This window comes from Mytilus trossulus, chromosome 3, assembly GCF_036588685.1.
Source record: "Mytilus trossulus isolate FHL-02 chromosome 3, PNRI_Mtr1.1.1.hap1, whole genome shotgun sequence".
Taxonomy (NCBI): domain Eukaryota; kingdom Metazoa; phylum Mollusca; class Bivalvia; order Mytilida; family Mytilidae; genus Mytilus; species Mytilus trossulus.
Window position 1 is genome coordinate 45,810,006 of NC_086375.1, and position 143,579 is coordinate 45,953,584.

The 143,579-nt window shown below is 31.4% G+C and overlaps 4 protein-coding genes and 1 non-coding gene across 13 annotated transcripts; 2 read left to right on the forward strand and 3 right to left on the reverse strand.

Moving 5' to 3' along the window:
- Nucleotides 1–23,821: 23,821 nt before the first annotated feature.
- Nucleotides 23,822–90,366, forward strand: LOC134711622 (diacylglycerol kinase delta-like). 8 transcript variants are annotated; one of them, XM_063572332.1, is made up of 35 exons: nt 23,822–24,004; nt 29,938–29,955; nt 32,837–32,881; nt 33,685–33,747; nt 34,885–34,965; nt 49,896–50,000; nt 58,220–58,352; nt 62,998–63,104; nt 64,101–64,226; nt 64,816–64,995; nt 65,260–65,342; nt 65,877–65,985; nt 66,688–66,827; nt 67,446–67,503; nt 67,743–67,837; nt 68,275–68,362; nt 69,401–69,472; nt 69,752–69,847; nt 70,744–70,831; nt 71,138–71,335; nt 71,770–71,928; nt 72,788–72,908; nt 73,691–73,801; nt 74,368–74,526; nt 75,014–75,059; nt 75,355–75,468; nt 76,201–76,335; nt 76,904–77,049; nt 77,356–77,467; nt 78,196–78,225; nt 78,855–78,950; nt 79,736–79,864; nt 81,221–81,338; nt 82,308–82,447; nt 82,990–90,366. In XM_063572332.1, the coding sequence occupies exons 1-35, from the start codon at nt 23,855–23,857 to the stop codon at nt 83,083–83,085; spliced, it is 3,747 nt and encodes a 1,248-aa protein (XP_063428402.1). In that variant the 5' UTR covers nt 23,822–23,854; the 3' UTR covers nt 83,086–90,366. The 8 variants fall into 8 exon arrangements, with proteins under 8 accessions (XP_063428402.1, XP_063428403.1, XP_063428405.1 ...); XM_063572333.1 differs by having other exon boundaries at nt 23,845–24,004; nt 74,371–74,526; XM_063572336.1 differs by having other exon boundaries at nt 23,916–24,004; nt 29,938–29,951.
- Nucleotides 70,399–70,547, forward strand: LOC134712917 (U12 minor spliceosomal RNA). Its single transcript, XR_010106347.1, has one exon. It is a non-coding gene; the product is annotated as a U12 minor spliceosomal RNA (small nuclear RNA).
- A 3,082-nt stretch (nt 90,367–93,448) lies between the features above and the next one.
- Nucleotides 93,449–104,529, reverse strand: LOC134711623 (eukaryotic initiation factor 4A-I-like). 2 transcript variants are annotated; one of them, XM_063572340.1, is made up of 10 exons: nt 104,216–104,529; nt 102,958–103,039; nt 102,368–102,500; nt 101,533–101,672; nt 100,918–101,083; nt 100,177–100,286; nt 96,924–97,067; nt 96,241–96,378; nt 95,009–95,178; nt 93,449–94,218 (listed from the first exon to the last, which is right to left on the reverse strand). In XM_063572340.1, the coding sequence occupies exons 1-10, from the start codon at nt 104,476–104,478 to the stop codon at nt 94,074–94,076; spliced, it is 1,491 nt and encodes a 496-aa protein (XP_063428410.1). In that variant the 5' UTR covers nt 104,479–104,529; the 3' UTR covers nt 93,449–94,073. The 2 variants fall into 2 exon arrangements, with proteins under 2 accessions (XP_063428410.1, XP_063428411.1); XM_063572341.1 differs by lacking the exon at nt 104,216–104,529 and adding an exon at nt 103,585–103,843.
- Nucleotides 104,530–114,801: 10,272 nt separating this feature from the next.
- Nucleotides 114,802–119,487, reverse strand: LOC134711624 (sodium/potassium-transporting ATPase subunit beta-2-like). The gene is made up of 6 exons (XM_063572342.1): nt 119,244–119,487; nt 117,879–118,019; nt 117,086–117,196; nt 116,392–116,585; nt 115,696–115,800; nt 114,802–115,359 (listed from the first exon to the last, which is right to left on the reverse strand). Exons 1-6 carry the CDS (start codon nt 119,389–119,391, stop codon nt 115,120–115,122), a joined length of 939 nt encoding a protein of 312 aa, XP_063428412.1. The 5' UTR covers nt 119,392–119,487; the 3' UTR covers nt 114,802–115,119.
- Nucleotides 119,488–120,196: 709 nt separating this feature from the next.
- LOC134711625 (sodium/potassium-transporting ATPase subunit beta-1-like) lies at nt 120,197–133,887 on the reverse strand. The gene is made up of 6 exons (XM_063572343.1): nt 133,235–133,887; nt 125,963–126,103; nt 125,421–125,531; nt 124,124–124,317; nt 122,909–123,013; nt 120,197–121,275 (listed from the first exon to the last, which is right to left on the reverse strand). The coding sequence occupies exons 1-6, from the start codon at nt 133,380–133,382 to the stop codon at nt 121,036–121,038; spliced, it is 939 nt and encodes a 312-aa protein (XP_063428413.1). The 5' UTR covers nt 133,383–133,887; the 3' UTR covers nt 120,197–121,035.
- Nucleotides 133,888–143,579: the final 9,692 nt, after the last annotated feature.

Genomic DNA, 143,579 nt, shown 5'->3' on the forward strand with positions numbered 1-143,579 from the left:
AATTGGTTCTGTCAGAAACAAGTGGCTTGAAGTGCCTGTGCTTTAGTCTTCTGTTCATGCATGTTCAATCATCATTAGTCCAAATAGTTATATTTTATGACGTCTTGAAAGGACGTCATAATTATTTGGACTAGTTCATCATCAGTTCATGGCTCGTATAAACACCTGACTGTATCTGTTGTAATTGTACATAATTTGTAAACTGTACTGTCAGGCATGACAAACAGTCATTTGCAGGTACCGTTCGCTTCAAATTGGTTTAATTTTTAACGTGATTCGTCAAACTATCCTTATTGTTATTCGTCAGAGGTCTCAAATATTATCATTACCGTCATTTTTGGAGAAAATGTAGTGAGATTTGTCAAAATCAATCAATTTTCTCATCGTCTATAAGAAAGTGTACATTTTATCGTCATGCACATACATGTGAACCTCCCGATGGGAGTACAATAATCCCGTTTTCAGGGGTCTCCTCCCGTTTAGGAGAAAAAACTCCCGTGTATGAAATATTTCATGAATGAAAATTTTTGGACGCCATTTTTTATAATTTCCTTCTATCGTACGGGTGTATTAATTGACACCTGTGTTAAATTTCACCTGTAAATCATAGAAGATAAATAAGTATATGGCTTCACTTGACAGCTTGAGTGTCAATCATACTGGTAATCAACGATGTTTACCTCTGGCTAACTGACGTTATCACGGTTATGTAATAATAACTTTGTGTATTAAAAATAAAAATGTTACTTCCCTTTGAATTATCCTGTTTTAAGTTATTTTGCTCTTAAAAGTGTAAATTGTAAAAAGACTATAAATGAATGATATTTTAATCAAACTATCATAAAAGGATGGTAATTAAATGAATTCAAATGTTTTGGGACAAATAAAAAAAAAAAAAATTATAAATTATTTTAGCAATCTAGACTTCTTTTCAAGGATTAGATTAAAGTTTATATTATAAGTATCTCTACAATTTTGTGAGTGTAATTTACAACAAGTACATTTCAGTTTAGACTGAATAAAAAAAAAAAAGTTTAGACTGAATAAAAGTTACCAATGATAAGGAGATGAAGACATGAATACATATCTATACAGATATAAAGATAAATAAATAAAATTATTTATTTGCAAGCAGTGAATACTCAAATATCAAAAACAAAACCAAACAAAAAACAGATTCTTCTTTATAATATTTTATTTTCATTCAAATAGAAAGGCAATAAGGGTACTATAAACATATTACAATTTGATGGAAATTTGAAGAAAAACACCATTTCTACATCATATCGTTACATTTATGACAAAATTTATGTCGATAAAAAACCTCCTGATCTGAGCCCTAATCTCCTGACCAAAATTTCCAAATCTCCTGATCTGAGTTTCACAGTCCATCACATGTATGCATGCATCAAAAATTACCGGTCATGAATTACATCCCTCATGTACAAAAATGTAGGAGCCAAATCTTTGTCCTGAGCCTCAATTTGTCGGTGTCCTTTCCTCAGTTGTGTGATGTCATGATAAAAATTTGTGACTCTTTGTCCAGCTTCAAATATGACTTATTTTAAAACATGTACATGTATGTGTCTCTTCCATCATACATTGTACTTTAATATTTTAGCATTTTTAACTCTTTTTTTTTACATTAGAGCTTAAGTTCACGATCACTGGTGTGAAAAAAGTATCAAAGGGACCAGGATTAAATTTAGTATGCCAGACTCGTGTTTTATCTACATAAGACTCATCAGTGACACTCGTATCAAAATAATTATAAAGCCAAACAAAAACAAAGTTGAAGAGCATTGTGGTTCCAAAATTTCAAAAAGTGGTGCCAAACAGGGCTACAATGTAGTGTAATCTATGCCTGGAATAAGAAAATCTCAATTTTTTTTTTAAATTTAAAGTTTTGTAAACAGGATATATATATCAATGACCACGGCTCATAATTGATATTCATGTCAACACCAAAGTGCTGACTACATGGCTGGTGATACCCTATGAAACTGATAGTGATAACTGTAATTGCCACAATCTAAACAATACTAGGTCGAAATAATTAGTACAATGTAGTTATTTGTTTACTGTACAATATAATATCAAGGTATATACATGAAGTTAAATTTAAATCAGAGACAAGTGCCAGTGTGTATTACCCATGATTATTTTAAACCAAAACTACAATATTTTATGTTTCTTGTTACCCTTAACTAGAAGTCTGCATACTTTTGTCATGTACATGTACATTGTATATTGTCATTTGTGTATGTTACTCATGTTGACTTCAATATATATAACGGAATACAAATGTGCCGAGGTTTGTGATTGGATAACAACACAGAGATGTCAGTATATATTCAGGAAACTGCCGGGGTATATACGACGTTTTTAATCCCCAATTGGAACCTCAAAAACGTCATCATAACACCGGTTACTATGTGACGTAGTCAAAAGCTATCAGACTGTCAGAGGCTCACAGAGGGAAAATAATGACGTGCTTCAGTCAATAATACATTTATGATACAAAATCACGCAATTGACACTTTTAATTCTTAAATTTAATGTTAAAAGTGTAATTATGAATTATTACATACACGATAAAATTATGTTCACAGCAAATTAGAAAATCCTTCACGTATGCTGAACATATCAGGTTGGGTTTTTCAATACATGTGTTGTCAACAAATACCTGCACTAGAAAATAACATTAAGTCAGGGGTAATCCGTAATATATGTGTAATTCAGGTCTCAGAAAGGGTATATACTGTGACATTCCCGGCTTAGGGATTATATCCCCTTCGCCTTCCGTATATACCCTGTCTGAGACCTGAATAACATATAATGTGTATTGTCAATGCAAGTGCACTTTTTTCCTCTTTATCTTTACATCCTTGGACATTTTTTATTTTCAGTGGGAGAACCGAAACTGGTTAACAAACAAACATGACCATGCAGCTTATCTAAGAGATCTATACATCACAGGCAGTGAATTTATACCTAGAGTAAGTACTATAATATCATGAAGTTACATAAAAAAAAAATTTCTTTTGGCCTTTATTGAAAATAATTGTTTTTGCTGTTTCCAACAAAATGCTATATATAAAAACAATATATATATGTACCATTTCCATACAGCTATTAAAACTTGTAAAAAGCATGACCACTGGATTCAATATGAATTATTATATAACTAATTGATAAAAAAGAAGGAATATGAGGTACAGTATTATGCCTATAGAACAACTATCTATAGGCTAGAGACAAAATGATGTAGACTTTAGCAACTAAATGAAAATGCAGCCTTTAAGGATGAGAAAACCCAAAATGTATTTAAAAGGCTCTAACAAAACTTCAGTAATTCTAATTCCTTGAAATCATTGTTTGCATTATTTGAAGGCAAATTTAGTACATGTAGTTACAAATGCATCTATCTTGACAAAATAAGCAGGACACCAGTGCTCTCCCCGAATATATTTTAAAGCATCCTTATAGACAGAAAAAATTAAATACCACTTGCCTCCAAAAATTAAAGCATAAAATCTATAACACAATCTAGAAAAAAAACAATTCAGACAGCATCACATTACCATGATGTTAAAAGGGCCTAGGGAGAACACTGGATACAAGTAATTGATTGTTTGCCAATGAGAGTTGAACAGTCAGTTCATCCCATTGGAACAATATATCAAAGATTTTCTAGAAGCTGTGCCTACCAATTGCTTAAGGGTGCCCATATTCTTTATGAAGCATTCAGTTTGAATTCATTTCTTCAAATGAATTAAGCATGTGAAGAATTTGCAAGAGTTCTTTGTGATCAGAAATTCAAGGTATATAGAAATAAAAAAATCTTAGTTTCAAGTATTAGCTAGTGTCTTGCAATATGAAAAAAGTGAAACAATGCAAAACATTAAAAAAAAAGGTGACTTAAGACCCACACTAGGTAAAGAATTCAGAAGGTAAATGCTGACAACTGAAATGATTATTTTCGAAATCCTTCTTATTGTATGCACTAATTTATCTGTAAATAATTAAAATATATCAAAATTATTTACCAAGTAAAAATACAATTGTTTTTAATTTCATTTAAAATTATGCTCTAAGACAAGGAAGACATTTATATCAACATAATTTCTTTTGCAGGGATTAGAGGCCATTCCAGATGAAGGAAAATGAGCAGTGGAAAAAACTTTGTTGACAATAGACTTATAGATTGAACTGTACATTTGTTCCTATTTGTGTTTAAAGTATTTGGGCAGTAAATATGATAACATCACTAATTCTGTCCTTTGATTTATGTGGTGATAAATTATCATCTTTCCTTGGAAAATGTTTCAGTAAGCTATTGCAATCATTTGGTCTCTGTTGTTGAAAAACTTGAGAAAAATCTTCTTTGAATCTATGAGAATTACTTAGTTGACTTAAAAATGTACCTGGCTTCTACTTTTCGCTAAATGTATTCCAGATCAGATTCATTACTCAGTTATAGGTCAATATTTAATTTGTGGAATATTTATGATAATGGCCTTGGTCTGATTTTAACATTTCATTGGTTGAAATCAATAAAATAAAATAAGAGATATACATAAATCTGAGAGCAAGACAACAACAGATAAAAATAAAAGTCATCTAGAGGTACATATACAATTTTCAACAATAGATAAGTGTCAGCACAATATTTTTAAGCATTCTCTTAGTTTCCCTGGGTAAAGAATAGTTTTGCATAAAATGAATAAGGAATGTTCCAGAACTAATTGCATTTGAGGTCAAAAGGCACTTTGATTAAAGTTTGATTGGTGGTTAAGAAAGATCTGAACAATTATAGGAAATAGGATAATATTTTATGTATGGTACTATGAAATTACAGTAATTGCCCTTTAAAGTAAATTTTTAATATTTTTTTTTGAATTGTTGTAATCTTAAACTAAAACATCTAACCAAACTTGGTCACAATAATCATTAGGGTATATAGTTTAAACAAGAGTGCACAAGCTGAAATGTTATGTTTTGTTTACTACAACTATTACATAAACTTAACATGATTCAAGAAAATGAGGTCAAGGTCATATACATCAACTGAGAAATACATGTACACTTTAAATCATTCAATACACTAAATATACTTGACCTATTCTTATAGTTTCTAAGAAACAAATTTAATCAAGAAAACTAAACATTGACCAATGATGGCAATGAACCATGTTAATGAGGTCAAGGTCAGATGAACCATGCCAGACAGACATGTCTAGCTTACAATCCTTCCATATATCAAATAAAGTAGACCTATTGCTTATAGTTTAAGAAAAAAAGACTGAAAGACATAAACTTAACACTCACTAATGAACCTTCAAAATGAAGTCAAGGTCAAATAAAGCCTGTGAAACTGACATGTACATCATAAAATATTTCCAGACACCTAAAATAGTTGACTTTTTTCATAAAGTATTAGAAAAAAAAAGATTTTTTTTTTTTTTTAACTTTGACCACTGATCCATGAGAATGAGGTCACGGTCAGATGACACCTGCCAGATTGACATGTACACCTTATAATAATTTCATACACCAAATATAGTAGACCTGTTTCATACAGTATAAGCCTTAGGGAAACAGACCAAAACACAAAAACCCACTGAACCATTGACGAACAATGCATTTGAATTTTGACATATGGACTACTGTATTGTCTTTATGTTTATCCCAGGTTAAATTGTTGCTGATGGTTACTTCAAGATATTTGAACGCTTCCACTGTGTCTTACTCTAGAGTATGACCGTGTGGTTGGTATGATATGTGTATCACTGGTCGATTTTCAGGTGATAATCTAATGACAAGACATTTTTTGGCATTGAAACTTATCTGCCATTTGTGTTCCTAGTCTCTCAATGCTGATAAGTCTTTCTGGAGAAGTTCACTGTCTGCTTGTAGGGTGATGGTACGAAAAAGTAGGCTGTCATCCGCGAACAATTTGGTCTCTGAGTGATGTAGATGCTGTTTCTGGTATGACGTTAATGTAGACCAGGAACAGTAATGGACCAGGGACTGTGTCTTGGGATACACCAGAGAATACTGGTACTTGTATGTAGCCAGCTCCCTCTAGTATGACACTGCTTTCTGTTGTGTATAAAAGAGCGAATCCATTTGTTGGTTTTGGGGTTGACGCCATAGTATTCCAACTTGTGTAGGATGTGGTACCTTGTCAAATGATTTTGCAAATGCTAGCAGGATGATGTCTACTTTAAAGCTGCTTTTTATACGACCGCAAAATTTGAAAAAAAATTCGTCGTATATTGCTATCACGTTGGCGTCTACGTCGTCGTCGTCCGAATACTTTTAGTTTTCGCACTCTAACTTAAGTAAAAGTGAATAGAAATCTATGAAATTTTAACACAAGGTTTATTACCACAAAAGGAAGGTTGGGATTGATTTTGGGAGTTTTAGTCTCAACATTTTAGGAATTAGGGGCCAAAAAGGGCCCAAATAAGCATTTTCTTGGTTTTCGCACTATAACTTTAGTTTAAGTTAATAGAAATCTATGAAATTTTGACACAAGGTTTATGACCAAGGGTCCGGAAACGGTCATATTTGCCAGTCATGTCCTAAACTGAATCTATAATGTCCTAAACTTTTAATTGGGATTTAGGTCAAATTTTATTTTTCAACATTAATAATTTTGGTCATTCCGTTGAGATCGACTTTCAAAATCGCCATTTTGAACATATTTTTGTTTTGTTATCGACTTCCTGCCACTCCAATAAAGTGTTATAATCCTGAGGGCCCTCCTAATAACTATAATATGAGGCAGGCATAACCTGTGAATGGGGACGAAGTCTGTATGTATTATTTTCTTATTAATTCAATCATGTTGATAAAAGAAACCGAAATACCGTACGTAACGTTCCCGATTTTGGTTCTGTTGTTAGGGAATTAGCTGTGACGTTCTTTAAGTTATGACGTCATATTCGATGTAAACAAAAGAAACGCTTTCATCAGGTAACGTAACGGTTTTTTTGAATTTGTATTGAGATCCAATCTTATGTTTTACTAGACTGATAAATATAAAAAAAAATCAAAGTCTCATGCAAACAAAACAGATTTCTGCGCAAATGCGGGAAAACCGGAACAGGAACTAGATCTGTAAAAAAACGTTAACGATTTTGAGTTCATTAGTACAATGAAAAATTCGGGAAATTTTCCCAGATTTTTTTTTTTTTTTTTTCATTGATTTTTCTACCGTAATTGGGGACTTCGTCCCCATAATATGAGGCAGGCATAACCTGTAAATGGGGACGAAGTCTGTATGCATTATTTTTTGTAACTTAAATATTTGTTAAAAAAATAAAACGGAAATACCGTAACGTTTCCGATTTTGGTTCTGTTGTTAGGGGTTTTAGTTGTGACGTTATTTAAATTATGACGTCATATGCAATGTAAACAAAGAAACGCTTTCATCAGGTAACGTTTTTTCATATCAAAGAATTATTTTAAAAAATGAAATTGGTATTGCGTTCTCTCCTTTTTATACTAGACTGATAAATATATATTTTACTCAAAGATTCATAACGAGACCGGAAAAAGGAAGTGTATTGTAGATTTCTGCGCCGGTCCGGGATTTCAAAACATGACATAAAAAAAAGTTAACGATTTTGAGTTCATTAGTACAATGAAAAATTCGGGAAATTTTCCCGATTTTTTTTTTTTTTTAATTTTTCTACCGTAATTGGGGACTCCGTCCCCATAATATGAGGCAGGCATAACCTGTGAATGGGGACGAAGTCTGTATGTATTATTTTCTTAATTCAATCATGTTGATAAAAGAAACCGAAATACCGTACGTAACGTTCCCGATTTTGGTTCTGTTGTTAGGGAATTAGCTGTGACGTTCTTTAAGTTATGACGTCATATTCGATGTAAACAAATGAAACGCTTTCATCAGGTAACGTAACGGGTTTTTTTTCATATCAAACAATTATTAAAATTGAATTTGTATTGAGATCCAATCTTATGTTTTACTAGACTGATAAATATAAAAAAAAATCAAAGTCTCATGCAAACAAGACAGATTTCTGCGCAAATGCGGGAAAACCGGAACAGGAACTAGATCTGAAAAAAAACGTTAACGATTTTGAGTTCATTAGTACAATGAAAAATTCGGGAAATTTTCCCAGATTTTTTTTTTTTTTTTTTTTCATTGATTTTTCTACCGTAATTGGGGACTCCGTCCCCATATAAACAATGCCTCCGGGGAGCTATTGGCTAATGATTGCTAATCTCTTTACCTGTGTTTTTAATTCACACCTGACAATTTATCACAAGCTCCAAACTATTATTATAAAGAAATAAAAATTCCATACGAACTGGCTTCATTATTTAATTACTCAACAGGTCAGACAATTGTCAATTATGATTTAAAATCAAATTAAAACTTGTTTAATTTTGTAGAATTTTTTTTTTTTTCTTCTGACACACGTGCTTTGTTAACTATGTTATACGCATGCTTGAAATTCTCTTCCACAGATTTAGACAATTAATCGTAAATTTCAAATAATTTCATCCTAAATAAAGCTAGTGCAACTATTTTAATTAATATTCTTACACTATGAAAGGTAAAATATTAAAAAGCCGATGATTTCCTGTGATTTGGATAAACAAAACTAATCCCGGAAATGAGTCCGGAATTGTTCGTATTAGTATTGTCGGAGTACATCCGGTTTGAATTTTGACTTCAGAATCGAAAGAAAAGTAAGCGATAACTGAGAATATTATCGTTTTGAGTCATTAAAATCATTTTATTTTTAAACTGTTGCCTTCCCTTAATTGCCCTTGATCGATTTTTGGAAAATGGTAGGACAAATCATGCAGTAAATGCGATGCAACAGCGAAACAAGTTTGTTGATGCTACGAACATGACGATCGAGTATGAGCATACTAATAATGAGTCTCATGCAGTAATGTGATTTTGGCAATCATCTTTTGAAAAGAGGCATCAACTTTTAAGTTGTTTGAAAATGACCGAAATTAGGTGAAAAAATTTCCGGATCCTTGTTTATGACCACAAAAGAAAGGTTGGGATTGATTTTGGGAGTTTTGGTTTCAACAGTTTAGGAATTAGGGGCCAAAAAGGGACCCAAATAAGAATTTTTCTTGGTTTTCGCACCATAACTTTAGTATAAGTAAATAAAAATCTATGAAATTAAACACAAGGTTTATGACCATAAAAGGAAGGTTGGTATTGATTTTGGGAGTTTTGTTCCAAACAGTGTAGGAAAAAAAGGGCCCAAAGGGTCAAAAATTAAACTTTGTTTGATTTCATCAAAAATTGAACAATTGGGGTAATTTGATATGCCGAATCTAACTGTTTATGTAGATTCTTAATTTTTGGTCCCGTTTTCCAATTGGTCTACATGAAGGTCTAAAGGGTACAAAATTAAACTTAGTTTGATTTAAACAAAAATTGAATCCTTGGGGTTCTTTGATATGCTGAATCTAAAAATGTACTTAAATTTTTTATTATTGGCCCAGTTTTCAAGTTGGTCCAAATCGGGGTCCAAAATTATTTTTGTTTGATTTCATCAAAAATTGAATAATTGTGGTTCTTTGATATGCCAAATCTAACTGTGTATGTAGATTCTTAATTTTTGGTCCTGTTTTAAAATTGGTCTACATTAAAGTCCAAAGGGTCCAAAATTAAATTAAGTTTGATTTTAACAAAAAATGAATTCTTGGGCCTCTTTGATATGCTGAATCTAAACATGTACTTAGATTTTTGATTATGGGCCCAGTTTTCAAGTTGGTCCAAATCAGGATCCAAAATTATTATATTAAGTATTGTGCAATAGCAAGAAATTTTCAATTGCACAGTTAATTCAGCAAAAGCAAGAAATCTTCAATTGCACAGTATTGTGCAATAGCAAGAAATCTTCAATTGCACAGTATTGTGCAATAGCAAATATTTTCAATTGCAAAGTCAAGAAATATCTAATTGCACAATATTGTGCAATAGCAAGAAATTGCAATTGGATTTCAATTGGAGTTATCTTTCTTTGTCCAGAATAGTAGTTGAATCAACTTAAATCATTGTTTTATACAATATAGAATGTATATTCACTTTTACTACCAACTGATAGATTAAAACAATCTTTACCATTCAGTGATAACAAGCACTTTTTTTTACATTTTAATATTTTATGATGTATTTAAATGAGTAGTTATTGTTGCAAACTTCATTAGAAATTTGAAATGAGATCAGTTTTGAAATAAGGGAAAGGGGGATGTGAAAAAAGCAGCATAGTGAATTGCTCAAAGGCAAAAAACAAATTTAAGTTCATTAGACCACATTCATTCTGTGTCAGAAACCTATGCTGTGTCAAGTATTTAATCACAATCCAAATTTAGAGCTGAATCCAGCTTGAATGTTGTGTCCATACTTGCCCCCACCGTTTAGGGTTCAACCTCTGCGGTCGTATAAAGCTGCGCCCTGCGGAGCATCTGGTTTATTTTGGTGGTTATGATGAGATGAGATTCGCAAGATTGTCTTTTCCGGAATCATTGTTGAGCATCAGTTAGTATTTTATTTTTGTCAAAATGGTCCATGATGTTGCTATGTATCTTACATGCGATGACAGTTAGAGATACTGGTCTGTACTTAGAAGCTAAGTGCTTTTCGTTTTTTTTTTTAAAAGGGGATACATATGCATCTTTCTAATCTTGCGGGACATCACCAGTGTTCAATGATACTCGGTATAGGTTTGTGAGTAAAGGAGCAAGTTATTATGCTGCTGCTTTCAGTATAAATGATGATATTGATTCAGGACCAGTAGCTTTTTGCGGTTTCATTTTTTCAACAATTTGTGGACTCCGTTAATGCTAACTTTTTGGGAAGTTATTAAGGGATTTTCTGTGGTAAATACTGACAGGAGTTGGTCGTTTAGAATGTCAGCTTTGCTTTTATTATCACTTTGCAGAATCTCATTTTGTTTTTAACGATGCCACTCCTGTCCATTCTTGACCTTTGCTCTTGATACAAGACAAACATTATTTTGCGTTATCTTTATAGTCGTGGCTGACTTCGTCCATATGTTTCTTGTTAGCTTGACTTCCTCTGCACTTCTTGTTGTAGTCTTTTATACCTATCCTAGTCTTTTTTCTTTTTAGTTTTCCTAGCCTTCTTTTGTTTTTAGTTTATTTTGCGTCTAATGGTTGTATTCATCCATGGATGAGTGTGTCTTCCTTGAGTCATTTTTGATGGTACTCTTTTCTCTATTGTGGTTTGTACAGCTGTTTCGAATGCATGCCATAATGACACAAGGCTTCTGTCTGATGTTTTTGAAAGTTGTTATGAAGTTTTGTAGGTCTTCCTTTATTTTATGTATTTGAATTTTTCCATAGGAATATTTTTCTTCTGACTGGTTTTGGTTTCTGCACCATAACTTTAGTTTAAGGAAATGGATCTCTGTGAAATTTTACCAGAAGGTTCAATACCTCTGACTGAAGGTTGGGATTGATTTTGGGGGTTATGGAACTAGGGACCAACAAGTATTTTTGTAGTTTCCAGACAATAACTTGTCCAATTTTTTAACTTTCAAAAATTATTTGAAAGGTTTTTTTAGGAAAAATGTTCAAATGCACAGTACTGCGCAGTAAATTTTTAAGATCTTTGACCACATTAATTTTGTGTCAGAAACTTCACAATCCAAATTCAGACAGTATCAAGCTTGAATATTGTGCCCTAACTGGTCTGGTTCGACCTCAGGGATGCGTTTTATAAATTATTATCAGGGATATAATAATAAATAGAATTAATCTGTAAGCAGCAATAATGTTCATCAAAGAAGATCTTCAAATAAATCAACATGACCAAAATGATCAATTGACCCCCAAAAGGAGTTATTGCCCTTTTGAGTCAATTTTTAATTATTTTTCGTAATTTTTTGTGATCTTGTAAAAAAATTCTTCTTCTCTGAAACACCTATGACAAATTTAACCAAACTTAGTCTCAATCATCATAAGGGTATCTAGTTTTAAAAACAAAAGTTTTATGATGACCTAGCATTCCAACAATGCAACCTGACCGACAGTTCTAAAAAATAGAACATAGGGGTAAAATAGATTTTTGTTCAAAAATCTCATGAGACTAAAACAAAACATAATGGTTGCATTATCTCATGCATCATTGTAAAAAAATATCAGGTGAGCGACACAGGCTTTAGTTATGATGTTTACAAGGCTAGCATAATATGGAAACCTAATGACTACCAGGACTACCTGCGGTAAACGACTTTGAAGAGGTACAAAGTAAGCACTTCAACTGCAGATCTCAAGAATTATATCAGTCAACAATAGTTCGTTGCAAATTGTGACAGTTTTGATATTTGTTGGTATCTATATTCTAACAGAAAAGTAATCACTGACGGTTTACCCTTAGCATACATAGATGGCAATAATCAGTCGTGTTCTGTTTGCACGTAAATAGGTGGTAATTTTTCATCTTGATTCTTTAATTTCAAAATAAAATTGATATAATTCAATGTATACTGATTGATAAGTTATCCCAAACTTCATTTGTCACAATGAACTTTTATATTAAGCTGATGTTGATGTTGGGTTTTATGTTGGTTTAGCCTACTCCTAGAGTGTACATGCCTATATAGATAGAGATGATAATGCAATGAAAATGACGTATTGAATAATCGATCTGGAATGGTAGGGTGGCTGTGTCATTGTGTGTTTCAGTGCAAACATGCATGTTCAATCCACCATTTTCTACATAAGAAAAAGCTTGTTCCAAGTCAGGAATATGACAGTTGACCTTTTTTACATTCTTTGGATGCATGTGTTTGAACTTTAGATTTTGCAATTTGATAAAGAACTTTCCGCTTTGATTTTTAAATTGTATAAACAGGTTAAAAGTGAAACAAATAGTTTTAACTTGCAATTTTTCAGTATTCATGCACATTGCATCAACAATATTTGTTACTTGTCCTTAATATGTCGTTAAATGATAACGTGAACCATCTTTGTATCAACAAAGTACCGGTGCAGCTCAAAGAACGAGTGATAAATCAGAAGCTCAAATCCAAAGCAATCAGTGTTTCGTACGTCATCAGTTTATATGTGTCATATTTTAATGTCCTTGCAGGCACTCTAATAAGAATAATAAATATTTAATTTCATAATATCCGTCTAATTTATTGTAATGCCACCACTGAGACTGATTTTAATATATCATCCTGTACTAACTGGACTTATAATTGTCATGGTTTAGATTCCTTATTTTGCTTCAATAAGATCAAAATTTAAACCAAATCGGATTGTTTTTTAACTGCTGATGCCAGAACATGACATTATTTAACTTCCAATGCAGTAGTCATTCATATATAAATGCTGGGTTTAATTTTATAAAAATTAACGGACCAACAGTATAACACTTATACTGCCATGAAAATGAAGGACCAGAACTATAGCTGCCAGGCAGATGAAGCAACAACGCATCACACACACCCTATCCTTATATGGAGTTCATCAGTGATTGGAAAATTTTGTGATATGAAGGTTGGTAGTATGCTTCTTTGAATATTTAATTATGTCTTTTTCAGGTCCCATGAGAAAAACAACATGTTGGAAAATTTTGTGATATGAAGATCGGTAGTATGCTTCTTCGAATATTTAATAATGTCTTTTTCAGGTCCCATGAGAAAAAACAAATGTTGCATGTTTAGTATAATGCTTGACTTAGAATATTTTCCATGTACAAATATTTGCAGGAGTCGGCTTTCCCTTACGGAGCATCTTTGTATTTAAATTGCCAAAGGAGTTAATGAATATATGCAATTGGAATATGACAACATATGTCTGATCGCTCTAGTTCATATTTGACTCTGGAAATTCATGAGCACACGGAGAAACAATTTTGCATATAAGTAGAAACATGAGAAACTCATGTTCACTTTTTTGTTTAATTTTTAGATAGTATGCGTCAATTCGTCAGTTTGAGAAAACTAGAGGCTCCAAAGAGCCTGTGTCGCTCACCTTGGTTTATGTGAATATTAAACAAAGGACGCAGATGGATTCATGACAAAATTGTGTTTTGGTGATGGTGATGTGTTTGTACATCTTACTTTACTGAACATTCTTGCTGCTTACAATCATCTCTATCTATAATGAACTTGGCCCAGTAGTTTCAGTGGAAAATTTTATGAAAATTGTTGAAAATTATGTATAAAGGATAATAACTCCTTAGGGGGTCAAATTGACAATTTTGGTCATGTTGACTTATTATAAGGTCTTACTTTGCTGTTCATTATTACTCTTTACAGTTTATCTCTATCTATAATAGTATTCAAGATAATAACCAAAAATGGCAAAATTTCTTTAAAAATTACCAATTGTGGGGGGAAGGGGGTCAACCCAACAACCGGCTGTACAATTCATCTGAAAATTACAGGGCAGATAGATCTTTACCTGATAAACAATTTAACGCCTTGTCAGATTTGCTCTAAATGCATTGGTTATGAGTTATAGGCCAAAACCAGCATTTTACCCCTATGTTCTATTTTTAGCCGTGGTGGCCATCTTAGTTGGATGGCCGGGTTATCAGGCACATTTCTCAAACTAGATACCCCAAAGATGATTGTGACCAAGTTTGGATTATTTGGCCCAGTAGATTCAGAAGAGAAGCTGTTTGTAAAAGATTACTAAGATTTACGAAAAAATGGTTAAAAATTTACTATAAAGGGCCATTACTCCTAAAGGGGTCAACAGACCATTTCGGTCATGTTGACTTATGGTAAACCTTACTTTGCTGAACATTATTGCTTTTTACAGTTTATCTCTATCTATAATAATATTCAAGATAATATCTAAACACAGCAAAATTTCCTTAAAATTACCAATTAAAGGGCAGCATTCCACTAACGGGTTGCCTGATTCATCTGAAAATTTCAGGGCAGATAGATTTTGACCTGATAAACGATTTAATCCAGTCAGATTTGCTCTATATGCTTTGGTTTTTGAGTTATAAGCCAAAAACTGCATTTTACCCCTATGTTCTATTTTTAGCCGAAGCGGCCGTCTTGTTGGTTGGCCGGGTCACGCCACACACTTTTTTAAACCAGTTACCCCAAAAATGAGTGTGGCCAAGTTTGGATTAATTTGGCCCAGTATTTTCAGAGGAGAAGATTTTAGTAAAAGATAACTAAGATTTACGAAAAAAGATTAAAAATTGACTATAAAGGGCAATAACTCCTTAAGGGATCAACTGACAATTTCAGTCATGTTGACTTATTTGTAAATCTTACTTTGTTGAACATTATTGCTGTTCCGTGACAGTTTATCTCTATCTATAATAGTATTCAAGATAATAACCAAAAATGGCAAAATTTCTTTTACCAATTGTGGGGGGAAGGGGGTCAACCCAAGAACCGGCTGTACTATTCATCTGAAAATTACAGGGCAGATAGATCTTTACCTGATAAACAATTTAACGCCTTGTCAGATTTGCTCTAAATGCATTGGTTATGAGTTATAAGCCAAAACCTGCATTTTACCCCTATGTTCTATTTTTAGCCGTGGTGGCCATCTTAGTTGGATGGCCGGGTTATCAGGCACATTTCTCAAACTAGATACCCCAAAGATGATTGTGACCAAGTTTGGATTATTTGGCCCAGTAGATTCAGAGGAGAAGCTGTTTGTAAAAGATTACTAAGATTTACGAAAAAATGGTTAAAAATTTACTATAAAGGGCCATTACTCCTAAAGGGGTCAACAGACCATTTCGGTCATGTTGACTTATGGTAAACCTTACTTTGCTGAACATTATTGCTTTTTACAGTTTATCTCTATCTATAATAATATTCAAGATAATATCTAAACACAGCAAAATTTCCTTAAAATTACCAATTAAAGGGCAGCATTCCACTAACGGGTTGCCTGATTCATCTGAAAATTTCAGGGCAGATAGATTTTGACCTGATAAACGATTTAATCCAGTCAGATTTGCTCTATATGCTTTGGTTTTTGAGTTATAAGCCAAAAACTGCATTTTACCCCTATGTTCTATTTTTAGCCGAAGCGGCCGTCTTGTTGGTTGGCCGGGTCACGCCACACACTTTTTTAAACCAGTTACCCCAAAAATGAGTGTGGCCAAGTTTGGATTAATTTGGCCCAGTATTTTCAGAGGAGAAGATTTTAGTAAAAGATAACTAAGATTTACGAAAAAAGATTAAAAATTGACTATAAAGGGCAATAACTCCTTAAGGGATCAACTGACAATTTCAGTCATGTTGACTTATTTGTAAATCTTACTTTGTTGAACATTATTGCTGTTCCGTGACAGTTTATCTCTATCTATAATAGTATTCAAGATAATAACCAAAAATGGCAAAATTTCTTTTACCAATTGTGGGGGGAAGGGGGTCAACCCAACAACCGGCTGTACTATTCATCTGAAAATTACAGGGCAGATAGATCTTTACCTGATAAACAATTTAACGCCTTGTCAGATTTGCTCTAAATGCATTGGTTATGAGTTATAAGCCAAAACCTGCATTTTACCCCTATGTTCTATTTTTAGCCGTGGTGGCCATCTTAGTTGGATGGCCGGGTTATCAGGCACATTTCTCAAACTAGATACCCCAAAGATGATTGTGACCAAGTTTGGATTATTTGGCCCAGTAGATTCAGAAGAGAAGCTGTTTGTAAAAGATTACTAAGATTTACGAAAAAATGGTTAAAAATTTACTATAAAGGGCCATTACTCCTAAAGGGGTCAACAGACCATTTCGGTCATGTTGACTTATGGTAAACCTTACTTTGCTGAACATTATTGCTTTTTACAGTTTATCTCTATCTATAATAATATTCAAGATAATATCTAAACACAGCAAAATTTCCTTAAAATTACCAATTAAAGGGCAGCATTCCACTAACGGGTTGCCTGATTCATCTGAAAATTTCAGGGCAGATAGATTTTGACCTGATAAACGATTTAATCCAGTCAGATTTGCTCTATATGCTTTGGTTTTTGAGTTATAAGCCAAAAACTGCATTTTACCCCTATGTTCTATTTTTAGCCGAAGCGGCCGTCTTGTTGGTTGGCCGGGTCACGCCACACACTTTTTTAAACCAGTTACCCCAAAAATGAGTGTGGCCAAGTTTGGATTAATTTGGCCCAGTATTTTCAGAGGAGAAGATTTTAGTAAAAGATAACTAAGATTTACGAAAAAAAGATTAAAAATTGACTATAAAGGGCAATAACTCCTTAAGGGATCAACTGACAATTTCAGTCATGTTGACTTATTTGTAAATCTTACTTTGTTGAACATTATTGCTGTTCCGTGACAGTTTATCTCTATCTATAATAGTATTCAAGATAATAACCAAAAATGGCAAAATTTCTTTTACCAATTGTGGGGGGAAGGGGGTCAACCCAACAACCGGCTGTACAATTCATCTGAAAATTACAGGGCAGATAGATCTTTACCTGATAAACAATTTGACGCCTTGTCAGATTTGCTCTAAATGCATTGGTTATGAGTTATAAGCCAAAACCTGCATTTTACCCCTATGTTCTATTTTTAGCCGTGGTGGCCATCTTAGTTGGATGGACGGGTCATCAGGAACATTTCTCAAACTAGATACCCCAAAGATGATTGTGGCCAAGTTTGGATTATTTGGCCAAGTTTGGATTAATTTGGCCCAGTATTTTCAGAGGAGAAGATTTTAGTAAAAGATAACTAAGATTTACGAAAAAATGGTTAAAAATTGACTATAAAGGGCAATAACTCCTTAAGGGATCAACTGATAATTTCAGTCATGTTGACTTATTTGTAAATCTTACTTTGTTGAACATTATTGCTGTTTACAGTTTATCTCTATCTATAATAATATTCAAGATAATAACCAAAAACGGCAAAATTTCCTTAAAATTACCATTTCAGGGGCAGCAACCCAACAACGGGTTGTCCGATTCATCTGAAAATTTCAGGGCAGATAGATTTTGATCTGATAAACAATTAACTCATGTCAGATTTTACCCCTTTATTCTATTTTAGCTGTGGCGGCCATCTTGGTTGGTTGGCCGGGTCACCGGACACATATTTTAAACAAGATACCTTAATGATGATTGTGACCAAGTTTGGTTTAATTTTGCCCAGCAGTTTCAGAGGAGAAGATTTTTGTAAAAGTTAACGACGACGGACGACGACGGACGCCGGACGCCGGACGCAAAGTGATGGGAAGCTCACTTAGGGCCAAGTGAGTTTAAAATGAGTCATCAACAATTTCACAATAAGGCCTTGATTCTTTTTCATGCAATTTTCTGCAATACTACAGCGTTATATGTCCACCATATACTGAGAGATATGCGTTAGAGAGCACAGACACTTTGATATGAACAGCTAGTACCTATTCATGAGACAAAATTTTGAATATGCAACTAACGTTTGGGGAAATTGTTGAACAGGGTGTTCGAATAAACTTGAAAGTTTGCAGCTAGAAGCTGCTAGTATATTTACTCTTTGACTATATTTACAAAAACTGAAAGTTTATATGAAGCACTTAAGTTGGCAGCAGAAAACGCAGCTTACAAATGATTCATAACATTCAATATACTAGTAAACAAACTCTGGTATATATGAATGCAATCGTGTTACATCCTGTGTACATAGCACAACTGTATATTCTTTCCGATTTGCCAATGATATCAATGTTCCATTTTTTAGATTATCCCTGACTAATAAGTCTGTTTTATCATAAACTATAAGACTATGGAATCATACTGATTTGTCCCTTCGAAAGGCAGGATCAATCTCAAATTTAAAATCCAAAAAAATTCAATAGGCTAAATTCTATAAATTAAGATGTACCTGTGTACTATTTATATTGACAGAGGAACTAAATATGATACATTTGTAGCAACACAACGACGACAACGTTACTACATACTACTGACTTGGGAAGAGGGCAAGGACATACATAATGTGGTGGGGTTAATCATTTTTGTGACCGCCCGGTTCATCCATCTCACTAACCTGGGACAACGGTGTTACAGCACATAATAAGGACATTTTTTTTTAAACTATGGGAGCAATTGACTAAACTGAAAAGATCGGTATATGACGCACACCAAAAACATATATCAATAGACTAAATAGTACCAATATAAGAATAAGGCTATATCATATGAGTTCAAAGGCAATACTATGGAACGCCGTAGCTGCCTTATGTGTACTTGTTTTTAGATACGCTTATACTTTTCAATATATGCACATAGTTTTTCTATATATGCACATACTTTTTCTCTATATGCACATAGTTTACTTTATATGCACATAGTTTACTTTATATGCACATAGTTTTTCTATATATGCACATAGTTTTTCTATATATGCACATACTTTTACTATATATGCACATACTTTTTCTCTATACGCACATACTTGTTCTCTATATGCACATAGTTTACTTTATATGCACATAGTTTTTCTCTATATGCACATCTGTTACTTATTCGTTTTTAATGCGCGGAGTATACGGTTGCACTTTGAATTAAATCGTTTTTCAATTGTGTTCATGTCTCTGGTGGTAACAATGTGTTCTTACAGATGAAATGACCCTATAAGCGCGATTGCAACCGTTCCAGTGCTCGGTTAATACCCTGTTACTTATTCACTTATAATACGTTTGTTGTACGTTGCACCTTTAAAAAAAAATCAATTGTGTCCATGTCTCTTGGTGTAACAATGTGTTCTTAGAGATGTAATGACCCTATTAGCGCGCATGTACCCGTTCCAGCGCTCGGCTAATACCCTGTTACCTATTCGTTAATTATTCGCGTATAATACATTTTTTTATACGTTGCATCTGTAAGGAAAGGATTTTCAATTGTGTTCATGTCTCTGATGGTATAAACAATGTGTTCTTAAAGAGGAAATAACCCTATTAGCGCGTATGTACCCGTTTCCAGCGCTCGGCTAATACCCTGTTACCTATCTGATACTTATTCGCTTATAATACGTTTGTTGCACGTTGTACCTTTTAGAAAAGGATTTTCAATTGTGTTCATGTTTCTGGTGGTAACAATGTGTTCTTCGAGATGAAATAACCCTATTACTGCGTATCTGTTTTGATGTAGTTTATTGTTTGTGTTTAACAATATCTGTTGCGTCTGAAACACTGAACTGGAAGTCTGATAACACTTTATGTTTCCAAGATGTTTCATAATGTGTATGCAGATTTTATGTTCTATGGCTTCACAACGTATATCAATCATGCATTCGGGTGGTAGTCATTGAAACTGTTTGGTTTTTGGCATATCTTCAGTCTTTTGCTTTAAAATCAGCTTGTCGTCACTCTTTTTATACGGACTAATCCGCTTATGCTTGATTTTAATGAAGAACGGTGTAATTATGCTATGTGCTAAGCTTCTTTCAAGATTCTATAAATGCATATAATTCATATGAACATTGTGGGTGCCTTTTTTGTTTCTCAACACCATCCGTGCTATTATGCAGCTTCTTTGTGTTTAGATTTGTATTGGTTCCCATCGGTATCCTGAGTAGTGAAGTCCGACTTGATCATATTGAGTGTTCAAAATTTCTGCTTATACTCTGATGTCTATAACATACTCCCCTGAGCTGTTATGGAACGGTTATATATATATATCTATTGAGTCTCCATTTTTTTTTAATCTGATCTGATTTTGCACATTTATAAGCCGTTAGTTTTCTCGTTTGAATTAATCAGCCCTGTAGATTTCTCTCTTATTTATTTTGTACAATTGTCTTTTCGAAGCACATTGTTGGGATCCTAAAGCTGTTCATTTCTGTACTGTTTGGTCTATTGTTGAGAGTTGTCTCATTGGCAGTCATACAAAATCCGTTTATTATACGACCGCAGAAAAAAATTGTGGTGGTATAATGGTATCACGATGTCGTCGTCGTCGTTGTCAGCGTCGTCCGAAGTGACAGTTGGTTTCCAGACAATAACTCTAGTATCATTAAATAGAAATCAATGAAATTGGATTACAAGGTTTATAATAACAAAAGGAAGGTTGGGATGGTTATTGCGCAAACCAATTAGGAATTAGTGGCAAAAAAGGATGGAAAAGACAAGGGTTGCTTTGTTAATGGACAACTTAAAAGCAGTGTAAGAGATGTAATCCAAATATAACCCAAACATAATATTTTGGATTACTATCAAATTTATCTGATTTAAGGAATATTATTTTTCTGTTATAAGACTTTTATGCTGTATACACATGGGTAATTATGGTTGCGTTAATAATTCCTTAATTGAAATTTGAATTGAAATTATGACCATATCTGGAAAGAATAGGAATGGGACGGGTGAAGGAAATTTTTTTTGGGGTATACAATTTTTTTTCTTGGTTGGGGTCGATATGCAACAGCGCATTGTGTATTGCACAAAATACAAAAAGGAGGTATTTTTTTTTATTTTGGGGAAAGGGGAGGGGGACAATTTGCAACATGCATAGTGTATTGCACAAAAGCATAAAATTGAGTATAAATTCAAAACATATAACCAATTCTAAGTTCTTTAACTGCAGTTATACTGTGTCAGAAACCTATCATGTGTTAAGAATCTAAATTTAAACCTGTATCAAGCGTGGATATTGTGTTCAATTTTTGCCTCAACGGTTCAGGGTTGGACCTCTGTGATCGTATCCAGCTACGCTCGGCGAAACATTTTTTTTTTTATATTTTAGAACAATTGTCCCTAATATGACACATTCTTGCCAAGATTTTTGGCTTGGTGTTTTCTTTTACTGTAAAGGTGTTTTCTGTCATGATGTTCTTGATTTTGTTTGCAAATTTGGCTACGATATCTGCAATATTTTGTCAAAGATGCAAACAAACATGGTTTCTTCTTTAATTTTTAGACTTTCATAGTTACATCCTGCTTTAACTAATTGGTGGACACTCATCCCTAGGCGTATGACGGATTAATTATGGATAAGTTGTCACGAGCATTTGTACATGATATAAAAACTTAGACGTACTATAACAAAGTAGTCTCAGATAGAAATCATGAAGGAAATGTGGTGTGATTCCCAATGAGACAACTTTCCACTAAAGCTCAAATGAATTAAGTGGATGCTAGCAATTGTAGTCAACAGTACGGACTTCAAAAATAAGAAGACCCATACCGAATAGTCGGCTAAAAAGGCCCCGAAAATTCGAAATAATTCAATTGAGAAAAATGACGGCCTAATTTATATCAAAACAATCTACGGAGAACAAATATAACAGACATGAATTAGTTGATTCATTTACTAAATGGTTTATAGGTCGTTGTTATTTGTGATTTATATTAGCTTTTCATTTGATGCCATGTCTCATACTGTGGATTTAAGTTTATTGTGGTTGTTTGTCAGTTGATAAGTAGTAGATTAAAATCCCCTCGAAGTATGACATTTGGTAGGTTTGCTAAGGTTGTCAATGACTTGTTGTGCCCGGTATGTAGTAAATGGATTGTATAAGTGCTTCAATGATTATCGAGTTATAAAACCTTATTTAGTATATTGAAATCATAGTTTTTAATGAATAAAAAGTTAGCTTACTTTACCAAAAAACCGTTATCCTTGTTTGCCGACTGAGACTAGTCTTAGATGCCAAATAAAACTGGGACTAGTAAAGATCAGTATACAATTCACGAATTTATGGGAAATCACGTATAAAAAGTCACAGTAAATAAAGTCACTATAATAAAAAAGAAATTTTTATGCCGCATATGTGACCATCGGAGGTCTTCGGAGGTCGATCAACTCGAGGGTTAATTCGATGGCGTCCAGACTAAAATACACACGAAACGAAGCTACACCTTATTGAGTTTGGCCCTTTAAATTGCATATTTTAGACTTTATAATTAAGATTGTCATAAATCAAATATGAGAATTTGAGTCAATTAGGTGGACATCATCCGTGTAGTTGTAAGTGACAGCTAGTGCCCCTTTAAAACACACTGTTATGAAATAACCCGTTTCCATTTACTATTTACAATTTCTGACAATCGTCTCAGATTGACTCATTATAATATTTTTAATAATATGTCAACTATATATCTACTAAAATTATATACCTAATATAATCCACAGGCGCTTGGGTATATGATACAATTTAAAAAAAATAAAAAAATGATGAAGATATTCAATTTTTTATATTTAAAATGCATATCTATCACTTCTGTGCATGTCTCATCTAGTTTCGAGTGATTTAAACGACTAAGTGAAAATACCAAATTTTACTATCCATACTGGGAAACAATTTGGTATTTTCACTAAGTCGTTTAAATCACTCGAAACTAGGTGAGACATGCACAGAAGTGATAGATATGCATTTTAAATATAAAAAATTGAATATTTTAATAAAAAAAAAAAAAAAAATGTATCATATACCCAAACATAATCGTAAAAAAGAAGAGAGAACTTGACCTATGAAAGACCAATGATTGTATAATAATAACACGGTAAATCCTTGGAAATACTCTCAATCATCATGGTACAAAAATGGACATTATTTCATTTTAGATTCGTGACTTTTTTCCAAAAGCAACTTTTTTTTATCAAATTTATGACTTTTTTTTCCCTAATGAATTTTTGTGTTTTTTTACTTGGAAACTTTTTGAAAATTAAAAATTATTTGTTTTTTAATCTATCTCCTTGTAAAAACTTTTGTAATCTGTCTTTACTATCAAGTGTCTGTATATGAAAAAAGATATTATGACTAGGGGAATACACACTGTACTCAATAATTTCATTCATTTCCCCAGGTATTCCGATGCTAAATATTTCAGAAATTGATTTCCATATAGCCACGCCCCCTAGCGGATGTGAAGGAAAACCAAGATGGCGACTAGTTTGAAGGGAAAACGAACCTCGAAGGCAAAGACGAAGGAATTACCATCACAAGAAGATTCATCTGAGAGTGAGATAGAAACGGAGCCTGCCAAAGCGTTTCATCGTCGTATTTCAACAAACAAGGAAATTAAAACATCGGTAGGACATCGTAAAATGCTAAATTTCTATGACAGACTGAGCATTTTGTCAGAACTGTCACTCACTATAATTTCTCAACATCTCAATACCACTGAAATCAGATTCGTCAAATATATATTCAATTTCAACTAAAATTTAAAAAACATTAAATGCAAAAGCCAAAATTATTTTTGTATTCTTAAGCAGAATTAGTGTACTTCTATATAAGCCGGTAAGCGACAATCTATCAAAATGGGAAATTATAGTTCCTCTATTTTCAGTAAACCATCCCTCAAATGAGTGATATTTTATAGTATTAGAAATAAAAAAAATATGTTTTTATCTTTTATACTCTAAATGGCGCATTATCATGAAAAATGCAACAAACAACTAATCTTAAAAGGGAAATAGTACTAAAAACACTTATGAGTAAATAATAATCCTTATCGCTAATCCCAGCTGCCCCGACTGCTTGAACTTTTGACACATACAACAATCACTTTTCCATTGTGGGGTCAGATATTTTGTTTTATGACGGCAAAGTTGTACGGGAACCTGTGTGATACCAAGTAATGGTGGACAAATAGCGATAAGGTGTATTTGGAAGCAATCATATCAACATATTTAAGAGCATATTATAAAGATTTGCATGTTTTCTCTGAGATACTAAAAAGAAAATAATTTTGCAATCAACCCAAGCTTGTCTGAATGTGTAAAAGGATTAAAGGAAATGTATAAAGCCATTTGTCGATATGACAATGTGAATATAGATAATGATAATTTAACTTGTCAAAAACTTATTAAACATTGGAAATATGAAAGTGCATGCATTTTTAACATTGTTTCATCTGGAGTACAAAAGTAGACTAGTATGGCATGTGATCGGCTCACTCTGTTTCTGATGCTTTTTAAAATTTAATATGTTTCTGTTAAGGTGTCGCTTCAAATTGAACCTTACCACCAATATTATAGACTCTTTCCTGTTTAGGGCTAAAGTATACGTACAAATAATGGTCCTTACAGCAGAATGCTTCAAATGTGTAGGTAATATCTTTGGTAAGCTTGCTTGCCAGCTGAACGGTGAAGTCAAAATTAGGTTCGGTAAACTACCTTTGTTTAGGAGTAGAATAGTTTGTATATGCATGGATAGTCTTGGTTCACATACTTCTCTAAATATGTACATGTACAACAAATCTGAAAAATATGTTTGGAGGCCAGTTAGACAATTATTGTTATAGGTCTATTTCTGTTGAAATTATTGTTTTACACATGATGCAATTCCACATTTAATTATTTTTCCCCTTAAACAAAAAAAGGATTTTGGATTCCATTGCATATTGCTTTACTACTGTAAGGGTGGATTTCTCTCTATTTTGTATGATTTTTTTATACATTGCATTTTTCCTCAGTGTCTGCATGAAAAAAGTTTTTTTTATATAGATTCATAAATTAATATGATTACTGGACCTGTTAAATACAATGTATTGAAGCTAATGAACAAAGAAAAAATAGAAAGATCTTCACATACAATATATATAAATTTGATGGCAAAATGATGAGGTATGACTGAAATGATTTCTGATCTACAGCAAAAAGAGACAAATCAGTATTTATAGAACTGTCAAAATATTTAACTTTGATACAAGCTGTTCTGTTTCTCTAATTCCTTTGTATATTTTTTTTATGAATATTGCATGGCTGCCACAGTGCCAATATCTAAAGACTTTTGAAAACAGGAAATAGTCATTTTAGAAACCTGTCAGTATTTCATATTACCTTTTTCGATCATCTCATACAATGATCAACAATATTTTTATTATGTAGTTATGAATATATGTGAGGTAGACCTTGATAACTTTGAAATTCAGAAAGACAAAAGATTTTATTTAAAGTAGAAAATTTTGAATGGACCTAAACAAAGCTGTCAAACCCTGTTACCCATTTGAGGTTAGACAGCTTATCATGTGTCAGTTGCAATCTTAGTTGAAGTACAAATGCCAGTACACAATTTTTGAATTGGAAATAAAGATCAATACATTTATGTATCATATATATCCCATACCAAAGTTATTATTTGCTGATGGTACCCACAGGGTCTGTATATAGCTGTATAACAGCCATATGGTATTAAAAAAATATTGATTTCCCATGGGCACTTCTTGGATTTCTGGAATAGCCCTCATGAGATCATAATGTTCAGTTGTCAATGTTACTAAATTATTAGATACTTAGTATATAAAAGTATTAAATTGGAAAGGGCTGTAATCAAACAAACTAAAATGTGGGTAAAATTGTGCTCTTATTGGTGTTGTTACATGTATTTTTTGTCTATTTCCTATTGCCATCTTAATACAATGGATTTTTCAAGCTTGTAGTGTACAGCAGACTTGATTCTGTGTTACCTACTGCCTCTTGTGAACTGATAATAGGGTGTGAAAATTACCAGTCTGCACAATAAGCCACTATTCCGATTACTGTACCAACACTAGTCAAATTTAACTCTGACTAGAGAGATTAAAAAACCTATTTAGACACAGGTGACATGTTAGAATATTGGTGTTCAGAGTTGGTAGTTGGAAAGAATTTATTGCGGACTGAAAAAAACCCAGCATTTACACAACAGAAACTTAACAAAAACATGCTTTCATTGTGTTTGAATCAACTTTTTTTAGCTCACCTGGCCTGAAGGGCCAAGTAACCTTTTCTCACCACTTGACGTCCTTCGTCTGTCAACGTCGTCGTTAACTTTTTACATTTTGAACTTCTTCTAGAGAACCACTGAATGGAATGAAACCAAACATGGCATGAATGTTCCTGAATCCTTATGAGGTGCTGAACAAGTGTTGTTACTTTGTAGCTGATCCATCATCCAAGATGGCCACTATTGGGGGACTTAAATTAACATAGGACCCTATGGGAAATGCATACAAATGACTTCTTTTAGAGAACCACTGAATGGAATGAAACCAATCATGGCATGAATGGTCCTTATGAGGTGCTGACCAAGTTTTGTTACTTTGTAGCTGATCCATCATCCAAGATGGCCGCCAGCGGGGGACTTAGTTTAACATAGGACCCTATGGGAACTGCATACAAATGACTTCTTTTAGAGAACAACTGAATGGAATGAAACCAAACATGGCATGAATGTTCCTTATGAGGTACTGACCAAGTGTTGTTACTTTGTATCCAATCCATCATCCAAGATGGCCACCAGCGGGGACTTAGTTTAACATAGGACCCTATGGGAAATGCATACAAATGACTTCTTTTAGAGAACCACTGAATGGAATGGAACCAAACATGGCATGAATGTTCCTTATAAGGTGCTGACCAAGTGTTGTTACTTTGTAGCTGATCCATCATCCAAGATGGCCGCCAGCGGGGGACTTAGTTTAACATAGGACCCTAAGGGAAATGCATACAAATGACTTCTTTAAGAGAACCACTGAACGAAATGAAACCAAACATGGCATGAATGTTCCTTATGAGGTGCTGACTAAGTGTTGTTACTTTGTAACCGATCCATTATCCAAGATGGCCGCCAGCGGGGGACTTAGTTTAACATAGGACCTTATGTGAAATGCATTCAAATGACTTCTTTTAGAGAACCACTGAATGGAATGACACCAAACATGGCATGAATGTTCCTTATTAGGTGCTGACCAAGTGTTGTTACTTTGTAGCAGATCCGTCATCCATGATGGCCGCCAGGGTGGGACTTAGTTTAACATAGGACCATATGGGAAATATATACAAAAATCTTTTTTTAGAGAGCCACTGAATGGAATGAAACCAAACATGGCATGAATGTTACTTATGAGGTGCTGACCAAGTGTTGTTACTTTGTAGCCGATCCATCATCCAAGATGGCCGCCAGTGGGGGGACTTAGTTTAACATAGGACCCTATGGGAAATGTATACAAAAGTCTTCTTCTAGAGAACCACTGAATTAAATGAAATCAAACATAGCCTGAATGTACGTTTTCTTATGAGGTTGTGTTGTTACTTTTAGCCAAATTTTATATTTTTTTATATGATTTCAAAATTCCAAGTAGAATCAGGTGAGCGATACAGGCTCTGTAGAGCCTCTAGTTATTTTTATTTGAGTTTGAGTAACATTATATCTGATATATAATAGAGTCATGACACATGTAGTGTAGCCCTCCAATGTATTTAAGATTTACTTATTTTAAATGATATATATATATATGTCTTTAGAATAAGTTTTGATAGCCAAAATGGTAACATTTGTTGCTATAATGTAAATCATATCTATATATAAATCATGTAAACCTTGTGTAAATAAATCTATAAGTATATATACAAATTGCATTTACCAAACTGTACCATATTGGTGTATTATAATTTTTTTTAATAGAATAGTGATTTTAACCGAAATGGTTTTTGTTCAACAGTTCAACACTTGTGTAAAATTCTGAAGCAGATGTCAGTTTCATATCAAACATTGTCATTATCCCTAAAGGATAAAATCATTAATGGAAAACTTTCTATATTTACATTATAATCAATATTTTACAAAATATTAGTAAATTTTTCATGATTGGTAATTCCTTCAAGCAATAAATGTCATGATTTATAACTTTTTCATTCATATTTATTAAAGGATGATAGAAAGTATCTAAACTAAGTTGACAGGACTGATGGAAATTAAAATACGAAGATTAGCACTGTGAAGATTAAAAAACAACATTAAATTGGAACATGCTATTTTTAAACATATAACAATTATTAATCTTCTTTGGTCTCACAGAGTTCATTTTATTAATGTCCAAGTAATGAATTATTTGTTTAAAATCTTATTTCTTCAGTTCAAACAAGAGGAAAAAAAATGCACTATTTACAAAATTTCCAATATTTGCTGTACATTATTGCAGCTTGTTCCAAGTACAAGTTAGTAGCATTGATTCTAATGATATCATTGATTTGATTGTACAAATATACACATTTTTTTTTTTAAAATATCTAGTCAACTTTTATCATTTAAGGAAAAACATTACTGTAGTTGAAGAGTTGCCACCATCAATTGAGGATTTGACGGTCGCAAATGCAGTTTTACTGGCGACAGGTAGCGGAGACAGTAAAACGAAAATTTGCGACCGTCAAATCAAAATTGACTATGGCAACTCTTCAAGTACAGTACTGTTGTTCTGATTCTAATGCATTACAAGAAGAAATAATACGATTAAACTTGATAAAATGTCTAAATTTGACAAATAAAAAAAAAATCCATGAAACTTTATTAATGAATTTTGGCGCAAAGACGTCATGGGTAAACGTGATGTCATGCAAATGAAAACTTACAAACTGGAGGTTATAACTTTACCTATACAATTCAAATTCGGATAAAATTACATTAAAACGTCGAATATGAGGTAGGTGTTGTTTTATTTTCAATTATATAGCAGTATTCGAAACATTTGTTGATTCAATCAATTCAAAATGGTGGGTCCCTCCTTAGTTACGCCTGGTCAACTGGGGATTTGGCGACAACTTTTAGCCAATGAAAAAAATTGTTACATAAAAATGGCATTAGAGAATTCATTATGTTCAATCTACTCAAATTTAGAAAATAAAAATTATCAGAAGAAATTACTGTACATGCATGTACAATTAGTAAACTTAAAAAAAAATGAGTGAACAATTCTGAATGAAGCCTTTTTGATTTTGAATTAACAGTTAACTGTCAGTATCTTAGTGCCAACTTTTGGCTTCAGAGACTGTTGTTAAAAAACAATAACTCTATTTAACATTGTAGAGTTTAGTGAAAGGACTAATTCCCAAAACATTTTCATGACTTCCTTATACATTTTTATGCTGATTAGGCCATAGTTGGTGATTTATGTGTGAAACTTTGGGTGGATGACTGGCGTGGATTCAGATATGGTTGTCATGTAAATGTTTAAATGTTTAGTTTTCTTGTATGATTTCAGGGAGGAAAACAGAGGTTGGTACGTAAATTGTTCTGGTATCACCACTAATACTACTTCTCACACCAGCTTACCAATAGAGAATTTTTGTGGCTAGGCATTAAAGGCTGCCCCCTTTTACAGTAATAATAAAATATTTTTTGGGGATGATGGATATACATGTATACTGATTTGCACCCACCCGGTACATTGTATATAGAAGATCAACCTATTTGTTGTCATCTCTTAGTGTTCTTCATTTAGATTTTTCAATGTACTTGTGTAATGCATTGATTTAAGATATATGGTATTACCTAGGCCTTACTCATGTGATGTTAAAACTTTCATTATAAACACTTGCAATTTGTCTGTGAGTGTGACAAATTTTGCGAAAAAGACAGACTAATCAATTGACAATGTTAACTATTTGCAATATATTTTAAATTGACTTTATTTCATTGTACAATGATCAATTATAAGTTTTCATGATTAGATCAGTTTCTCTGATTAGCAATATGAAAGAAATAAAAGGAGAAAATTGAGGTCACATGACAAAATCACTATTCACAATTCCGTAAATGAAAAGCAAAGCTCTTATTGATGTTCTTCATCTTAGAAATTACAGGTAGTCTTCAAACAAACGATCAAATCATATTGTAAGTTAAAGACAACCACTTGCAACATAATAGACCTCATTAAAAAACTTAGCATTGCCCAGGTTTCAAACAGATATTTTAAATGTACTCATATCACTGGGTCTCCTCAGTAACATAAGTCACATTATCTCTATTTTGTGCATTTTTCTTTTGATCTTTTTGTGTGATAATTTTCATATCATGCTTCTCGCTTGAGATGGAAAAATTATCACCAGAAACTAAGGAGGCCACGTGGCGTTGCTAACGAAATTGACATGAAATTGACAACGTCGTCATAGGTAAAATAGCGATAAATAGATTATCATTGGTCATCTCAACTCGATTGCTTTTCTCACTTTCCCTGTACCAGCTCAAGCGAGAAAATCAATCTCGTTGAGATGATCAACGATTATCTATAAATATCACACAAGATACATTTACAGGTATGTTATATTTGGATTCTTTGTAAGGATATCCCCAGTCTAATGATGTTTCTAACTTGTTTAGATGCTCAGAAATAAAAACTGAGTATGACAAATGTTTCATAAATGGTATTTGGACTCATTTAGTAAGAAGATGCTTTGACATGAGTATCAAAAGCGGTAAGTCTTAGGTAAGATAACTCCAATATGCCAACATACAAATGTACCAGTGATAAAAACTTAGAAGAATAAGGAATATGAAATGCTCACTTGTTGATCATGAGGTATAGAGCTAGATGACAACAATATTTTCACAGCCTTTAGGTTTTGCACAGATTTATCATTCACAAAACCCAATATTTCTCATTGCACAGTTCATGTTGATGTAGGTATTTCTTTGCATAAAATTTAGTTAGTTCTAAAAGAATTCATTTGTGTAGATACCAATTCACCAAGTTTAGACAATGTTAAGATGTTTCATTTGGTTTCAAATCTTCAAATATATGTTATTTTTATCGCCCTGAATATGAATGATATATTTGTCATTGGGCATACAGGCAAATCTCGTTTAAGGGCTATCAATTTATGAAGTTTTGAATAATTAACTGTAACATCTCATTATCAAAAGTTCAGATAAAAATAAAAATTGATGCATACAATTTATATTTATTTTTTAATTCAAGTGTGCTAAATAAGTTTTCTGAAAAATCTGAACTATCTTTTGCTGTGCTTGACTAACCAGAGTTATCTTTCTTTGGCTAATATTTAGTGTGGTGATATCATGTAGAAATTAGAGAATCACTTCTTAGCTTCTGTATTACTTCTGTTACTGCTAAGTGCAGTAAAAATGTGTCTATATAATTATATGTTAGAATTATAATTGTTTTAAACATCTTAATCTTGTTATACCGTATATTGCTATTGATATTTAAAAGGAAGTTCCTTTGTTTTTAAGGGCTTCACATCTAGAGCAATAGGAGGGTGCTGAAGCATTCTGTTTTTATAAGCCAGTACAACTGTACTAATTTTCTTTTTTTCTTTTAATTAATAAAAATTTAATTTCATATGATCCCATGTATTTACTAAAGTATATTTCATTAGTCTATCTTTTTAGAGATACTTGTTTTAAGTTGCTATTAAAATGTCTTGCAAGGATGGATATAAATTCATAGATTTATATTGTTTAATATCTATTTGAAATTACTTACTTTTTGAAGATAGTTTTGAATTTTTATATCAACTTAGCTGAAAAAATATGTTGGAACAGTCTTACCTGGTAATGCTAGGTCTTATAATTAGCACCTTGTGTCTAGAGCTGCACAATGTTGAGTTAACTAATTATGCAATTTTCAAATCTGTGGCCAGTTACTTTCTGTTTGAACATAATTTTTTATTCTAAAACTGATGGTTAAAACATTACTGAGCTTGGAATTTTAATTAAGGATTCAATAGTTTGTTTGGAGATTTAAAGGGTACCCTGTAGACCTCCCATGTACAATGTATATACTTCCTGTTAAAACAATAGTTGAAATTAACCCACTTAGCATTGGTCAATGTATAATAAATTTGGTTTAAGGCATAAATTGTATGACATTATAGGCAACTTCTTATTTCATTGGTTAATCATGATAAGTCGTCACATCCATGTATGATAGATTTAAAACTTTAAGCATTCAAAATTTTGGATGGATATGATAGTGAATACCAACATTTAAGATTAATCAAGTTGACTCATTGTCGATAAGGTTTTGAAATGATACCATTAAAATCAACCTTGACAAATACACATATACAATGTATACATATTTCTTATATATGCATGTACTATTTATATTATAATAATGTTTTTCTTATTTGTAATTTCAGGCATGTACCAAAGAAGGATATCTCATGAAACAGACAAATTTTCAGGTAATAAAAGTACTTTAAGAAGCAATAGTCGTGATATCGAATAGTCCTGTATTGGCATCTATACTTTTGCCAGTTTTGTTAATGTAACTTTTATAGGTGCTTTTATGCTTTACAATCATTTTTGATTTAACATTTTTATCATAATGCATATATTTAAGGTGGTACTTAACCCTACAGGGTACTCTGTAATATCAGCTAAACGTTTTAATTACGTTGCCTTGTGAATTCAGGCAATATAAAGCTTCACAATGATCAAAATGAGTGTTTGTCAAACTGCTATATAACCAGTGTAATTTTTCAGATAAAACGCTTGATTCAAATTTTTGATTTTTTTTATATTTCTGTAAAAGGGTCAAAGTAAGGTATATAATTTGTCAAAATTTTATGAAAATTAAACGAGCCAAATTAATTTTAGTAAAAGTGTTGGATACCACCTTCAGACTGTTAAATATGAATGACCAAAAATATTAGACTATACAATAGACCACACCTACCATTATTAACAGCACTAAACAACAGCAAATGTTCTAGATAGTTAGTTTATGAACAGGCACCAGTGCATGTACTTATTGATGCAAGTCTTTCACAATGGATAATTCAATAGAATTTTTTTAGCAAATTTAGAATGTCAGGTGGGAGAAAAGCTATGTTCTGTTTACCACAATAATTTCCAGCCAGTGACATTTTGTCGCTGAAGTATGACTTAGCTACATAATGATCCTACATTACTCCATCAAAGTTTCTTTTTTCTTGAACTATTAGAACTAGTAATGTCTTCATAACCACTGTTTATTTTAATACAGAGATGGAAAAGAAGATACTTCAAACTGAAAGGAAGAAAACTTTACTATGCAAAAGATACTAAGGTATGTTTGATTAATAAGACTTTTTCGTTAAGCTATATTTCAATAAACAAAATGAAAAAGAATGTGCATGTTTTACATATTTTCAGATTTTATTCCATAGCCAAAATTTAAGGGACAGCAGCTACATTATAATCTTTGTTATATTCTGTGAGAATTATCTTAATCATTTATCTTATCTGTCAATAACTTAATTTGGGATGTAAGGTGTCTTTTGATTGGCTGACCTTATTTTGTTATCAGTCTATAGACATAATTTAGTCATGGGACCGTGACATCAACGTTTTTTCATGGTTTTCTACGGTTTAAAATGGAATTTAGAATTAAATTATAAGAAATGACTGTTATATTTTTTCTGTCTATTCGAAATAACATAAAAAATGTGGTGCACACTGTTAAATAAAGCGCTATGCACATTATTCAGTGTGCACCAAACTTTCTATGTTATTGCTTCATAGACAGAAAAAATATTACAGTCATTCCTTAATTAGATTCATATGCATAGGAAATTCTGGCTTGATTTTGAGGTTAATGTCAAAGATGAATATTACATACACTGGATCAGGTGGGTAGTATATTGTAATTCTTTTGTCTCTCTATCCTTTCATCCTTTCAGTTATCTATAACTTTCATTACACAGTACTCAGCTTCTGTATAATTCGAAATTCTGTCTGGAATTTAATGATGTTGTGCTTTACTGTGTTTATGATTTTTGTTCAGCTTTTGAATCAATATCTGCTCGATATTTTATGATTAACTTTTTACCTGCTGAGAAAGGAAATTTTGTGTCATATTATAAAATAAAGCAGAGGTATACTTTGCATGGCTACAAAACTTATTGAACAAATAGATCGCTTCATGACTTTAAGTCCAGGTATATTTGGGATGGGTTTTAATAAATTTTAGAAATATTTTTTTTCTTTATGGCACAATCTGTGCTTACCCTATGAATTTATCTAATTCAGCACTCATTACAATTTGTTTTGTTCTTTTATTATAGCATCTCCAAAACTGGGTGCATATTAGATCAATTCATATATTTTTCAGCTGCTAAACTCTTTTCATCATTTATTTATACAACACCGGGTACCTCCGATGTAAAGCTTGACATGTTAATTATTCCTCCATTACTTTTTTCAGTCTGGTATATTTGATGAGATAGAGTTAACGGATCTGAGTGTAGCAGAATGCAGTACAAAGAATATAAACCACAGTTTCCAGGTTTGTCTCTTTTCTTATGATATATTATTAGAAAAACTAAATCATGTGACAATTGTAGATTTTTTTATGACATATACCAATTTCTATCAACTCCAATGTACAGGTGATCAAGTAGGTTGAAGTCTTTAATAACAAAATTTGATAGGAAATGACAAAACCATGACATGAATATTTTATGATATGGTGTAAGGAATGGTCAGAGTTGTCTCCCATACACCATTGATTGTACATCAAAATGAATCAATGTGGAAACTATGCAAATGTGGATATTTTCATGAGATTTCATAATCAACTAGGTCAACCAATTAAAATGGTTAATAGAAAGAAAACTGAATTTCATTCTATGTTTGCAAGGCCATTGAAGGTGGCCTCTAGCCAAGTACTGATGAAACTTGTTTGAAAAAGTGAAATTCTTCAATTCATGCCAGTTGAATGCATTTTAAGGCAAACACGGCTACTTAGTGAGTAATGCTGGTTTACTTGAGCATCTAACTTAATATATTCAAATAAATTAAGCTTTCCCTAACCATTCACGTGCCTCTGTGGTCAAGTGGTTTAAAAAGTATCTACTGTATCATAGGCTCATAGCCGATCAACACTGAATTTGTGAATTAGAACCTGGCATGAAGCAGGTACAATTGACTCCAATCTTTATAGAATAGGATTTTCAGTTTTCCTGCAAAGGTTGATGGTTCTCATAAGGCACTCTGGACAGCATCCTCCACCAATAAAAACTCACTGCTACAAGATAGCCAATTGTGCTGAAATGTTGTCAACAACCAACAATCAATCAACCAAACCATTCATATGCATATGATACAACTGTTTATATAAAAAATATTTTTATTATATCACATTATGGTCAATACTTTCTATTAGTTTTGTCTACATGTACAGCACTTTTTTACTGGTAAGTCTTTTTGGTTTTCATCTGAATGGGATGCAAACAATGTGTCACTTTGTAATTTAGTCTAATTTTGAATAAGTTAGCTATTGTGTAAAAATTCGGACTTGATTATCTGTCTATCACAGTAAGTTGGTATCTATGGAAAAAAAGGGGGTGGGATATAGTTTTTGACCCCATCAACTGTCTTGTCTTGTCATTTTTCATTTCAGATGATTACTCTTATACTTTGTAAAGGATTGCAACTTAACGTTGATATACATGTATGCCATATGGACACATTTTTTAAAAGGCAGATCCATGTTTTTTTTTATATATATTTTTTTGGTTGCTCATCATTGCTTTTGGGGTTAATACAACAAAGGTCAAGGTAGAAGTTATTAGAAATAGACCAAAAAATAGGGGGGTTCCAACCCCCGGAACGCTCCCCCTGGATCCGCCACTGGAGAGTCCAAACTTGCTTGGATATATGGTCACATATAATGGAAGGAAGATCACTTTAGATGTTCTATGTTAATCAGTCAAAGTTACTTGCAATTGACAGAAGAAATTTTTGAAGAGAAGTGTTTTTTGATGCATTAAGTCAGATTTCAATCTTACAATGTACAGGTACTTGGATACTTAAGAAATAATTCCTTCGTGTCATGCTCTATGCTCATTTTAACATGGGTAGGCATTATATTTGTCGATATTTTACACTGAGCGTTAGCGAGGTGTAAAATGTGGTCAAATATAATGCCTACCCATGTTAAAATGAGCATAGAGCATGACACGAAGGAATTATTTCGATTCTAATAGGACAAATACAGTATTTTTATAGGTCGAAGCGTTCGAAAATACCGTGGACATGTTTGGCTTCTCCCCGTTTCCTCCCGAGGAGTCTGTGCATTACATTTTATATTTGATAAGTTTAAAAATTACGAACAGGGTAAATATATGTTGTTTTATTAAATATATAATAAAAATGTATGCTAGCTGCTTAAATGTATACATTTTAAAGGATAACGATGGAAATAACGTTAGTATTATCTATACACAGTAAGTTCGTGCGCATGTGTCAAACATATTTTTTATGCTCATTAGAACACGGCTTTGTTTACAAAGCGTAATAAGGTCGTCATATTAGAATGTGGAGTTAGTTTATTTTTGTGGGTACTAATTTTCGTGGGTTGAAGGAATCTTGCATTTTGTGGATTTGTGATTTTGTCCTTATGCCAAGGGTTGATACAACTTTATACAAAAAATTTGTGCGAAAGTACGAATATTGGTATCAAACGAATAATAGTGAATCCACAGTATGTGTTTTAATATTAATTTTAGGATTAAGAGTAATATTCCCATTAGGTTTCTAGTCCCTTGGTCTAAGGCCAATGTCAGACACAAGAAAAGATATGTGTAATACGATATTACTGTTTAAATCATAATTGATGTGGAAACAAGAGTTACATGTATGTGTCGTGTGATTGCAGCATGCTTATTAAAATTCATTTATATATATATTTCATTGATCTAATTTACTCCTGATATGCATTTAAATGATTAATGACACTTCACAAATTAATCACTTCTATGCAGTATCGGGCAGTGGTCACGGCATAATCTATTAGTATACAGCTTTATATATTTCAAGAGGTAGAAAACCTGGAGACTTCATACCTTTTATACAGATCTTATGTTCTAAAGTTTCTGTCTATCATATGTCCATTGTCATTTAAAAATTGTCATGGTTCATGAAAAGAAATTATAGTCTTTTCAACACATTATGAATTTCACTTTGGATTACTTAAATTTGTGTAATGGATCTTTTCAAGGTCTACATGTTTGTCAGCCAAAGTTTGAACTTGACACAATTTCATGGATCAATGAGCAATTGTCAGCCAGAGTTTGAACTCGACACAATTCCATCATCCATGGATCAATGAGCAATCTTTAGTTTTGTTTGTGAAGTCTTTATCTCAGATACTTAGAGTAGAAGATCACTTTAATTGGCACATGGACTATATTAAAAAGGTGTAAGATCTGACCTTGACCTTGAATTATTTTCATGGTTGATCTGTTTAAAAATAAGTTTTATCTTGTTGGGTCTTTATCACTATACTATAAGCAATGGGCTTACTTTATTTGACATATGGAACTGTTGTACATCTGACATGATTTGACCTTGACTTCATTTTCATTGATCATTGCTCAATATTTAGTTTTATTGCTCAAGTCCTCTTCTTCGGGTGCTATAAGCAATAGGTCAACTCTATTTGATATATGGATATTTTTGTAAATTTTACATTTCCATCTGGCAGGGATCATCTCAACATGACCTTTAATATATACAAGGTCACTGTAATGTGGTCAATGTTAACTCCTTTTTCAAATACAATATGCTAGAAGTTTACTATATATTGTAAATGGAATGATTGTAAGATGTTGGGTCTTTATCACTATACTATAAGCAATGGGCTTACTTTATTTGACATATGGAACTGTTGTATGGTGTACATCTGACATGATTTGACCTTGACTTCATTTTCATTGATCATTGCTCAATATTTAGTTTTATTTGGTATATGGATTTTTTTGTAAATTTTACATTTCCATCTGGCAGGGATCATCTCAACATGATGATTAATATATACATGGTCAGTGTAATGTGGTCAATGTTAACTCCTTTCTCAAATACTATATGCTAGAAGTTTACTATATATTGTAAATGGAATGATTGTAAGATGTACAATTCTGTCTGGCAGGGTTCAGTGGATTTTGGTCTCATTTAGTGATTTACATGGATCATTTAGGGTTTTATGTTGAGGTGACACTTCAACATGAAGTAATAAATGTAAAACCTTTATCTTAAAGAGTTTCAACATCAATTAAACAATGATCAGTAGCGTGAAAACGATTTAAAATGTCTGCACTATTGTTTTTATTTGGAGAATACTTATAAAATATATATTGCATAAAACTAAATGCTTAAACTTTTCTCCAGTAGGTGTAAGTTTTGGATGTCCAAATAACTTCCGTTTACTAAAAGAGCAGTTATATAGCAAAACTATCGCTCTGGCATCCATACATTTGAAAATTTTCTTTACTCCTGGTTTTTGTAGTTAGATTACATATTCAACACTGAATGGCAATGTTGTTGCAATATCTTTTATTTGGTTAACCAAGGATTGAAAATGAAGTTAAAATTGATTGAATTTCACCTTGCATAGTAATACAACCAGAAATGTTTGAAGTCTCAGATCGTAAGCTACTTAAGCAAGCTAAATAGGTCACACCACCTTTTCTGACATGAGAAATTGTGATACAAATGTTTGACAATCTGAGAAAAGTCAGATTGATAGATGAAATTACTTTCTATATTTGGGTGGTGGTTCCAAGTATGATTATTTATAACTAATGTGATTGGGGGATTACATTTCGAGGAATTCTTCCTCATTGTTTAATATAAATTGTAATCTATTTAAGTGGACAGTCATTGATCATAAGTATCAATTGTCAATGGTTTTAAAGTTTATATGAATTTAAATAAAATCATATTTTAAAAAAGTTAATTTTATAAACTATTTGTTCCATATAAAGAAAAATTGAAAAAAAATAACTTTAGGAAGAATCTTCATTGGTTTTCAAATAATCAGCAAATTCCTCTCAGAAACAAAACAAAAATAGTGATGTTTCCTACTTCCTAGTATTTTTCAATCTTCGGATGATTTCATTACAAAATATAAATACTGTGTTAATAAAATTGGGAATGGAAACGAGAAATGTGTCAAAGAGACAACAACCTTACTGAAAAGGCAAAAAACAGCCAAAGGCCACCAATGGGTCTTCAACACAGCAAAAAAATGCTGCAGTGGAGGGAGGTTTCAAAATTTGTGACCCTTGGAATGTGTTCAGTATATTTGGAAAATGACTGCACATGTATCACATTCTTGAGAGTCCATTTATTGGTACCATTTAGTTTGAACAAAGTTAAGTGCTGAAAAGTTCCACAATAACTTTTTTTAGATTAAAAGAATATTCACAATAAATTTCCAATACTACATTTATATTTGAATTACATATTCAGAATTATAACAAATTAGACAAGTTTTCCAGGATAATGGGTTGGGTGATTTGAACAGCCTTGAAAGACTGGGAATCTTCATAACATTAGAAAATGTTCTTTGTAATAGGTTTCCTATGAACAATAAAAAAAGTTGTTGCAAAGGTATTATAAATTATTGAAAAAGGACTTTTTGTTTTATCTGAAATTTTTAGAAGTGGCCTGGAAAGAGATTGATTGATTGTTGATTGCTTACTTAACATCTAGTGGCAAACATTTCATGTATGTACAGCCGATCTTGCAAACTTTAAGATTTATTTTGTTTGGCCTTTATGTATGTCTAAACCAGTGGTAACAATATGTTGTTGTCTGTGAATCTGCCTGATTATAAAGATTATAATAAGTACTTTAGGAAAGTAAATGAGCAGGTAAATCTGTTACTGTATGTAGGTGTAAGAGATAACCTGCCTCTGGTTAAGATATTAGAGGGGTGGGGTACGTAAATACAAAGTCATTTGATGCCTAATTAAAACACACAAGCTGTAATTTTCTGCCTACAGATTTAACAGGAAGTGCACACTAGGGAAAAGTAACATCAGAATAATATAACTATTTCATTTCATGGAGGAAATGAAATAACTATTACTGTGTGAAAAAACACACATTAGATTTTTATAATCTTGGAAGTTAGTGATGTATTGAAAGAAAATAATAATCAGGTATTGGCAAGTATTTTTCAAATTACATTTTATTTTACTATTTATAACAGTCAGCAAGTATATGACTTGGTATTAGTGGTTATAAAACTTATGGTCACAGTGCTCTGGTTCAGTTTAAAAAAAAATCTACACATAATGCTCATACATAGTATTTTGCTTTATTTAGGTCTCATGCTGTCTTTGAATATAGATTTTATTTTAAAATGCAATGAGCAAATTTTTTTTATCGATCCTTTAAGTTTTACATAAATCCAAATAAAAATTGCTTTTGGAAATCACTTAATATCTCTGCTGTATGAATGAGGCCAGGATATCTGATGGGGGTCAAGATACTAATTTTATTTTTTTATGGGGTTTGTTTTTGTCTTCTAACTCCCCTGGCGATGGTACGGTTGTGTCTATCACATGAATGATGGAACAGAATCGGATACAGATACTGTAATCAAATATTAGTAAGAAATAACAATGTTTTGAAAATGTTTCAATTCATTTGTTTTAATCGTAATAATTATTTGCTTTTGTCAGCACTTAATGAAAAAAAATCTAAGGTGATTGACTCGTTAAACAAAAAGCTTTTTTAATGATTCCGATTATTGACAAAACATGAAGAGCTGAAGCAATATTCAATATATTAGTAGCTTTATTGTATTTCATTATGACTTACACCTGTTCATCAAACTAGACAATATTACAGTTCACAAGATAATGTGCTATTCAATCTTACACAATAAATTAACATCCCACATCAAAGACTAGATATTCTCCTTTGGTTAATTACTTAATCCAGCCATTGTCAATTTCACCCCTCATTAGAATGGACTAATCCCCTATCTGACAGTCTGGAGCAGCTGATTTAATGCTACATGTGGGCTGAAGAGTCAGGTCTTGATTAATTATACAGTAATCCTATACACTATACACAGGTAAGGATGCATTTGTCTTTCTTATCATTTCTGTTCGAAAAAAAAAATCAAATTTTGATTTTCACATCAATTTTGAAAATAAGTGAGTTCTATGATATTCAGGAATTCTTTAAGTACAGAGAATAAAACCTGCTGCCAATTAATGAACGTACTATATATAATAACAGTCTAAGATTTTAGTAACAACAGCATCTATAGTAGTCATTTGTAAATATGATTAGGAATGTATGTTATGCTAGGCATATTTACATTGGTACATTTCACATAATATGAATACCGGTAGTTTGCATGAGGAAGAACATGCCATGTTCATTTCTACAATACTGTTAAAATTGACCTAGATACCATGTTACTATTTTTATGCATATCAAACAGTTGTATTATACAAATACATTTAATGGAAATGTTATGTTGAAAAGTTCCCTAGATAGAAAAACAGGTTTATGAATCTCTATTTAACATGTCTTCTTATATATTGCAAGCATCTGAGTACTGACTTTACTCTCACCTTTAATATTTAACTATAGGTCTATTTTTAAAATTTCCTTGCACTGTTATCATAATAAAGTCATTAACTTAAGGTCAACATTTGAAAATTTTAATTTAAATATTTGTCAAAGTACACAAGTAATTTATGTTTTGAATTAACCTTTTAGGAATAGAGTTTTTCTATTGGTAAATCATTTTGTTATAAATTTGGTTGTTTTGTTTGGGTTGTTGCACATTTTTCTTGTTATCGGTTTTACTCAATGTTGACGGCTGTACAGTTGCTGATAATTGCTTATATCCACTTCATTTGAACCCTGGTGGATAGTTGTCTCACTGGCAATCATAACATATCTCCTTTTTCATATATTAAATTTGAACACTATGTTTGATTGATTGACTGTGATTTAATGCCACTTTTCGCAATACAAATGTATTAGATATGTAAGGCACAAGACTAGTCATTTCTGAAAAAAAGGGGGGGGGGGGTACCAACACTTGCACGTCATATACTAGGGGAGGGGTGTGTTTCCAACCCTCTGTCCCTATTCAAAAGCATTATTTGTCAAACAAAAAGGGGGTTCTAACCCCAGAAAATCCCCCTGTATTTCTTGGAGGCTTTAAGTTTTACAGAGGTATTATTATTAAACCAGTAAACTAAGAAACAAATGTCTATGTCTATCTCTCTGTTGTAATACTTTATACTTTAGATACAAAATGATATGAATGTCTTGATGGCGGAGTGGTCTAAGTAGTTACTACTGTTATCACTAGCCAGTCAACATTTAGGTTGTGAGTTCATACCCAACTTGTGCAAGTGTACTAGACACCAATCTTAATTAACTACAATTGTCAGTTTTTCTGTCGAAGTTCAGTGGTTTTCTCTGGGCACTTGGGCTTCCTCCGCCAATAAAAACTGGCCACCACAAATTAGCCCAAAAGCTGTTTAAAAGTGGTGTTAAATTACCAAAAATCAAATCAAATCAAAATGATATAAATTCCTGACTTACTGTTATTACTGATGGTCTACCTGTTGTATACAAGTGAAAGCTTTAATTTAGATATAAGTCAGCTATAGAATTAATGGATTATTGTAAATTAGTATAAAGCTGGTTGAACCAGGGCCTGCACCAATTTTCTAGAACTTTGGAGTATGGAGATTCAGTATTAATTTAGCAGTGGCTTTATTTTGGATGATTCCAACAACTTCACTTCTGTTTAGTGGAATACTGGTATGTTTATGTCTGATTTGTGCATGTGGAGTGGTGGACATGACCTTGTTCTCATGCTTGGTGACTATATTAGTCATGTTCAAGGTTCACAATTGTTTTGTTCCTGGATGTTTATGTGTCAACTGTAATTGGTGTTTTGGGTGGTTATAAAATAACCATAAAATAAAATTCAATCTGACATTGACCTCTTTTGTATGTTGTAAGATGTTCATTTCTTCTGAGGAATTTATAGTCTGACATTAATCATATAGCTTAGGCCTCATTTTATACTACTGATTGATTGATTGTTGGTTGTTTAACATCCATTGGCAATTTTAGATTACTGTGGCTTAGTGAAATGACTCAGAAATCATTTATAATGGATTAAAAATGTATATCACAACTTTTGATCATATCATTTTATACCAACAAGACAATGAACTTAAACATCAATCACACATTCAATGCCCTCTGGTTTTTTATATGCAACTATACAGTATATGAAAAGTGATACAGATCAAAAATTAATGTACTTAACTAACTTTGAAAAAGGGAAAGATTCAGAGCAGCTTTTTAAAGAGATAAGCTGACCACATCATATGCTGGAAGATATTGCTCCTTAAGACAATTTACTCTGATCATGATTGAGTCATTAAGATAAGCAGACATTGATCAGCAAAAGTAAAATTGTGGGTTTTCAGTATAGTTTGAAAAAAGCAAAAAAGTAAAACAAAAACATGAAAATTTCTAGTTGTATATTTGTTCATTCTCAGTCTTGTAAGTTGTATGAATATATGTGTGAAATGCATCAGAAACTTTTCTTGTTTGTTTTGCTTTTATGTTGGTTCCTGAAGGACATATCTGTTTGCTTTATATACAAAGTTATCTAAGTTAAAAGTAAACAATGTTTTCTGTCTACAATTATCTAACACCTCAGTATAGGTTACCAGTTTATGTATGAAGTAATGAGCATTTTGTTGTAGGAAAAAAATCTTATCATCAGTCAGTATCTAACGAAAATATATACACAGAATTAACGAAAAAAATACATTATTAAATTCATATTCATGCAAAAAAATCATTAATTCGCAAGAGCTCTTAAATTTTACATGTATTTGTTTTTGTTTTATGTTTTCACTTCTTTCAAACTATACTGAAAACCAACACTGTTACTTCTGCTGGTGTATAAAGTAGTTAAGGTGTGATTGCACCCCTGTATATAGCAAATCCGAAGCTACACCATTTGGTGGTGCACCTGGCTGAAGCAGAATTTACAGAATAGGTAACAGGCTATACTTTGTGATGGCTTTTTACTTTGATCACTCATCAACCACCTGTTTACTATAATACTGATATACTCTTCACATATTGACCATATTGACCATATATGACAATTCCAAATACTAAAAAGCAGGTATCATTAGTTTCACTTATTATTTTGCTTGATCCCTAAAACAAGATTATTACAAATTCTCATATATGTTTATACCCCTTGAGGATTCTAATTGTACAACAGATTCTTCTGCTATGAATAAAAAATGATGTCAGTTATAAATTGAAAACAACACAAACATAATTATAATCAAAAGACATCAATAATGCAACATACAGTTTGTAAGATATAAAGGTGTTTGTCTATGCTATAGTCAAAGTCTCAATAAGTCACAGAAACCTTACAATTTATTATCACAATTTAAGGTAAACTTCAGCTTGGCCTGACGGTTATGACATGACTTTTAAAAAAGTAAGACTTTTGAAGAAATAACTGGAATTTGTTATTGAGATTTTGATGTAAAAACTCTCCAGAATTGATTTGATCCGTAAGTAAAAGTGATGCTATTGATATTACTTCCTTGTTTTATGATGTAATATGACGCCTATTATTATATATCAGATATTTCATATATCAGATTAATAAGTGTATATATTAACATTAGTAGAAAGAGGATTAAAAATGCTAAATTTAGTTTTTGTACAGTATTGATTTGTCTGTGTATGTCATCAATAAACATTGTAGGAGTAGAGAAACAGAGAATTTTATTGTTTTAATACCAATAAAAGGTTTTTATATGTGGCAGTTTTCCTCATATATGTCTCTTTTAACTTTTAATGATCTGCAGTTCCCAATAAATAACATATGTAGGATTTCCCTTGTGAAGATTCAGATTTATCTACTTATATATGTGTCAATGTTATTCCTTTGTAAGAATATTTTTTTCTCCAAATGTAAACAAATGGCAGCCAAAAATCTTTGCGGACGACAAGAATTTATAAGTATTTTTGACAGGAATATGAAAACTGTTTTCAAGCTCAATGATTCAGTGGCATATTGATATAGCATTATGAAAAACTTGTTTTCTGAAAACATATTGCTGAATGTTACTCAACAAGATGTATACACTGAGGCAAAGCCCAAAATTTTCTTCCGAAATAATAAAAACATTCACTATTGACAACTTTTAATGGTTTTACTCTAGGAAATATTTACAGACCCTGAGCGTGTGTTAGTTTCTACACTTTATCAAAATTTGACCACATTTTTTTGCTACTTTTTCTTAGATTTTAGTAATCAAAATGATGAGGTTGTTTTTGCTGTTGCACTTTTAAATAAACTTCTGTTGTTTTGTTTTGTTTGAAATCTGTAAAAATCTTACATTTTGTCTTAAAGACTAAAATTGATTTGAGTGAGACAATATATATTACTGTTTAAATCATAATTGAAATGGGGTTGAGGAGTATGCTAGTTTTCTCACCAAAGGTTCTTGAATTTATTCTGTCTTTAGATATCACTTTGCTTTTTACCATTTGAATATCAAAGCAGTTGTATTTTCCTTCTTCAAGGAATAAATTTCAGTAGAAATTGCTCCCAATAACAGTTTTTATGTCTATCATATTTTTATGGAGTTCTAATTAATAGTGAATTGTCATGATCATATCATATTGTATATCATGAGCATATCAAATTGTATACATGATCATATCCTATTGTATATCATGATTGTATCAATTGTATATTGTCATCCACTAAATAAACATGCTAAACTATGTACTTATAACAGAGGGGATATATGGTTCATTTTAACACCAGGTATCTGGAAATACAAATGTATGTTCTATAAAATTAGACCATAAATTTACAATGCTTGGTTCTATAAAATTAGACCATTTATGCGTTGAAATGTGTCTTCTTTAGTTGAAGAGTTTTCTGTTGAAACAAATCTTTGGAATAAGCATAAGTGATTGGAAAGATTAGTAAGAGATTCTGCTCTATATTTTTTTCAATAAAGACATGATTATATCACCAGAATAGAAACTTGTGTTATCTTCATTCAATTGTATAAAATAACAAATATCATGACTTCTTATTTCTAATAAGATAAAATTGTCACGACTAACAGTAATGAAATGCATGATAAGTTCAGTGATTTTAAAGAGTTCTGCTTAAAAAAACAACATGAGATTGAGATTTAATAAATCATTCATGGTGTTTTAATCAAACAGTTCTGAAGTCATGAACGATAATTCCTGTTTTTATATAAGTTTGTTTTGGTTTTAAGTATGTCATGTAACATATTGCAATAGTAGCTTAAATACTGTATAGGAGGCAGAAAAGGTAAACTTTACGCTTTTGTTATATTATCACACAATAAAAAAAATAGTAGAAAAATTGAGAATTGAAATGGGGAATGTGTCAAAGAGACAACAACCCGACCATATAAAAAACAACAGCAGAAGGTCACCAACAGGTCTTCAATGTAGCGAGAAATTCCTGCACACGGAGGCGTCCTTCAGTACTGTACAAGTATTTAAGTACCATGAACCAAATTTTGTGTTTTGGAGTCAACTCTTAGAAATGCCTTCTTATGATTTTCTTTTTTTACAGAAAGTCTTATTGTTGATTTTTTCATGGAAACATTTGTAAGAGAAGATCATAGTTTAGACTCACAGTAGCATTATTTTTCTACTTGAAAAATTTATGTACTGCTCAATACAAAATGTATATTGCTTGCAAAATTGATTATGATTTAAAAGAAAATACAGGAATGAATTCGATGATATATTCATCTTTCTTCAAAGCTGGTTTGGATATGAACTAGTGTATATAATAAACTGTTTAGGATACTTACTTACAAATAGTTTCAAAATATGTTGATATTCTTCGATTCCAAATCATTTTCGCCAGGTTGACCTACTACCATCTTGTACCATCTTTTCCATAAAAATGTTTTACTAACTCGCTTAAAAAAAGTAGTAAATGGTCTGAACTGAATTGATACATGTTTTACTTCTATCTGATTAAGAACAATAGATATGAAAAACACCTCTGGTCAATATGACAGGTTTTAAACCAGATTTGTACAGTTTACTTTATTCTACAGGGGTGTCCACGATCTTTGATGGTAAGTATGGTCAGGTGCTTTAGATCATTTTGTTCTGTTATAAATGTTCATTATTCATTAATGAAACAGGCTTCTCCTAGAACTAAGTCAAGTGAAGTTCTGACTCTTCTGACTTAATAGGGAAAGTCTGCATCAGGAACATTTTTTATAGGAAAACTTTTATTTTGTGCTTATGTGTACTTTGGTATTCAATATTGCTTATGTTATTAGAAAAATAGATAATATGTTTCATTTTGTACAAGAAGTAGTTGTTTTTATTTATTTTTTTAAAGATTAAAAGTTAGTACATATTAATAAATGTTTGTAAACATACATATATAACTATATTACTTTATTTTGATAATTTATTTGATTTATTGTGCTTGAAGTTTTTTTTTATCTTTATAATTTGTAACTATATACTGTAACAGTAGTCCTAAGCCTGTTTTGTTCCCTCAAGGGAGATAACTCTCAAATCAAATAAGCATTGTTTTCAATTTCAATTGACATATACTCTTTACCAGTACTTAATATTTTGAACTATGTTGTTACATTTTGTGGTAAAAAAATGACCTTATGTGATTTGGAATACTGTACTATGGCAATCATTTATTTGACAAAAATTGTCACTAATTATTGTGAGCACCAGTTGTACAACTCTGACATGCAATGAAATATTATACCATCGTTAAACATCAAATGCATACATTTTTGAACAATTTTGAGAAGCCTTGTCAAATTTAAGATTTTTATACCCCATTTATGGGTATTATGTTTTTCTGTATGTGTGTCTATTGGTTCTTTCTTGTCTAAAGGGTTAATTATTGAGCATAACTTTAATTAAATTTCAAAGTGCATCCAAAGTGCATCAGAAATACAAAATGTGTTCTAGGAAATGGATATATAACTTTTTGTCAAATTATCAAGCAATCATTGAGACGTTGATGGTTGTTTTACCATTTACTCTGAATATGATATAGGTGTGATAAATCTGATTGAATTTTGATGATATGCTTTATTTGATCTGGTTGTCTAGTGAAGAATCTGGTTACCAAGTACAAGTAAATAGGTAAACTTTGATGTCCAATGTAAAACAGATTATATTCAAACATGAAAATACTATGTTTACAGGTTTATGGATGTTGTTATCTTGTTTGCAAACTTGTAATTAATCAGCTTGAAAGCAAAGTATTGTTGACATTGGTTTCCAAAGACAAAATAATTAAGGCAATATATCAAACATTATGAGATCAGACTTCCAGGAGTTTACAATATCATCATCCCAATGTTCTGTGAACATGCAAACTTCTAATCAGTTAGTAAGTTTTGTCCTTTTTAGGCAAACCTCAAGTACATGTTTACTTGGTAACCTTTCTGATATAACATTTTTTCTAATGGTTGATTGTAGATGCTATTAGTTGTTTATAAAACCATAAGCGATGTCTATCTCTTCCCCAGAGATTCTGAGCAAACTAATGTTTTTCTGGGAAATGTTTATAGTTTATGGAAATACTTTTCAAACTGCATATTTTAGTTTGAGTTCACACCTTTATTGATTTGATCAATTAAATTTAAGTTCTTTTATGAATATTTGATGTCAGTTAAATGATTAAACAGGAAGTAAACATTCTTAGATAAAACGTGAGAGAAATTTTGTCTTTGAAAGTTATTTTTGGTATTCATCCTTAGTATGCATGAAATATTTTCCATTCATCATCCCAGTGTTCTTAGAACTTTCAAACTTTGAATAATTTTGTTCAGGAATTCAAGTGAAACTTTATTAGGTTCTGGCAAAACCATATAGTTCTAAGAAATATGTTTTTTAAGTTATGTTAATACATGACAGACATATATATGGTATTTTCTAATATGCAAAATATCTTAGAAGGGAATGGAATTATGAAACTTTTTGTATTTTGTATTTTAATTGAATAGGTCTAACATTATTTTTCACTACTTTCTCTAAAGGTCAGTAACTAAGAGGATTGGTCAGCTTTAGACTTACCTTACATAAAATCTTTGATCATTAATTGCATTTGCAGGACGATTGTTTAATGTGAAAAGGCAGAAACAAAATGAGAAAAATATTGCTATCAATCATTTTTGATCACTCTTGTGGTTTAAAATTTCACCACAACAGACATACTTTTAAAATGAATGAATACCAAAGTACAACACAAAATAGAAGGTGTTTGGAATCATTATTAAAATATCTTTCAGACAAAAGTACTGAGAAGGTAATGGATAATATGTTGATTTTTATTTACAGGTTATCACACCATTCCGAAATTTAGTACTGTGTGCGGAGAGTAGAAGAGAAATGGAGGAGTGGATATCAGCCCTCAAAACTGCTGCAAAGAAAGAATTTTATGATGTAAGTCTTACATTTCACAGAAAGATTTTTTTAGCTTTTATACAATAAAATCTCTTCTATTTTACAATTTTAGTTAACGAAACACACTAGATTTAAAAAAGACTTATCTAGATTAATCTTGCTTATGTACAAATGTTGAGGGGACTGTGTTTATTATTGAAATACTCTTAGGGAACCACTACATCTGGTTGCAGGTCCTGTTGAAACCCAACATTTGGGGATGGGGGAAATTGTGAAACTCAGATTTTTTAGGCAAAAGGCTACTGTACACAGATCAGGTTCACTCTTAACTAAGCTTTGTTCTGAGTAATGTGTCCACAGGGCCCAGATCAGTTTCATTCTTAACTAAGCTTTGTTCTGGGTAATATGTTCGCAGGAGTCTACAGAGAAAGAAAAATCTTTCAGAATCCCTCTGTCTTCCAGGCCAAGAATTAGGTTGTAAATGCCTTATGATTAAGGCTTTTTGCACTTGATGACCAAATTTGGGACACTTATGTTATGATTATATCAAAAATATTAAATTTTCTGAATCCCCAATGATCCTTATATTGTCCAAGGTTCTCCTTGAAGAATGATTATAAAGAGAGTTTTTGCAAATGAATAATTGATAAAGTTGAAAACATGACACAGATACAGTTGACCTTGATTGGTAATCAGGTATTGTTACTGAAATAGTTATGCACATGTTAGAAAATTGTCTAGTTAGGTGGCACTGTCATTTTCATTTGAATTTAATTATACCTTTGAAATTTTACATTATTTATAAGCAAAACTTTGCCCTAGTTAAGGTTTCTTTAGTTCTTAAAACTTTTACATCCATTATATCATATGCATATACAGGAACCTGATGTTCAGAGGTTGTCGTTTGTTGATGTGATTCATAAATGTTTCTTGTTTCTCATTGTTCATATAGATAAGACTGTTGGTTTTCCCATTTGAATGGTTTTACACTAGTTATTTTTTAGTCCTTTATAGCTTGCCCTTTGGTGTGAGCCAAAGCTTTGTGTTGAAGACTATACTTTGACCTATTATGGTTAACTTTTACATATTGTGACTTTGATGGAGAGTTACTTGTCTCATTGGCACTCATAACTCATCTTTTTATATCTTCTTACATGTATTATGGTCTGAAGTGTCTGTCTGGCATTATTTCAAGTATATCCTTGTCTTTTGTTTTAGGGTTCAGGGACTGCAGTTTCAACTTCATTATAAAAAGAATTATATATTATTTTAAAACTTGGAATGCATGAGTGATAGACCATAATTGCACAGTGCAACATTGGTTATTTCCACATAACATAATGGGTAAATCTTTATGATATATCCAGGAGGAACATCCTTTGCTTAATTTGATAGTTTCATGTCAACAAACTGAAATACAAAACTTTTCTTAACATTAACTTGTACGCAGTTTAATGTATTAACTTGTACCTAGTTTGATGTAAGATATTTAGCATGTCAGAGTACCTTACTTTACTGTTTACATGAGCGATTTGGGAAAGTTTTCAGTTATGGTCCAAGTTTTAGCAAGTACAAGTCATAAAGGAATGATTTGGTTATTAGATAAAATGATCTTGTTTTGTTATGGTCGATACAAATTAGTTAACAGATTGTAGTCTACAATTTCAGTTTGTATAAGACTTTTTAGGTTGAATTTGGTATTATGAACAAGATTTTAAGAAATTTATAGTTATAGTATGGCATTTGTGGACTTGTCTTGAATAGAAGTAAAGAATGATCTCAGTGACCTATATTTTACACCAAAAAATTAGTACTATTCCTTAGTGAGTTGTACATATGTAAGGGGTCCAGACTAAAAAGATCTTATCGATATAAGTCATATCTTTTTTACGTAAAATATTTAGGGATTACCTCTTGTTTGAGTGGCTTCATTTCTTTATTTTGAAAAAACACATTCATTGGGTTGATTGAAATTTGATTTGGTTAATCTTGTTTTGATTCTTATCATCCCTTTTGTAAATAAACAAATAACAATTCAAAGTAAACAAGTTAATAACATTTTTTGTGAGTAAATATTTATTCAATTTTATGTAAAAAGTTCTATATTTGTATTCAATTAAGTTATTTCCCTTAAATTTTGTGCTGAAAAACAATTACGATTTATTTTCATATCCATATTTAATTGAGAAAACAAGTTTTCAATTCTATATTTTTTGAGAATTTATTAGTCCTTTGGTGGTTAACAACTGTCAACTACCATGTTTTCATTCGTATCAAATGTGAAATCTAACACAGATAGGATAATCTGATCCTAATCAGGCTGATACAAGTCACAACATTATGACGAAAGTCTTAGTAATGAGGACGTCATCGGAAAACATTGGAAGCCATATAGTAAGAACGCTTGTACCGTCAATGAAATGCTCGTCACACAATGGCTCTTCTAATCTCTTAATGTGTTTGTACCTAATGCAATGATCCAAATTCCAATAAAGAACCAGGCAAACGACCATCTTAATCAGATGAAAGTTTGGTCCTAATCAAATGAAAGTTTACTCTATACGTTGTGAAGGAGTGTGGTTATTATCGCTGATGGGATTTATAGGGTTTCCCCATTCAAACAACTATCATTGACAATTATTAGTGAAGCTTTGTAGCAATTTGCTTCTGGTGGAAAAATGAGTAAATGTGTTTGCAGGTTTATTGACGTCACATGGTCAGGTTTTAAGCCGGTTAATAACATTTTTAAGCAAACAAAACATTGGATTTGTTTATGGTATATAAACATTCTGATAAAATGGGTAAAGATTTAGAGTTAGAGTTGATTGAACCAGATAGTTACCAAAACAGGAGATATACAATGTTTTCTAAGACAAAGTTGAAAATTCACAAAGCTGAAAAGGTAGGATTTATTTTATATCACAACATACACATTAATCAGTTTCTTTGAAAATGAGTTCATTCAATTTATATTTTACTCAGGGCCATTTTAAGAACTTGGTGATAAAATAAATAAGTTTTTTGTCTGGGGGGGGGTCAGCTTCTTTCAGGTTACCATTACCATAAAATTTTATCTGAGTTATTCCTGGAGGTATCTTATTTTCACTTGATAATCTCTAAAAAAAAGCTCCTGATGAGATTGAAATAAAATTGACCACTGGCATATAAAGGAATTACCACATACTTACCATGAAGTTGTCAGTTTAATTTGGACCAGAGTTTGAATGTCTCTTTTGGTGTCTTTCTCTTCTCTCCAACATGTAAAATTACTATCAAATTGGAAAAACACTAAAAAGCTATGAATTGTTTGTTTCAAATTAAATTCATCATATTATTATATGTGAATAATTACCAATGGTAGTTCATTAAACTCATGATGTATGAGGTAAAGAAAATCAAGATAGATGACTGACAGTTGAGTGATTCCTATAATCCTTTAATCATTTAGAATTTTGAAAGGTATGAATAAATTAAGATGTATGGTAAAAACACACATCAGAGAGACAACAACACAAGTTTACCCAGATAGGCATCAACAATGGACATACTCTTTCAACTTGTATCTGCAAATCACCCTCAATGATGGACAAGCTTTGTGATGTACGTTGATCTCAACTTTGGCCTCAACCATGGACAAGCTACTCCATACATGTTAATCTCAAAATCACCCTCAATTTTGCCAGATTGTTAATGAATTTTACATTGACAGTCTGGTATCTGATACCAACACCCATTTCTCAATATCATACCAGTGGCAGATCCAGCCATTTTCAAATAGGGGTTGGGGGGAGGGTTCCTACTAAGGAAAAAGGGGAAAGGGAGGGTTCCAACCATATGTACCCATATTAATGCATTGATCATCCAAAAAAGGTCATCCTGTCATCTGCTATACAGAAGATATATGAATGATTTCCACTTGAATTCCAGTGGCAAAAAATACATTTCATGAATATTCAGGACGACAATACAAGTTTAATAAAAGTTGTTTATAATGAAATCATTCCTTCATAATTACATTAGATGTAAGTTTCATTATAATACGTTATTCTGATTGGCTAACATGTTATTCCGTAAACAATTGCATCAGACAATAACATTTATCATGCATGATGACACGAGGTCCCACAAAAAAGTGCACAGGTGAATTATATAAAACTGGATAAAAATCGTGTTTTCATGATTTTAGCTTAAAAAAATGTAATTATAAGTATTGAATACTTCTTTTTGAAACTTTATAGGGTTGTAAAAGCGTTGACCGTGCGTACATTTTTAGAATGAAGCGCTTCCGCGCTTCATACAAAATGTACTTCGGTCAACGCTTTTACCACCCAATAAATTTACAAAAAGAAGCATTCAATTCTTAATTAAATGATATGTATTTTTGTCAAATTTTGTTTATCTACAAATAAAATAACAAACAAACAAAGCTGACGTTCCAGTGAAGAGATCTGACTAAAGTAGCCTCGTCTTAATTTGTGATTGGTCAGTACAGACTTGATTTTGAGAGAAAATCTAACTAACTAGTGCAATAGTATAAAGTGAGAAACACGTTTCTGATCCTATCATTTTACCTTGGAGGTATTGAATACCTCTTCATTATGTAAATTAAATGACATAACCTTGGGGCACCATGATTGATAACAAGAGGATATTTACTTTGACAGCTGATTATTATATACTCATATATTACATCTACATCTAATACAACTATAGACTGTCCACCAACATGTTCTTTTACCTGTTATTTGTCATTTATTTTGATGAATTAATCATCTGAAGACTAGGGTCATCTCAAAATGTAAAATTGACTGATATTTGATTGTATTTTGAACAACATGTAGGATTATATTTATTTTTGTTAGGATTATGGATATACCTGTTAAAAGTGAATGTGACCCAACCAAAAATGGGCATTTGATAAATAATTGAATTCTGACATGCTTTAGGATATAAATCATGCAAAGAGAAAAATATGCATATTATAGGTAATGTCTTTTAGCAGGGTTATAGGGGGAAATTATGGTAATGTTATGTTACATATATGATACATGTACAAAACATTAAGTAAAACCATGTCTTTTTATGTCATGGAAAAAACATTTTTTTCTTTGAGATTATGGTAAAAAAGGTTATTTCACAGTGTAAAACATTCAATTTTGTGATGGAAACTTGCTTTTTATGTTATTATGAGAGTTGGGCTTAATCTGACTTTGAAAAAGAAACAGAATCTGACATATATACAAGTGAATGAAATCAGATTTATAGGGAAATGTATGCAAAGTCATCTATAGTGAAGCTGAACAATATTTGACTACACTCAACAGTGCACCACAACATACATGTATGAAACAAGTTTGGACCAAAAATTTCATGAAATAACAAACGACAACATTTAAAGATGAAATATTGAGACCATTTGGACATTACAAACTGAAGATTAAACAATCGAAAGAAACTTAAATGGTTCACTAACAGCTCTTAACATTTAGTTACAAATGTAACACTTAATATATGCAACAATTTAAAATAAGCATAATCAAATTCACATAAACATATAAAAATAAGTAAATGCGGCATGATGGTAAATAAGACAATTATCCACCAAAGTTAAAATAAAGTGGAATGATAATCAAATTCACATGTCCACAATTTTAAAGGTACCTTCTAGTTTCCTTTAAATGGAGGTTTTATAAATTTTTTATTAGCATTTTTATGGTGTTCTTTTTTATAGGGAGAGGATGGCATTTTCCTTTCACACCTGTCTGCTATTTTATTTCATTTCTTACAACCTCAGAGAAAGCTGCATTCAGTCATAAGTAAGCAATGATGTGTTACCTACATTAATTGCACTATATTGAATGTAGTGTGGGAAGATTAAATACAAATATAAATGAATTTGTGCTCATATATTTAATTCCTACTGAATTGTCATATATGTCAAGTATGCTTGATATTTTAAGCTTTTCAAATTAATTTTGTGTTCATATGAATTTGATTATTTGACATTTTAAGACATTTGATGATTTTACTATATTGTATACATCTGTTACCTTGCCTATGATCTGTTCTGTGACCAACACTATGACAGGACTTGATATTTAGCAAATTGATGAAACAGCCATTTCCTGTAGGCATTGGGAATTGATCCAAAGTATTGATAGATTTTTTTTTCTGTTTTGTGGGAGGCATTTTATTACCCTTGAGTCTCTGTAATAACATTTTGAAGTATAAGACAAAAACAAATTGACCTTTTCCCAACTCATTTTGACATTTTCCCATGTTTTACATGTATAACACACAGGAAATCAGTAATTTTATGGTCAGTGGTGGTTTCTTTGTGTACCTAGCTGTCACAGGGGTTTGGTTTAAGACTTTTGTCATAGGAATTTTGTTCAAGATGAGTTGGGTTACGTGTTGTTGTGTTGCTTCTGAGAATGGAGGAAATTCTGTCCCTAAAGTGAGTGATAATTTCTGTTATTATTTGGATGATTGTTTAAGTAGGATTACGGATGATACGAAGCCAGGTTTGGATTTTATATTGAATACTTCTGATACATTGTTTGAATATATATATATATATATATATAGTGTGAGCTTCAAATAATTATGACAAATAAAAACAAATAACTGAAATACCTAAACAATCAGGTACAAACGAATTAAAATGTGTGTTCAAATTCACGATCTTGTTTTTATCCTCAAGGCATACTTACAGAAATACTTGACATTTTGATAGCAGTTCAAATACAAGAATTAAAGTATGGAAAGGCTGATAATATTTTTTTTTTTACAGCTTAATAAATTTTGACAGTAACATGTAAAAAAAATAATATTTACAGAAAATTTAGTCCCAGACTGTAATCATATCAAGGGGGAGGGGTAGTAGTTCTAGCCACCCATCTGTCCCATGCTGAAATTGTATCAAGAGGGAGTTGTAGTAGTTATATCCCCCCCCCCCCATTTGTCCCTTGTTGCACTTGTATCAAGGGGGAGGGGTAGTAGTTCTAACCCCCCATCTGTCCCTTGTTGCAATTGTATCAAGGGGAAGTGGTAGTAGTTGCCAGCCATCTGTCCAATGTAGTTTTCAACACATTTTTTCTCAAAATGCACCAGAGCTGAACTTCAAAAGTACATTACATTTTTGAAATGTTAAGCTGTGTGAAGTATTTTCACATCCATAGACCATTACATATCAATTTTCTGATTTTATCAAATACATGTAGTGAGGGTATCATTAGTCTGTACATCGCTGACAGTTCTTCTAGTTCTAACCTGCTTGACTTTGCTTCTGGATCTTGATTAAAGTATCATATCATATATATGGGTGATGAAGTTTATACCCAATATCATATCATAGGTGGTATGGTATAGTAGAGCTGATTTGTAAATTATTAATTACCAGAAATACTGCTGTGATAATCTTTACTTTGAAGGTACTAGTATTTACATTTTGTACAGGGAAGAGTATCTTGACTGTACTAGTGCATACTATTTTAATTACTACTTTGGTAGAATGATTCTCAATCAAAGTCTAAGACCACCACTGCTAGAAGAAAGTAGAAAAAAATGTAATTTTTAAATGGACCTGCTCCTAATGCTGCAATGATGTACCATTGATTACACCAAACTTTTCAAAATAATAGATTTCGTTCTAATTTGGTTATTTTATGAAGATGCCGATTTAGAAATTCATGCTTTTAAAAGGAGCTTTTGCTCTGCTTTGTCTGAAAACATTTTTTCAGTAAGTAGACATCTATTATATGTCAGATTCACTCTAAATGAAAAACAAAACATTTTTTAATAGTATACATACATCGTTGACTGTTGATTTCTAAAAAAAGAAGGCAAAGGAGTACAGATGGTTTTAGAACAGATTTTTCAATATATTTTATAATTATGACTTTTTTGCTAGACTTTCTTCTTTAAATAACCTACTTATTTTTGTGAATATTCACTTTGTCACTTTCTAACCACATTAAGAAGATTGTCATTAACCAATTCTTAACTTTATTAATGTAATTATATAAAACAAGATATGAATTAGATCTAATTGAAATGATTTATATTTGTATTTTTATTATAATTGTTTTAAATGAATGATGTCAAAAATTACATGGTTGACAGTCTGTCTTGTTTTACAAGCACTGTACATATCCTATGAATGAAAAAGGTGAATGAGTTCTGAGAACTAATATTTATATCATTTACTGTGGTAAAAAGATATGTCACTGAACTAATAAAACTTTTTATAATTTTAGGGTAATGCCAGCCAACGAGAAATGATGTCTGGTCAACATAACTGGTACGCCTGTTCACATGCTCGCCCAACATATTGTAATGTCTGTCGTGAAGCCCTCTCTGGTGTTACGTCCCACGGTCTTTCTTGTGAAGGTAAGGATATAATGATGTTAGGTTACCAACATTTTGTATTGTCTGTCATGAAGCCCTTTCTGGTGTTAAGTCCCACGGTCTTTCTTGTGAATGTAATGATGTAAGGTTACCAACATATTGTAATGTCTGTCGTGAAGCCCTTTCTGGTGTTACGTCCCACAGTCTTTCTTGTGAAGGTAATAATGTAATGATGTAAGGCTACCAACATTTAAGAAATGACTGTAATATTTTTTCTGTCTATGAAGAAATAACATAAAAAATTTGGTGCACACTGAATAACGCGTGTAGTGGGTTATTTAACAGTGTGCACCAAATTTTTTATGTTATTTGCAATAGACAGAAAATATATTACAGTCGTTTCTTACAATTTAATTCTAAATTCCATTTTAAGCAGTAGAAAACCATGAAAAAACGTTGATGACGTCACGGTCACATGTCTAAATTATGTCTATGGGCTCATAACAAAATTATGTCAGCCAATCAGAAGATGTGTTACATCCAAAATTAAACTATATTGTAATGTAATGTGAAGGAAGGACACTTTTCTGAGTTTTACATAAATAACAGATCTGAAAAAGTAAAAAGAAAAAATAGGAATGAATGATTGATGAATGACTATTATATACCATGGGTTTCAAAATATTCAGAGGAAAAACATACTCACTTACATAGATTTTATGGGAAACAAAAAGAATTTCAATATTAAAAAATTGGTTCTAAGAATGGTAAATGAATCCCCAGTATATTTGATAACTATGGTATATATTTGACAAATAATGTCACCGAGAATGTCACAGCAATTAAATTATTTACGTCACTTTAAGTAGCAGAAGAAAAAAGAGGAAATATTCCTAGCTCATACTACATCCGTTTAATAGTTTCTTTTGATATATCTTGTCTGTAGTATATTTGTACATGCATGTATTTATTATCATATGCATTAGTTTTCAAGTTTGTTAATTGAACAGCCATGTTGTATGAACTTAATCTTAGTACAGGATTTGGGATACAAGGTCAATAGATAACATGGGAGTGTTTCAGGCTGGTGGTTTTAGCAGAACAGCGTTAGTACATCTATAATCATAAAGATTTAGATATTCATTGAAAATTCTCTTGACTTATCAAGTAAGAGTAAAAACACAAAAATACTAAACTCCGAGGAAAATTCAAAAAGGAAAATCAAAAATCAAAAGGCAAAATCGAAAGTCCAAACATATCAAACGAATGGATTACAACTGTCATATTCCTGACTTTGTACAGGCATTTTCTAATGTAGAAAATGGTGGATTGAACCTGGTTTTATAGCTAGCTAAACCTCTCACTTTAATGACAGTCGCATCAAATTCCATTACATTGTCAACGATGAATGAACAAAACAAACATACTCAAAGAGTAAAAATGTCAAAAATAGGGGTACAGCAGTCAATAATGAGTTATCATCTTAATATGACTGTAAAAACAACAAATGTAACGAAGAAGTACAAAAAAAGAGAGCACTAATATAAAGACCGGTTAGATTTTTAATCTGGCATAATGAAGGGACACATGTTTGTTTTCCTGGGTACCAATATTCGTGGATTAAGGAAAACCTACATGTTCATGGATACTTAATTTCATGGATTTGCCGAAGACTGCATACAAGCGTACGGAAAAATTGTCATTCATTGAACATTTAATTTCGTGGTTTACCTTTACCAACAAAATCCATGAAAATTGGTATCTAACAAATAATAATGAATCCACAGTTTGTTGTCCTAAAGATGTCTTCTTGGTTGTTTTGGTCATTTGATGTTAATCTATTCATTGTGTGTTAATCTAGTTGTTTGGTTGCTGTCTCAGACTCAATAAGATTTACCCCAGATCTTCCTTTATCTACACTTTTAACAATCAAATGGAAATATTGAATTCCTGATCTTGCCTTTACCACATAGCTAGTGTCCATTTAAGCAAAGATTTTTCTATATATGGTACATCAAACGTTCAACGCAGCATGCACTACATACAAAAATCCATTCAAACCACAACTGTCCAAAGTAAGATTTACATGATATAGTTGCCTACAGGAAGGATAGTCTTCTATCTGATTTGTCAGTGGAGAAGAAGATAACATAGTCATTCAGGTGTGAGTTTCAGGATATTAATTACTTCTTATACTAATGAAGCAGGTGAACTTGTTATAACTAGAATAGATATAAGATACTGACTTAATTGATTGATTCCTCATCAAGATAATTCACTAAGTTGTTAATTGCTGTGTAAAATATGGTTCTCAGGTTGTTAGTAAGTGATAAGAGCTTAACAGAAGTGAAGGGTTATCGCCTATTCCAATAAGTAGGATGATTTCTGTGCCTTGTCATCCTTAATTTCAATAGATTGTTCATAAGGGTGTAAAAAGCACACAATTGGAAGGGAAATTCCGTTTATTTAAAAATAATCTTCTATCTACATATTCAGATCCCTTACAAATATGCCTTTGGACGTTGCATTGATTGACTTACCTCATTTAGATATTTTTGTTCCTAAAGTATAGAAGGTAGGACTAGTTTTTGATTCCATTGTACCTCAAAGGTAGTCAAGTTCGATAAACACCCCTTAGTAGTAGTACCATTGACAATATCAAAAAGTAGCAAAACCCTCCACCCTGAACTCTCAGTTGTGTTGACCAAAAATTTGCATGGTAGTTGTTTATTATTCGACCACACTTGTGTCTCATTGTCACACAAGCCAGACCTTCTTTCTCCATTTTGTAGGTAGGTAAAATGTAACATTCTCTCTCAACTAGGTTATGTAATTTCTTGAAGAGGTGTATATATACTGCCCCCCCCCCTCTACACACACACACACACAGACAAACAAGATATTTAAAGGGCAGCGATCTTCTTTCATATATAATGAATATGTTATACTTTTACATTTTAATCAGTGTCTGGTCATGTCAAATAGTCAAGTCTGAATTCTACAACTGGAAATAGTTGAATGTGTGGGAGAAAAGCAAAATGCCCTTTATTTCTGAATAGTATTAATCATTTTCTACTATAGCATAGGTCAATAATTCAACTGATCTTTACAGCTAACCTTTCATAGGAGTTTGCATAAATATTTAAAGAACTAAATGTCAAAAAGATATAAAAGTAACAAATAGAAAGATTCTAATTTTAGAAACAATGCCATTTTGTCTATTTTGAAGTGGATAAATTGTTTAAACATGGTAAACATTTGTAAGAGATACCTCCTAAGAAGTGTTTCTTGCTTCTAACAGAGTCTGATGTTTTACAGTCGGTTTACAAGAAAACTTGTTCACATGTTTACATTTTTAAGTTTGTTTAACAAGTGTTGCACTTCATAGAAGTAAATAATACAGAACATTGAGTACATTGACATCAAGTTTGCCTTGAAAAAAGTTTTCTTTTGTTGTTAAGCATGTAGCTTTCCGATTGTATGAACTGATTAAAACTATCAGTTGCAGAAATAATGGTATATTGTAGTATAAAATGATTCTTTAATAATGTATTTATAGTCACGGTAAAAAGGAACTAATTTGTTACATGAACATTAATGTTAAATCTGCTTGATATTTTGCTGAACATACATCTTTCAAATTGATTTCATTCATTCTTAAGATCAGGTAAAAAAACCATTAGCAATCAGGCCTTGATTATTATTTATACCTGTTGAGTCCCCTAAATACACTACAAAGTTTCCCATCTTTTCTGTTTATCTTGATTTTATTTACATTCAAATCGGCAAGAAATTATCTTAATAGTCTCGAGATTAATTGAGAAAATGCAATTTGAATAAGATTGCAGTCATTGAAATTAAACGCTGACAAAATATTGACAGCGCCATTGTAATTTGTGATGAAGATTTCCATTAAATCTGTGTCAATTCCATTATAAGATGTTATTTAAGGAAGAGAAAAACAGTGAGGTACTGACGTTGTCCATTTCCTTGTCAGGAAATCAATCATCTTACTAATGGCAATGATAGATGGTGTCTGTTGCTGAACATTGTACCCACAATTTGGCTTTAGATTAGCTCTATTGAGAAGGCTCAATCTGCTATTGGGACAATAACAGACTAATTGTATTTATTGTGTGTGCGCTTTATTATAACTGTTACAGACTTAGTTAGATGTGACTATTTTTGGTCATCAAATTACACTATGTGACTTGTGTCATTAAGTGTAGTTTTATAAAAAAAAAAACTTGTATGGTAAGAGTGCCATGGTAAATTGATTCTGTATATTTATATCAAAATTTTATATCAAATGTAAATAAAAGAAATATCTTTTTTTTTTGTTGGAAAATATATTTATAGAAAGACATTCTGTATATATAATTTTTATGGTAATTTTGTTTTTTAAAACACTTATATAAAACAAACGCCAGTTTAATATTTTAAAGACTTTATGTTTACCTCAATGATATCTTCCTTGGTTTTATTGTATTTCTAGGTTGCTGGCTCATTGAAGTATTCTCCAAATCCTGTTATATTCATAGATATTGTATTAGGGGTTAACATTTGTTGTGATACAAATTTAGCTTGATCTTATATGCATGTATTAGTTAAAAGAAATTGCTTCAGTACTGCTTTCATACTGTGTAAGTTATCTGGTAATTTAAAGAATTGCTTTGTTTATTTTCAGTGTGTAAATTTAAAGCTCACAAACGGTGTGCTGTGAAGGCTCAGAGTACATGTAAGTGGACCACTTTAGCAGCTATAGGTAAAGACATTATTGAAGATGAAGATGGGGTAAGTGTTATTAACAGTGTCTAGATACCCTCACTCTAGAAGTGGGCTATATTACATTCACCTTGTCCAACAAATACTTCTGTCACACTGATTCTAGTCAGGGATGGGTTGATTACTTTTAAATGTAATCGCCTAAATTACAATTACTTTGCTTATTTTATGTAATCGATTACATTACAATTACACCTAAATTCAAATGTAATTTTTTGAGATGGTTTTTTTAATTTCCTTAATTTATTAATCTTATTACTAGAAATTCTGGTACATGTACTTCTAAAATGAATGACTATGTTTTGTCAGCAGCTTAACATGGAAGAGTTATTGTATAAGTGACCACTTTCCTGATCTGTCTGACACCTATTTCCCATTTACCAATTCTTAAAATTACAAACAAGGGATTGCTAACCATGATAAACATGTGCATTTTTGTTTTATCTCTGTAAAATTACTCTTGAAATGTTGGTGTTTTGTCTACTGGTCAAAACTAATAAAAAAATATTCTGGAAATTTATTTGCTGTAAACTGGTGTGAATGAATTTGAAGAATAAAATTCTGCATAGTAGGGCTTTCGGGTAGTTTTAATGGTATAGTTTATATTAATAAAACAATTTTATGGCATTTTTAAGTGATCATTTGTAAGATTTCTATATTTAGGTATTTATTTTGAATTCATATCTCATTTATTTGATCAGCTTCAACCCTTGTAATACAAATTTGAATATCTCTGTATAAGGCAAGTAGTCTTAAAAAGCTTAGCTAGTAAGTAGACTTTTTTAATTGCAAGTTGACACAATTAAACACTTGTTATACTATGTGATAACTTGTAGCTTTTTAAATGCAAAGCTGATTTGTACAGTTCGTTTTTATTGGGCAACTGAATAATGAGCCGATATAATGCGAGTGATGTAATTTGCAACATTCAGAATTTGCTTACCTTCTTGTTGGATACAGCATTGTATAACTTCATAATGATAATAGTTTTGATTTTGATTACAGATTTCCATGCCACATCAATGGTTAGAAGGAAACCTCCCAGTCAGTGCTAAATGTACAGTCTGCGACAAAACTTGTGGTAGTGTACTCAAACTGCAGGACTGGAGATGTCTCTGGTGTAAAGTAATGGTATGTTTTAACAAATTACACATGGGACTTACAAAACTTACAAGAATTTCATTATAAAGTACAGTTTTGGATTGTTATTTGTCCTGTAATATATTGATTGTTACTTGCTTAAAAACATGTGGTAATCATCTAATACGTTATTAAGAACAATTACACTCATAAGAGGGTCAAATTCACATATGCACAACAATTACATGTATGAATAAAAAATTTAATGACATTTACATAAAAAAAAAACAATATATTAAGCACACACCAACTTTAAAGCATTTAGAGCCTGAGGACAAGAACAAATCAAAAATAAGTAAATCAATGAAAGACCTGGAAATATCAACTGCCTATTGAAAACTATGGTACGTGGGATGGGTAGGCATGGTTATCAAGGATGCATAAATTTGGCTTTACAGCAGGTCACCTATGAACCCATCAGACAATTTTCACATCTTTTTATTTTTATATTAAAACAAAAATTTCACCAGATGTACTACTACAAAAAGAATCATGAAACTGGAAGATTCATGCTCTCTGTTTTATTAATTATCACTTTATCTCTTTATTTCTTTTGTTAAATATTTACTGTTTGCTTCAGGTACACTCAAATTGTAAAGAAGAATTGTCAAGGAAATGTCCACTTGGTCAGTGTAGAGTGTCAATACTGCCACCTACAGCTATTAACAATATAGACTGTGACGGATACTGGGAAGCTACACGACCTAATCGTACTAGTCCCTTACTTGTATTTGTTAATACAAAATCTGGTGATAATCAGGTATGTAACATTTTATTTTAGTCCACACTAAAAAAAAGCTTCTTCTGCAGAATCAAAAAAATAATTCAAAGAGCAGTGTGCTGCATCTTTTTGGTTGTTAACTAGCATGACACCACCGCCAACAGATTCCAATTTTATAAATGCATTTGTCTCTCATGATATAGATCAAATTTTAAGATCTTGGAACACACACGCAATTTACTAGTTATAGTGTGTGCATATATATAATAATTTTATAAGTGTTTTAAAACTTTTTTTTTATAGGGTGTAAAGTTTTTACGACGATTTAAACAGCTTTTAAATCCAGCTCAGGTTTTTGATCTCATGAATGGTGGACCTCATCCAGGGTAGGTAGCCAAGAATTTTTGATATATTTGTTTAAATTGTTCTATTGGTTAAATGTTAATTTGTAAAGTTTTCCTTTGGTATAATTTGTTACTGGATGTCAAAATGGACCATATACAAATATATATATGTCTACCATGTTTTTGCTTACTTCTGTATCATACAATAATACAACCAAACTTATGTTATTTATAAGATAGGCAAAGTTTTATTTTATATAATTACAAAAAGACTTGGCTTTGAAACAATGTATATCTAAGGCTTTGAAACAATGTATATCTAATACATACAAAAAGAAGATGTGGTATGATTGCCAATGAGTGACAGCTCTCCACAAGAGACCAAATGACACAAAAATTAACAGCTATATGTCACCGTATGGCTTTCAAGAATGAGCAAAGCCCGAACCGCATAGTCCGCTATAATATGCATTTGTCTTGAAATGAAAGGATAACAGTTTATTGGAAGAAATTATCTAAAAAATAATCTGTGGTATATAATTCCCAATCTGTTTAATTTGATTTGTATGTTTTCAGACTACGATTATTCCAGAAGTTTGATCAGTTTAGAATATTAGTATGTGGTGGGGATGGTAGTGTTGGATGGGTCTTATCAGAAATAGATAAATTAGAACTGCATAAACAGGTAATTAGCATCACATTCTCCTTCAAAAGGTCTTAATCTTGTTAATAGAAATAAGAAGATGCGGTTTCAGTACAAATGAGACATCTCTCCTTTCAAGTCACAATTTGTAATAAGTATACCATTGTAGGTCAAGTATGGCCTTCAACGTAGAGCCATGGAGAAACACTTATGAACCACAATACCAAATAACAACAACTGAACAACAGGTTCCTGCCTTAAGACGGGTGCAAACAAAGCAGTTGGTTTAACATTTTAACAGGCGCCAATTTTTACCCTTACCTGACAGTCCTATAGCATAACAACATAGAAAGACACCCTTAAAATATCAATTGAAATGACTTAACTTGATTTAAAATCTGTATTCAAAGTATTTGAAGAGTCTTGGAATATGATTTGTGTGTCTGCATGCCTTTCACATTTTTGGGGGATTATTCTTGTGGGTGGAGAGTAGTGACGTTTATGCTTAAAGCTTACAGCTGTGAATATTATCATTTATAAATTTAGTATGAAGTATATTTATTCTAATGTATTCTAAGGTATGCCAGTTTAGAGAAGTTCTTGCTATACATAACCATTGTTATAAGTTCTAGAATTTACAGAGAAATATGTACCAGCACATGAAACAAAATTTCAAATTAATATCAATTGTCCTAATAAACAGCCAACGTTCTTTTTAATGCAATGATATTTATTGTTTTACAGTGTCAGATTGGTGTCCTACCCTTTGGTACTGGTAATGATTTAGCCAGAGTACTAGGTTGGGGTTCAACATTTGATGCTGAAACACAACTGCCTGTGATATTAGAAAAACTAGAACATTCACAAATAAAAATGTTAGATAGGTATGTACTCTTATCATTTACATTTTATTATACTACAGTGTAACCTGTGTTATCTGACACATTGGGGGATCAGAAAAAAATGTTGTTTTAAGTAGGGTGTCGGAATACTCAGGTTTTTTCTGCAAGGATAGGCATATTTGGGTCCATGAAAATGTGTCTGTTAAAGCAGGATGTTGGAATACTCAGGTGTCGGATCAGGCAAGTTGCACTTATTTTATTTTGTTCTCTGAACATTTTATACAGATTACAGACCAATATGTACATGTTTATATTTGTTTTATAGGTCAAGGACAATTTTCAAAGTTTTAATTAGATGGATATCACTTACATGTCACATATATTATTGGTATGGGTATCAGATTTGACCCGAAACTTGTTAAGTTTTGACAATATTAATGATGTGGAAATTTTTTAATCAACACCATTGCCCTATATTAGTTATTTATAAAGTTGAATTCTTTAATTTGTCATATTTATGTCATGACGGCTTACAAATTGGACCTTGTTATTATAGTTTTATAGATGATTATAATTGTTATACTCTTTCTAAATGAAATTAACCTACAAGTTATGTTTTGATGGGACAACACTCTTTAATTTAATTATTATTTATTTCAGATGGAGTATATGGACATATGAGGGTACCATGCCTCCACCTCGTAAACTGTCTCAGCAGGTATAATCATAATGAAAAATGAAAATATAAATAGTCAAAATATCAATACCTTTGCACTTTTATACTGATGGAAATTTATTTTTGCGATTTTGTTCTATATGCGAAAATACACGAATATTTACACCCTGCGAAAATAATCTGCCAAACGGTATTACATAAAAGTGATCATTATTTACTCTTTTATTTCACTTTAAATCATATTGCTTGATGGCTGTTAACTCAAGATATTTATATTTCAGTTTGATCTAATATCTGTATATGAAGATTCTGTTGCTAATCATCTTTCCAAAATATTACATTCCGAGGATCATTCTATTGTTATATCATCTGCAAAGTAAGTACAAGTAGTGATAAATGTCTGAAGGTTTTAATGTTATAAATGGAATAAACCAGTCTGCATATGGGTACACATGTATTGTAATTGGTTAAAAAAAATATATTTGTAATTATCATTTGCAAAAAAACTAGCAAGTACAGAGTATTTTTTTTTCCAAAATATAATAGAATTCTTTAATCCTTTCATAGTTATGTTTATTTATAACTTTTTAGAATTAGAGGATGAAATACACTGGTCTTTGCTATTCTCTTGTGATATTATAATCCTGTCATAATTGATTTTTCAATCAGAAAGGACCATTATGCATATATAATTTTACAATGTTCACATTGTGAACTACTGTCAGCAAAAAACTTATTTCATTTGATTGACTGTTTCAAATACTTATATTTATAAGCAAAAATAAAGACTCTAATTTGTATTTAACTTTTCAGAGTTTTATGTGAAACTGTTAAAGATTTTGTTGCCAAAGTAGGAGAATCTTACAAGACTGAAGGCAAAGAATCTGATATATCTGATAAAGTAAGCACTGATTTTTATTGTAACTTATATGTAAACTACTAGCAATTTAGAAGTGGAATAACTGAGCAAGAAATAAATTATAGGGCATCTTATATTTAGAATTTCTGGGAATATATTATTTTATTATACTTCACGTTAAAATGCCATATTTTGATTGGCTAATACGAGGGTGTCATTTTACTCTATCACATAGCTGAGAGGGTGACAATTTTTTTGAATGTTACCCTCTCGCCTAAACCAATCAAAAATCGACAATTTAAAGGACAATGGATTGAATTTACATCAAGTAGATGAATACAATGCTTAAGTTTTACGTTTTGGATCCAATTTTATTATTTTTAAAACTGTCAAAAAAAAAAAAAAACACCTTGTTGTTTATTTCTAATACTCGTAACGTTGTTATGTACGTGACGTCATAGAAAATCCTTTTGATATAAAATTAATCTGTAAAAGACAAAAATGGTAGGACGTTCAGTATAATAAATTAAATAACACATAGCTGAGAGGGTGATAGAGCAGATTGGTACCCCTTGAAAAAGCATTGTCAACCTTGGCTTCGCCGCGGTTGACAATGTTTTCTCGGGGTACCAATCTGCTCTATCACCCTCTCAGCTATGTGTTATTTATATAGTGTGTTTTATAATAAAGTATGTCACATATTTCGTTCATGACACAATTGTTCTACATATGAAAATGAAAAAAAAAATCTGTACTCAGATGATAAACCTACATGTAAATATGTTATGGGGGTACAATTATTTAATTGACTGCACTATATATATGTGTACACATTATGTTAATCTTCAATCCTTTCTTCTTTTGATAGTTTTATGTATGTTTAGAAAATATTTGAATGAACAAAAGGAAGATAGATATGCATAAGATGGAATGAGTTCTTTCAAAGTTAATGTAATTGGTAAAAGTCAATGAAAATAAATTCTAACAAAGCAGCCAATCTAAAATTAATATCTACCTTAAACTTAAAATGAGATATTGTATGAGTTTACTGTTATACTATATGTGTATCTTTCATTTCAGTGTAATGTATTAAATGAAAAATTAGAAAGTTTGCTCACAACATTAGAAGAAGAAGCTCAAGCCTCTACTCAGGTTAGTTTATATCATAGGATTGGTTTCCATATCTTATATAAACTTATAACTACCTATTTAAAGTATCATAAAAAATTTGTATAGTCTGAGAAATTTAAAATTTACTAGAAGAAAAATACTGATAGCTTGTTCATCTATTTCAAAAGTAAAAACATATTGGAAAAATAGAAAAAGCAAACTAGTTATTTTTCAAAATTGACATTGAAATAATTGCTAAAGCATTTTCATGATACTGATGCATTTATATGTAAGGAATTAACCCAATTCATGAATTGACAGGTACCAAAGAAGACAGAGCCTGAAGCTTGTATAGGTTCTCCTGACAGAGATATAGTCCCAAATGAAATTACTACAAATATAACTAATACCAAATCTGTAAGTATAGATATAAATAAAAAAATTGAAAGCTGAATGCTTGTTTATAATTATAATGAAATAAAAAATAACTTTAATTGATATCAAGCAACATTCAATTTTCACTAGTTTAATTATTATTATTATTAAGAATAAACATGAATTACCCAGCTTCTGAAATCTGATTTAGCAGGATTGGAAGAGAAAATGAAACCTTTCAATAAGTAGCCTTTAATTTAAGATGAATTGTTCATTTAATATAAAAAAAAAAATGAAATAATTGCATAGATTTTTAGGTAAATAGGGGAGCTAACTCTAATTTACCTATGAAATGCCTGTATTTTCATGTTATTTCCATTTTCACAAAATTTGTTAAAAATTTCTTTTTAGAATTTCAGAATAAAAATAGAAATAAAGTTTGATTTATAAATGAATTGGAAGAAAGTTCCATAAAAGCAAATTACGTTTGTAAAGAAAATAGTTGTTAATTTTGCAGTTCCAAAAATTATATTATACCTAGCTTAAGTAAAATTTTAAAATAGACCAGATCAAATATTTTTCTATAAACAGTTATGCCTTAAACTAATGAGTAAGGAAAATAATGAGCCTGGGTAGTCACAGGCTCCCTAGTTAATCTAGGAAGAATTTGTGCAAGGGTACAGGTTACCCCCATGGTGACCCACTTACTTTGTGGGATGCCTGGGTTGTTGTGATCTGCCTGAACCCTATAATAAAACTAAAAGTAGAATTTCTCCTAAAGCTCCTGTCGTAATTTGAAGGAAGCTTTGATGTGATCTGCCTGAACCATATATTTAAATTAAAAGTATAATTTTTTCTTAAAGCTCCAATTGTAATATGAAGGAAGCTTTGTTGGTTCTAAAATTGCCAGACAATTTATCAATGTCAATTATTTTTAGGCAATATTTAAACCAAGAGATGCTTTAATGTCTAGGGCCAATAGTTTAAAGAAAGCTGTCCGACAAATCATTGAACATACAGAAAGAGGTAAGCTTATAATAAATATCTGTTTCAAATAGCCTATGTAGATTGCATCATTGATTTTATCATTACTCACATTTAATGTAGTAAATATCTATCATAAAAAATATGAACATGGTACCTTTATGCAAATAGTAACATATATACTGCTTTGTACATTCTTTTGAATATTACAAAGAAGAATTTCCAATTTGAATAGATCTAATATTTGAAATAATTAAAGCAGTATCATCAAATTTCAGTAAATATTTTCACTTATCCTAAGTTTGATAAAAAAAAGTAGAGTATTTTACTTAAATTAATCTTTTGTAGCTGTTGATGAACAAAATGCCCAAACACAACAGTATCTGGAGAATGAGTCCAGATCTGTTGGAAGTACAGAAGAGTTGGACAATAATCACACTGGTTCCCTGTTAGCCGATAACCATACCTCAAGGTCAGCTCCATCATTCTCAGTGTTTACTTCTGAGGAAATGCCACCACGATTTCTGATAAAGACCAGTAAAATGGGTAGGTCGGTTTGCATACTTATGTAAATGAAATAATAAGTGTATGTCATACAACAATTAAAAATAGTTTTTAAAAAAAATCAATTTGTCAAAAACACTTAATTATAAATTGACACATATGGTCAGATCATATGTTTCTGTACATCATATGTTTTCATTCTATGCATGCTTTTTCAATGGAAAGTGTGACGTCTTAATGCATTCTTAATATAATGAAAACCCATGAGACGTTGATTATGTGCACTACTATTGGAAGAAGTTAACCAATTTTGTTTTATACACAACTCAATTTTAAGCACATCACTAGTATGTATATACACTACCATGGTTTTTGTCTCACAGTTGTATTTCACCATATTTATTTATTTCAGTATGTATAAACACTACCATGATTTTTGTCTCACAGGCGTATATCACCATATTTATTTATTTCAGACATGTCACCAAAGATATTACCTATATCATCACGTAGAATTAGTAGTATGAGTACCTTATCCAGTATAGGTTCCAATATGTCTAATAAAAGTTCCTCTAAAGATAACATTCCAATGTCATTATTAGGGTTGCCTATAGTGGATTATGGTGCATTACCTAGTAAGTAGTCCGCCATTATATTTTCTGTGGGATTATTAACAGATTTAGAATTCTGATGCTTCTTGTCCTAGTGGTCCTTGTTCAAGATAATAATTTCTCTCCTATAACCGTTACAGAAAAAAGGACCAAGACATGCCTTTTATCATTTACGAAATACAAGGCATCTGATCTTTGTCAGTTACTTGCTGCACTCCTACCTAAAACTGTATTAAACATTAGAACTATCAAACTAACAAATTAAAATAACACTCCTCACTTCACTGCACGTTACTCCAAGCACATTATATATTAAATTATACTTCTTTGTTGAGAAGCAGTACTAACCAGTTTACATGTAATTTGTTCTTACACATGAATGCCATACAATCGGAGACTTTCACTCTAACTGTTTACCAGCTTGTCATTTGGTTAATCAAGATTCCGTTTAGACTGAAAGGTTTATGTGTATGTTTCATGTCAACTAAAAAACTATCAAGTTGAAATATTTTCATCTCCACTTTAAAATTACTTGAAGCTGAATTGCATTTTTTTGCATAATCACTTATATATCTAATGCAAAAAAAAAAATGTTTATGTGTGACAAGTGGCCTATTGACCTGACACTGCCATATGAAGCCCCATCTTTCATATATGCTTTGTATTTGAATTTGTTTTCATTTTATAAAGTTGTTTAAATATAAATATAACTTGAATATATTTTATTTGGTATATATATGATGCCATGTTGGTTTATTTTCTTTTGATATCTATTAAGGTATTTGTTTTTCTTGTTTTATTTTAAGTCTTGAGGTCATGGTAGGACTCAGGTGTTAACATTAGAGTATCTAATATTGAATTTTAAAAAATAATTTTGTTTCAGGTCTTAGTAGTAGTATAGCAGCTAAATTAGCTGGTGGTAGTTTTATAAGTAAAGTTCTTTTAGCCAATGCTGATGCTTTGTGCGCTGCAGCCTCTCCTTTGATGGAGGAAGAAATTCCATCGTAAGTTATATGTTAGTATGGAAGACAAGACAGTAACTTTTTGTTATAAACCTTAACCTTGCTAAATGCAAATATGAAAAAGTACTTACAAAAAAGAAACAATAAACAAACCTTAATACATGATGATCACCAGATAAAATTTGAAAATAAAAAAAAAAGCATCAACCTGAGAATTTATAACTCTCAGTTTAAGTGTATATTACATAAACTTAATTTCTAGCAACACATTCTTCAAACCATAACTGGATTTATCATGGCCTTGTACACTAAACAGACCAATAGGTTGTGTAACAAATGCGAAATATTGATATGAATGGATACAAAATTTAGCGTGGCTATGTCAATTTTTATCTAGAAAAACAACTTTTAGTTATGGTCTAAGTCCCATAAACTCTATTTATAGAGGAGGATTTATAACTTGTAGGGAAGAAACTGAGAAGTAATAGAATTTTAAAATGTTAAGGGTTTGTCACTTAAAGTACTGATGCAAATTTCAGAGATTATTACAAGTTTACTTCTAGTATACAGTGAAATAAGATTTGAATAATAACAAAACTCTAAATGTCTTGTTTCATATTTGTTTTGTTTATGACAATTTTAAAATAGCAGAACTTACTGTAGAATCTAATAATATTGAGTTTGTTCATTGTACACATATTTCATGAGTTTAACTTAATATAAAAATTTGATTATGCTTTGAAAGTAATCATGGTATAATATGAATACATGAACAGTATAAAGTTGATTGGATCAAGCTATACACTTGATTCTTATATTTTCAGGAGGGAGTATATTGAAAAATGTGTAATGAATAATTATTTTGGAATTGGTTTAGATGCAAAAATTTCCTTAGATTTTCAAAATAAACGAGAAGAACATCCAGAAAAATGCAGGTATGTGTCATTATTAGGGTTTACATATTTTATTTATATTTATTGTTTTGGAAGAAATAATGACGTAGTTTACATTAGTATGCGGTACAGTACTTTCGAGATGGGCCTTACACCAGTACCATGAATTTGTCAGAAAATTAGAAATCAACTTTTTATCTGCATATAATATCTGGTGAATGTCCCCTGACCCTACGTTAATAACAAGATGACAAATTTAAAACAGGAAAGTTGTAGAATAATTAAAGTTGAAATCTTCCAATTTCTTAAATTGCCTGTGAGAAAGACCTGACAAAGGTCTAGAAAAAATGATGTGACTTTTTCAACCTCAACTTTTCAGTAGCCATTCTTAGAATTTCCTTATTTTTGGTACAGACAATCAGCAATCTGTAAGGATTATCCTGAATTCATAAATGTTAGTTTGTAAATTGTCTATATTACGTATAAGGGATTCAAAAGTTTTAATAAATGGAATCGCCCGAGAAAAATATTGAACAATACAGTGAAATGAAAAGATTTTCAGTGTGACAATATGAACATTTTCACTTTCATTGTAATATTTGTTTCAGAAGTAGAACCAAAAATTTTATGTGGTATGGTGTTCTTGGTGGAAAAGAAATTTTACAAAGGACATTCAAAAACTTAGATCAACGAGTCCAGTTAGAATGTGATGGACAAAAAATTCCTCTTCCTAGTCTACAAGGCATTGTTATACTTAATATTCCAAGGTAGAGATATTATTACAATAGTTTGTAGAGAACTTTTAGAAAAATTTAATGTTTCAAATTCAGTTTCTTTTCCTAGAAAAAAAACCCAAAAAGGCTAAATGCATATTTTATTTAATCCTTGAAACTGTAAACAATATTTCCATCAATACATTTGCTTTCTTAAGGCATGATTGATCAATTGTTGTTTGCTTAACTTCCAGTGGCAAATATTTTATATGTAATTATCAAATGTACCAAGATGTCGCGAAAAAAGATGTCACGAAAAACTTAAGATCTTTTCAACAAATGTTTTAAATAGATAACTTTTGGATTTATATGACGTCATACTTCTTATGTTATAATGATGTCCAGATTTGTAGACCTCACTATTGTTATCCCAGTTTTAAATAAGGTATTGAAATAATACCGGGTATCAACAAGCAATGTTTTATTAGTGTTGAAATAACCACCTCTTTCAAATTTTGTGTATGTTTATTTTTCTTTTCAGTTACATGGGAGGTGCTAATTTCTGGGGAGGAACAAAAGAAAAAGATGTAAGTATATAGTCTAGGTTCAAACATTATGTGTATAATGTATTCAAAATAAGTTTATTAGCATATGGAAGCCACTAAGAAGCAGGACAATGATCTGAATTAGCTGTAGTATTCTTGGCTGATTATTTGAAATAAAAATTATTTATGAAACTGTAAAATTAAACCAACAGTACTGCAGATAGGGTTTATATAACTAACAAAAACATTTATTTTTATATTTTTTTTCTTCTTTAAACACTAGTTCATTGCCAAAAAGAATGTTGTGCTCTTATTTGTAAACTTTTCAAAATTTCAGACATTTCAAGCCCCAAGTTTTGATGACAAGATTTTAGAAGTTGTGGCAGTGTTTGGTGGTATGCAGATGGCAGTCTCTAGAGTTTTAGATATACAACATCATAGAATTGCTCAGGTATGTTTATATTTGCTTTACACAGAATCTTGTAAATTTGATATTCTTGATCAATATTGCATACCAGTACGCAAATGTCCTTAATCAACCATCACTCAATCAGTATTGTTGTATGCTTTAAATGCAGCCACCAATGTTTTTTAGGCATATTTAGGACAAACTACTTAAAATCAACAAATGAAAAATTCAGGGTTGAAGGAATAATCAGGGGCGAAAATTAACACAACAGCCAATACTAAAGACAAATTCAAAACAAAATATCAAAAATCAACACAACAGCTGATTAATTTATAGGTATTTTAAGGACAAAAATTAAAGCAGAACTCAAAGTGAAGGCATATTTAGGGACAAAATACCAAATCTCAACAAAAGATATATTCTGGAGAAATATACTAAAAAACAACAAAACAGCCTATGATAAAGGCATATGCAGAACAAATTTACTAAAATAATAGGGTTAGGGCAAATTACAGCAAAAACAATTATAACATAGGAAAAATAATATGGTTGATCAACAGACAAATATGTGAAATTGGTTAATGTGATTTGAAAAAAAGCATATGTAGAATTTTATCAGAATTTTGATAAATGAGTAATAGTAAAGTCATATTTATCCTGTTACAATTTTGCAGTAATAATATTGAAAAAAATTAATGGCGATAAAAAACTGTTGATGCAAAAACTGTCAAAATAATTATTTCTTGTTATAATGTATGTTTATTGTAATTACAGTGTAGAACAGTAAAGATAACAATTATTGGTGATGAAGCTGTACCTGTACAAGTTGATGGAGAGGCTTGGAACCAACCACCAGGTTATATCAGAATTGTCCATAAGAACAGAGCACAAATGCTCACTAGAGACAGGGTAGGTCACACTGGAATATTATTGTTGCTAATACCAATATTGTTAGTGTTTTTGATGTTCATGTTTTAGCATTGTCTTGCTATTGGAATTTGACTTTAACAAGTTATCTTTCCTTTATCAAACAATAGTGTTTTTATTAAGGCTCTTCTAACTAGTCTTTCCCTCTGTCATCACTTAGCTACAGCATATTTGAATGAAATGTAATAATACCAATAAAAGGAAGACGTTTTAGATTTTTGTGAATCTTGGAGCTTATAATTTTGGTAAAATATTGGTATATATAATATGTGATTCAGAATTTGAATTTCAGATTGAAAAATTTGATAAAAATAATTGTGATATGGGGACCATAATAAATAATGATGGTAAAATGCAGTTGCCTTGTCCCAAAAAATCCACATAAAATGATATCCCACAAACATGTATTATTTTGTATGCAGCAATAGCACAAATACATTATTGAATATCGCAGGTTAGCACATTGATTTATTTTCAATTCATCACATTTAGGTACCAAGAATATCAAAGTTTTATCTAATACTTTCAAATTATTTTTGTTTTCATTTAGGCATTTGAGAAGACTTTAACACAATGGTCAGAGAAAGAGAAACAGAAGATAGAGAGACCAAGAAGTCCTCAAGCCATTCCTCTGTCTGAGGAAGAATCAATAGTTTTACAGAGCTTTGTAGAGGCAGCATCATCCCTTATAAAATGGTTTGTACCTTAATGAGAAGTTTACGTTCAAAGTTAATTTAACAATTTTCTGTCATTATCTTAATAAAAGTATGTATGCAAGTAATATGTAAAAAATTAACATTTTGTTTGTTTGCAAAGGCCTATGTGCTGTTCTTTTAAGTGAGAAAGTTCATTTGTGAAATAAAGCAGTATGCTCTTGAGTTTAAGACTGAAATTGCTTTAATTTGTCATTGAATAACTTAGAAAGCTGTTTATTATTATGTGCAACTGGTATCCAGTAAATTGAAACATTAGTATTTAACTACAATCTATTCTTTATTTCAGTGTGAAAGTAGTTTCCAGGAAGTACAGTGCTGTTGAAGAGGACCTGTATCCCCTAGCAACCCAGTCTTCAGAATTCTTAGACAATTTGTTTCCTTCAGGAAGAATGGCTGATGTAAGTATTTTTTAAAATGTTTACCACCATTTTTATGTCAATATTGAACCAAACCATACACAAAAAGGTGTTGTTAAAAACGTGTATATTGTTTGTGATGTGAAATGCTCACCTGTCAACTTGCAATACTTTTAAATCTGTATGTCTTTTGTATCTTTACCATTTTATCTTATTTATGTTCATTGGAATGTGTAAATGTTGTCTCATTCAATTTATTTTAAAGTAATACAGCTATAATAAGGTGGCGAATAAAGGAAATAATAAAGAACTATACTTCAATGCACTTTTATAATTGTAAGGCTGATATATGTAGATGCAGTATTATACATAATAACTTTGCTATTGATAAGCCTGGACTTTCTCCAATGTAAAATTAATAGTAACAAAGTTTTTAGGTTATTCTTTGGCCTATTGAATGATATGTAATAGTCCTACTGTTTTATTACAATTGAAATTTATTACAAGTTCCTATTCAGGGATGAGTAGCTGGTTCTCTGTTTTGGAAATTAAAGTCAATCCAAAGATTTTAGATCATCTTTGAATTGGTGGTTCTCACAAATAAATCTATAGCCAAAAATTCACACATTCATAGAAAAAGTTAAGAAATTGGTAATTAAAAGAAATATCTCCTAGATTAAAGAAACTTGAAATTGAAATTTGAATATAAAAAAGAATTCGGTATAATATTTTCCTGTTGTTAAATGAGTTTTTTGTTTTTATTTAATCAGCTTGATACAGATGAAACTGAAATAAGCCAGGTTGATATATGTTGTCACGGAATGTTGTTTAGCTGAGGGGCTCTGCAATAGGGGTTGTCATGTTTCCCTTAATAAATTCACTTGCAAAATATAATTCCACTTTCCATGCTGAATAACGAATGAAAAATATTTGTTCTGCCCCTTACAACAAGTTGACTTTATCCCTGCTTTAAGCATGCCAAGCATGAATCGTGCAATTTTAGTAGATTTTGTTGGTGATAAAAGTATTGATTCAGCTGTTATTACAGCTTTGTGTCAACTTTATAGTTATAGATGTGCTTTAGTTTGCTCAGCATGAATTGATGTTGATATTGTATCTTTGATTCATTGAATTTAATCACAATCACTCCTAATAAAGTTTTTTTTCTCTCAAAGTCTATTTTGAATTTTTATCATGAATTAAAACCATTATTAATTTTTATGCAGAAATATAGATGTTTTAATTTTTCAAATTTATGAAATTGTTCTATAGTAGGATTATTGAAAATCTGCTTTTTCTTTTACGAAGTTTAAATTTTCAGATTGAACAAAATTTCTTTGAAACTTTTTCTACAAGCATTTCAAAAGAGTATTCATTTCCATGTGTTTTAAAAGTTTCAAGATTTTTGAATGTCATGATTTATTTTCAGCCAACAGTACGGAGTCAAGTAATAGATTTTATACGTAGTGTACAACATCTTTATAACGATACCAATGTCTTTCTTACTGACAAAGCAGCTCTACTTGTAAGTATATTGTATCTTTTAAGATTGAACATTTCATGTTTTATTAAGATTAAAACATACAGTACTTATTTTATCGCATACATACATCTTTTGTGAATTCAGAGTAAAATCAGAGGATAATAGTAAATATTTGATGTGAATATATTTTAATTGGAAACAAGAATGTGTCCTCAGTACACGAATGCCCCACTCGCTCTATCATTTTCCATGTTCAGTGGACCGTGAAATTGGGGTAAAAACTCTAATTTGGCATTAAAATTAGAAAGATCATATCATAGGGAACATGTGTACTAAGTTTGAAGTCGATTTGTACTTCAACTTCATCAAAAACTACCTTGACCAAAAACTTTAACCTGGAGCAGGACAGACAGACGAACGGACGCACAGACCAGAAAACATAATGCCCCTTTACTATCGTAGGTGGGGCATAAAAATATTCAGATAAAAAGCATAAATGAATGTCTGATCCAAAACTTGAGTAAGAAATGGAAGGACATTACAGCATTTTTGTACAAGAAGAAACTTGAGAAATACAAAGACCAGCAGAACAACTGCTATAGAAAGAATAGTTGACCTTAAATGGGTTCGGCTATTAATTTGTTGGTCATATTGCTGTATAACTATTTCTGTTCTTATTCATCCTTTGCTTACAAATTTTCAGTTTTAAGCATTCCTGATAAATGTAAATCAAGGAAAGACCTATGATATTTATATAGTGCTGTTTTCATTTTTATTGTCAAGAGATGTATGTTTGTTTATTTCTTAAATATTTGAATTCATTTCAGAGACTTGATTCAGATGTGACGGATCAACTTAGTATGTGTTTAGCTCAGTTAGATATAGAATTACAGAAGATTTGTCAGATATTTAACCTTCCATTCCATACCCCATCACCCTCCATTTCTCAGGAAGAGGTTAGTATGTCTCACTCAGTTAGATATAGAATTACAGAAGATTTGTCACTTATTAAACCTTCTATTCCATACCCCATCACCCACCGTTTCTCAGGAAGAGGTTAGTATGTCTCACTCAGTAAGATATAGAATTACAGAAGATTTGTCAGATATTTAACCTTCCATTCCATACCCCATCACCCTCAGTTTCTCAGGAAGAGGTTAGTATGTCTCTCTCAGTTAGATATAGAATTACAGAAGATTTGTCAGATATTTAACCTTCCATTCCATACCCCATCACCCTCCGTTTCTCAGGAAGAGGTTAGTATGTCTCTCTCAGTTAGATATAGAATTACAGAAGATTTGTCAGATATTTAACCTTCCATTCCATACCCCATCACCCTCCGTTTCTCAGGAAGAGGTTAGTATTAGTATGTCTCGCTCAGTTAGATATAGAATTACAGAAGATTTGTCAGATATTTAACCTTCCATTCCATACCCCATCACCCTCCGTTTCTCAGGAAGAGGTTAGTATTAGTATGTCTCGCTCAGTTAGATATAGAATTACAGAAGATTTGTCAGATATTTAACCTTCCATTCCATACTCCATCACCCTCCGTTTCTCAGGAAGAGGTTAGTATGTCTCACTCAGTTAGATATAGAATTACAGAAGATTTGTCAGATATTTAACCTTCCATTCCATACCCCATCACCCTCAAGTTCTCAGGAAGAGGTTAGTATGTCTCGCTCAGTTAGATATAGAATTACAGAAGATTTGTCAGATATTTAACCTTCCATTCCATACCCCATCACCCTCAAGTTCTCAGGAAGAGGTTAGTATGTCTCTCTCAGTTAGATATAGAATTACAGAAGATTTGTCACTTATTAAACCTTCTATTCCATACCCTGTCACCTTCTGTTTCTCAGGAAGAGGTTAGTATGTCTCGCTCATTAGATATAGAATTACAGAAGATTTGTCGGATATTTAACCTTCCTGAATGAATACCCTATTACCCTCCGTTTCTCAGGAAGAAGAGGTTAGTATGTGTCTGTCTATATCTTATTCTATCCATCCTGACCTGTTACAGGTTAGTTTAAGTTTTGGATGAGGCTAGTTTGTGGTAACCTTAGTACACAAATTTACTATTTGACATACATATTTATCTTATACTTATGGGAAAATAATGGTATAATTGTACCCCTTGATGAAACTAATTTGTTCATATATTCATGCATGATGAAGAATTGTCTTAGCCATGTGATATTTCTTTCTTTATCAACTACTTCTGGTTATTTTGCAGGTCTTTCTTAAACGATATCTCAGGATTAGACCTGTAGGTACACATCTGTATATTACTGTTGTTTTTTCTATTTCAGCCCCTTACTCCAAATATAGAACAGAGTAAAAAAGGCAAACCTGGCAGATTAAAGCATGTCTATAACAAACTGAAAGGCAAGAGTAAAGACAAAGATAGCAAAGTTAACATTCCAGTTTGTAAGTTTACACTTGAGAAAAATATGACTGAAGTTTTAACATCACTACTTTCAGCACTATTGTGCTATTTCGTGGCAGTCAGTTTAAATTGATGGAGGAAGCAGGCATACATGAGGAGAACTTTTGTTTGGAAAAATAAAAACCCTAGTCTATTAAGATGGAGTTGAAGGTGTAGAATTTTAACTCACAACCGTGTGTTGAAAGGCTAGTGATAAAGTAGTTTGAATACTTAGACCACTGGGCCTTTTAAAGCCCCATAAATTAAAAGAAGATATGGGTTATGATCAGTTGCAACTCAACAACACTTACTGACTTTATGAGGCAGTTTTAAAATTGCACTGTAATAAATTTGTTTAAAAATACAATGTTCACAAGAAAAATATCAAAACTACCTGATATGTTGTTTAAACCAGTACGTTCTAATTTGATTGGATTCAATTGAAATTTTATTTGAATATTCTTCACATTTATGATTTTACTGGTAAAATTTGTATGCCCCCGCCATAGTGGAGGGGGCATTAAGTTTTAACCTTGTCTGTCTGTAAATGTTTCTGTTCTCCAAGTTCAGTTTGCCTCAACCAAATATTATGAAATTTATATACAATGCTAATAACAACAAAACACAGATCAAGTTTAAATTTTGGAGGTTTCACTAACCATTCTAGAGTTATACCCCTATACAAAAGGGAAAACATTGCTGACTTTTTCGTTTCTGTTCTCTTACTTAAGTTTGCCTAAACCAACTGTTTTGAAACTTATACACAATGCTTATTTCCACAAAACTTGGATCAATAACAAGATTGGGTAGCTTCACTTTTACCACTCTTCAGTTATGTCACTTTATAAGTTTATATGATAAAGTCCCATGGACACATTCACTATTTATTTACTATTGAGACATTGTCTTGTGAATTTTTAAAACCAGATTGACTAATTACATATAAGATTGAAATACTCATATTTTTTTAGCGAGTAATGTATACACTTGGACAACAGATGATGTGGGTTTGTGGTTAGAATCCTTATCACTAGTAGAGTACAGAGATTCATTTATAGGACATGAAATCAGGGGCACAGAACTCTTATCACTAGATAAAGGTGATATACAGGTAAATAGATAGTATTAATTCCTATATAAAAAAAGTTTATTATTTTATTTTCTTATGGTTTCTTGTGCATACTTTTTATTTCTAATTCAAATAAGTCTGAATTCTTCAGTGTTGACAAAGTTTAGGATAGCGGTGATTGAAGATGAAATATCCACAAAATAATTTTCCAACTTTTATAATGCTTGAAGATACCCCTGAAATCTCTGTACAATTGGGCAAGTGTTAAAACTAAGAGTTAAAAGCTTATAAGACACTGATCAATAACGGTGCCAACCGTGCAAGGGCTGTATAGCCACTTCCATTTGTTCAATAACTGTCTCCGAAATAGGATATTTTCTGAAAAATATGTTTTTTGATAGTTTCAAAGAAAATTTAGGAAGTACAAAACACTACATTTATACGTCATATCACAAATATTTTCGACTCTTTATGGTTTGAGAGGAGTTGCAGCTCAATGAAATTAGTCTCTTCCTTTAGTAGTATAGATATTCCTTGGAACTAAATTCAGCAATAACTGACAGGCGTTTAAATTTCTATTCCAGGATCTAGGAGTTCACAAAGTAGGCCATTTGAAAAGAATACAACAGGGGATAAAGGAGTTAAATAATCGTATGGCAGCTTTTGAGAAATTGTCATGACAAAATAGTACATAGTAGTTAATGGTGTCAAGTCTAATGTTAATGTCCTAAATGAGCAATGTTCAGATGTGATATCATATGTGGCACTGTCTATGTCTTGTTGCATCAGTGTACTACATATTTATATGTCACTTTAATCTTTAAATGCTGTATTAGCTTACTAAAGACCAAAGTACTTATTTAAACAATTCTACCTAGTGAATGATAATAATTGGCCAGAAATTTAGGGAATTCAAATATTTTACATCTTTTCATCATTGTATGAGTTTAATAAGCACCAAAGAAGTTATTGAAAAAATACTAGCTAGTGCAGGATAATATTTGGCCAGAAATTTACGGAATTCAAATGTTTTATATCTTTCCATTGCTGTATTAGCTTACTAAACACCAAAGTACTTATTTCAATAAGTGTACCTAGTGAATGATAATATTTGGCCAGATTTTGGAGATTTCAATTTTTGAAAATTAAGAAAATTAACATTTTTGCACGAAGAAGATTCTGAAAGTTAAATGTTATTTGATAAGAGATATAGTTTTTATTCACCATCTGATTAAGTTTTACAAGTAACATGGTTTTTATAAAGAATCTTTCAAGATGAATACACATTGTTTCTGAAAATGTGGTTGTTACCATTTGAAAGTACTAAAAAGATTTGAAATACTAAACTTAAAGCAATGCTAAAGACCACTCATATTTCTGTTTGATTTGTTCAGAAAAAAATTTCTTAAGGCTTTATCTTTCAATATTTTGTCAGTAAAGCTCAATTTGTTTTTTTCTGACTTAAAAAATCATAATTGTGTTACAATTTAAGTTACTAAAAAAACTGAAATTAATATTATCCACTTTATGGAATGGTCTGACAGAAGATTTACCAGGCGTTGGTTCACTTAATATTGATGTCAACAATTGTCAACAGTATTTCAATCACATGTCTGACAAAAAAGTTCTTTAAGTCCCCTAGTCATAAGAACAAGAGTCCATCATATATAGTGAGTAAGAATGGATAGTAACAACTTCAGTTACTGTATAGAAATTAAGTATTAGTACTTGTTTTCTCAATGTATAAAAAAAGTAAGTGATAAAACTTGACACTATTAAAAAAAACTCCTCTCAAGAGGCAAAACTCAGCATTGTATTGATGTCAGCATTTAGTGTTAATGCTTTAATAAGATGTGTTTGTGCGTGTGTGACTTTAATAATTTTGTCCATGTTTTATGTGTAAATTGTATATGAAATGCAAAGACATTTTTCTACTTTTTCAGATAATTGTCATTTTTAAATAGTAGCTATTAAATGTTAAATATTGTTGGGACCAAAGCATTGTTTATTTTTTGTACTATTTTTTATGAATGAAAATTATTTGTATTCAACTTAGAATGGATCTTATAAGGTTCAGTTAACAAATACTGAGTGTTTGTCTTCTTTGAATTTGAAATTATAAGAATTAATTATTCGAAATTAAAAGATGCTTTGTTTATATGTTTTCAAACAACATTATGGTAAAATTTCATATTTTCAACTTTTGATGAGTTGTCCTAAATGAAACCAAATTGAAGTGAATGTACTTTAGTAATAAGGGTTGATGTGCCCAGTGGCAGTCTTTAATATTATAACTATTGCCAAAAGGATAGCTTCTTTTAATAATACTTCTTAAAGATTACAGTAAATATATTGTTGCTTATAGCTTGAGTATAGTATCTTTTAGTTTGCATTTAGCCTAGTCAGTTAACTTTTTATGGCAAAATTGTGTTTTTAGTTATGTTTTTGCTCATATTCAGAATGTACCTTTCGATTTGTGCCCCTTGAAAATTAATTATCACAATCATTGCTGATAAAGCAATAGGATAAGTGCAATTTGAAATTTGCTAACCATTAAAAGGATGATCGTTGAGCTGATCTTTTCTATTAGTTTATAAAAATGTCCAAACACAGTCATTTGCCGTGATCAAAATGGAATATGAGTTTTGTCTCATCTATGAACTTGATGGACATCTTAATATATAATACAATCAGGTTGGCTGATTTCGTTTGTCAAATAAGTCTGGGCATTTTGTAAACATGCAATTATATGAACAGACAAACAGAATCACCAACCAGTATTGTAATTTTAATAAAGAAAAAAAATACCAACATAGACATTTACAAATTTAAAGGAACTATCATATAAAGATATAATGGATGGAGAGTTGTCTCATTGGCACTCATACCTCTTCTTCTTATATCTATAAATAGAATGTGAATAAAAACGGATTTTCCCTTCTATGTCATTGTCCATGTCATTTGATCTTTAATCCTTGATAATGGTACTTTATTATTGATCTCATTTTATTTTTGTAGCATAGTATATATGTCTGATCATTGTCAGACCAAAGATTATTATTTGATATCTGTAAATATCTTTTGTTTGTATAGTAGAGTTATTTATTTATTTTTATTTTTATAAAAATGGTACACAACATGTGTTTTTTCTTTTCATTTGCTTTGTTTTTGTTTGTTTGTTTGGGTTAATTATTTTATTGATATCTCTTTTTTATTTAAGTACAATGATTTGGTTATTATATATTTTGTTTTGTCTTAAATTATGAAAGCAACCAAAGGGTTCGTTTTTACTTGATTGCCAGGCTTTTGCTCTTGTGATATCAGTTTCTCAGGAACTCCACAAATTTGTAAACCATTCTATGAAATAAAAGATTGGTTTTGGAGAAGTATGAATGGTCCTTTTCATATCATTATAATTGTATTCATGGATTTATTTCATTTTATTTGCTTTAAAAGGATTTTACTAATGGCATAATTTTGACCCCTCACATTTTGGATGTCACTTTAATACTGAATACTGTTTATGATTTTTTTATTTTTTTTTTCAAATAAAACAAGATAAATATGAGTAGTTACTCTAGATATGGGGGAAAAAATCTCATAACCCTAACTTGTCTTGCACTTTTATTTTTCAAGGATCTCGACTTGCCATTTAAAAGGTTTCAAAATCTTGAAAATGTAACTATGATCTTCCGTAAATATGGCTTTTCAGATTGATAACTTTCAGAACTATAGTGAGTCTATTATGTTTCTGACTAAAATTATAGTTTCAAGAAATGAGTATCAATAATGAAATATGATTTGATAACTATAGATCTGATTGATTATGAGGATTTCTAATTTTTTATTTGAATTATTTTAAAATTTTCTAATACCAAATCATGGACTTAAGCATTTCTGATTATATTATTAAGGAATCAAGCATTAAGAATCTTAAAAGTCTTGCACATTTAATTTCCAAACTCTTATTGTTTTCAGAAGAAGTAAAAAGGTAAATGGTTTCGTCACATAAAGCTGTCATTGTTAAAATTAGACACAAAAGTCCCTAAAGTAAAAAAAAAGCTCAGATTGTAGTTTGTGTCTCTATATCAATGTAAAAAATCTTTGAAAACTGTATCCATTATTTTTGTAAGCTGTAGAAAAAATAATTTGTCATAAATGAGAAATAATCCAGGAATCAGTTTTAATGGAACATAGGGATTTTAATGCTTTGAAGTAATGGTAATATGGTAATGAACATAAGACAGCAACAAATGGAAGTTTTTTTAATGACCTTGACTGGTTATACAGCCCTTGCACTGTCGGCCCTGGCTTGCGCTTTTTGGGGCATTTAAATTATTTCATTTTTACCATATGGTAATAATATAAGACAGCATATATGCTCAACTATAAGTAGTTATTTTTGATCACCTGATCTTGACCTGCAGATGGCCAGTAGTTATGTAAAGGATATAGGGCAATGGTTCAAAGGTCAGTAAAATAATGGTCTTATTTGTAGTAAAATATATATATACATATACTGTTTTGTATTTGAATATTTAAAGTATATTATTTCTAGATCTGCACTAAATTTAATATTTCAATTTTTGATGGCAACTAACATATCAGATAGGTAAAACTTTCTGGAAAATTGTGAAATATAGAAGACTTAAAATTTCTTCAAGTTTTGCTATTGTTTATAGATAATTTGTTAGTGTAAACATATATAATACTGTTCTAAAGAAATACTGGATCAGACAAAAGTTTTTAACTTTATAGCAAAGTCTTATTCAATAATTAGTTTCCGAAGATTTAGTTTACCTGGTAAATTTTGATACTTTTTACTTGTGTCCTAAAGTTTTTTGAGGACAGATTGTCTTCTTTGATAATTTTATCGAGCTTTAAGTGATATAATCCTCTCAAATATCAAAATCTGGTGACAGCTTATAAATTTTAAAATTCAAATAAAGTTATATAATTTAAAAAATGTATTTCAAAGATTATATCAGGTACTCCTGTTATTGGAGGGATTGTTTTGGAAAAGTTTACACAAATATATTTATTGAGCCTAGAATATGCAGGTTACAAATAAACTAAAAGTGAAAAGCAAAAATAAAAGTGCTTTGATTTCTAGGAAGACATTTAACACAGAATATTTTTTTTCGTCATTGAATTAATTAGGCAAAAATGCTCAAACAAGTTACAATAAGTTCATAACAAACTTTAAAAAAAAAAATGAACAAGACTCCGTAATTGATTAAGTGTGGCTTTATTCAAGTTATCAGCATTCCGTTTTACTGATCATGTCAGATCATTTTACCAATGGGCTGTAAATGCCCTCAAGCTGCAGGCCAGCTTTCATGCATTAAACCAAGAAAAATCATGCTAATTATGTGAATATTTGTTATTGATTAGCATCAAACTGTGCTGAAGATATACACCAATTTCTAGTTTGTCTCCCATTGAAAAAAAATAATGTTTTTCATGCAATATTTTAAAGGGTCCTTACTGTTCACATTCAGTTCAACTAGTGCAAAACTAAGACGAGTTGAGAAATCCATGAACTAGAAATTGGTGTATTAAAAATATATTCTTGCTGGTTCAAAATTTGAAATAAAATATACCTCATTCATGTATAGTAACTACATTTTGTCTATGTTTTTTAAGTCTGTAAAACATGTACTGTTGTCTGATATTGTGTAAAGCTTTTTGATGTGTATTTTTGTAATGTATCAAGTCTTGTTTGAATTAATCTTACAGTGGTCATTATTCCAAAGATAAAGTATATCTATGCAACTGCATGCAGGAACCTGTAATAATTTTCTACCAGTTCATCTTGGGCTGACATACAGTTGGGCATAAATTATGCATATTTTTTTTAGTTATTTTTAGATTGTCTATTTATGGATTTTCATTAAAGATTTTATAGCATTTTACCCAAAATGTAAGGAACTTTTCATTATTTAGGTTTGAACATTTGTACGATTCAAATGACAGGTAGTATAGCCTTAAAAGATTTTTTCAACCGGCTACGAAAAAAGTCAATTCAGAAATTAATGCTTGATATTTATTATTGCGATTTTATCTAATAGACAAGAATGTTGGTTAATAATTGCTAAATTTGTGATTTTGAAATAAAAAAATGCATTCAGGTCTGTGGTTCAACAATCTGATTGCAAGTTTTTATTATTTCGATACTCACCTAGTCATAGTATTTGCGTTGATAAAGTCCTTGCAATAAATTCTGAATTTACAATGTTGGAACCAAAGTTCATTGTTTGAAATCACCAATTATGTTTGACCACTGAAAGATTAGAAAAGAAAACTGTCCCTTACTATTTGTACATATGTTCTTTTTACCTAAGTCTTTCCATACAGTTATTTTCATTGAGAACAAATTTATTGCCCTTGTTGAATTTTATATAGGATTACAGATGATGTCCATGTATCTTGAAGAAATTATTTTGTCTTTTATGGATAGATAACTATTTGAAATGTCTTTTAAGTCCCCTTGTATGTGTAAATGTATATCTACATCTATTTTTAAATATGTGTGCTTATTAAAAAAGTCTTCTCATGACACCAGGCGTCAATAAAACTTTTTAAACTGGTATGTTTATTTAAACTGCAAAATCAAACTACGAAACTAAATAGAGCATAAATCATATTCAATAGTCAATTTTCTTACAAAGGTGGTGTATTATAATAATTTTATCAGTGAAACCTTAATTCTTCAAGTGGACATAACGTACATTTGATATAAATTCAACTTAATAAATCAATTTCACACGACAAATATTTTCTGTCAATATCAAAACTTTTTTTTAATTTTCTGGATACAATTCCAATGGACCTAAATGTTTACACGAAAAATTTGTTAACATTAGCATAGTTTATTGTGTAATATATACCATTCATGATGAACATGCATAAAACCTTTTTATCCTTTTTGATCCTATCTCTAGCAAGTTTTAAAGATTTGGGTCAAGATCCATGTAGTAATGTTGAAAATCTTTCTATATAAGATAGTTCTTTCTAACATTTATTTGATTTTTGATTTTTGTGCAAAAAAAGCCAATCTATTTAAATCTACAGTGACTTTTACTTATTTTCAAGCCCACTAAAGTTTTTTTCGTGCAGTTTTGGTAATCAATGGCAAATTTTGTTTATTTAGTTCTACCCAATAAAGACAAAATATTTCTCAAGATAGTATGTATATGTATGATCTATAGTATGTGATAAGGAATATTCATGTAAAATTCTTACTACTTAAGTTAGACAAACATTATTTTTCATAAATTTCATAGTTATAACTTTAACGAAGGTTAAGGTTAGTTTCATTATACTGCCAGGTTGAACCAAACCTAGTTTAATAGTTTGTAGAGGTCCATCTAAAATTATTATAACAACCTGCTGGTCAACTAGAGTGGGTGTCAGAGCCTCTGACTACCAGTAATGTAGTTATCAAGCCTCTGATTAAACTCTCCTTATAAAACCAAACAGGATGATTATCTTCCAAATTTGTGCATGATGTCCTACTTTTTACCGAAGATAAACTTTAGAGTATTTGGTTTCATCATTTTTCAACGTATTTACTAATTTTACCCATAAAAGGTTGAAAAATCCTTTTAGAATCATGTGAATTACGGGAGACTTTCTGGGTAGTATTAACAGCATTTTAATAAATACATACTGTAGATCATACAGAAGATAATGTGCAAGTTTATATTTGTTACAGATATTGTATGTAAGAAAAGACACAGATTTTCTACCTTTGTATGATAATTGTTAAACCTTAGTGTTAATATTTTAATGTATTTTATGCTTTTGAAATGTTTTCTACAATATTTTGTTGTTTTTTTCACAGTTAAAGTTTATGCATTCATCTAGTGTCAAACTGTGATTTTTTTAATTGAAAATCTGTAGACCCATAAATATTGTTCCTTTCAAAATGTCATAAAAACAATAAAAATTTACAAGATTTTGTGTTTTAAATTTAACAAAATCATAGATTGTTTCATTTCATAGGTTCAATTCCCCTATAACAATATGACTGGAGGGCTTTCAACAATGAGCAAACCCATAAGTAAGCGTCCATATTTAAAGTTAACAAGAGGCTGTCAGAGCGACAGCAAACTGGATTTATTAACATTTATTTGTGTCCTGGCATTTTTCAATATCACAAGAATCATAACTCCTGAACAGTGAAAGTGAGAATTGTCAATTTCAAATTTGACCTCCATTTTTTAATCAGTAACAACATATTAAAATTTTAAAAGCTTTTGTTGAACAGTTCATGAGTAAATGCAGGGATGACAGGAAACACCATTTTTCAATCTTTCAACAACCATAACTCCTGAATGGTAAAAGTCAAAATCTTCATTATTGAACTCAACTTCCATTTTGTTGTCAGATAGATCAAATATTAAAAAACGTTAATATTTATATTACCTTGGTAAGTACTAGTGTACATCTAATTGAGACAATTTATCAGAGACTACAAAATAGTCATATGGTATGGTGAACATATGCATCATGGAGGGACTGACTGTACAATAAGATGAAGATTTTAAATAATTGTTTTACCTCATAGTTCATATTCTATAAACAAATAGATATCAAATGAATTAGTGAAATGATGCATCTAGTCTATGACAGCTTCCAACAAGAGTAAATTCTAACCTACTCTTGACTTCATGCTTCTTAACAAGGTTCAATTTTACTCCCAAGTTCCATCTTTTCCCTTGAATTTTTAAGCAACTTACAATCATGTACTTTGGTGTTATGAGTAAGTTGCTCTGATATACCCTTCATTAACCTAAATAAGGTTCAGTTCAGATGTCTTCAGAACCACTGTTGGGCCTTCAACCATGAGCAAATATAAGCAAAAAGACAAGCCAAAAGGTACTAATGAAATACAGTCTCATTACTTGGGTGTATAAGGAAGCAAACCCGCTTTCAGAAACTTTCACTCTTGCCATAGTTGTTTGTCATTGTTTCAATACTGTTGAAAGCTTGTTCTTATTTCATCCTTGTCGAGAGTTTCAAATAAAGTCAATTAAATTTAGTAAGCAATATACCCAACATCTACACATACTAAGTAAAAGATTGCATAATTTTTCGTTTACTTGGATAAGTAAAATTGCATTACAAAAATAGTTTTAGTAGATATGCCATGAACTAAAGTCTTTATGAATTCATATTTCAAGAATGGATACTACCTGATGTGTCGAATGGGAAAAAGCATCCTGAAACCATTTATCTGTATAAAGTCTTTTTAAAAGTAAATGACCAAGACATTGGACTGACCTCAAATTCAAGAGGGCTTACTATATCAATAGTTTTTGCCATAGAATTGTTATCTCTATATAGGAGGCAACAACTTTATCAAGATATATGCATGCACCTTCTTATTTTTGAGACAGGTTTAGAGATATAACAAGTGAAACTGTGAGCTACTGCTTAATGAAGATACCCCTGCTGAAATATTTCTGTTAACAGGCAGTTGTTGGGCAATGACTGTGAAAACCTATCACAGAGTACAACAGACTTATATAAACCCTGAAACCAAATTTCAGAAATCCTTGCAGTAGTTCCCAAGAAAAATGCGACAAAATTTTCCTTCTTGGGTATCATGTGTAATGATACAAGTGTTCCATAAACAGGTTGTTGTTGAGTAAATCTGATAACCAATCACATAGTATTGCTGACTTGTATAAACCCTGAAACCCAAATTTCAGAAATCTTAGTATTGTAGTTCCTCAGAAAAATGCAACGGAAATATGCATGGGACAGACAGAGAAAAACAGTATGCACAAACTCTTTAAAAGCACAGGTAAAATTAAATATTGAGCAATTTCTTCAAAAAAAGTTGAGTTAAATATCATGGTATACTCCAGAAGTTTAAGAGCAACTTACTTTTTTTGTGGTTAATTTTTTTAAAAAGATATTTCAATCATCACTAGATCACTACTTTAAGGATTTTGAAAGCCTTAAAATTTCATAGTCTTTCAAATATGAGATCAAAATATTAGCAATACATTTGTCTACAAGCTAACTACAAGTTATTTTTTCTAGTCAGTAATTGGTACATGGTTGATTTTTAAAATTTTCTTTTCCAATTGTTGACCTGCTATGTAGGATTTACTTTTGTCTGTGGTTAGCTCTAATTGTTGTTTACCCATATTCAACTAGAGTGCACATGCTGAAATGTCTCCCCTTCTTTACTAATGATTAAATCATTGATATTATGTTGATAGTCCTAAATATAAAGCCTTTTTAAAACCGTCACAATCTTAATCAAGAGAATGAACTAGTCATTGACCAATCAGCCATGAAAGTGAGGTCAAGGTCAACTGAACTATGCTAGGTGCAGCTAACAATTCTTCCATACAACAAATATGGTTGACCTATTTCACATGGTGTTAGAAAAAAAGACCAAGACTCAATAACTTAAATTTGACCACCGAACCATGAAAATGAGGTCACGGTCAGATGACACCTGCCAGTTTGGCAACCGAATAAACTAGACCTATTGCTCAATAGTATTTGAGATATGGACTTGACCACCAAAACTTAACCTTGTTCACTGGTCCATGAAATGAGGTAGAGTGAAAACTGTATGACAGACATGAGGACCTTGCAAAGTAAAACACACCAAATATAGTTATCCTAATACTTATAACAAGAAAATTTATCATTACAAACAATCATTTTTTTTTCAAGTAGTCACTGAACCATAAAAATGAGATCAAGGACATTAGACATGTTACTGACAGAAACTTCTTAACATGAGGCATCTATAGACAAAGTTTGAAGCATCAAGGTCTTCCACCTTCTAAAATATAAAGCTTTTAAGAAGTTAGCTAATGCCGCCGCTGGATCACTATCTAGCTTTCTGCAACACAAGTCGTAGGCTCCACAAAAATGAAGTTTAATAAGTTGAAATTCATGTACTGTTTAATATATAAAGACTAGCTTTGCCTCAAAGAAATTGAAATACTAATTCTTTATAGGATTTGTAAAAATGTTACCCTTTCCATGGCACAATACAGAACACATAAGTAAAATTGTATCTTTTTTTATTACATCTATTGCTTCTTTTCACTGTCACATAGCCATGAACCCATTTTTTCTTTAATAACTTATTCACTTTAACCCATCCCTGATCAATACAATCTTGATCCTTATACAACATGTACCGATGATATGAACATAAAGTACAAGCTGAAGGTATTATTTCTGTACAAGGTTGGTGCAATGAGGTAGCCATGACACCTTTAAAACTGTGAAAAACAAAATTTAACTCTAATTATGTTACTAACAATTTCTCTTAAGAGTCAAAATACTGCTATTCAGAAAAAAATAAATAACAATTTTATAAAAGGCAAAAAAAGACAAATAGCACAGTTTATACACAGCACTTTTTACAATATAGGATAGTCAAAATACAATCTATACACAAAAATGTCTTGGGCAATTATGTCCCTAGCAATTCAAATTACTTCTAGAACGTTTATTTCATTTTGGTAATTATCCAAGGTAAAACTTTTAATGCAACAAATTCTCAATATATGAGAAAATTGTAGCCAGCAAAATATGAACAACGCATGAAAATGTTCGCCACTACACAATATTTCTTTATTTTTTTATAAGTACGGGCAACAATTTCGATTCAAAATTTGATTAATTAAATTAGATCTGCTACATCCATGGGCATTTCTTCAATCTGGGTATTGTAAAATTGTTCAATGTCTTTCAGAGTACGAATATCCTCCTGGGTAACAAAGTTAATTGCTACTCCTTTACGACCGAATCGTCCACCTCTGCCAATTCTGAAAAACAATTGATGAATAAATTAATATATTTACTAAAAGTGTAATTGTTGTTTTCACTGTATCATATATTTTTGTGGATCACTGATTATAAGACCAAGATTCAAGACTACTTTAACAAATCTAGCAAATCTCAACAGAATTTAATATTAAGTTGCCTCAGATCAGCCTTGTGAACAGTTGTGAATGTTCTGACAGATGTTAATTCTTGGCAAATGATTCAAAACTGTAATCAATTAAAACTGCTTACAATACTATATCAAATAAATTTAACAAGAATGTGTCTATAGTACACAGATGCCCAATTCATATATCAAATAAATTAAACAAGAATGTGTCTATAGTACACGGATGCCCCACTCGCACTATCATTTTCCATGTTCAATGGACACAGAAATTCGGGTCAAAACTTTCAATTTGGGATTAACATTAGAAAGAGGATATCATAGGGCACATCTGTACTATGCTTTAAGTTGATTGGACTGCAACTTCATCAAAACCTACCTTGACCAAAAGCTTTAACCTGAAGAGGGACAGACAGACGAGCTGACACACAGACCAAAAAACATAATGCCCCCGCTACAATCGTTGGTTAGGCATAAAAAAAAGTATCTCATAATCTGAGGACATGAGTGTCCCTATATGTGAAAGTGCTTTTGGATCAGACCGAAAGACTGATGATCAAGGTGAGCACTTAATCTTTGCCTTACAGCATGGGAATTTAAATACACCAATATTGAAAATTGACTGCAACAGATCACAATTGTCCTTCTACTGTTTCAAAACTTACCTATGAATGTAATTTTCCCTGTTAGCTGGGAGATCATAGTTAATGACGAGTGAAACCTGCTGTACATCAATACCACGAGCTAAGAGATCAGTGGTAATCAAGACTCTACTGGATCCAGTACGGAATTCCCTCATAATAACATCTCTTTCTTTCTGGTCCATGTCACCATGCTGAAAATAAATTAAGCATTAGTGTTGATACCTTCAATTATTCCTTTTCAAAATAATTCAACATCTGCTAGAGTGATTCAAAATTAATCAATTTGAATGTACTTTTAATCAGTATTCGCTCCATCTTCCAATTATTTTATTTTCTAAATATATATTTCAAATTATGTTTTGAAAAACAATTGTTGAAATTTTATATTACATTACATTTCATTGCAACATCTCCATAAAGAAGCCCACTCAGTTTTTTATAACTCATCTTCCATGTTTTCGGTGATTAAATGTAAACACTTTGCTACTTTTGTTTCAACTTGACAAGGTTTTCTTCAGAAAAAAATGTTGTCCTCTTCTACATCTGTAAATTTAAAAGCTCCACAAATACAACCCTTGACCGATGCAGAATATTAAACTACTGTTATTTGGGGTATATCATATTATCACTTAAAGGTAATAAAAACAAATGAATTTTAAGAATGAAATGGATTCAGTACGAGATCTGGTGCAGTATTTTTGACATTCAGTTCATGATTTGTGTACAATGACCAGAATATTTTTTGTGAGTTCTAAGTATTACACAGTCACCAAATTAAATTGCACACATCAAAATAACCTTATACATAAAAGTCTATTCAATGGAACACCTGAATCATTAAAGTCTATTCAATGCAACACCTGAATCATTAAAGTCTATTCATTGCAACACCTGAATCATTAAAGTCTATTCAATGCAACACCTGAATCATTAAAGTCTATTCAATGCAACACCTGAATTATTAAAGTCTATTCAATGGTAGACCGAATTCATTAAAGTTGATTCAATGCTATCATCTTAAGTATAACAGCTTGGATCTGGGTCACAAAACTTAACTCAGTATTCTGAAGTACAAAATGTGTACTTGAAACACCAAATGCAGATTTCGATTGGTTGAATTCGGATTCAAGAGTACAATAATCTTACTAAATAAGTTTTATGATTAAGAACTAAGTGCATTAAACATGAAAATATGTTTAATTTGTAATTTATTTTGTTAGAGATAACTTGAATAAATAGTTATATCATTTTACCATAGCAGAGACAGTGAAATCTCTAGACAACATTTTGTCTGTTAGCCAATCCACCTTCCTTCTGGTATTACAGAAAATTACAGCCTGTGTAATGGTCAGGGTCTCGTATAAATCACAGAGGGTATCTAATTTCCATTCCTACAAAAAAATAGTAACATAATGAGCATGGTCAATAGTATTCTATACAATAAGAAATCACAAATTTAAAACATAATGGACAATTAATAAGACCAGCACGGTGTCTGCTCTCATTTAACATGTGATAACAGCTTCCAAGTGGTAAGATATTGATTGATCAGGAATAATATTTTCTTTTTTCCAAAGTAATAGAATTGCTTCAATAATAATTTTTTTCTACAAAATTCATCGACCATAAATATTCCTTCAATTTAAAAGTATTAGATTTTATCAACGCCATACAAATTCAATTATACAAAATAATACCTGATCGACCTTTGTTTTTTAATTTTTCTGTAAAAGATGTAATTCCAGCTTTGCAAACACATTTCAGTGACCAATTATAAGCGTCAACTCAAGGTTAAAGTTTTTTCTATTGGCTTTAGATTTTGATGATCAAATATCATATCATTCAGAATATATGCAAGTCACTTGACATCAAGTAACCAATAATCAAATATTATCTGTTGTGCTTCTCTTAAGCAATATAAGTTAGTGAAACTTGCCTCTCTTTCTACTTGAATGTAAAACTGTCTGATACCCTCCAGGGTTAATTCTTCTTTCTTAACTAAAATCCTTATAGGATCCCTCATGAACTTTTGTGTTACATCTAACACATCAACGGGCATTGTGGCAGACAACAGGATAACCTAAAATTAGAAACCCAAACTTTTAATGTACTGCTCATTTAAAAACATCCAGGGTCGGTCGGGAAACAGGAAAAACACATATATATTTTTTTGGCCTAAGCATAAAACTCTTCATGTAAATTCATGATACTATTTTGCACTGGACATTCAACATTGTTCAAATCTTATGCATTTTGTCAAGGTAGTCTATCAGACTATTCATAAAACATACATTTATTAAAAAAGTTTTCTGATTCCTAGGTAACAGGTGAGTATCATCATAATTGTGGCAATTTGCCATTGGCAATTTTACTCATGATGACTGCTGATTTTTCTGAATTCAATTTGATTAGATTGTTTTTCAGGTCATACCAGCAAAAATACTTCAAGTCATTTAGGATGTTTATTTGTAAAATTAAGTCAGTGTTTTCCCTAGGCTATTCATGCATTGCGGTACCGCTACGCATAAAATTTCGGCCGCCATGCTTTTATCATACCCGCTATGCATCCCGCTATGTGTGAAATTTTTATTATCTTATAATATGAAGTGACAATTGACAAGACTACAGGTGTTTCAAACTCACTGGACTGATAATTGATTATAATTAGATGCAACGCTCTGATTTTACAACCACATTGATTAGATAGAACAACATTCAAGACTTTGATTGCATAATAGAAATCGGTAGTTCAAAATATTATATCATGATACAGCTTCCAAATATCCTTCCGTGAAAAATAAAAAGTAAACCTTTTGCAGTATTAATTTTACGTTTTGAAATCATATGTTTGACATCGAAATATTTATATCAAACACAGTTGATTAGTTGGAACAAAGAATAAACATCATTGGGTTGAAACATGATGTAACTTTGACCTCCATAGCAGAGTTCAAAAAAATATGGGTCACTGAATAAAGATCGTTTTTGTTTTGATGTCAAAAATTATTTTATTTTTCAAACTGATCTTTCAAACTAGTTTTCATCCAGAAGAAAGTAAAAACATTGCTTGACTGTACCTTAAGTTGAATATCTATCTCCAAATTAAATTAATTAAAGCTGTAATCCATGATCACAAATTGAATGCTTTGTTTACATTTGTTAAAAGCCATGTGCTTTTTGGCGGGAAAATTCGGGAAACCCCTTATTTACAGGAAACAGTAAAATTTCATTGTTATTTATAGACAGTAGGAATTTCATTTTGGAAATCATTTAGATTAACTGCTAATATTTATTCATGAAAAAATAATATTGGGGTGAAACTAATAATACTTTTTTTTATTAAAATAATTTACATCTTGGGGTATGGAGAGGGGGGCTGGTTTTTTTTTTTTTTATTATTTCAATAATAATACAAATATATTAAGTTCACCAGTCTGAAAATACGTCATGGTTAAATGGATTTTAACTCTGAAAAACTCATGTATATTTAATTACTTTATTACTTCCATCATAATCAGAAACAAGATACATGTATATGTATGTATGTAACGGTTTATTTCTTCCTCTGTGATATTTTCTCCTGAGGATAATTTGTCACGGTAATTTTTTTCCAGGCATGGTATTTCATAGGTAGAATTTTTCCAGAGGAGTGAAAATCTATCTGTGTTATGCGGATAGTATGTACCGGTATATCTTTGCCGTATCATATTTCACAGAACCTTGTGAAATATAGTCCCACTAACTAGTATGTAACTTACCCGCAATCAATATATACCTGACATTAATTATAAAATGTTTCACAAAGGTAAAACAAATTTGCATAATTTATCAAAGGGAGGTAATTATGAGCAATTTATATCTTAAAGATATTACAATGTAATATAATATATTCCTGAATTTTTTTCATGGTGAAATTTTTCCTTGAATCATTTTTTTTTATATATTCATTTATATAACAAGATGACTTACAACATGATTTTTTAATAAGACAGATAACATTTCACAGGTAAGTATACTATCCAGCTGTTAAAATTGCTTTTGTTCCAATATATTGTTATGCTATAATTTATCTGATTTCCATATAATCAACAACAACATCTTTGTCTCCAGACTATTTAAATATTAAAAATATTATCATAATCAAATTCTTCCATTACTGTTAACAGTAGTAATGCAAGATCATGCAACTATATTTCTACCTTTACGTTTTAATTTATATTTGTACTGAGATCTGAAAACAACTCACTTTTACATGTATTTCACTTACCTTATTTAATCATGATATTATTTCACAATTACAAATTTATCTTTGAAATTATTTCTGGTTTTCTTTCTTATGTTTAATGATAATTTTCTTTTTAAACAAATGATATTTACTAGATTTTTTTCAGGATTTTTTTTCAATGATAATTGTGAAATAATTCCCATTATAATACATTTTTTTTTTTACAAAATAGGTTTAATTCAAATACACTATTATTATTTCATAGTATTTGTAAAGGATACGTGGTTTTTTCTAATAACTATTCAATAAGTGAACTACCCAGATAGAATTTCACGGCAAAGGAAAAAATATCCCAGGGAAATATTTTCCTCCGGATAAAAAAATAACAACTACTGTGACATTTTTTCCTCCGGATCAAATTTCACCCGGATATAATTTTGCTTTACATGTACCTGTAGTTAAAACAAACCTGGTGGAGCCTAAAAAATCTAAAGGGCCCTTGAAAAAACTTTCGGATCCAGGCTGGCCTTGGGAGAAAATATTAAGTATTGTTCCTGACTGTATTGCAGATCTATGTGAAGTTTTAATGCACATCTCATTTCACTCTGAGACTACGATGTGTTATAGTAGTCCCAGTTTCACTAGTGTAATAAAAATAATTCTACAAAACATCGCCGCGCTCCGCGTTACAAATTCTTCTGAGACCCACCATGCATCAAGAATTTTCTAGGGAAGACACTGTAAGTTACTATAGATTAATGTTTTCTTGGGTCACTAATTTTCGTGCATGAAGGATAACTTACATGTTCATGGATATTTAATTACAAGGTTTTATAGAAAGAAAAATATCATTGAACATTAAATTTTGGGGTTTACATGTACTCACGAAATTCCTGAAAATTTGTATTTAACTAATAATAATAAATCCACAGCACTTCAATAATATTAAGGAAATGATTTTTACTTGAGTATCTTCTGGCATGAATCTGAAGACGTCGTAGATCTGATCTTTAAAACCTCTGGACAACATTTCATCAGCTTCATCTAACACAAATAACTTGATGGATCTTGGATCTGCAAGAAGAAAACATATTTATTACTTAATCATAAATGTACATCTCAATTTAAAACAATTATCAAAAAGATTTTTTAACCAAGATAAGGATGCCACAGATCTCATCTAGAATTTCTTTCAGATATGAAAATCTTCATAAATTTATATTTTTCCAGGAGTCTGACAATATTGTAAATAAGTCTAAATTGGACAAAATTTGTTTGCAGGCTTCTAATGAAATTTTTACTTGTATATCATGCATTATTAGTGTGATTACAGAAAAAGATGTATACAAATATACAAGACTGATATCAAAATGCAAGTTATTATTGAGATACTTAGTACTCATCCAGTCGCATTATTCGTTAAAAACCCGGAAATAATTTCCGAGTTTCCAATTTTCAACAAAGAAGCAGATATTCCAAGTGTTACTTATAAAATTAATATAAAATTGTGTGGGTTTTTTATGTTCATTAAATAACCCCTTGCAAAAATTAGATGCTTGTTAAGTTTTGTTTTCATCTTTGGTAGAAATGTAATAATAGTATACTGCATCAAATTAAAGTGGTCCTGAACTTATTTTTTTGTAGACTAAAGATAACATCTCACAATAAGTATTTAATGAAAAATCAAATTTAACCTTGAACTTACTAAGAGCTCTTCTGTTGATCATATCGTAGACACGTCCTGGGGTTCCTACCACAATGTGAACGCCGGTACTTAATTTGTGCATGTCTTCTCTGACATTAGTGCCACCAATACAGGCATGGCACTGTGCTCCCATGTAATCTCCTAATGCTATTACAACTTTTTGAATCTGAAACAAATAAAGGATTATTAGAGAATTTCCTACAAACTACACAAATCCCTTCAATGAAAACATACAAAAATGGTTAAAGTGTATCAAATTTTTTCATGAAAGATTATCTAAGTACTTACATATTTAGGATTTAGTTTTTTCACCATGAAATTCATATCTGTTCAAACACAGGAACAAGGCTTTCACAAAATTAAACCAAAGTTGTGAGACTACAGGACTCAATTTGTCAAATGTCATTGAAGTGGGATAGTTGCTAGATATTAACAAATTTGTCCAACATTAATTCAAGAGTAAATATATTTTGGGCAAGGTTATTGTTGTGTTGTACATAACTTTTAACAGGTGCTATTCAAGATTATGATTATTATTAATATAAACTTACAAAAATTGATTCTACAAAGGAGTTTCACTAGATTCTGTAAAACCATTTTATAAAAGCAACTTACTTGCATAGCCAACTCTCTTGTTGGGGCTAAGACTAATGCCTGGCATTCTTTTACTGCAATATCTATTTGCTGTAAAATAGCTATGGAGAATGTTGCTGTCTTACCAGTACCAGACTGGGCCTGGGCAATAACATCACGTCCTACAAAAATCATAAAATTAATTCAAGATAAACTGTTAAGCAATAGAAAAACAACAAAATAGGAATACAATAAATACTGGGCATGAACAAACTCTTAATTCGAAAGCAAATATTGTGCTTTCATTAATTAACATTAGGTCTGAACAATGATATTTTGTAAACAGACGAGTCCCAAGATGCATCAAGATTCTAAAAGCTTAGTCCAGTGTTCATTATTTATTCAATTACAAAGAAAAAGTTACAACAAGTAACCTATATTATCTTCACCTCTCCCTTTGCATTGTAACAACAAAACTTAGATCATATGATAAGGTAAATTACAAACTCACAACAGAAAATAACGATGTGCCTTGGACATGTGGTAATCATTTGTTAAATCAGCCCATGGTTTCCAGGGAAGACCTTTAAACTCACAACAGAAAATAATGATGTGCCTTGGACATGTGATAATCATTTGTTAAATCAGCCCCATTCATTTATATATGGTTTCCAAGGAAGACCCTTTCAAAATGATGTAACAACCTACAGAGATAAATTGTGATATAACTTACATTGTTCACCTATCTTTAGTTGATAATTTCAAAGTGCCTTCAATGTATTTTTAGTACAGGCCCGACAACCCTGATAATGAATAGGAAAAGAGAACAGAAAATTACTGTCTTGGGTTTAAATCAAATTGTAGTTGCAATTTTTACCTTTTATACATGGGATAATAGCACGTTGCTGAATGGCTGATGGTTTTTCAAAACCATAAGCATAGATTCCTCTTAGGAGTTCTTCTCTCAATTTCATGTCATCAAAGTTGTCGACAACCTCATCCCAGTTACTCTGTAATATAAATATTAATTAAGTTATAATTATGATGGAGTTTGCTCCAGAAGTATCGAAATTCCACCCTATTGATTGGTGTCTTAACGTCAATTGGAAACAAAAACTACATGCATATCAGGTCTACAATTAAATGCACGCTAATTTGCTAGTTCACAAGGTGCCAGTCTGTAGAAAGACACATGCTGTGTCATAATTCTTGTTCATACTGCAAAGCTTTTTTATAGCCTTTAATAGCAGACTATTCAGTATGGGCTTTGCTCATTGTTGCAGGCGCTAGTGACCTATAGTTGTTAATTTCTGTGTCATTTAGGTCTCTTGTAGAGAGTCATCTCATTGGCAATCATACCACATCTTTTTATAATAACAATTCTTCTGTAGCAAGTCTACAGAGATTGTTAACCCCCTGTTTCCCCCAAACAAATCTATCATAAGAGATAAACCGGTCATTTCATACCTGGATGATTCCACCAGCTTCTGCACTGTATTCATCATTCTTGGATCCTTCACTACTGAAATTGCCCCTTGCAGGCCTACTACTGTAAGAAAAGGAAAACATGTATATATTATAGTGGACGTTTAATTTAGGATACAACACAATATATAATAAATGTTCAAGACTCAAAACGGTCATTTTTTAAGTCCACACAGTTCTGCTAAGAGACCTATTTGCGATTACTTATTGATGGTTTCTTACAGCTATTTTATTACGGGTCAACTTGACAGATGGCCGAGATGCGTAGTTGTTATAGAGTATACCATGGACACATCTTATAAAATTACGACATGCGATATATAATAAGTACCATTCATTGAACATAAGCGATTTCTGAACCGCGCAACATAGTTGTGTTAAACGATCTCTTGAATTAGCCCATATGTCTGATAGCTAACCATCACACGTGCACACTGAATGTCCGCCATGACACCGGCTTCCTTGAACGACAACACAAAAATATGTTTTTACAAGAATCGACAGAATTCTGCCCATTCATACTTTCCATAATAATACAACATAACCTAGTGACACTCTAGAATTAATTTTTGTTCTTAATTTTCCCTTAAATAACGATTTTTCTCTCACCCTTCTCCATCCTCTGGGTTAAATGACATGTTCTCGCTAAAGTACCGCGAATAAAGGAAAGAACGTAGGGTGAATCACTTTTGATGTAATTAGAACTTTATTACAAGATTTACAAATATCAGTGTTGATTTCTTGATTCGAACAATCGTGATATATAAATAACGAGTTGTTTTCTTTATTCTGATTAAAATCAAATGGAATATGTTTTATCTCCCAGGAACTATTTTGTAGGAGCGCGCAATGATACATTATTTTAATGAGGATTGCCTTTTAAGTTTATTTCATGACGTATAAAAAGTAGGCGGGGCTAGAATTTTCCCACCATTTTTTTTTCTAAATTATATTTTTTTCCAAAAAATTTAACTCATTCAGTGCAGTTTAATATATTGATAACACACATTTTGCATTATATAATATATTTAACAAGTTTAAAACTGTTTAGATAATTTATGTTATAGTCACGTAAATTTAGTCTTTTGAACTCCGCGATTTGCGTCACAAATTAAAAAAAGAAGTTTCTGTTTCCAATTCTCCTCAAAATAAAAATCCTTAGAAATATCTAAATCACTTCTATCGAGAGTTAAAAAATCAGATTCTCTAATTTGTAGTTTTCAAAATCATATTCACTTACTCGTTTTGTTCCGAGGTATTAACTGGACTCCTTTTTCCGCTATATTCACCAGTAGAGTTGTAATTTGGTGAACCTCTTCCATCACCTTCTCTATCGACATTATCCCTTGGTGGAGAATTTCTGATCTTCCTATTTCTTCTTTGGGGTCCACTGTCAATGTAAGACGGGTCCCTCTTATAACCCCCTCCCTCGGGTGGACTCCCCTCCGACGCTGTAAAATCGAAGTGATCTGTTTTCTTGAACTCAACTTTTGATATACTCATTTGAAGTTGTAGAAAATGTATATAAATAAGATTTTGTTTTATTCATTAGTTTTAGTTTAATGCTGGGTATTTGAACGGGAAAATACTTATATACTAGAGGACTGTTGCTATGGGTATTTCGCAATACCAAATCGATCAGTGGCCTTGGTATATATATACATGAATATGTCATTGTGGTATTTCGAAATACTGCTTTGCATAAACGAACTATTTTCGTAAATGATGTTATTTCTTTTTAAAGTCTTTAAATTTAATACTGGCGTATCATAAGCTTGATAATGTTAAAAAGTTCGACCATTATAAACTAAAAAAGGAATGGTTTTGTTATGAATATTAAAGGTTTATGATCGGCTCGCCACTGACTCTTTTCAGCTCGACATAGTCAGACTTCGATGAACACACTGACGAACTAGTCAAATCTTAATTTGCTAGAAAAATTTAGGTAGTACACTAGAGTATAAATTCCAAAAACAATAACCTGACAAAAATGTTATGCTTTTAATTTTTAATTTTATAAATTATGTCTTTGATTGTCTTTGATACATGACCACGATATAAATATGACTCGGCATGCAATTTTCGGAAACTTTGGCGGACACAAAAATGTTCATAAATGGGGTAAGGGCACTGACTGCCTATGATCGAGGGGTTTCGCTCCAGTCATGCTCAGTGATCGCCCGCTAAATATTCAACCTATTTTTTCCCACAGTGGCACACTGACTGATTCACTAGAGATATGCATTGGGTTTAAAAAAACAAAAAAAAAAACAAACAAAAAACAAACAAAAAAAACAGATGCTCCGCAGTGCACAGCTTTATACGACCGCAGAGGTCGAACCCTGAGCAGTTGGGGCAAGTATGGACACAACATTCAAGCTTGATTCAGCTCTGACTTTTGATTGTGATTAAATAGTTGATACAGTAAAGGTTTCTGACACAGAATGAATGTGGTCTAATGAACTTAAAATTATTTTGTTTGCTTTGAGCAATACACTAAGCTGTTGAATATAAATCCCCTCCAAAAATTTCTGAATTTGAAATGAGAAAAATCTCCCCAACCCCTCCCCATTATTTTTCACCTCCCACAATCCCTTATTCCAAAATAAATCTCAATTTAAATTTTTAGTTAAGTTGGGAACAATAACTACTCATTTAAATACATCCTAAAGTATTAAAATATAAAATAACTTACAATTTTGGTTAAGATTAATATAAATTAACAGTAACTTCTGAAAATAAATTTACAGTTACACATATCAAGACAATTATCCTTTCCTTTCACATGATTTTCAAGCAATGTTAGGGAGGTAATCAAGTTATCAAACATATATATAAATTTTAATTGGAACCGAATTATCTCCCTTACACTGCTTTTAAATTGTCTAAATTGTCCTTTAACCACAAAAACCCTTGTTCCTTCCCTTTTTTGCCCCAAATTGCTCAATGATTTGATTCATTACTTCCTAAAACCACCCCTTTGTAGTATTGAAACTTGTGGTCTAATTTCAGAGATATTTATACACTTAAAAACAAGTAGTTGACTGAAAACTACAAAAATGCTTATTTGAGCCCCCTTTCGACCCCTTACTTATTGTTATTGAAACCCCCCTTGGAGCAAGAATCTCAAAAATCAATTCCAGCCTTTCTATTGTAGTTAGAAAAGTCGTAGTTAAATTTCAGAAAGATCCATATATACACTTAAACACAAGTCATTGTCTGTATCCTAGAAAAATGCTTCTTTTTGGCCCTTTTTGGCCTCTTATTCCTAAATGGTCATGGATGTTTATTTCAAACTGACACCAAGCCTTCCCTTCATTAAACGGAACCTTTTGGGACAATGTCAGAGAGATCCATACAGTTAAACACAAGCTATTGTCCCGAAACTTCAAAAAGCTTGTTTTGGCCCCATTTTGGCCCATAATTCCTAGACTGTTTGCCCCATAACCCTTAAAATAAATCCCAACCTTCGACTTAATGGTATAAGCATTATGGTACAATTGCAGAGTAATTAAATTCTTATACACAACTTATTGTCCTGAAACTAGATAAATGTATGTTTTGGGCCCCAAATTCCCTTTGAACCCCTTTGGGCGCCTAATTCTTAAACCGATGGGACCATAATCCCCAAAACCAATCCCAACCTTCCTTTGTGGTTATAAACATTGTGTTAAAATCTTATTGATTTCTCTTTACTTATACTAAACTTTAAAGTCTAAAGTATACAGAAACGATCGGTCTTCGGACGACGCTGATGCCGACGACGACGTGATACCAATATACGACCGCAAAAATGTTTGTGGTCGTATAAAAACAGAACTATTTGAATTACATGCGTCTGGTGCTTGACTGTATCTACTTTCATTAAAAACATTAAAAGCGAATAATTAATAGCCTCGGATGTAAACCAGACTTGAAAACTTGAGGAATATATATGACTTACGTATGTAGTCTGAACCTTCTTAGTAATTTCTAAATTTATTAGCGAATAGCTCAGTAAACATGAAAGACAACGAAATTCATTATAGAATTTAAACAAAAATATAGACAATTCTACATACTTTTTCTCCATTATAAATATAAACGACATTTACAACAAAAACAAAAATTACAGAAACACCCAATCTAATTCAAATACAGACTTTTTGACTTCGTTATCCTCTTCTGAAATCAGAGGTTTATATTTTTATTAGATTGACAACATAGTAGATATTAAAAAAAAAAAAACAGAACGAAAGAAGCTGTCATATTCCTAACTTAATTGGCACAGTCATTTTCAAACGAAATTGGTGGATTAGATAGGTTTTAGAACAATCTAATTGAAATGTTGATCTCTGATTACGTTATACTGCATATGCAGTATAACGTAATCAGAGATCAACAATTCAATTAGATTGGTTTTAGAACTAGATAAACTCCCGCTTGTATTATAGTTGTTTATTGGTCAGTTCTATTGAGGGGGAACAAGTGAGCAACCCAAACAGGATGAAAAAGACTTAAGAGTGAGGCGAAAGATACCAGAGGGACGGATATTCAAACTATAGAAAATTAAGTGACAGCGTCTTTGATAAAAAGAGGAACAGATCTCGACGACCAACAAACAAACAATAGTCCATAAAACAATTTAAAGATTTAGCAACACGAACCCCACCAAAAACTGGGTGAACTCAAGAGCCCCAGAAAGTAAACATATCCTGCTCTACACGAACTATACATGTGGCAGCAATAATGTCGTTAAATTCTATGTCATTTGGTCTTTAGTGGAGAGTTGTCTCATTGTATGTCAACCCTCTTCTTATTCTCATTATATGTCAATGTGACAATAATTGGGATCCAGCAGCCAAAAACTGTATTAAAATCAGACAAAGGGAAAACTGTAAGGTAACACAAAAAAAAGAAACACAACTTCAGCGCCTAGAATCTAAAACTCAAGACCATCTTGTATTATTTGAGAAAATAGACATTGAATGTTTATATATTAGGTAACGGTACTTTCTGATTAACTTTTTTAAGAGAAAAAGGTGTATGCGTTCTTTGACAAATACTTATTAAGGCTCTTTATTTTTGGTTCTGTCTAATTAAAATATTTATCTCTCTGATTACGTTATACTACATATGAGTCGTGATCTCTGATTACGTTATACTACATATGAGTCGTATGTAGTATAACGTAATCAGAGATCAATATTTTAATTAGATTGTTTTTTGTTATTTCACACCTTCTTTTATAAATATAAGGAGAAGTTCATGGTATGATTGCCAATAAGACAAAACTATCCACCAAAATCAAAATGAAGACAATGTAAACAGTACGGCTTCAGCAATGAAAAAAAAACATGGCATTTCGCATAGTGACCATAATCGGGTATACAAAATGTCCTGACATAAAAATAATAAAATCAATTGAATTGATAACACTATAGCGGCCTAATCTATATATGACACTTTACAAAAACGAAAAATATACTCACGCAACCACTGAACTACATGTTCCTGATTTGGAACAGATTGACACACAAAGAATGTGGCAGGTTTAACATGTTTGCTAGCGCCTTCCCCATCACATGGAACCGTGGTGAAACAGTATAATGTAGAACAAACTATAAAAACCTGACGGAAAAAGGGCTTAACTCATCATGACATCAGACAATTACCAAACAGAATAACAACTTTAACATTACACAATATGCACGTGACAGAGAATTTTTAATTTCAAAATTGAAATCGTCTCGTTTGTCATAAATATATTTCTATTTTGCATATCCACCATTGTATATTACTGTTTGTACAGGTTAACGTTAACATTGTATTCCTCTTGTCACACGTATGTCTGAGTGATTAAATATTAAAAGTTGTTGGTGTTAGATGTCATTGATTCTCCTACTAGTATTATAATTGAGATGACCGGCTGTAGTAAAATTTGAGGCATTTTTCTATAGCGGCGTAGATCAAACAAAAATCTAAGAAAAAAACGATTTTGCAAATTCTGTACTTTATATTATATATCATTTTATTCTGGTATCACCTAAGTTGGACAAAGGTATACAGAAAAACACATTAGTTTACATGATTACATTACATACAAGTACATTTGTTGAGGAAGCATTAAATAATATTATGAGGTTATTTTTTACAACGGTATGATCAGTGTAGTCGACAGGTTAACATCAGAGAGAATCCAGTTTGTCATATATAATTCTGATAAATTTGCACAATTTTTGGAGTTTGGATTTCTGTTTTTGGTTCATAATAGCATTAAATTTTATAACATTACAGTTCGTTATGTATCTATTGTCAATTAGTTGTGTTCTATTTGTCAGGAGACTGCTGCATTCCATTACATAGTGGTATTCATCACCTATAGCAGCTCTGCATAACGGACACTTTCTCTGTTCACGGGGAATGTTTTGCCATCTGCCATTTTCAATCGGCAGTTTATGGTTCATGGTCCTAAACCGCGACATTGTTATCACATCTTTATCGTCAAGTACATTAAGGTAGTGTTCGAAATTGTGTAATGTCTTGTATAGGCGATAATTCAGGGCTTTCGGCGAATCGTTTACCTTTCCTGTCCATAACTGTGTAAACTGATCTTCTAGTCTTTGTTTAATTGTCGATTTAATGTTAGGTGGTGTATTTTGGAATGACCATAAGTAAGAAAATCCACAATTATTTAGAATACTTTTCATCTTGTCTAATGATCGCGATCGAAATGTTGTTTCTTGTGATAACTTCAAAAGGTATCTAAACATGACAGCAGCGAGCTTACTTTCTTTACCGGTAATTAACTTTGTCCAATAAGATATAATTCTAATGTTTATATCTATTTCTAGGGGATACCGACCCAATTCTCCGTAAATGAATTCGTTTTGAGTAGATGGCTTAAGATGTAAAAGTAGCTTAAAAAATTTAGTTTGAACTCTTTCTAGTATATCTATGTTTTCGTAACCCCATATTTCGCATCCATATAGCAGAATAGGTTTTACCAGTATGTCAAATAAATCTACGTGGCATTTAATTGATAAATTGTGAATTCTTCCCTTCCTTAAAACTTCGTACATTGCACTTATTGCTTTGTCCTTTAAATTTTGTTTGCATTGTTTAAAGTTGCCTGTTTTGCTGAAAATAATTCCTAGGTAGTTAAAGTATTTTACAGTTTCAATATGATGGTTGTTGAATCGGAAAAGTGGAGGGTTTGTCGTTCTTCCTTTTGAAAAAATTAAGATTTTAGTTTTAGCAACATTTACTCGCATCTTCCAGGTTTCGCAATACTTTTTAAATTTGTTAAGCGCATGTTGTAGTTGTTCATGTGATTCTGCCAGGATTACAGTGTCATCCGCGTAGAGAATTATGAATAATTTCATTAAAGTTCCAAGTTTTTCTTCTATATCTTTACTTATTGTCTTCATGCCTAAAACATTTTCTGAGATGAGATAGTCTTCTAGGTCATTCAAGTATAAAGCAAATAAAAACGGTGACAGATTTTCTCCTTGTCTGACACCGATTTCACAAGCGAACGGCTCACAAATTTGACCATTATAGCTCAAGCTGGATTTAATATTCTGGTACATGCTGAAAATAGTATTAAACATTTTCCCCTTTATATTGCTGTTCAACATTTTAAACCATAGGAAATTACGATTAACCGTATCGAAGGCCTTTTCAAAGTCTACAAATGCGCAAAATAGTTTCTTTTTTGAGTGTTGTAAAACTTCAATTAGAGAGTTCAGAAGAAACGCGCAATCCATTGTTGAGTATTTTTCTCGGAAACCATTTTAATTTTCTTTAAGAAGAGATGTTTGTTCTGAGAATTTTTTAAGGCGTTCGTTTAATACCGCTGTAAAGACTTTTCCGAAACAGCTCACAATAGTTATTGGTCTGTAATTTTCTGAAACAGAGACAGTAACGAACATTTTTTTATATCTAGTCTTATTAAGAGATGAAGATATAGTTTTTTTTCCAATGTGTTCTTGAATTTAACTATTTATACAAATCTTTTAGAGTTGTATAAGAATTAAGAAACAATTGTCTATATGATACTTCATGTAAAACTTTCAATGTTGTTTTCCTCTCTTTAGTCGGGTTGTTGTCTCTTTGACACATTCCCCATTTCGATTCTCAATTATATTGTGTATTATCATTATGTGAGATTTGTAATGGAGAACACTAATGTAATATTCTAAAGAATCTAAATCTGGTATAGTAGAACACACCGGCAATGTATCATTGTTTGTACGGAGCTGCATAAAAATTAGGTTTCCAATACACAATTTAGTTTTAAGTTGAACAAACATTGTTTATGAGTTATACTTTATTAACATGCAGACTTCTTGTACGTTCAGGTATTTCACATCTATTTTTCTATGGAAATATTCTTTATAAAGCACAAAGGTGTGAGTATTCACCTCAGAAACTAACAAAACCTTTGAATAGACTTATTAAGAAGGGATATAGTTACGATATTGGTCATTAAAGATTGCATATTTTGGCGTTAATATTGATTCACTTATAGGGTCTTTGTATCGGAACTAAACACATTTTTTCAAATACCAGTTGTTGGCATGACACGGGTTGTGTTCTTCTCATACATGTTATGATTGTATGATACTAAACCCCTAACGGGAAGGATTGTGCCTGATGTTCATATGATGAAATCATACTCTTTCAGTTAGTTTAATTGAAGTCTGGAGCTGGCAGGTCAGTTAACTACTAGTAGTCTGTTGTTATTTATGTATTATTGTCATTTTGTGTATTTTCTTTGGTTACATCTTCTGAAATCAGACTCGGACTTCTCTTGAACCGAATTTCAATGTGCGTATTGTTATGCGTTTACTTTTCTACATTAGCTAGAGGTATAGGGGGAGGGCCAGTGAGATCTCACAAACATGTTTAACTCCGTCGCATTTTTGCGCTTGTCCTAAGTCAGGAGTCTCTGGCCTTTGTTAGTCTTGTATTATTTTGATTTCAGTTTCTTGTATACAATTTGGAAATTAGTATGGCGTTCATTCTCACTGAACTAGTATATAAATGTTTAGGGTCCAGCTGAAAGACGCCTCCATCACATGATTTTGATTGTAGCCCTTGTTAAAGAGGTTGACAATTTCCAAGATCATCAAAATATTATATCCATTCGACTTCAATAAGAACATTTAATAGTGTCATCAAATAGTACTGTATTGGCACAAAGCCTGACTCAGTGAATGCAATTTGTTTTGAAAAACTGAAGAAACAAGAATGTGTCCATAATACATGGATGCCCCACATGTACTTTTTCTATGTGCAGTGGAACAAACATGAACCTTTGGGTAAGATGAACTAATAAACAGCTGTGCGCCATAAGGACATGATACGCTGGTCGTGTTTTGAAAGAATAAAGTTCAATAACTTCTCAATGTAAAATCATAAATCTATAAAAATCAAAAGAGAGCTCATGTGTTATGAATATATACAATTCACCAAAATTTCTTGAAAACTGCTGAAAGCACTTTTGAGTTTTTGTCAGAAAACTGGAAACTATCTCTTTTTTGATGAATAAAACGCCATTACTCGAGAATTTAATATCTAAAATTTATAAAAAAAACCAACCAATGCTCATGTAAATAGATTTAAACAATTCCTCAAAGTTTTATGCAAATTGGTTAAAGCGTTAAGGTAAAGACTGACACGTTGACGAAGGACAGACTGACAAGGGTATACCATAATATGTCCCCTAAATGGACACATAAAAACTATGGTATTTTTTAGTCTAGGCCACACATTATTTACACATTTTTCATTTTCACTCTGATTATCTTAGGAAACAAATCAATGACAACTCATACTGATAAGTGATTTTATTTACATGTAATTATAAAATATTATAGCTATGAACATTTCTTTTACTTGGCTGCATTTTCTTTGATTAATATACATCAATGAAATATGCTATATACAAGTTATGAAGTTTAAGATTATGTACAATTACCTGTTCCTAGTTTTGTTTGAGGTAAAAAAAAATGTAAGGGTATTACCACTTCCTGGGTTCTGATGAATATCACCAGAATAGAAATGGATACTCTCACAATTCTGTTTATTTCTCAACAAAAAATCTACAAACATATGCAATGTTGTTTTTCTCTTTTGTTTTAAGGATAATGATTCAAAATTATTGTATAGTAAATTAGTATCAATTTACTTAGAAGAGTCAGAAGTGTAGTCATAATAAACCAAAAATAGATAAATTTTTGACTACTTTTGTCTATAACTTGTCCTTCTCTAGCGCTACCTTGTCAGAATTACTGTAAATTCAGAAATTATTGTGAGGTTTTTATTATTGCGAAAAATGCGACAGAGTTGTAAACGCAATAATTTAAACTCGCATTTGGAATATTTTATATGAATTCAACACTACATGGTGTTATTGAATAATTGTTGAAAGGCAAATACTAAATTGATCATTTTCCTTAAACTCTGATAAATATCTTTAAAAACTTAAAAACATTTAAAATTTGAAAAATATTGAGATAAAAATATACATCAGTTATCAAGTTTTATCAAAATAAAGACAAAAAATATAAGGCAGTTCTTAGGTTATTACCATGATTGATATAGATTATAGATTTCTGACTGTCAAAATAAACTTCCACAAGTCATTTTAAGTTGTGTCAATGATAACATAAATTACAGTAAATCTCATGATTTTTATAATGTATGGTATACCAAAATTGATAAACAAATGAAATGTATATTTTATTCACAACATTTATCAAAGGAACTGTCATATAGATGCTATGGCACAAATATACATGTACAGTGCTCGACAAAAATCTTGATATGGTTACTTTAGGACCTCTTATAACAAGTACTTATACATTTATAAATTAAATTGATTAGATAACACACTGGTGCTCATAAGTTTAACTGAGTATACCCTTAGATTTGAACTGAAAGTGGGAAATTAAAACTTGTAATCATAAAAGATAAAAATTCATAATTTTAAAACATTTGGTGAAGGAGCAGTTGCAGATTAATAAAAGTATGGCAATGAAGCATTAATAAGATAGCCATAACTAGGTACACTTTTCTTCAAAAGCTATGCAAAAACAGTTTCTGATAGGGTGACTTATTATCATTACTTGAATCATATTGTAGAATTATTTAATATGTGAATATATTAAGCTTAATTAACCTTAACTTAAAAAAGTATAAGCAAAATGTTGATGGAACCTAAATAAAATGTGATAGAAGCTGTCCTCCACACATTTTTTGAAATGTCAAATTAAAAATTAACATCAATGTTGGTCAAAAAGTCTTTGATATGTCAATATAATAAAAACAACCTGTTGCAAGGGAAAATGTGATTTTCTATCAACATTTTAATGTGAAATTGTAAAATGATTTCTAAAAATATCAGATCAAGGTCTCACTAATTTCTTCTTTATAGTTCTTGGAATTTTCAATGTAAATGTTAATTACACAACCATAAAAAAGAAAGACAATTGGTATAAAATTTACAAAATAATCATTTGATACATTCTCTAATCATATGAAATAAAATTTATGTATACATTTATTTACATTATATGGAACATTTTGTTCATAGAGAAATGTGTGTTTTAATTTAATGAAACAAACCAGTAAGAAATTTAATACCCTATAAAGCTAGCATAAATCAAATTCCTGTTATTAAGAAAGACATAATTTATGATTTTTAAACCAATCTGAGAATATATTTTGTATACCTAATGATTTTATATTATCCCATGCAAAAATTAATGTGAGAATAACTTCAGATACATGTATTCTTATCAAAATTAGTTCACTAATGAAGTTAAATACCGGTATTAATAAATAAAAAATGCACTTATTATTAATGCTGATGCATAACACCACTTTGAAAAAAAACTTTTTTTAATCGCCCATTATTGCATTAAGACCAAAACAAGTAGCTACATTGAAAAAAACCCAAAGCAAATTGACATCAAACAGAAGAATACCAGTATATGCTTCTTACAAGATTACAGATGGAAGACTATTAAACATATATTAGAGTCAATTCTGTTAAAAACATGTATCTATCCCGATATGTAATATTCATGGAATGTTGAAGATCCCACCCAATAAAGCACTTAAAAAATTGCTTAATTGCATTGCACTATTATGATTTTAGTCAACAAGTAATTCAAATCTGACGACTCCTGAACGCTCAACACTATTGCGTCTAATGTTTTTGGCATAAGCTCTGCATTCTACCATTATCAGTATATTTGGTGCTGGGTTCATAAAACGAACAAATACCAAGGGTGATCTGTATCCCTGCTGATTACGAAATGGAAAATATTTGAAGTGGAAACCTTGTGGAGGATGGTATTCAAAGTCTCCAATGTTGTCCTGATCAGCTGGTGTCTGTAAAAATAAACCAGTGCAGTAGGTGAACATATAAACACAATATGTATTTGATATATTTAACAAAAGTAGCCTAATCCTGTATCAGTCTTCACAATAAACTTTTAAATCTATAGGCCAGGCCTCAATAATTTGTTTCTTACAATTTGTTTGAATTTTAGCATAATGTTGTCCAAAATATTTTGGCTTGCTACATGAGGCTGTATATCTTCACTTCTTTGAAATTATCTCCATTTCAAAAAACCTGGATCTGTCCATTGATATTGATAATATGACCTCGAATCAGATAATTAATTGTAAAGCAGTTTTAAATGAATTTAGTAATGCATAACTTACCACACCAAAACATTTGAGGTGCACATTGTACGGCTCATAATTTTCTAGAATTTCTGCTGGGATTTCTGTACCATTGTGATAATCCTCAGGGTGCCAATCAAAAACCTAAGGAAAAAAAGTTATTGGTTTGATGACTTTGTTACCTGCAGGTATAATGAAATTAAAGTACATGTACATACATGTACCACATAGTTGTGTAAGTACATCATCAAAAAATACACATCATCAAAATATTGGAAATTGATACAAGTAGTATCTAGAAGGGACAATTACAATTGTTGCCAAATCATGGGACATCTAATACTAATGACTGCTGAAAAAAGATCTAAACCTTTCAACTATTTTTTACATTTTATTTACAACTTAAATTTACTTTTTTTTTTAAAGCCTGTAAATTTTCCTTAATCCCTTTTAGATGATTTTTATAATCTTTGTACTTTTGATAACTATTTATACTTATTCTTACTTTGAGGATGTCTTTAATATTTTTCCATACATGTATCACTGATGAGAAATCTATTGTTGAGAAAAACTTGAGTGATGTTAAAAAATTAACCAAATAAAAGTTCAAAGCAAAATTTTAGAAATTAATGATGATGTATATTCTTGACAGAAGGAAAACAAAATGATTTTGAAATAAGTAGCCATATCATACCATTAAGATATCACGAAACTTTGTAAATACTAAACAATTACCCTGTTTAACTTTAATAAAATACATGGCATGCCATCATCCATTCCAAATGCTTGCTGTTTAATACAATCTGGACCCAGATTGTTAAGTTCATATCTACATGCTTTGTCCCATTCTGTTTGTGGTCGTCTTTTGTTGTAGGTTTTACAATCAACCATCACTCCTGTATCAGTAACTTGGTTTTGATTTTCATAAACTAAAAAGAGTATTAAATAAAGAATCAATACATGTACTCTTAAATAATAAAAATATTTTCAATTTTTGTTTTAAACAAAGTCATGGGATGTAATCATATGTGTACCTTAAAAGAATAAAACTTGCTTGTAATTATTTTTTAAAACAGTTTTAAGATGTAATTCATTTACTCTATTAGAATAAAACTTACATGTAATTTTGTTTACACAAAGTCATTAAATGTATTGCATGTAGTATACTCTAAAAGAATAAAATTACTTGTGTGGTAATTTTAGTTTTAACACAGTCATGAAATGTAATTCAGAGTCAAATCTTGTTTAAAATGTTTAAATGTGTTAATCTCACTAACTTTTTTTTAACTCTCTTGAATGAATAAATCTCTTTTCCAAAAAGTGTTGTAGTAGAATTTATATTTGTCTTGCTAAAATTGTTTATATTTTATGGTAAATTTCATTCAAAAGTAATTTATTTGCTATTGATTATCTGTAATTAAGTACTTACATTGTAAATATGCTTCTAGGTTGTCTGTGAGAGGAGAATATGAAGTTGGATCTGCCTTGATGAACCTAATTAATGTCATGTCAACACTGGGGACAGGACGGAAACCTAGTGCTGTCAAAATAAATGAAATACTTTTAAATTTTAATGCATTTCAATTGTAATCCTGCTACAAAACAAATCAAGTATTGGTTTGTCTTAGTGTTTTCTTTTCCTCGTATTTTTGTTGTGTTTTGCTCTAATATATCTTTTATAGCTACATGTATCTCTGTTTAATTTTTTATAGCTACAATATATTTTGTCCAATGATTATAGCTACAAATGCATCTTTGTTCAGTTCTTAACATTTCAAGTGTTAAAGGCAGATATAGAAAGGGCTGACCTCCCTCCCCCAATATGGGACTACATACGATTTATATGATAAATGCATAAGATTTTCACATGGTGTCAGACATTGAAATATATTAAACCAGCTAATAAAAATTGGGATACATTTATATCTATAAAACGTAAACAAAAGATGTTTTTTTAGTTATTTGTTTATGTGGGTGGCTGTCTCACTGAGTGAGTGACAATCTCTGATGCCTTTATTATATATTCATAATTTAAATTTACAGATTCTCTCTGGCAGTTACAAATATATAAGTAACAACCAAGTCTCATCTGACTTATCTGAAATGTAGATGAATCACTGGGGAAAATACATTGTCTATGATTGACAATAAGATGACAAGGATTCACTTCAATTATTCAACTAAACTGATGTACAAAATGTACAGCTAAATGCAATACTTACATGGATTTTGCTGTAGAAGACTGTCTTGCCCTTGAAGTCTTGGCATATTCCAGTTTAATGTTTGGTAGACAACAGCACCACACGCCAGCATAAAGAAAACAATACAAGCATAGAATGCCATGTAAAACATGGCACCAAATACTGAAACAAAGAAACAAAAAGTGAAATATTGATTTGTTATGACACTTGCATATAATGAAATCTGCTGTCTTTTTATGTCAGGATTTATAGTTACATGTGTATAATCAAAATGTAAAAAATATAAAATACAAAATTAAGTTATAAACTGCCTGACAAATGATATTTTTACACAATGTAATCAAACAAGTGAATTTCTTTTAACACTTTGTAATTTAAATTGTGACATTGTATAAAATTGTGGGCTGTGGCTTTGTTGTTGTCAGAAATTGTATCTCAATATGAAGATAAATTTTTGTAAGTTAATTACTTTTGCAATGCACTTTACTTTACATTTTGTATTTCATTCTAAAGCTGGCTCTTATGATGTATGCAATTTTAATGTTTTTTTTTATGTTTTTAAATCACTTGATACCTTTACTGGTTAACTATCAGTTCATAAGGTCATCATTAGATCAGTAGTCAATACTGTGGTAGTCTTTAGTACTGACATACATGTATGCATTAATCATACATTGTAAAAACCCTTTCTTAAATAATGATACATAAATTTTGAATACAAGGTTTCAACTCCTTAATACAATGGTTAAATAAGATGGATATTTAGTATGACGTCCATTATCACTGTACTAGTATACATATTATTTTTTAAGGGGCCAGCTGAAGTACGCCTCCGGTGCGTTTTTTTTTCGGTTCATTGAAGACCCATTGGTGGCCTTCAGCTGTTGTCTCCTGACCTCTATGGTCAGGTTGTTGTCGCTTTGACACATTCTATTTTTCCTTTCTCTATTTTATTCCTCTATTTTAGGTCCTTATCAGTCAAAGAGCTCTTCAACTCTTTCGGTTCTTTTACATTATTGGCTTTGAAATTATTAGCATATTGTTTTAATCATTTACTATGTTCACTATATATATTTCCACACAAACAAAATGAAATGTAAAACACATTCAGGTAAGTTAAATCGCAAATAGTAATTTATATCATTAGTCAGTTTAAATTTTCCAAACCAGTTTTTTACATTTGAATGATAGGTCACTCAGTTCAACCTGTTGGTCAGTTTAAAGACAAATCTGTTGCAAGTGGTTATTTAATGAGATTTATTTGTGTGATCAAAATCTACATTTCAACAAAAAATAGCATTTTAATCAAATGTAAACAAACAGGTGAATCCGGAAATGAATCATAATTTGTCAGTGTGTAATATGTGTTTGTTCCATAAAACTTACTCCATTGTCGAAAAGTTTTGCCAAGTATTTTTCCTTCCTCCGAATCATAAAAAAAAGTTGATACATCGCCTAAACGCCGCTGGAACGTCCCTGTGTCTGGATCTGCTTGGTAAGTAAATGCTGTGCTCCCGCTAACGGTCGACGCCATTTTCAGGTAATTTGTTTTTTCACTACTCCAGGACAGAGTAAGGGAAATTAGTTAACTTGCATACAGGTAAATAAACCAGACTACAGGTGCAAAAAAAGTCATTGACCGAATAGAAATGATAAAAATCCGGAAATGCAATACTTTGTGTAGCAAGATTTATAAAACCAATTCTTGTACAAAAATACAGGCTTAATTAAAATTCAAATATGAAATGAATTATCATAGAGAGACATTGACCAGATAATCATTCCCGCGTCTGTTATGGGAAATGTTTTGATGCAGTCAGTGACTTTTTTGCCTTGAAACCACACATTAAAGAATAGCCTTGGACTAAGAGAGATAGAGATAGAATTAAAATGTGATATTTGGTATTATTTGGCCAGTTTAAGCAGATGGCTGGATGCTTCCAGGTTTCCCTTATTATGGAACTGTTGTAATTATTTACCAAAAATCATCGGTAAATGGTTGACGGTCAGCAGTTCAGCTATAAATGGTCCAAACTGAATGACTATTCAAACAGGAGAACCAATGGTCTAGTCTATATGAAAAACAAGAAACGACAAAACACACCTATGAACCACATCAACAAATGACAACCAATGAACAACAGGTTCCTTAGTGAAGTACAGGTGCAAACACATGCAGTGCGTTTAAACGTAACAATTGGCTTAAAACTTTGTAGACCCGTACCCCGATAATGCAAACATGTGGTAAATAAACTTAGTTTAATGAATAAACCCCCAATAGATTTTTCGATGTCTCGTGGTAACGTGCTCCCATCGATTACGGGAAAATGTAGGTTTGAATCTAGACCTGCTCAAATCAAGGCATTGAAAAATAAAAAGTTGACGATACTCCGCGAGCCACGTGGCATAATGCTAGGTTTTAAAGCAACGACTAGTCGTCTCGAAGTAAGAAAAATACATCCGTGTATGATAAAATGTCTTTCTGAAGAGTTTTTAAGATGTTATGTCTTCCTGTAGACCTTTTGAGCTAGCAGGTTGAAATGCGGATCAGCTTGTAGGTTTATTACAAAGCAGTTTACAAATTATAATCACATTAAAGTGTTCTCCAATTAATATGCACGCATGTAATATTGACCTCTGAACGTTATTTAAAACACTTATGCATCTATCCATAAATGTATGTCCTTAGGTTTATTTGTATATTGTATTTAAAAAGATTTCAGGATTTTTGTTCTCTATTATCAATATTTAGGAACTTAGTAATTTTGGTAATAATCTATTCCTTGGTTCAGGCTTTATCCATGTTTTTTGAAACATCACAGAAAGATTTCACACATATTGAAGATTTACTTCTGTCTTTTTTAAAAGTTTATTTAAAATTCTTTGTCCAAAATTGGTACCTATTTTTTTTTTATCATGGCCAAATTTTCAAATTATACTGATTCATTTTTGTGTAATCATCTTCTAGTGATTTCAACCAATACAATTGAAAAATTACACGCAAATCTGTATTACTGTATTGTTCTAATACTTTTAAAAAAAAATATTTGTACAAGTGACTGTAGTGATTTTCAACAATATTCACAAGACAGTACCTATTTTGTGTTCTTGAACACATCCTGCAGTTTTTAATCAAGGTCGTTTAGATTTTAACGTTTAAATATAAATTTGTACAAGATCAATCCACAAGCAATTCAAATCTGACAGTTCCAGCTCTCTCTACACTATTTTGTCGAATGTTTCTTGCATAAGCTCTACATTCTATCATGACAAGAATGTGCATTGACACACTAGGAAAGCGGACAAACACCAATGGTGATCTGTATCCCTGCTGATTTCGAAACGGAAAGTATTTGAAATGGAAACCACCTGCTGGGTTATATTCTATTCTACCCATGTTGTCCTCGTCAGCCGGGGTCTGCAATGAATAATACAAATTGCGAAAAAAATACAGCAGACATGATTTAATAAAATTAACGGTACCAATTTTCTTGCACCAGATGCGCATTTCAACAATACATGTCTCTTCAGTGATGCTCGTGGCCAAAATATTTCAAATCCAAAGCTTATATAAAAGATGAAGAGCTATAATCCAAAATATCCAAAAAGTATAGCCAAATCCGTGAAAGGAATCAGAGCTTTGCATGAGGGAGATACATTCCCTAATTTATAATAATTTCTAATATTTTGTAACAGCAAATTTTAATAACACAAAAATCCGTATTTTCATGCCAGTACTGGCTACTGGGCTGGTGATACCCTCGGGGACCAATAGTCCACCAGCAGAGGCATCGACCTCTTTAAGCTTTACATTTCTAGCTTGGCAATATTTTTGTTATTTATTTTGCAAGATATGCATCGATATATATAATAACCATATCTATATGGCTGTTATATCTATGGTCAAACGATTGAAATTCCTATCTGTTTCAATTGCATAACTATATATCATTCCGTTTTATAAATTTACTTTCATTAGAAGATTTTTGAAAGGAACCAAAATGTTTTGAACAAACTATGAATATCAGTTGAAAAGAGATTATAAAAACAATTACACTTGAAAATTCTAAGACATACTGAACTGTTTTGGAAAAACTGAAACTCAAATATACGACAAAACTCTGAGATTTTTTTTAACTTTTCAATAACATAACTTTTTGGTACTTTTCATCCTGCCTTCTATTGTAATGTTGTGAATCTAACAACACCGTCGGCATTATACGAGAATGATATCTCGAGAAAAGATTTTAAATACACGAAACACACTTTTAAGGAACCTGTTTGGAGTGGTTATTTTTATTATTTTATTCGATTGACAGTATGAAAAACAGCAATCAGTTTTCATAATTAGCTATCCTTAATTTTACAATTTATTATCAAATATTTTTCACCAAGTCTTGTATACATACAACTTGCTATTCATGTTGAAGGTATTTGTAAACATTGAATCTATTTTAGAAACTTTTATAATATATAAATGTACATTTCAAATAAAGTGTCACTACTTTATTTGTAACTTTCAAACAATTGGCATAGAGAGAAAAATACAATTTAATTTAAATATAAATATAGATCTCTGATTTCCTTGAATAACTCAGTCTCACCTGTAGTAAATCTTTATTTTAATTAGATTGAAAAAAAAATACACAATGCCAAACATAATTTCATGCAACATAATTTATTTCTCATCAATTCCGGGTTCAAGAAACCACACAGTCATATCAGCTAGAAACGGATAGTCGGACTTTTTTTTTTAATTTAATAACCAATAAAAATTATGCCAGTTTTTTCATATATAAATAGAGAAATTAATCATTTTCAATAAGACCATGATTTTTTTTCATAATGCAAATGATTGCAATTATAAGCGTCACACACGAATGTTTTTGATGTTTGCACTTTGGTTCATCAAATAGTTCATTTCCCTTGCTATCTGGATTTTTTTTTAAAGTTGAAAAGTTTCGTGAATATCCAGTCTTGTCCAGAATTTTTCAAGTTTCAAGAAAAAAAAATGATTAATTGAATGATTGGGCTATTGAAAATATACTTACCACTCCAAAGCATTTTAGATGAACGTAGTAAGGTAAATAGGTGTCTTTTATTTCTGAGGGAATATCACTGCCGTTTTGGTAATTTTCTGGGTGCCAATCAAAAACCTGTCAAATAGATAACTAAATCTTACTATGTCTTGTTGAAATGTAAATCCATAACAAATAGATCTACACTCAGCAATATGAATAAAATAAGAAATGTGCATGGCCCAATGCAGCTACACAAAAACGAAACACTAACCAAATCCGATCTAGATATCATCATGTACATAAAATTAAGAATGAAAATGGGGAATGTGTCATAGAGACAACAACCCGACCAAAGAACAGATAACAGCCGAAGGTCATCAATGGGTCTTTAAAGCAGCGTGAAAATGTCTATCCAAATGTCTAGTTTTATATTGGTCAGGAAAGAGTCTGTCCCATTTCCATTCTCAATTTCACATAATACCCATCACCAACACCATGTTCTTATTATTGATAAAGGAGACCACTGCCACAAACCTAGACGTGGTGGCGTAAGACACATGTTTGTAGTACTCAAACCCCCTCTAAATTTTGACCAGTATTTTTTTTTAAATGAATTAACTTTAGGATTTCGGGACCCTCAACCGCTGACCAGTGGCGAATCTAGCCATTTAAAAAAAGGGGGGGGGGGTCCAAACCCAGAGTAAAAAGGGGGGGGGGGTCCAACTATATGCTTCCATTCAAATGCATTGATCGTCCAAAAAAAGGGGATTCCAACCCCCGGAACCCCCCTTTTGGATCCGCCACTGGCTGACTTAACAAAACTACCAATGGTTAACATAATCCAGTTATTATATTTACAACCATTAAAATAATTTACTAATAAAATATTATTCTGCCAGCACAATAATTGAAGTTGCATTATAGTACTACATAACATGTATACTTCTTTTGGATATACTTCGGGACCAATATTATAACAATATCGAAATACTTTATAAACTTTCCTACATGTTAGATATTGACCTAAACTAGGTTCAGATAAAACAAGACTAATGAGTAAATGCTATCACAAGTAAAATCTATCCATACTCCTGAATAAGTTATTAACATTTTCAAACATTGGGATTAAACCAGACGTGCATAGTATGAGAAAGATGAGCAATGCCCTGTTCACATAATACATTCTTTGTTAAATTTAATAAATAAATATGATTCACGGTATTCAACATAAAAGTAAATGCCTACCCTGTTTAATTTGAATAAAACACAAGGTTGGCCATATCTCATTCCAAAGTCTTGCTGCTTTATACATGTCCTTCCCAGATCTTGAAGTTCAAATCTACATGCTTTGTCCCATTCCAATTGAGGTCGTCTTTTGTTGTACGTTTTACAATCTACCATCACTCCTGTATCTGTTACCTGATTCTGGTTTTCGTAAACTTGAAATAATTGAGAGTGATAAGGACTACATAGTCTTATTTATTTATTTTTTAAATTCATTTATTAATCATATCATATTCATTTTTAATTCCATTTTGTTTTATTTTGACTTCAGTAAAAGATACTATAAACTGATAAATATTCATATTAACTGGGATTGGTAATACTAATTGTGCAGCATGCATCCCAGGAATGTTTACACTTTTTTGAGTTTGCAATACCAAATTTGCATTGTTTTCCGGTAGTAGATGGAATTCAATTGAAAACCAGGTTTAATGATCCACCATTTTCTTCATAAGAAAAAGCCTGTACCAAGTCAGCAATATAACAGTTATTATCAATTTGTTTGATGTGTTCGAGCTTATGATTAGGGACTTTTCGTTTTTAATTTTCCTTGGAGTTCAGGATTTTTGTGATTTTACTTTTTATTTTTTATACACAAACGATTATAAACTATACAGATTAAAAACATATCTAAAGATGAATGCACAATTGGATCCAAGATTGGAACGGCTTCATTAACGTCAGTGACCTCCCAAAACATCATATGTATTTAACAGTTCTCTGAATTGGTTTTCATTTTAGCTTCTCTCCTCGTTTTTGATCCATACAGAGTGATTTGTCATGTGTTCAGTAAACGAATGACAAAGAATAGAAATCTCTTGGTTAACCAAAAGTCAAAATGTTGAAGAAATAAAAAGAAAAAAAAAGTACGGAAAAATTGAGTACTTGTATAAATTATATGCGCTTTATTCCTCTTCCTCTTATTAAATAACCATTTAAAGTTTTATACGAATAATATGAAGATAGTTGTTGACATATTACACTGTGTGTGGATTTTGACCATCTACTTTTGATATAACCCTGATATTATAAGCATATATAATACTTCCTATTCCTTTCCAGATACGTTTCGAAACTTTCATGCCTACACGAATGCACTATAACATGGGGAGATGTGGTATGATTGGCAATGCACAACTATCAACCAGAAACCAAAGGACTCAGAAGATGTCAACAACTACAGATCACCGTATGGTTCTCAGCAATGAATAAAACCCATACCATCAAGTAAGCTATGAAATTTCCAGTGTATACTTACATAGTAGATATGCCTCAAGGTTATCTTGAAGTATTGAATATTGTCTTTTATTTCCCTTGATAAATCGTATCAGAGTTGTGCTCGAGTCAGGTAATGGACGGAATCCCAGTGCTGGTTTAAAAAAAAATAATATATAGAAATGTATGAAAACAATGAAATCTTCAAGACAAGATCAAATAATTTCTATTGATAAATGAAGTAGATGTAGAATTTCACTATAACACTTTATTTGATATTTGTTGTTCAACCTATATCGTTTGGAGATAATACCTTCATATTTTTAAAGTAGTTAAAAATAGATGTTTTAAGTCGTTTTTTACTTGTTCCATCTTTTAAATGGGATGACTATCTTTGTTTTGTGGGAACATTCCTTCTTTTCATTGAACAATAATAACGCATTAGTTAAAAACAGGTTAATGCATGGTAATTTTAAAGAATAGTTTTTGGAAGGAAAAATATAACACTTATGACGACAATGACAACAGTTTCCAAGTTCTTACAATAAACGACACCACCTCATCTTAACTTAAATAAATACTTACAAGGATTCAGCTGTAGAATACTATTTTGTGCTGTTAGTCGAGGCATGTTCCAGTCTAATGTTTGGTATACGACAGCACCACACGCTAACATTAAAGCGACAATACAACAGTAGAAGGCGATGTAGAATATAGCACCAAATACTGAAAAATGACACTAGTATATAGGTAATATGAAATATACGGTCTGATATAAAAAAATGTAAACACAATCAAAAGTGAACTATAATGGACCGAGTGTTACGTGTTATAGTTCTCTTTTTTTGTCTCTTTACATTTTTAACCTTTACTGCTTTAAAGTTCTTTTTGTGTGATATACTTTCGGCGTGGCTCATTTTTTCACGCCATTGTGTTATTATTCTTTGGTAATTTTAGTATTTTTGTCTTTTATTTGGATATGTATATGTACTTTGTCAATAGCGTGTTTATATGCCATTTTGTTTTCTTAGTAGAATAGTTTTATAGTGGATGAGTTTATGACACAATGCTGAATGCTGACTGCTGTACCCCTGTTTTTGACACTTTTACCTATCACACATCGTTGCCTGTATAATGGAATTATATGCTATCATACAAGTTAGAGTTTTATCTAGCTATAAAACCAGGTTAATACCACCATTTTCCACTTAAGGAAATACCTGTACCAAGTCAGGAGTATGACAGTTGAGTTCCATTCGATTGATGTGTTTGAGCTTGTGATTTTGATTTTTCAGTAAATGACTTTCCGTTTTAAATTGTCCTTGGAGTTTGTTATTTTGTTATTTCACATTTATATAACGCCTAACACAAACGGTATCGCTGAAATCGGTTCTCGGGGAAGATCTCGTTCTGTCACAAAACCAATATTTATCAAAGGTACCAGGATTATAATTTAATACGCCAGACGCGCGTTACTTCTACACAAGACTCATCAGTGACGCTCACATCAAAATAGTTGTAAAGCCAAACAAGTACAAAGTTGAAGAGCATTGAGGACACAAAATTTTAAAAAGTTGTGCCAAATACGGCTAAGGTAATCTATTCCTGGGATAAGAAAATCATTAGTTTTTCAAAAAGTTCAAAGTTTTGTTACATGAAATTTATAAAAATGACCACATAATTGATATTCATGTCAACAACAAAGTGCTGACTACTGGGCTTGTGATACCCTCGGGAACGAAACGTCCACCAGCAGTGGCATCGACCAAGTGGTGTAAATAGTTATCAAAGGTACCAGGATTATAATTCAATACGCCAGACGCGCGTTTCGTCTACATTCAACTCATCAGTGACGCTCAGATCAAAATAGTTGTAAAGTAAAAGTTGAAGAGCATTGAGAACCCAATGGATGCAGGAGGGGGACGAAAGATAGGGACAGTCAAAATCATAAAGTGAATATAAACTGACAACGCCATGGATAAAAATAAAAAGGAAAAATAGACAAACAATAGTACACATGACACAACATAGAAAACTAAAGAATAAACAACACGAACCCCACAAAAACCTAGGGGGGATCTCAGGTGCTCCGGAAGGGAGCAAGATCCTGCTCCACATGTGAAACCCTTCGTGTTGCTTATGAGATAACAAATCCGGTAAATAATCTAATTCGGTAGGTCACTTTTATGAAAGGGAAGGGGATTATAGTTATAACGTAAGGAACATATCCGATATCATTTGTGAAACGGTTATTCCATAACGGTCAACCAACTCGTGATGGCGTTCGTAAAATTTACAAAGAGATGATTTCAACTGCACCATTTGGAACTCTTGATTTCATAGCTTCCTTGTGAGCAACAACCCTCTATCAAGAAAATCATGATAGGAAATGCTAGCACGGGAATATCGTATCAATTAAGAGATATATACACCGTATGCAGGTGCTGCTGGATTGTGACTGCTTAGAAATGGAAAGTTCACAACTGGAAAGCTGAAATCATCTCTATTGTCGTAAAGTTTGTTTTCAATCGACCCTCATTGTCAATTTCTAGATGTAAGTCAAGATATGAGGCAGACTTAACTGTATCTGTTGTATCCTTTATCTATAATTCAATAGGATAGATGCGTTCGACATAGTCACCAAATTTTGAATTATTTAGTGAAAGAAAAACGGAAAATAGAGTTAAAGGATATTGCTAACTTCTTATCTTTCTCCCTAAGAAGTTGCTGTATGAATTCAGCCTCATAATGATAAAAAAACAAGTCGGCAAGAAGAGGGGCACAATTCGTTCCCATTGAGATTTCAATAGTCTGTTGAAAAACACGTCCTCCGAACGTAACAAATATGTTGTCAATCAAGAAATGAAGTATCTTGATCCATACGCGCTTTTCCAAAAAAAATAAAATATATCTAATCAGTTGTGAACGAAACCCAAATGGTGAAAATCTGGATATATCAATCTTGTCAGCACTATCAGAATCCTTAAACATCTCCATCTTGTCTTCTCCAAAAAAAGCATGAACAGGTGTTGATTTTGAAAAAGGGGACCCTGACAAGCCAAAAACAATACGTACATTTACCTTATAAGCTTTATAAAGGAGACCGAGGACACCTAAATTTGCATCTGGCAAATCAAACACATGCACATCAGTTGAATCATAGTTATCAAAGGTACCAGGACTATCAAAGGTACCAGTACTATAATTTAGTATACCAGACGCGCGTTTTGTCTACACAAGACTCATGAGTGACACTCATATAAAAATATAAATAAAGCATAACAAGTACAAAGTTGAAAAGCATTGAGGATCCAAAATTCCAAAAAGTTGTGCCAAATACGGCTAAGGTAATCTATGCCTGGGATAAGAAAATCCTTAGTTTTTCGAAAAATTCAAAGTTTTGTTAACAGAAAAGTTATAAAATGACCACATTATTGATATTCATGTCAACACCGAAGTGTTGACTATTGGGCTGGTGATACTCTCGCGGACGAAACGTCCACCGACAGTGGCATCGACTCAGTGGTATAAATTGTTATCAAAGGTACCAGGATTATGATTAAAGTACGTCAGACGCGCGTTTCGTCTACAAAATACTCATCAGTGACGCGTACATCAAAATATTTATAAAGCCAATCAAATATAGAGTCATGTAATATGTATTAAATAGAATACACAGTTAAAGTAATATTCATTAAGCCAAATTAAAGAATACTGTAACGTCCTAGGAAATTTTAATTTTAGTCTTGGCACTGAAAGTGTTAAGATGATAAACAACGTCATGCACTACCCAGAATATATCGATCAAGACCATAATGTCATTTGTGAAGTAAAAACAAAATATTTATCAACTAAATCTTGGTTCCTTCCGATGAACTTTTTTTTTAAAGTACGAGCCGTTCTTTTACATAACCCTGGTTCATCGACTTACTTCTCAGACAATTTTGACATTTTACATAGCCTGAGTAGGAATTAGTGAAAAGATATCATAAACACGGGTGCAATGCCAAGATACAGGTATTGACATATTGTAGATCCATGAAAGTGTATATGCATGACAAAATATTGTTTAGTTTACTTTTAATTTACTGATAACAAATCAATATTACTATCAATTAAAAACCAATTGTTCAGAGAACAATTGAAGGTCTTTCCACTAGTAAAGATCTATTTTGATATTGAAATATTAAAAATCAGTTTAAATGTTAGTTCCTATGGCTTTATGATGTATTGATATGAATTTAAAGCAAAGGTCAAAATCTAGAACGACCTACTAACCTATGACCTTGACCTCAATTTCATGGTTACAAACCAAGGACCTTAAATCAAAACACCCGAGGCCTTTAATATGTTTGGTTAATAAGGAATATCACTTTACGCGTTATTCTGAATGTAAGATGGGCAAAAACTCCCATTTATTGTCTGCGCACCCTTTCAACCACAATATACAAGTAAGGACATGTTGCAACTAACAATTTATGAAAAATTATTTGTTGATATGTCATAAGGTATTTGAAAATAAGTGATAATAGGCCATAATAAAAATTTAGAATATGACCTTGACCTTTGACTTTGACCTCATTTTCATTTTTTTGGACCAAGGACCTCAAATCTGAAGACCCTAGGTCTCTATCACTTATGGTGTACTAATTAAAAATGCATATCACTTGAATTAAATGAAAAAGGGGGAATAACTCTTATATGGAGTCTCCTTAAAGCTTCGGTCCAAATGAATATCCTAATCTTTAAGATGTAGAGCAATTTGGTAAAATAAATTTGTCGTAATCCTTGACGGTTGCGAAGGAGTAGTGGCCACTAGAAAAACAATGTTTGGGGAGAAAACTCTTACAATGTAAAGTATTTTATTACGTCGTTGTAATTTTTTAAAGCGTATAAACTATACAATATCATATTCCAAATATCTAAGCGACATCTTTTCAAACATCAATACTACGCAAGAAAAAAAATTAGGCGGAAGAAAAAATAAATAAAAAAATAATAATAATCACAACAAATACAACAGGTCTTTCCACACGGAAAGGTGGAAAGACCTAATAAAACAATATTCAAAGATCTAGTTACAGTATTGAATTGGTAACCTTTTAGAATAAGTTTATTTGAAGGGTCGATAAGTTTACCAGGATCGTTTATAAATTTTCTGGTACGGTAGACAACATCTCCGTAAAAATGAGTATGTGTTATCCCATTTGAAAAATATGCCCTTTCTAAACCAATCTGTATCTATGGAAGAATTTAATTTAGGATTTTTAGTAATTTGTGGAAACGAATCTCTGACTTTAATTTACTAATTTTAGTGTGGAGTGTCCGTGCAAAACTAAAATATATACACCAAGGAAAGGATAGTTATTACCGCTTACGTTTGATTTATTTAAAGTATGTTCATTGCAGTATATTAAGAAAACTCTTGATTTTTAACGAAATAATATCATCAAGATAAGTGTTGTTGAAATTTTCAATTAAATGCAATTTAGACGGATCTTTACTTAGTTTAGTCATAAATTGTGATTAATAACAGTACGAAAACAAGTCTGCTTTTAAATACCTTCAATCTGTCGACCAACCTTGATGCCAAAACGTACATAAAGATGATTTCTAATTAATAACCGATTTGTGCTTACACTACACGCCACGTAGCTAAACAACTTAAAAAGGAGAATTGGGATATATGCCAATGGAACAGCACCAAAAAAGACAAAAACAACAGATTGCATCTACAGGATAACATACTTTTTTCACAACATATGACAAAATGTTGACACAATATGCCAAGCTCTTATATCTTATATAGATTGTAAATATTTTTAAAGAAACAAAATCTACAATTAAGCCTCAATTCTCAATATAATGTAACCATTAAAGTAAGAGAGTTACCAATCATGTTTTTCTTTCCATACAAGCAGAGAACTTTCAAATGAACGTGGGACTGACAAGGTCGTACATACATAAAATTATGTAAATAATCTTTCCATGCAAATTGATGATGTCATGAATTTAAAACAGATATGGACCAATCAAATCGATAAATATGCTAATATTAGTTAACCCATTGGACCACATAAGATGTGCAATATACCTAACATAATTTTATTATACCAACTTTATTGTTAAATAACTATTACATAACTTACTTTCATCCTGTTAATGGTATTTTGAAAGAAACAAGTCTTTAGAAATTCACGAAGAGTGGGTTTTACACTAAAAGTATATTTCTATATTTATTAAAAATCTAGTTTCAAGTATTTTTGAATATAAAATTGATTAAATTCATGACTGAATTATATTACTCATGCCATGTAAATTGTTTTTTCTTCATATTTCTTATAATGTCTTCATTGTTCAAAATTCACATTTACCCAGGTGAGCGGCAAAGGTACTTTTGCACGTCTAGTTTACTTTTCAGAATAATTCGGAACTTTCTAAATTTTTCAAATACATATGGATAAAATGAGTCAAAATATATGAAATCTTTTGCAAACGTACAGTTAGAAATAAATAAAAGTATAAATAAAACACAAAACATAAATTGTTTTCACAAAAAATCATTATATCCAAACCAATCTTTATTTTGACAAACTAGAATGAGATGAATTTACATGAAACCAACCAGCAAAGTATAATTCATTTTAAGGTTCATTAAATTTGAATAATTTAGTTTTTTTTTCAAATAAAACTTAAATTGCCACTAACTCTTAGATATATGTCTTGATTAAAATTATAAAGTATTTTATTGGATGACACACTGTAATATTACATGTTAATAAGAAAATACGTATACCAGTAACAAAGTTATAGAATCATAAAAGCTGGATGCTTGAATATTTGTCACATAAAAATCCAATGACGAAAAAGTAAAAGGTAATAAGCATGCACATGTACACGCCAAAAGCAATTAAACAACATCGGTAATCATAGGCACGCAAGCTTGTGACTAGAATGTAAAGAGGAACTGATATATTCAAACATAAATGGCTTTTTATTGCCACCTTTAGCCGCTGACCGTATATTTAATTTGATAGTCCCTAAAACGGCTTATTATGTCAGTTTTCATTACTAGATCGATAGAAAAATATCTTGATCTAATTTTGTTATGATTCGGTAGTGGTATCCTGGTTGTATCTCTGCTTCACCGTTCTACTTAAGGAATATTTTTTATGTAAATATGTAGAAAGGATTTGTTTTATTGCTAAAGATCGCACAGCAGCCTTTGGTCAACAAAGAATATCCCTACTTTTATAAAGGATACTATCACATGTACGCAATTTCTTATCTAGGCCAAAAAGTAAAATCACAAAAATACCGAACTTCGAGGAAAATTCAAAACGGAAAGTCCCTTATTTTAAATGGCAAAACCTAAAGCTCAAACACATCAAACGAATTTTAAATAAAATGATATCAAACACTTTTAGAAAAAGATGCTTTTATATGAAAAAACAAAATATAAAAAAAAATAGATCAAAGCGCATTTACAAAATATTTAATGTTTTTACAACAGGAAGAAAAATATTCATGGAATAATCAATTTGATGCATTATTGCTCAATGCAGTTTCGATGTAGGATACCCAGAAAAAAACATAGTCAACAGTTTTATGTTTTTATCCTTCACATGTTTCGGTACTTTTACATCCTTGGCTTTAAAATACTTGGGTTTAAGCTTTAATAATGGAGTTTATTTCAGAAAAACGCTTTCCACCACTATAATTTATCAAGTGTTATTTTCATATATCAATTTTGTTTATAAAATCAATAACCTTAAATGAATCAGCCATTTTCATGCCTGTAAATAAGATTGATATCTCATTAAAAAAAGTATAATATATATATATATATATACTTACACCACTGTTGGAGCGTTTTGCCTAAAACTTTTCCGTTTTCTGAATCAACGAAAAAATTTGATACATCCCCAAAACGACGTTTGAAAGTTCCAGTATCAGGATCTGCTTGAAACGTAAATGCTGTACTCCCGCTCACCGTCGACGCCATTTTTCGTGCAAAACCGGATGACTAATTCCAATTAAAAAGTAAAAAGTAAGTTACTTCTCATGTGTAACTTGCAAATAGTTCACTAAAGTAGGTTGTATCCTGGAGCAGCATAAAACCTTTTACGGTCGGTAAATGTTGCAATATAAATATATATTTATTCATTTGTGAAGAAAGAAGAAAGTTTCACTAGGTTCAAGATTAAATAGTATCATTTCTTTTTCATTTTATCTTATAATTTGAAACACTATACTCATGGATACTGAAAACGTATATTCCTTTCATATAGTTTGTCCAAATATGTTTTAGTGCGGGAAACCTTTGTACTTTCCCATCTCAGCTGGACGCATGTGTTACTTTTCCTCAAACATGTCAAATCAATAGTCGTAAGCCTTATTTATATATTTGAATGGACATAAAAGTCCTAAAAGTCAAATTTTTAAGCAATTGAAAGGTATTAATGTCTGAACATTACGGACGTCGGTTTAAAGTATTGAATATATGTTATAAATATCGCAGTATTTCTCAAACGGACTCTTATATGTGTCACGTGACATACATATCACACGTGTGCAACTCGAATGATTCTGCGCTCTCTTTTAGCACAGATAAGTATTCTCGAGTGATCTTATTGAGCAAAAGGTATTCTGTTAATATGTTGTAAATAAAACAATAGAATATGAGTACAAAATTGAGGTATTTATATTAACAATGATGTTAATAAATATGGGAATATGGAATGATTGTCCAAAATTAAAATTAGTAAGATATAGTAAATAATCAAATGAAGTACAAATAAATAAAAGTATAAAATGCATATGTACACGCAAAAAGCATTTGAACAACATTGGTAATCATAAGCACACTAGCTTGTGACAAGAATGTTAATCAACACTTTTATTTTAAAAACCGAAAATTATTATCGTCGGCTGATCGTATATTAAGGTTTATGTACCCTTCTGTAGCAATTTTTGTACGAACTTTTCAAACTTCAATTGTATCAAAACTACAGATATAATGAATAATAGAGATAGGCCATTTTGTACATATTCCTAGGGGAAACTTGATGCAAAGCATTATTTTTTACTGTTCCATTGCATTTAATAGAAAAAGAGGACTTTGTGGCAAATAAATCAAGATTTTTACAGAAAATCCACAGCCTTTATCCTTGTATTCTCATATTTGGCAATTTGATGACTGATAGATATAGGATTATTGCATGCAGTGCGGTGACCTATAATTGTTAATGTTTGTGTCGTTTTGGTATTTTGTGGATAGTTGTCTCATTGGCAATCATATCGCATCTTCTTTTTTATAGCATTGATTTCTTAAAAACAAGTTTATAAATGTAGTTATTGGTTAAAACAAATATAAATATGGCCAAAATCAAGTACACTTTTTAGGGTGCGCTCGACGTTAGTGACTCAGCACGAGGTGTTTTGGAATTTACAGGTTGCTTAGAACTTTTTGTAAAAAAATAAACACTAGCTAATCATAGAAAATCAAGTGAGTAATTTATGTTTCAAATTTTATAACAAAATTCTCTGTATTAAAGGCTGTGGATTTCTATAAAAATCTTGATTTATTTGCCACAAAGTCCTTTTTTCTATCAAATGCAATGAAACAGTAAAAAATAATGCTTTGCATCAAGTTTCCCCTTGGAATATGTACTAAATGGCCTATCTCTATTATTCATTATATCTGTAGTTTTGATACAATTGAGGTTTGAAAAATTCGTACAAAAATGGCTACAGAAGGGTACATAAACCTTAAGTTAGCTTTCTATCATAACGGCTTTATGTGTTATTGTCATTATTTTATCGAAATCAAACAAGTGGTAAAAAGTAAAGAAGACTGTAAAAAGTTGTTAGTTAACTTAAAAAAAAAACTGTCAGAATTAAAAAAAAAATGCTTTTCAACTTCGTATTTGATTTGGCTATCGAACTCGCATAGCAAATAATGAATGCATTTATGAGCCACGCTTGCCAGGTCGACGCCCGCGGTGTCACCAAGTGTGTGCTATTTTACATTGGTTTGGATCTTCCTCGTCGTTTTTGTGAGATTTAAAACATCGATGAACTACTGATACCTTTATTCATGAGTCTAATTTATGACGCAACATATGTCTGTACAAAACTATATGCCTGTGGTATCTTTGAGGAGTTTCTAAAGTTAAATAATCGGGATACTGTATACTATTAAAAAAATAACATTTGTTTATAGCACTTCTTTTGTGTTGACTTTCAAAAATTGAAAATCTTTATGGCGTGTCTTTTCACTATGAATTTGCAATTTCAGATGATAAAATCATTCCATTTCCTTTAATTACTAGTTTCTTCCTCAGGTAAACATGTTCTGATGAATATAAACTCATCATAGATACCAGGACTAAATTTAGTATATACGCCAAACGCGTGTTTCGTCTTCAAAAGACTCATCAGTGACGCTCGAATCCCAAAAAGTTAAAAAGGCCAAATACAGTCCGAAGTTGAAGAGCCTAGAGGACCAAAATTCCTAAAAGTTTTGACAAATACATCTAAAGTAATCTATGCCTGAGATAGAAAAGTCTTAGTATTTCAAAAAGTTCTAAAATTTGTAAACAGTAAATTTATAAATATAACCATATCAATGACAATTCGTGTCAGCACAAAAAGTGCTGACTCCTGGCCTGTGATACCCTCGGGGAAATTAATCTCCACCAGCAGTGACATCGACTCAGTGGAAAATACCTTTTGATTTGGAAAAAAAGATGCAACAAACTTTTCACAAATTATTTCTATGGTTCTTGTAACACACAATTAGAAATTTACCTTGGTGTATACAAATGACATTTGCGATTTCCAATTGTCTTTGATATCTCCGACTTAAATCTAATATTCAGATTTGTTAAAATGAAAGGAACATACCGAAGAATAGATTGCCTCTCTTAACCTCTCTTGCCTGAACCGAAACATATCTATTATTATCTATCTGAATATAAAATAAATATCAGCATTCTGTTTACAGATACAAGCACAATGAAATTAGAAAGTTACGGTGAGTAAGTATTTCAACAAATTGCTGAAAATCAAAACGAAATAAGGATATGCCAAAAGACATTCAAAAATCATAAATACAAGAAAATGAGACAATTCCATGACAAAAACAAATGACGAAAGTACACACAACTAATAAAACACATCATAGAAAAGTAAAGACTGAGAAACAAGAATCCCACCAAATATGGGGGTTAACTCATGTATTCTGGAACGGTAGGTAGTTACACCACTGGGTCGATGGCACTGCTGGTGGTCGTTTCGTCCCGAGGGTGTCACCAGCCCAGTAGTTAGTACTTCGGTGTTGACATGGATATAAACTATGTGGTGATTTTTTATTTTATAAACCTCCTGTTTGCAAAACTTTGAACTTGTTCGAAAAACTAAGAATTTGTTTTTTCTGGCATACTTAACCTTCGTCGTATTTTGCACATCTTTTTTTGGAATTTCGGGTCCTTGATGCTTTTCAACTATGTTTGGCTTTATAACTATTTTGATCTGAACATTACTTATGAGTCTGATCTAGACGAAACGCGCGTCTGGCGCATTAAATTGTAAACCTGGTACCAATGTACTATCATTATTCTCAGAGTGTAAGACTTTGATCCTCATGTCAATTAAACGCATTTTTAAATGGATCAAAATACAACAAACTTATATGTAATACAAATAGGTGGCTGTAAGGTAACTACCAAACCAGGTTCAACTCACCATTTTCTTCGAAAAATTCCTGTACCAAGCCAGGAACATGAAAGTTGTGTTATACTTGTTTGATTTTGTCATTATTTGTGGACTTTCCCTTTTTGGTCCTCAATGCTCTTCAACTTTGTACTTTATTTGACCTTTAAACATTTTTTGATTCGAGCGTCATCGATGAGTCTTTTGTAGACGGAATTTATCTTTTATGCATGCGTTTGTTTGGATTTGTGAATGTAGACTCTTTACTTATAAAGATGATGTTCTTTCACTAAATAATTCAAAATTTGGTGACTATGTGGAACGCATCTTATTTTATCCCATTGAACTAGATATAAAGGATACTACAGATACAGTCAAGTCGGCTTCATATCTTGACTTACATCTAGAAATTGACAATGAGGGTCGATTGAAAAACAAAACTTTACGATAAAAGAGATGATTTCAGCTTTCTAATTGTGAACTTTCCATTTCTAAGTAGCAACATTCCAGCAGCACCTGCATACGGGGTATATATCTCACAATTGATACGATATTCCCGTGCATGCATTTCCTATCATGATTTTCTTGATAGAGGATTGCTGCTCACAAGGAAGCTTTTAAACCAAGAGTTCCAAATGGTGAAGTTGAAATCATCCCTTCGTAAATTTTACGGACGCCATCACGAGTTGGTTGGCCGTTATGGAATAACCGTTTCAAAAATGATATCGGATATATTCCTTACGTCGTAACTACAATCCCCTTCCCTTTCATGAATGTGACCTACCGAATCAGGCTATTTACCGGATTTGTTATCACATAAGCAACACGACGGGTGCCACATGTGGAGCAGGATGTGTTTACCCTTCCGGGGCACCTGAGATCACCCCTAGTTTTGGTGGGGTTCGTGTTGTTTATTCTTTAGTTTTCTATGTTGTGTCATGTGTATTATTGTTTGTCTTTTTGTCTTTTTCATTTTTAATCTTGTTTTAGATTTATGAGTTTGACTGTCCCTTTGGTATCTTTCGTTCCTCTTTTATAAAACCTTTAACAGTCATATTTGACAAAATATTTATGCACCTAGTGGTATCCTCATGCATGTTTTTCTATAGAGCCTTTTCATTTACATCTTATTAAAATACAACAATTTCAATATGCACAAAATGGGCGTTTTATACGCTCTTGGCGCAGCTGTTTATGAAATGTGTTGAAAAGATAAAATTCATAAATAAGCAATTTTACCTTATATTTTCATATTTATATATTACATCACTAATGTGCTACATGTATGAGTTGTTTCTGTATCCATTATAACTTTAACTTGTTTTGTTTGATGATTCATTAAAAGGTATGTTATTCTAAAATCGAAGACAAAAATAAATAATTTCCTGGTCTGAAAAGAAATGGGACGATAATGCATGCATAAAAAAATGTTAATTTTCTATACGTTCTAGTGTATTTTTATACTAACAAGTACATAGAGTTTTTAAAACTAATCAATAGATTATATAAGTTTTATTTGGTAACTCTAACGCTACTTCGGAAACTGTTGTTAAATAGTAGCATGTTTTTGGATCCTCGAAACAATATGAGTCTTATCTCATGATGAATTATAACATTGGGTGCCACTTCAGAGCATCGGTCAACACATCCGGCACATTGATGTTCGTGTTGTTTACTCTTTTGTTTTCTGTGCTGTGTATTGTGGTCTGTTGTAAGTGCTAACGTGTTCTATTGTTGTCCAATAAATTATATCCCTGTCATTCTTTGTCTAATGAGTTTGATAGCCTTATGTAATTTCATACTTTGGTGACCTTCTGCTGTTGACTGTACTATGGTCGGGTTGTTGTCTCTTGAACACATTCCCATTTCCATTCTCAATTTTATTCAATTCTTTACAATTGTGAATATATTGGGAAAAAGAATATTTTGAATATTGATAATTGAAAATATGAAAGTTGGATTGCATTACGATTTGGAGTGATATATAGCATAAAAAAAGTTGGAGTAAAATAAAATAATAATACCAACCTTAAAAAACAAACCCAAAACCCAAAAGGACACCAAATTGATGTCATTGCTGAAGCCAACTTAACTACAAGCAATTTTTACAGATGTGTCAGTGAGTGTCACAAAAATTATGTGTTTCCTGGAACAATAAGGTTATTTAGATCGACTGACATTTCTTCAAATTATATGTTTATATGCATACTCAATTAATTTTTTTCACTAAGAACACAATTGTTTTCTGTGTTTTGTGTTGTAGAATCTTAATTTCATCCTGTCTCCTTCAAGGTTATTTATTTTCAGTACCGACCAGTTTCTCCTTATTATGGGGCGTAAGAATATGTTATATTTACAACTGTTTTTCTATATTTTCGCAATATCACACAGTAGGTCCGAGAACACAATTATTTCGTAGTGCATTTCTTTAAAAACATAAATGAAAATTAAAAAAATCCATACTGCACTTTCTCAAAGAAACTTTTACAGTGTGTTGTACTACTTTTGGGACAAATTATATCAAAATTATAGAAAACTTCATCGTCTCTAACTCAAAATATGGACAATTTTATGTCTAACGCGTCTTGAAATCTTTTTACAGCTTCCGAAGTGCTAATTTTAAACCTTTTTCAGCTGGATCAAATCACTACTTTCCTTTAAAATTCTGGACCCAAATGTATTTACAGTGTAATTTCATCCTCCTTCTTGCAATTTGAGGCATTAAATATGGAGAAATAAATTTGGAAGGGGTATAAAAATTAATGGCAAGTAACCCACTGTCAACACTAGGGACTATATCAAGGGACAACAATGAAGGTCTCGGACCAGTAGGTACATCCTTGGGCGTCTTAATAAAGCAATAGATAATCATCCTTCCTTGTATTGTTCGGAGGGCGGAGCAGTACAGGAATATTACACTGCTTTTTACAAGTGTCGATTTAGACATTGTATTGGGTACTTGAAGCTTAATCTTCCTTGGCGTAACATTCGCATTAGTTGTACCTTTATATCATAGAAGAATGAAATAAAAAGGCACGCATTGAAATAAGACAGTAATTTTTCTCCAAAGATGAAATATGTATTACAATATTGACAAAAGAAAGACATATCCACAAGGGTGCAAATGTTAGCAACTAAGAGTCACATTATAGCCCTCAAAACCCGTACCGTAAAGTCACTTATGAAAGAGCTGAAATATGAAAAATTAATTAAACGAAAAAAAAACCTTTGCCTAGTCATTGATAAAACAAACGAAAAACAAATACAAACAGACTGCAATCAACGACAACTACAGGCGACTTTGAATTAGAAAATACAGTTTTGTGGTGATTCAGATTATTTGTGAAAGGTGAAAGTTCAACCAAAACTCCCTTTAACAGAAAAGTAAAAATCATGTAAGAACAATTTTGACTTTTAGAAATTGCAACCCTAATTTAAGAAACAATTCAATTGTGGATTTAAAAAAAACCCGAATTTATGTGTATAAAAAAATCATTATAGTAGTACCAACAGGCTTGTTAAAGTGTTCTTGTAGTTCATCTTTGCACTTTTTATGAAAGGGGAGTTGTTCCATTATTAATCTTGTCGCGTCTTTTTTATATTGCTACAGAGTGATTGGTGCTTCACTAGCTGTCATTTCATAAGTAATATTAAGTTTTGCCATTGGCACTCTCCGTTACACATTTTATTGTTAATTGGTCACCAAACAAAAACGCCACCTCTTTTTCTGAATTTGCTATTTCTAATGCTCTTAACCTTCGTATTTTATATGACTTGCCAACTGTAATTGAGCGTCGCATATGCTCATTATTAAGACAAAACACAAGTCTAGCGAAACAAATTACAAGTCTAGTATCTTAAATGATTGTTTTTATCAATTATTAGCAAGAGACATTTTAGATAAGAGAAAAAGATTTAACAGATATTAATAAAGGGTAATTTACTTTTTTATCATTAAGCATTGTTCGTTGATGGCATATAGATATTTGTATATACTATCCTCTACTTTTGAGTTTGCCATTTGCTTAAGGACTCTCCGTTTAGAATTTCCTTGGAGTCCGAATTTTTTGTTAGTTTACTTTTTATTCCCTGGTTTATTATTAACAATGTAGTCATTACTTCGCCACATAATTAATAATCTGCATTTGTTAAATATTCAAAATTTGCAAAATTTATAACTTGAAATCATTTAAACAAATAAGTTGTAACTACCTTAGGCAAAGCTGACCTTTTAATTGTTTTGACTATTCGTTGAAGGTCTATCATACAAAAACTCCCCGGAGCTATGTTGATTTTTTTATAAACCACTGTTTAACAAACACATATTATGGTAAAAATAATTGATCTGAACATGTTTAGCTTATCTTGTTTTCTATAAATTAATTTGGTATGTAATGATTTATTCCAAAAGGTCATTTAATATTTCTTCAGGATAGATACTGTTTGGGGTTACTAGCAGATACGTTTCTTCATTTTTGAAACTAAAAAGCACATACGTTTCCTTCTACAACTGTTTTTTTTTTAAACTAAATATGTGTAATAATAAGTAGAACGATACGAGTAAAAGCAGTTTTTCTGTTTAGAACTCTATTTATATATTATGATTTAAAATTGAGTTATGGCCCTTTGACTGATCGTCTTTAAACATGTTGATAAATTACATTTACTTAGATTTAGATGAAAATGATAATTTCCTCATCGAACAAGAAATCTCTAAAAGACAACACCAACAGGGCACCAATTCAATTCCTTAAATCGTTAGAGCTATTTTATTAATGTTTCTCCAGGTATTAAACTCAAGGTTTTAAAAACTATATAAAAACTCATTAAAGATACCTTGTATGCCAGAAGCGCGATTCGTCTTTATAAGACGTATCAGTGAAGCTCGAATCGAAACAGAAGAGAGGACAAACACTTAAACAAATACAGTAATGGTAGTATATTCCTCGGTATAGAAAAATATAAGTGTTTTGAATAATTGAAACATTCTATAAACGGTAAAGTTACAGTAAATGAACATATCAAAGCTATTTCATGTCAACACAAAAGTGCTGTATTGTTGAAGTCACTACTGTGAACTATACTGTTACTTGTTTGCCTCTAATTGTCTCTATTGGAGGGTTATCTCAATGGCAATCATACCACATTTTTTAAAAATTTTATATCAAGGGTTACAATCAAAATCACGTGATGGATATACACACACCGGAAGTTACAGTCGAACTCGCCGCTTGAAAGGTTGGTAGTTGCATTTTCTTGTTTATATCAATTAAATTTTGATTAATAATGTGGCACACCGAATGTCGGATAGTATGTAGTTTTTAAATACACAATTGTTTTTGCTAGAAAGCGTGCAGTTATTGCAAACACTACGACACAGTTCCAGATTTTCGACGGATAACTGTGCCACGAAGTGTTAGCATTAACTGCACGCTTTCCAGCAAGGATAATTGTGTATTTCAAAACTAGATAGTATCCGACATTCGGTGCACTATCTTATTTATTAAAATTTATTGATATAAACAAGTAAATACGACTACTTACCTTTCAAGCGGTCTGCTCGACTGTTACTTCCGGTGTGTGTATATCCATCACGTGATTTTGATTGTACCCCTTGTATATTGGGCTAGCGATTTCATCGGGGACGAAACGTCCACCAGTAGTGTCATCGAACCAGTTTTTGTTAAAACTCATCAAAGTTACCCGGCTTATAATTTGGTATGCAAAACACGTGTTTCGTCTTCAATTGACCCGTGAGTTGAGCTCAATCAACAATGGGAAGACAAAACCAAAACTGAAAGTTAAAAAAAGTTGGAGATATGGCTAAGGCAAGCTATTCCTGGTGTAAATAAACCTTAATGTTTTGAATTAGAATAAGAATAAGAAATTTATTATTCCAATCAAGGGCCCTAGAAGGGCAGCATAACATGTACACATAAAACAATACATCATGATTTGTAACAGAAAAACATGTTTATATACTAAAATGAAACATTAAAAAAAAATTAGACAGATGTTGTTATCTTCATTCTATAAAAAGCACATACATTTAATTCCAGGCAGGATCAGAACCATAAAATCATTACAATTATCATTGTTATTACATACATTAATTAACATTTCGTCTAACATCTAGACATGTAATAATATAGCTCCCCAAATATTTAAGTACAGACAAATTTTCATTTATAGTAAATAACCAAACAAATTAAGCCTCATTTGAAAGATATCTAAAATTAGGACAGATACAGTTTATCTCCTAGAAAAATATCTCCCTATTATTTTTGTATGCTGGACAACTAGTTATAAAATGCTGTTCATTTTCAACCAGATTTAGAGTACATTTCTTACAAAACCTTTTGTCTCTTTCTATATATAATGTTTTATACAACGCAGTCATAGGTTTGAACGTAGTTTTCAATTTAGACTCGTTAATGTTTTATACTATATATAGTACCCGTCTCCTTCTATTTTGAGATCATGTTCA

Excerpts from the sequence above, each read along its gene's own strand:
- LOC134711623 (XM_063572340.1), bottom strand. The coding sequence starts at position 104,478 with ATGAGTATATCAAAAGTTGAGTTCAAGAAAACAGATCACTTCGATTTT. Across the intron at positions 100,287-100,917 it reads GATCAACAGAAGAGCTCTTA|ATCCAAGATCCATCAAGTTA; the intron begins GTAAGTTCAAGG and ends TTCTTCTTGCAG. Across the intron at positions 97,068-100,176 it reads TCATGCCAGAAGATACTCAA|GTTATCCTGTTGTCTGCCAC; the intron begins GTAAAAATCATT and ends TTCTAATTTTAG.
- LOC134711625 (XM_063572343.1), bottom strand. The coding sequence starts at position 133,382 with ATGGCGTCGACGGTGAGCGGGAGTACAGCATTTACGTTTCAAGCAGAT. Across the intron at positions 126,104-133,234 it reads CAAAACGCTCCAACAGTGGT|TATTTGGTGCTATATTCTAC; the intron begins GTAAGTATATAT and ends GTCATTTTTCAG. Across the intron at positions 123,014-124,123 it reads TTTTATTCAAATTAAACAGG|GTTTTTGATTGGCACCCAGA; the intron begins GTAGGCATTTAC and ends TCTATTTGACAG.
- LOC134711622 (XM_063572332.1), top strand. The coding sequence starts at position 23,855 with ATGGCGACTAGTTTGAAGGGAAAACGAACCTCGAAGGCAAAGACGAAG. Across the intron at positions 50,001-58,219 it reads CAAAGAAAGAATTTTATGAT|GGTAATGCCAGCCAACGAGA; the intron begins GTAAGTCTTACA and ends TTATAATTTTAG. Across the intron at positions 73,802-74,367 it reads GAACATCCAGAAAAATGCAG|AAGTAGAACCAAAAATTTTA; the intron begins GTATGTGTCATT and ends TATTTGTTTCAG.
- LOC134711624 (XM_063572342.1), bottom strand. The coding sequence starts at position 119,391 with ATGGCGTCGACCGTTAGCGGGAGCACAGCATTTACTTACCAAGCAGAT. Across the intron at positions 118,020-119,243 it reads CAAAACTTTTCGACAATGGA|TATTTGGTGCCATGTTTTAC; the intron begins GTAAGTTTTATG and ends TCTTTGTTTCAG. Across the intron at positions 116,586-117,085 it reads CCTAGAAGCATATTTACAAT|TTTATGAAAATCAAAACCAA; the intron begins GTAAGTACTTAA and ends TACTCTTTTTAG.